This window comes from Bos indicus x Bos taurus, chromosome 25, assembly GCF_003369695.1.
Source record: "Bos indicus x Bos taurus breed Angus x Brahman F1 hybrid chromosome 25, Bos_hybrid_MaternalHap_v2.0, whole genome shotgun sequence".
In the NCBI taxonomy this organism is placed as follows: domain Eukaryota; kingdom Metazoa; phylum Chordata; class Mammalia; order Artiodactyla; family Bovidae; genus Bos; species Bos indicus x Bos taurus.
In genome coordinates, this window is record NC_040100.1 from 16,017,664 (window position 1) to 16,139,559 (window position 121,896).

A 121,896-nucleotide genomic window follows, 5' to 3' on the forward strand; every position below is an offset into this window, starting at 1 on the left:
CTTTTCTGATCCAATCGTGGGTAGAAGTGGTGGTGGTTTCTTTAGATCATCAGACTTTTTCCTGGAGCTGAAAGGGTGTGTCAGTGTCCCTGATATGCAGAAAGAGTGGCCATCTGAATGAACTGGGGTTCTCTGAGGAAGGAGGAAGGCAGGATGGATGACAGGGTTGGTTAATCTGGGCACTTTCTTTTCACATTTCAAGGGCTTTTTTGTTGACTGTCTGGTATTTATTTTAAGTATATTCATACTTTACAGTGAACTAATAAAGCTAATTGGGGATTTAGGTACTGGAGTAGGGCTTCCCAACTTGAAAGCATTCAATTTTTCCTTTTTTTTTTTTTTGAGAAAAAAACTCCTGGATTAGCATCAGACTGTTCATCTGCAAAGACTTTTCATCAGCAAAATCAAGTATTCAGATAGTAGAAGAAGATCAGACCACACCCTCTAGATTCTAAAGAAAATTATTTTTAGCCAAGAATTCTGTATCAAGCAAGTATAAGAATAAAATAAAGACATATTAGGGTGTAAGATTACTTAGAAAGTTTAACTTCTTCTTAGAAAGGTCACTTTCTTAGGAAGTGACTTGAGGATGTGTTCCAACAAAAATGAGGGATAAATCATGAAAGAAGGATGTAGGGTTCAGGTAACAGGGGATTCCACTTTCAAGAGAAATAACCACCAGTCCCAGGATGAAGCTGTGTAGCCATGAGGAGAGGCAGGGGAACAGATAGGCCACTCAGAGCAAGCAACTAGGAAAAGCAATTTGATATTCTAGGAAAAAATAAAGAAGCATAATTAAGAGTGGGTAATCTTAGTAAATTATTAGACTGTGCACTGAATAATATTGGTATAATATTTAAAGGAAAGAAAATGAATAGTGTTCCGTTTTTAGACTCAAACTCTGGACCAGACATTGCTGATCCAGACTCTAGATCAGACTGTGCTGATCTTGAATTTCTGAGATAATTGAAATATTCTACTTCTGTGCTAATCAGTACAGTGAAGCCATTGGCCATGTGTTGTTTTTGAGAACTTGAAATGCAGCTGGCTAGTTGCAACCAAGGAGATGAATTTTAAATCTTTAAAACAATTTTTTTTTTACACTGGTTTTTCCCATTGGTTTTTACATTGGTCCAGTGGTTAAGAATCTGCCTGCCGATGCAGGAGACACATGTTCGATCCCTGGTCTGGGAGGATCCCACATGCCGCAGGGCAGCTAAGCCTGTGCGCCACAACCGCTGGAGCCCAAACTCCCTAGAGCCTGTGCTCTGCGACAAGAGGAGCCACCACAATGAGAAGCCACACACCGCAACTAGAAAGTAGCCCCTGTTCGCCACAACCAGAGAAAGCCCATTCTAAGCAACAAAGACCCAGTGTAGCCAAAATAAATTAATTAGCTAAAAAATTTTAATTGAAGTATAGTTGATTTACAATGTTGTGTTGGTTTCTGCCATACAACAACATATGCATGCTAAATTGCTTCAGTCATGTCTGACTCTTTGCAGTCCTGTGGATTATAGCCCACCAGGCTCCTCTGTCCATGGGGTTCTCCAGGCAAGAATACTTGAGTGGGTTGCCATGCCCTCCTCCAGAGGATCTTCCCCACCCAGGGATTGAACCCACATCTCTTATGTCTTCTGCATTGGAAGACGGGTTCTTTACCGCTAGTGCCACCTGGGAAGCTATATATATATATATATATTCTTTTATCCTATATGTATATTATATAATGTATAGAATAAAAATATGTATATTATATAATATATACTTTTTCAGATTCTTTTCCAGATTCTTTTCAGTATATAATAAGATATTGAATATAGTTTCCCTGTGCTATAAATAGGTCTTTGTTATTTATCTATTGTATATACAGTGATGTATACCTGTTAATCCCAATTTATCCCTAAATAAATTCCTAATTTATCCCTCCCCCATCCCTTTCACCTTTGATAACCATAAGTTTGTTTTCTATGACTGTGAGTTTTATAAATAAGTTCATTTGTATCATTTTTTTAGATTCCACATATAAGTGATATCATATGATATTCGTCTTTTTCTGACTTATTTCACTTTGTGTGATAATCCCTAGGGGTCCATCCATGTTACTGCAAATGCATTATTTTATTCTTGTTTTGACTGAGTAGTATTCCATTGTGTGTAGGGGTGTGTGTGTGTGTGTGTGTGTGTGTGTATAAAAGCCACATCTTTCTTTCCATTGAATTTTAAATCTTAATGAATTTTAATTAATTTAAATTAAAATAGTCCCACTTGGCTAGTTGGTGTTGTATTGGACAGTACAGCTCTAGACAATGCAAAGAAGAGAATGCAAGTATTCACTACTTTAAGCATTATAAAACTAAATGTGCGCATATCAGAAACTAGGCAGAAGAGAGATCAGGAAAGGGAAACCATGAAGCAACAGTCAAGAAGTTGCTATATAAGAGGGGACTCCCGTGGTCCAGTGGTTAGGATACTGCACTTCTACTGCATGGGGTTCAATTCCTGGTTGGGGAACCAAGATTCCCGCATACTGCACGGTGCAGCCAAAAATAAATAAACAAAAGTTTCCAGCCACTGACATTAGAAAAAAGAAAAAAAAAAATTTTTTTTTAAATGGACTTCCCTGGTGGTTCAGCAGCTAATACTCCATGCCCCCAGTGCAGGGGGCCCAGATTCGATCCCTGGTCAGGGAACTAGATCCCACATGCTGCAGTAAGACCTGGCATGACCAAATAAATAAATATTTTTCTAAAAAAGGATTTATAATTGCCAACATTTACATAGAACTTATGATCTATTAAAAATGAGGCAACAGGCCTCAAATGGAGTCCATTTGTATTGAGCCAAGTCATTCAAACCAAAACTTAATACCTAACCTGATTATAATTTCAGCTGTTCCCAGGCATGAAAGTTTAAATTAACCAGTCTGGTGCTCGCTTCTGCAGCACATATACTAAAATTGGAACGATACAGAGGAGATTAGCATGGCCCCTGTGCAAGGATGACACGCAAATTCGTGAAGCGTTCCATATTTTTATGGAAGCAACCTAGATGCCCATCAGCAGATGAATGGATAAGAAAGCTGTGGTACATATACACAATGGAGTATTACTCAGCCATTAAAAAGAATACATTTGAAAAAAAAAAAAAAGAATACATTTGAATCAGTTCTAATGAGATGGATGAAACTGGAACCTATTATACAGAGTGAAGTAAGCCAGAAAGAAAAACACCAATGCAGTATACTAACGCATATATATGGAATTTAGAAAGATGGTAACAATAACCCTGTGTACGAGACAGCAAAAGAGACACTGATGTATAGATCAGTCTTATGGACTCTGTGGGAGAGGGAGAGGGTGGGGAGATTTGGGAGAATGGCATTGAAACATGTATAATATCATGTATGAAACAAGTCGCCAGTCCAGGTTCGATGCATGATACTGGATGCTTGGGGCTGGTGCACTGGGACGACCCAGAGGGAGGGTATGGGGAGGGAGGAGGGAGGAGGGTTCAGGATGGGGAACACAGGTATACCTGTGGTGGATTCATTTCGATATTTGGCAAAACTAATACAATATTGTAAAGTTTAAAAATAAAATAAAATTAAAAAAATAAATTAATTAATTAACCAGTCTGGAACTTCTTGATCAACACTAGTGAGGTAATTTCCTTGATAAGACTTCTATCTTTCCTGACCCCTGCCTGTAAGGAAATAATTGACTAAAATAATCCTTTTTTTTCTTTGACTAATCGCCTCCTCATCCTGCCCAACTTAGGCCTATAAAAGCCATCGATTTGTACAGCCCCTCAGAGCGCCTTTCTCCTGGCTAGGTGAGATGCTGCTGGATTCATGGGTTGTTTAATATAAAGCCAATTAGGTCCTCAGTTGAGTTTACTCTTTAACAGGTCGATGGCACAGCTACCCCTGGCTTAGCTCACCGAATCCTTAGGACAAGGCTAACCCTTTGCACAGCTCAGTAGCCTGAGGCACAGGAAGGTGGCATTTGTTGCCCAGGGTCACACACTCTGTCAGTGGCTGAGTCTCGGGGTCTGGCCCTAGGAAGTCTGGCCTCAGAGTCCTCTCCAACCATCATCTCACCACACATGACAGCTGACACCAAAATGACCATGAGCTACTAAATTTACAGCAACAAAAACAACTGTAGTTACAGTTGCTGCTGCTGCTGCTAAGTCGCTTCAGTCGTGGCCGACTCTGTGCGACCCCATAGACGGCAGCCCACTAGGCTCCTCTGTCCCTGGGATTCTCCAGGCAAGAACACTGGAGTGGGTTGCCATTTCCTTCTCCAATGCATGAAATGAAAAGTGAAAGTGAAGTCGCTCAGCCGTGTCCGACTCTTAGCAACCCCATGGACTGAAGCCCACCAGGCTCCTCCGTCCATGGGATTTTCCAGGCAAGAGTACTGGAGTGGGGTGCCATTGCCTTCTCCAGAGGGCCTAAAAAAGAGAGATGGCACTGACCTGGGAAGTGGGACAGGGCCAGTGGGTCAAATACTTTTCTATTGGAGCTAGAAGCCAGTGGATTAATGACAGGCAGGAAGGATAGTTCTAGAAACAGCAGAATTAACATGTTGTTGAGGAATATGGAGGCACCAGAAGAATTGAGACTAGAATAAATTAAGGAGATTAAAGAATGGTTCCTTTCCAGGACTAGGACTTGGCAGGGAAAGGGGAGGGAGGAGTATTACCCTCCATGATAAACACACTGTGCTTATAATATGCGTTACTTTGATAAAAATTGAGAAACCATTACATTCAATGATAAATTAGTAGTACATAAACACCCCTCTGACTAGATAAAAAGTCCCTGGGAGGGGGCAGGTGGCAGGGAGGGAAGGGCTGCCTGACTTGTCAGCCCTGTTCCTGGAGAGGGCTGTGGATGGGAGGAAAAGGCCCAGGCTTTGGAGGATTAGATGGGACATCACAACGCAGCTCATACACATCAGTTATTGTTTACTAGGCTCTTACTAAGGGACTGCCCCGCCCCCCTACACTATCTAATTTAATCTTCCTATGAACTTTGAAAAATATTATATGTATATATGTATATATTGGCTGTGCCACACAGCATGAGAGAATCTTAGCTCCCTGACCAGGGATCAGACTCGCAATGCCTTGCATTGCGAGGCAGGTTCTTAACCACTGGACCACCAGGGAAGTCCCTGAAGCGTGGAGTCTTAACCACTGGACCGCCAGGGAAGTCCCCAAAAATAGTATTATTGTCCCTATTTATAGATGAAGAAACTGAGTCAGAGAGATGACACAACTGACCCCAGGCCATGCGGACGGTAAGTGATGCAGTTCAGGTGCCAGTGATCCCTCATCTGAGGCTTCCTTGGCCTCAGGCTTAGGGGCAGGGAGGAGCAGGCTCCCATCTGCTTGGATGTCTGCCTGGAAACAGCCCCTCAGAGACCTGCAGGATATCAGAGCTGAAAGCCCAAACCCTGGGGAGGGCAGAAATATTATCTTCATAGAACACAAGTCGCTTGCCCCGCTCTAGCACCTTCAGACTCTGAAGACCTCACGGGACTTCCTGGAGGTCTGTGGGCTGGGTGCATACTTCACAATTACAGGCACACCCAGTGCTCACAGCTCCACCTTCGTCTGGTCCCTTTCAGCAGTCTTGCTTCAATGGCACAATTCTTCACCCTATGCCTTCTTCCTTCTCTCAGCCAGAGAACTCCTTGTCAGCCAGTAAACATCACTGAGCACCTACTGTTTACCGAGCAAGCCAACGAGGGTTCCCTGGTGACCCAGTGGTTAAGAATCCACCTTGCAATGCAAGGAACGCCAGTTTGATCCCTGGTTCAGGAAGATCCCACAGGCCGCGGGCAACTGAGCCCATGCACCACAACTCATGAGCCAGCACTCTGGAGCCCATGAGCTACAAGTACTGACCCCACAAGCCACAGTTAGTAAAACCAGCGTGCCCTAGAGTCTGTGCTTGGAAACAAGAGAAGCCACCACAATGAGAAGCTTGCGTACCACAACTGGAGAGTAGCCCCTGTTCGCCAAAACTAGAGAAAGCCCATGTGCATCAACAAAGACCCAGCGAAACCAAAACTAAAAAAAAAGTAAATAAAAAGTGCCATAGAAAGCAGGGGTAGGGGCTGGGACATGCAGGCTGGGGTGAGGGGAGAGCAGTTTTAGCCCCCCCCCCCCCCCCGCACAATACCGTAGAGTAGCCAGGCCTTTAAGACGTACTGAGAAGGCGACACTTGACCCATGTAGATAACGGGTAAGAGCCTTCTAGGCAGCTTCACAAATGGCACAAAGGCCTCCGGGCTCAGATTCTCCAGGGACAGCTTGGAGGCCTGGGTGGCAGGAGCAGAGGGAATGAGGGCAGGAAGGGAGGGAGGGTCAGATTGACGTGGCCTTGTTGTCCACTTTGAGGACTTGGGCTTTTGCTGTGGGTGGCTGTCTCAGAGTTTAGGGTAGGGGATGGGTGAGATCAGATGTTTGACCCGGGCCCCTCTGGCTGCTCCTTGGCTAAGAGCCCAAAGGAGGTGATGAAAGACAAGGCTGAGAGCAGGGAGACAACAGTGAAGGTGGGGGAAGAGTAATCAGATTCTAGGTCTTTCTATTATCTTTTGTGTGTGTGTGTGTCGGGGGAGGTATGCCACAGGGCTTGCAAGATCTTAGTTCTCTGACCAGAGATCAAAGCCGTGTCCTTGGCAGTGAAAGCCTAGAGTCTTAACCACTGGACTGCCAAGGAATTTCAAGTATGTTCTTTTATTTCGAAATTTTTCAGATAAAAGTCCCAAGAATAATATAGTGAACACCCGCAGATCTTTCACATGTCTTCACCACTTAAAAAAAAAAAAAAAAATCCTTTCATTAGATGCCTGAGCACGTAATGGGCTTCCCTGGTGGCTCAGAGGTAAAGAATTTGCCTGCAATTCAGGAGACGTAGGTTTGATCCCCGTTTCGGGAGGATATCCTGGAGAAGAAAATGACAACCCACTCCAGTATTCGTACCTGCGAAATCCCATGGACAGAGGAATCTGGTGGGCTACAGTCCATGAGGTGGCAAAGATTGTCAGACACAACTCAGTAACTAAACGACAAAGAATAGGGTAGAATAGAAGAAAAGAAGAGAAGAATGATGAAATTCCATTTTCAGAAGGGTATATGGATACATGTTAAAAACTCAGAAGCTCTGAGTCCTCTTTGTTCCTGACTTAGGGGAAACATAATGACGCCATTCACCTTTTTGGTAATGACCACTAACTAGAAACCTTTTTTTTTCTTCTTTTATGGGCACCTGCGAAGAGATTTGCAAGATACGCGTTTCTGCTTTCTCATTTTGAAGTCGAGTTCTTTCTGCTTTCTCATTTTGAAGTCGAGTTCTTCTCAAATATCAGGCCAGGTGCTAAATATATAGAGGGAAATGGTGGCTTAGGAAAATGTTAAGATATATTCGATAACCGGTTTGTTATCAAAATTTATAATGCAGGAACAGCGAGTTGGAAGAGAGGAAAAGGGCAAGGTCTGGGGGGAAGGGGATGGAGCTTCCAGGCTCCGCCCCCATCTCGCCCCATCTCTGCATGTTCATCAACCTGGAAGCCCCCTCACTTCATATTATTTTTCCATATGTGCTTTGTTTTTATCTTCCAAATTTTTAAATTTTCTATTGTTATTATTGTGTGTGTGAAACTGTTGAAGAGGAACTTGCTGGATTATGCACCATGATGCCTACATTCTTTAAACATGTTATTTCCTTCAAACTAGGAATATAGCCATAATATGCTTATCAAATTTAAGGAATTAATGTTACCTCAACAACATTATTATCTATTCTACAGTCTAGTCAAGTTTTGCCAGTTATCCCTTGGTGTCCTTTACAGCATCTTTTTTTTTCCGGTTGACGATCGCATATTGCATTTAGTCCTCAAGTCTCTACTCTTAAATTCTGAAAGAGTGTCTCAGGCTTTCTTTGTTCTTCCTGCCACTGACATTTTTGAAGAGTAAGGGACAGTTGGTTTTGTAAAGTGCCCTTCAACTTGGATCTGCCTGATATTTCTCAGTGATTAGATTCAGGTTTTGCATTTGTTTGCTAAGACAGAAGCGACCCTTCTCAGTGCATCATATCTGGAGCCTTTTGTTGGGTTTGTCCCATCACTGGTGATGTGAACTTTGATCGCTCTGGTAAGATAGTGTCTGTTAGTTTTTTCCACTGTAAAGTTGCTGCTGCTGCTGCTGCTAAGTCACTTCAGTCGTGTCCAACTCTGTGCGATCCAATGGACGGCAGCCCACCAGGCTCCTCCATCCCTGGGATTCTCCAGGCAAGAACACTGGAGTGGGTTGCCATTTTCTTCTCCAATGCATGGAGGTGAAAAGTGAAAGTGAAGTCGCTCAGTCATGTCCGACCCTCAGCGACCCCATGGACTGCCGCCTTCCAGGCTCCTCCGTCCATGGGATTTTCCAGGCAAGAGTACTGGAGTGGGGTGCCATTGCCTGTAAAGTTGCTACTTTCCCTTAATGAATACATAGCTTGTGGACTATAAATACATAGCTTTAACACTATAAAAACACCTTATGTGCATGCCACACCTCCCTGCTCCAGTTTCACCCAATGGTTTTAAATATTCATTCTTATCTGAATCCATTATTATTATGTTGGTTGTAACTTGGTCTTTTTATCTTTATTATCATTATTTTAAATATCTATTTATTTGGCCACACCAGGTCCTAGTTGTGGCAAGCAGGAATTTTTTTTAGTTCCAATGTACAAATTCTTAGTTGTGCCCTGTGGTATCTTAGATCCCTCACCAGGGGCTGAACCCCTGCCCCCTGCAGTGGGAGCTGGGAGTCTTAACCACTGGACCGCCAAGGTCCCTCTTGTCTTTTTGATAGTAGTCATTCTGACAGGTGCGAGGTGATAATCTCATTGTGGTTTTGATTTGCATTTCCTTGATGATTAGTGATATTGAACATCTTTTCATATGTCTGTTGGCCATCTGTATGTCTTCTTTGAAAAAATGCCTATTTGAGTCCTCTGCCCATTTCTATTCTTTTTGAGTTTTCTTTTTCCTCTGCCCATTTTTTTTTTTTTTTTTAAATTTGCCGCCGCCGCAGCCACCGCTGCCGCGCCGCTTCTTCCGTCAAACCGGCTCAAGAGACCCGACCAGCCTCCTCTGCCCATTTTTAAATCAGATTTTTTTGTTGTTGTTATTGAGTTGCATGAGTTCCTTATGTATTTTGGATATTAACTCCTTATCAGATGCATGATTTGCAAATATTTTCTCCTATTCTGTAGGTTGTCTTTTTGTTTTGTTGATGGTTTCCTTTGTGGCTAAGCTTTCTAGTTTGATGTAGTCCTATTGACTTTTGCTTTTAATGTCAAATCTAAAAAGTCATTGTCAACACCAATGTCGAGATTATCATCTATATTTTCTTCTAGGAGTTTTATGATTTCAAGTCTTACATTCAAGTCTTTAAATTATTTTGAGTTTACTTTTGCCTATGGTGTGAGAAAGTAGTCCAGTTTGTCTCTTTTGTAAGTAGTATAGTTTTCCCAACACCATTTAATGAGGAGGCTCTTTTCTCTATAGCATATTCTTGACTCATTTGTCATAGGTTAATTGACAGATTGATTAATTAATTAAGTGTGAGTTTGTTTCTGGGCTCTCTATTCTGTTTCATTGGTCTATGTCTCTGTTTTTATGCCAGTGCCATGCTGTTTTGATTACTGGAGCATGAGATATAGCTTGAAATCAGGGAACAAGATAGTTCTTGGCGTTCATCGTATACTTTCCAGGCTCCAGCCCTGGGATCAGCCGTTTTCCAAGGAGTCTGGTGGAAGAGGCAATCCACCTCAGCCCAGAGCACACTTGCACACTCTTGCTATGTCTGCGTATGTCCATGCATGCTCAGTCTCTAAGTTGTGTCCACCTCTTTGTGACCCTATGGCCTGTAGTCCACCAGGCTCTTCTGCCCATGGAATTCTCCAGGCAAGAATACTGGAGGGGGTTGCCATTTCCTTCTCCAGGGGATCTTCCTGACCCAGGGATCGAACCCTCATCTGTATTGGCAGGTACATTCTTTTATCACTGAGCCGCCTGTTAAGCCCACACTCTTGCTGATATGCCAACAGTTCATGGTCCTGGCCGTTCTACATCCAGGCAGTTTCTCAAGGTTGTGTTGACAGAGAGTAACGCTGAGGGATGAAGTAACGTCTCCCTTCAGGACAAAGGGCAAGTTTGCTTACCACTTACTCAAAAAGAAGGAAATTCTCCAAGCTCAGAGTTCCTTAGCTGTGGGGCAAGCCTCTCCATGTTCACCCCTGTGCAAATCAGAGGTGAGCAGAACTGAAGCAGATGCAGCTCACCTGCTGTTTGCTGAGTGATGAGTGGTGGGTTTCTGCTTCTCTGACTCAGGAGTCTCATGTCTTTGTCAGACTGACTCGTTAGCTTGTGAGTTGGGTACAATCCCAGGCCCTGATATTGGCCTGTTTCAGTCACACGTCATGTACATGTATTATTACTTGTGCAACATAACAATCCCTGGAGGAGGAAATGGCAACCCACTCCAGTATTCTTGCCTGGGAAATCCCATGGATGGAGGAGCCTCTCGGGCTACAGTCCATGTGATCATAAAGAGTTGTACACAACTGGGTGACTGAGCACAACATATATATCAGTTTTGATTTTTTAAAAAAGAAAGGCAAAAAAAGAAAAGAAAAAGTCGTATATATACCAAAAGTCAAAGCTTACAGATTAAAGGAAAGTGAGAAAACAGCAACCACCCAAAGAAGGAAATAGAGAACTCTGCTCATTCCTACCCAACAAAATTTGTTAATCCCTCTGTAGATGTCTTTTCAGTGTCTTCCATGTAGATTCCCACATTTTTATTAGTCTTCTGCAAAAATAAGATCATAGCATAATGGGAGGGGGCTCAAGAGTGAGGGGGTATATGTATACTTCTAGCAGATTCATGTTGCTGCACAGCAGAATGCAACGTGACATTGTAAAGCAATTATCCTCCAATTAAAATGAAAAAAGGAGGGGGTTCCCTGGTGGCTCAGTGGTAAAGAATCCACTTGCCAATGCAGGAGGCACAGGTTCGATCCCTGATCTGGGAAGATCCCACATGCTGTGGGACAACTAAAGCCCATACACCACAACTATTGAGCCTGTGCTCTAGAGCCCCGGAGGTGTAGCTACTGAGCCCACGTGCAGCAGCTACTAAAGCCCGCGTGCCCTAGAGCCCGTGCTCCGCAACAAGAGAAGCCACCGTAGTGAGAAGCTCAAGTACCACCCACTGGAGAGTAGCCCCCACTCCCTGCAACTAGAGAAAAGCCTGTGCAGCAACGAAGACCCAGCGCAGCTACAAGTGATTAAATAAATACAAAGTTTTAAAAATTAAAAACAAAAAGATGATAGCGTATTCGGTGCTTAATAACCACTTTGATTTAGTCGGGCAGTCCATCCCTGGGGCTGTTGCAGTGACCACTTCCCACTTCTTGAGAAGTCCAGAGCCTACCAGGAATTTCACGCAGCCTGCAAAGCCTCTCACTGCCCCTAGCCAGAGTCAAGGGCTTCCTCTCGCCCTGGTATTTCCTGGGAGCTCCTGGGGCAGAAGTGCTAGCCTTGGGGGCGCACCTAACAGCTTGGGGACCACAAAGGCAAAGGAAACCGCCTTCCCCTCCCATCTCCTCCTCCACACCCCTTGGTTTTCAAGCACCCATCTCCACCATAGGGTGGTGCCATAGCGTCATCTGCTCTGACCCCTATACCTGTTCCAGAGTCACCAGCTTGCCATCCCATTTTCTAGTGAAGATCCAGGAATCCCCATTCCAGAACCCGCCCACCATCCCCACCTGCTGCAGCTGAGACCCCAGAGCCCCTGTCATCACCTGGGACCCTGAAAAAGTGAGTGATGCCTCTCTCATCACACGGCAATGTAGGAGCGGGGAGGGTGGGGCAGGATGCTGGGTGAGGTGGGTGGAGCCAGGGGCCACTTCCTTTCCCCTTGGGGCCCCTGACAGCCAGTCTTGCCCCAGCTTCAGGAGGAGTTGGAGCAGCCTGGTCGCAGCCCTGTGCCCTTTTCAAGTGAGCTGGTAAGCGGTGGGACGTGGTGGGGCAGGGGCCTCAGTGGACCTGGGAATGTGCCTCTGGTTTGAGAAGACCTTGCCGGATAATGGGAAAAAAGGATGAGGAGCCATTGGAGCTGCATGGGGTCAGGGCAGGGCAGGATGGGGTGGCAATGGCTACAGCGCACCGAGAGGTCCTGAGGGATAGAGTTGATGGGGGTGCTGCCAGTATCTTGTTATTTCTGACACTAGTGAAAGCAAGGGTGGAAAAAGCCGTTGAACCGCAGAGTTCGGCCCGGCAGTTGGCAGGGAAGTGGGCAGGAGGGGAGGGCCTGGCTCGGTCCTCCCCCTGCCCGCAGATCCTTATGTGTTCTACTTCTCCAACTTCCCCACCCGCAGGTCCCAACTCCTGCTCACGCCCGTTGCTTTGGAAATGATCCTGCTTCTCCTCCTCTTCGGGAGCATGGGGGCAGAAAACGTGACTGAAGTGTCTTCAAGAAGCTCTCCTTTGTGGACATCTAAAACCACAATAGCCTCTCTTTCTTCGGTCTCTGAGACCCTAACTTTCAACTCAGTGACAACCAGTCTTACAACAAACGAGGTCTCTAAGATGAGTGATAACCCTGAGCACCAGACCTTACCGCCTTCCTCGATTCCCTATATAGCCGATGTGGTGTCCTCTCCTGAAACTTCCCCCACTGCCAGCAGGGGCAGTCCTGTATCTGAGTCAACAATCTCCAAGGAAGATTCAAGCAAGAAATCAATAAAGCTCATGAAAACCCCTGATGCCACCAGCACACCTGGTGTCTCAGTAATGAAACCTACAGGATTCCCTACTATGACTAGTGAAACCATGGCAACTAGCCCTCTGGAGACCTCCAGTGCGACCAGCAAAGTCCTATTAACTATGGCAACTAGCTCTCTGGAGATCTCTGGTGGGACCAGTAGACCTCCTGTCTCCATGGCAACGAGCTCTTTGGACACCTCCAGTGGGACCAGCGAAGTCCTGTTAACTATGGCAACTAGCTCTCTGGATATCTCTGGTGGGACCAGTAGACCTCCTGTCTCCATGGCAATGAGCTCTTTGGACACCTCCAGTGGGACCAGCGAAGTCCTGTTAACTATGGCAACTAGCTCTCTGGAGATCTCTGGTGGGACCAGTAGACCTCCTGTCTCCATGGCAACGAGCTCTCTGGACACCTCCAGTGGGACCAGGGAACCCCTTGTCACCACGGCAACTAGCTCTGTGAAGACCATCAGTATGACCAGTGGATCCCCTGTCATCATGAAAACTAGCTCTCCTAAGACCTCCAAGGGAAGTGGACTCCTGGTCACCACGCCAGCTACCTCTCTCAAGACTCCCATGGCGACCACTGGCTCCACTGGCCATGAAGTAACAACATTCAGCCCCAATACCTCCACAAACGTAAGCAGGAGGGACAAACTAATTCCACCTCAGGGGACAAAAGGCACCTTGCTGGTGGCTGTGCTTGTGGCCCTGCTGGTGGTCGTTGTCCTCGTGGCCTTAATCCTGTTGTGGCTCCGGCGACAGAAGCGGAAGACAGGAGTCCTGACACTGGGCGGCGGTGGGAAACGCAATGGGGTGGTAGATGCCTGGGCTGGGGTCGCCCGGGTGCCTGATGAGGAGGCCATGACAGCCACAGAGGGAGCGTCTCGGGGGAACAACGACTCTGATGGCCCCCACAGGGAGGGGTCTGGCCAGCGACCCACACTCACCACTTTCTTTGGTAGACGGAAGTCTCGCCAGGGCTCCATGGCGCTGGAGGAGCTAAAGGCAGGGCCAGCCTCCAGCTTAACGGGGGAAGAGGAGCCGCTGGTGTGCAACGAGGATGAAGGTGCAGAGGCCCCTACTTCTAATGGGCCAGAAGCGAGAGAGGTGAAGACCCCTTAAGGCTCGAGAATCTCAAGACTGGAGTTCAGAACCATTCCCGCTTTTATCACCTTCCCTCCCATTATCGCCACGAGGTTGATATCCAACATCCTCATCCGTCACCCAGCATTTGCACCCAGCACTCTTTGGATTTTAACACAGCATCTTCAGCCTTAATCTTCATTCAGCTTCTTAACCCTGGCTCTTCTAGCCAGCATCCACCCCCAGCACCTAGACCAGGGCCTACACCCACTGAACACTTGCAGATGGAACGAATGAAACTTCCTCATCAACACCTACTTCTCCCCATCACATTTTCTCCACATTTTGGTCCTTGAAACTAGCCGCTGAGTCTCTGGAAACGCCAGACTTCCTGGATTGGTGATTTCTCAGCGGGTTCCCCACAGATATCAGAGTCTAGGAAGAAGGAATTGGCAACCCAGCAAGCTCCCACTTCAGGATTACTCTGGAAAGTATATTTGGCCCCATGGATTAGAACATTTGTACCGGATTAGCCCATGAACTGCCTGTAACTCTGGGTGCCAGTGGTCTGTGCCAGGCCAGCCTCGGGGTGCTTTCAGTGTATCTATGACAGCGCCAGGCCCCTAGACTGGCCCATGGTCCCAGCTGCCACACTCCCCCCACCTCTGGACAGAGGCGGCCAGAGGCTTCGGTTGTTTCTCCTCCCAAGAGCAGAGGTGAGAAGTTTCTGGGCAGGTGTAGTTCTTAGAAGTCTTGGTGTCTGCGTGGGTCCACTCATGCGTGCGGTTTGTGTGCAGGAGGCGAGGACTTGGTGATGTTTGTGACGGACAGTGGGAAGTAGTACAGACAGTGTGAGGGAGGGGGCAGGAAGGGCTGCAGAGGCTGGGGAGATGCCACCCTGAGGAGGTGCTGAGAACATAGGCACCCTTGTCTTTGCTCAGATGGGTGGAGGTGGAAGATTTAATTCTGTCTGTGGCCTGGCTCGCGAGAAAGACTGCATGTGTGACTGAGCGTCGTTCTTCAACTCAGCCTCAAAGTACCCCGTAACCCCTACCCCTATCCCCTCTTCCCCTCCCCCACCCCTCCAGTCACACCCTCCCCCACTTCCCACCCCCGACTCTTTCATCCATCATCCCCTGCCCTCCCCCACCACCCCGCCAATGCGCACACTGAGTCCCAGGACTCGCTGATGCTGTTACCCGTTTAATTGTTTGTGAGAGAGGGAGCTGTGACAGGTCCCAGAATCAGGAGCATCCCTGTGGCTCTGGGATGGAGAAAAGGGGGCAAGACCCAGCTGCACTATCTCTGAGACCAGCCCACGCCAGTACCCTGGGCACCATGTGGACCCAGAGGCCGTTGGTATTTCCCCAGAACAAAGAGGATTTGCAAAGAGGAAGTTGTTGAGTTAAGAGGAGCAATGACCAAGAGCAGACATACTGACCTACGAAAGGAGAGGCCAAGAGACACCATGGTGGTGTAACTGCCAGGTGGTTTGGATCAGAGGGGATGTGGGAGACAGGGAAAGGGCTGGGTCAGTCAGTTCATGGGAGGGTGGGGGAGAGATGGGGAGAGAAGTGGCAGAAAGTGGCCAGGGACCCACCCAGAATTGTGCCACCCAAACGTGGGCAAGTGGGGGTGGAAATCTAGTCTTCCCCACACTTGTCTGGGTGCCTTTTTTTTTTTTTTGGCCATGCCGTGCAAGCAGGAGGGATCTTAGTTCCCCAACCAAGTATGGAACCCACACCCTTTGTCAAATAAATAAATAAAAAATAAAATATTTAAAATACTAATTTTGTCCTGATGGTAAAATAATATTTTTCCTCTTTTGCAAAATTGCCAGCACTCTCTAGTATCTTAAATAACAGAATTCTCTCACACACCCAACCATATATGGTGTCTTATTCTTTATCTTATATTTTAAAACGCATGTTCCTATTTTATTTTCAAAAGCGCACATTATAATCAGTTACAAATACAGCTTTGTCATCCAGTGCAAATTCCAGGTGGACGAGGATTTTGGTCTTGAAAAATCTATTCATGTAATTCACTTCTCCAGACAGGAAAAGGGTCTCAAAACATGGTTCGAAGGATATTTCATTTCTAAAAGTGGATATTTACACTTCATTTTCCTCTGCATCCATAAGTCTGCTCCTGTTCTGGGAAGGTTTGGGGCCCAGCCATTAGCCATCAGAAAACTCAGGCTATTCTGGAGATCGTCTGTGTATCCCCAGCAACAAGCTGCCAGTGGGTGTCTTCAGGACAGCTAGCCAGGCCATGGCCAGACCTGGGGTGCTTATCAAACCTGCCTGCCCAGCTCATGTCTTCAGGACAGCGAGCCAGACCATGGCCCAGATCCCCAATGCTCCCAGACATGGAGAGGGCCACATACTCACTCCTGCATTTGCGCACGCTCTGCCTGAAGCCCGCCCACACCCCGTCTTGCCCACCCCACACGCATCTTGACTTCCCTCCAACCTCCTCTTAACCATCAAGATGTTGCTCAAATGTCACCGCCTTTGTGAAGCCGCCCTAGCTGCCTCCATGCCCAGCAAAGGGTTGCTCCTCCACTCCAACAGTGCCTCAAGTGACAGTAGGAACAACTGGGCTGTCATCATGCGAAGGTGTCCCCTGTTCCTGTCGTCTTTATGACTCCAGATTCTGGAGCCTGGCATGCTTACCTAATATGTGTTTACTGAATGGAGGAGCAAATGAATGAAAGAATGAGCAAACAATGTTTTTCATGTAAGCCATGGCAGGATCAGATGTCTTTTGACTTTGTCTTTTGCAGGTACAAAGTTAATTATTAGAGACATAGCACAACAATAAGTGGGAGAGCACGTGGAGAGACAGTTTGTTTAGTTAACACAGAAGCAAGGCAGAGATGCACACCCAGAGAGAAAGGGTGGGGGCGTCCCCGCTGTGAGGAGGAGCCAGATCGGTTTTTTGACTGAAACTGGCATCCAGGAGCACGGCCTGAAGGCAGTGCGACCGGAGATGGGAGTATCAGCCTAGTTCAAGTTAGATAGGGTGGGAGTTTGGTCTAAGGCAAAAGAAGAGGTCAGGCTTGAAATATATTTATCCAGAGAATAAGATGTGTAGAACTAATTGACTATTGAGATGATAGTCAGGAGGAAGAATGAGGTTAAACTCCAAGGTTTCTGTCTTGGGAGACAAAGATGCTGACATAATTATGTGAAAATGCAGAGAGATGAGCAGTTTGGGGAGAAAACATGAGTATTTATGTACTTATGTATTTATGTACTTATGTATTTATTTATATTTTGGCTGCTCTGCACAGCTTGTAGGACATCAATTCCCCAACCAGGGGAATTGAACCCCAGGCCACCGCAGTGAAAATGCTGAATCCTAACCACTAGTGACCAGGGAACTCTCCATGAGTTTGTTTTTAGAACTGTCAGGAGGGATATTAGAAGTAGAGACCTGAAATTTTGGAGGGATCAGAGCTGGAGAATAAAGAGTCATCTGAGTTTGCATAGCAATTTAAATAATGGCACTGATGGATAAATGCATAAACTATCATTCATTGTGTAGAATGAGAAAAGGAGAGAGCTGTGGAGAGAATATTCTTGTGTTAGGGCAAGCTAATTGCTATTAATAAGCAACTGCCAAATCTCAGGGGTAGAACTCAAAAGAAGCTTTTTCTTGCTTATGCAACAATTTAGTGTTGGTATTTGGAGGGCAACCTTCCACGAGGTTACTCAGGGACCCAGGCTCCTTCTATCTTATGGCTCTGCCATTCCTAGGGAGGATAATGGGAAGACTGGAAGGGGCCTGTATCATTTTTGCTCACATTCCACCAGACAGAATTCAGTCACATGGTGGTCTCTTTTCCTGGGGGGCTGGGAAATGTAGTTTAGCTGTGTACTCAGGAGGGAAGGGGCTTCCCAGGTGGTGGGAGTGGTAAAGAATCTGCCTGCCAATGCAGGAAGAGACACGAGTTCAATCCCTGGGTCAGGAAGATTCCCCTAGAAGAGGGCACAGCAACCCACTGCAGTATTCTTGCCTGGAGAATCCCATGGACAGAGGAGCCTGGCGGGCTACAGTCCATAGCGTCGCAAAGTTGGACACGACTGAAGCGACTTAGCATGTATGCTCGCCAGGAGGGAAAGAGGAACAGTCCTCACCACACTGAGGGGACACCACAATTTGAGGAAGAAGGATCTGCAGGAGACAGAAGAGAGCCTCGAGGAGAGAAACCAAGAGAAAATGACGTCTAGGGGAAAAAAAGGGAGAAATGGTTCGAAGAAGGGCTGTCAGGAGCTAGCCTGGACTAGAGAGAGGCAAGCAAGGACGGAAGTGCAACAATGGAGCTCGAGCTTGAGCTCTTTCCGTTTTGTGCCGCAGGACCCTTGCTTGCCTCATGTGAGTCCAGGTCCTGCTGGGGTCGAGTGCTGCAGAGGCAGAAATCAGAGAAGTCTGGGAAGAGGCCAGGGTCTAGCAATCAGTCAATGGTCCCAGCAACCTTAGCAGGTGGTTCCAATGAAGAATTGGAATCTCCAGCACTTCTGGAACAGGAACCTGCCTGAAGTCCCAGTACCATAATTGGCAGTTTCCTGGTTTTATTGTTCAGAAGCCCGGCTCTAATCTGTTTGGGGGCCTGAAAGTACTTTGGGAAGAAGGAAGGGAAGGGAAGTGGCTATATGCTGAGTTTCTACTCTGTGTCACCCGTGAAGTTTTTCACTTGAGTCTCAGCTGAAACCATGAGGATGGTATCACCCCATTTTACAGCTAAGGAAATGGAGGAACAGAAAAAGGTCAAGAGGTATCTGAGATCAAAAAGGGTGGACGTAGGATCTCCCCAGTGCACCATCAGAAAGGCTCTCCAGGGGCTTCCCGGGTGGCTCAATGGTATTAATAAAGAACCCACCTGCCAATGCAGGAGACACGGGTTTGATCCTGGATCTGGGAAGATCCCACACGGGGAGGAGCAACTAAGCCCGTGTACCACAACAACTGAGCCCATGTGCCCTAGAGCCCGAGCCCTGCAACAAGAGAAGCCACCGCAATAAGCCCATGCAGTGAAACTAGAGACTAGACCCCGCTCACCACAACGAACACCCAGCACAGCCAAAAATAAATAAATAAAATTATTATTATTATTATTATTTATAAAAACGCTGTCCAGCCCTCAGAGGGACCACAGGCCCTGGGGCAGGGCTGGGGAGGCTGGTGACTGGCAAGAATAGGAACCCTCTGCTCAAAGAGGAGAGGACTTCTGAGCTGTGTCTGAGTGTCCTGGAGGCAGGAGGGAGCCCCAGACTGGGGCAGGGCTCTGGTCGGGTGACGGGGCTGGTCAGACTGGCCCCACCCACCTCCCTCTGGCAGCCCCACCCCCAGCTTCCGGCCTCTCCAAACATTGGATCCAGCAGTGGACACACCAGTCGGCCAGCTCCAAGCTCTCATGGACCCTGAAGGTAAAGAAGCCTCCCAGACCTCTCTCCTCTGTGTCCCTGAACCACCCTCTGCCCCTCTTCTGCCCATCCCTGCATCCCATCTCACCTCCGTCCTCAGCCTTCCCCCTCCAAGATGAGTCTCCGCTGGTCCCCAGCTACTCTCTTACCTACCCCTGTCTCCCTCCAGCCTCTCTGACCCCAAGCACTCTTTTCTGCCCTCCAAAGGCCTCTTCTCACTCTAGTTTCTCTCTCCACCACGGGTCCCAAGTTGAGCTCTGGGGAAGAAAGGGGCTTGAGCTCTGGGAAATTCAGGGATGGCCTGGAAGTGGCCACATCTTTGGGGGTGCTGAAGGTGCAGGGTAGTGGGAGGCTGGAGCAGTTCCGGACTTTGCCTCTCACTAACAACTCTGGAGGAGTGAGGCAAAGTCCTATCCCATGCACCGTGAGGGCGGGGGAGGGGGCCTGAGTCCTGTGAGTCCTGGGATTCGAACGCATGTGAGGAGTGATGCCCGGAGGAGGCTGGATGCAGGATGGTACAGGCTAGGCTTTGGAGTCAAAAAGCCTCTTGTTCGAATCCAAGCTCCACTAGGAATAGGCTGTGTGACCTTGAGCCAGTCACTTGAGGTCTCAGGGTCCCATTTCCTTGTATCAGCAAAATGATAATACTATTAATAGTTTCCTGCTCCTGAGGTTGGGGATGGGGGCAGGGAGTGACAGGAACATGGAGGGCTCCCTGCAGCTTCACAGTCCTCTCCCCAGCCTTCTCCTTCCCCAGCTCTGGCCTCCCTCCCCTGGGCCCTCTGGCTTGGCCGTGGAAGCAGCTCCTGGGGGGTCAAGACCAGTTCTCAGTTTAGAAATTATCTCAGAGGACTTACCTGATGGTACAGTGGATAGGAATCCACCTGCCAATGCAGGGAACACGGCGTCGATCCCTGATCTGGGAAGATCCCACATGCCTCGGGCTCCTAAACTCTGTGTGCCCGTAGCTATGAGCCTGCGTGCTGCAGCTACTGAAGCCTGTGGGCCTAGAGCCTGTGCTCCCAACAAGAGAAGCCGCCGCAGTGAGAAGCCTGTGCGCTGCAACCAAGAGTAGACCCCACTCACTGCAACTATAGAAAGCTGGTGTGCAGCAACAAAGACCCAGTGCAACCAAAATTAAGCAAATAAACAAATTATTATTTTTTTTTAAAGAAATGATCTCAGAGTGAGAGCTGGGGTTCAGGTCCCATCCCTGCCACCAGCTAGTTGTGTGACCTTGAACAAGATGCTTAGCCTCGCTGTGCCTCGATTTCCCCATTGGGTCAAGAGTAAACAGTGCCTACCCTCAGGTTGTGGCAAGGATTACATGAGATAATACACATCAGGCGCCTGGTACTGAGATCACTCAGTGCAGTTACACTGGTGATGATGTTGGTCCTTACAATCGTCTCTCCAGCTCCGAGACCACCCAGGTTCCAGTTCCATTCTGGGGATATGTGCTTGGATTGTCAACTCAAACTCCTCTGGTGCCACCAGCTCCATTTCTGTTCATGTCTCACCAGCTTCCCACTCAGACCGGAAACCTCAGGGTCACCTTTGACAGCTCCCTCTCCCTTGAACCCCAATATCCAGACAGTTGCTGTGTCCTATGGATTTACCTCCACGTCCTTCCCGTCCTGCCTCCCTCTGGGGGAGCCTTCCTCTGAGTGGCGGCCTTCACACATGTGATGACACTGATGTTTAACCAAGCCAGAAGGGTTGGTGCTGAGATCACTGACCGGAAGTTAAGCCAGGAGGGAGTAGTCAGATCAGTGGGGTGAGGCAAAGGCTGGGGACGCAGAGGAGAGGAGGGGCGAGGACAGAGTTGGGCCAAAAGCAGATGGCAGGCTGGGACTTCCCTGGTGGTCCAGGGGCCAAGACTGTGCTCCCAATGCAGGGGACCTTGGTTCGGTCCCTGGTCAGGGAACAAGATCCTGCATACTGCAACTAAAGATCCCACACCCTGCAGTGACCAAGACCCGGCACAGCCAAATTTTAAAAGAAGAAGAAGCAGATGGCAGGCTGGTGGCCCAAGTGTGAGCAGGGGGAGATTCCCAGGTCTTGGGGTGTGGAGTGCAGGAGGCAGTCCCTGTAAACAGATGCTCTCCCTTTACCCTTTATCTTGGTTCACTGCTTCCTTGCCTACGCTGTTGCAATAGTCTTGCAACTTATATCTTTCAGGGTTTCCCAGGTGGCTCAGACAGTAAAGAATCTGCCTGCAATGTGGGAGACCTGGGTTCAATCCCTGGGTTGGGAAGATCTCTGGAGGAGGGCGTGACAACCCTCTCCAGTATTCTTGCCTGGAGAATTCCATGGACAGAGGAATCTGGCGGGTTACAGTCCACGAGGTTGCAGAGTCAGACACAACTGAGAGATTAAGCACATTACATCTTTCAAGAACCCTAGGCGTGAGACTTCCCAGGTGGTCCAGTGGCTAAGACTCTAGGCTCCCAATGTAGGGGGCCTAGGTTTGATCCCTGGTCAGGGAACTAGATCCCACACGCCACAGCTAAATATCCCACATGCCAAAACTAAAAAGATCTCACTTGTCACAGTGAAGATCAAAGATCCCAGCAGGGGTGGGGTGGGGTGGGGTGGGGTGGAGGCGGGGCTGCAACTAAGACCTGGCACAGCATTTATTTAAATAAATAAATAAATATTTTTTTAAAATCTTAAAGGAAAAAAAAAAGAATCCTAGGTACAACTTGCACACGGAAACTTAAAAGTGCATTTTTCATCATGTGACTTCAGATCAAAAGTTTGATGGATCTGCCATTGCCTGTTAAGTGAGACCCTAACTGCTTCCTGTTATTCAGGGCCTGCTCAGTCTGGCCTCTTCCTCCCACTCAGCTCTCTCTCACCCTGTGCACCTTCGGCTCCATAAGCCTCAGGCCTTCCTCTGCCCATCTAGCCCCAGCCTATTCTCAGAGCCAGCCATCTCCTTAACAACAGGTCTCCTCTCCTTGTCTGAAGGTCTGTAGATCGTTTTACCACTTGTGTGATGGGCAATCCCCTCTGGCTCTGGTCATTTCGCCTCTCTAGGGAGAGAAGGGGAAAAGAAAACTTCTGGAAGCCGAGGTGCTAACCAGCCTCTGTCTCCATCTGGTGTTTGCCAAATGGATCAACAAATAAATAGATGGGAGAACAAAGCTGCCAGAGTCAGACACCTGGGTTCAACGACACCAGCTGGGTGGGCATTGGCTCAGGCCCTTAACGTGAGCCGCCCATTTCCTCCTCATTGTAACCCTGTACTTTTTTCATGAAACTGACTCTCAGGGAGGTTAGGAAATTGCCTAAGGTCACCCAGCCTGTAGGTGATGGAGCCGGGATTCAAATCAGGCATTTCCGACCAAGCCCGCCCCTGCCCCCCACGCAGGCTATTCTTACCGCCCCAGGGACAGAACGCTGGATCCCTGGATTGGCTTATAGAATTCTGTGGATAGTGATATGATAAATATATAATAATTTAAAAATAATTTAGCGAATTATGTGATAAGGTGGGATAAGTGAGGGGACTCTGGGTCAGCCTGCCTAGACTTATCCTGCCTTCACACACTTCGGAGCTGTGTGAACTTTGGGCAAATTACTTTCTTATTCAGTGCCTCAGTTTCCTTATCTGTAACAGGGGGATAATAATAGTACCTACCTTATGAGTGTTGTTGGGAGGATTAAATGTATTAATATGTAGAAAATGCTTGGAACAGGGCTAGGGAAGGACCATATGTGTTAGCTGTTATTCTTATTATACACGGTGTCACTTCAGATTCTATTATAGACAAGTGGTAGCAGGCATCAGAGTTTTAAGAAAAACCTATAAATGCAAAACCTTTAAAACTGACATCTATTTAAAATTTTTTTCCAGTCAGTTGGGGAAAACCATCATCACTTGCTTTTAGCTGGAACATTTTTTCAGCCTCATATAAGTCACTGTTGTTCCAAGTACAAGCCACATGGTTACACATGGTTACACCCGGTCACATATCAAATTAAGAACAAAAACTTGTGGTATTTGTCTTACGTGCATTTGTAGAACCTGCCTTTGTGCCGGTTCATCAAAAGCATGATCAAGTACTTATTACATGAGAGGAAGAAAGATGCAGGGATGCGAGCTCTGATTCTAGCCCATTCCCTCTTGGTACCAAGCCACTGGCCAGTTAGGGCAACATAGAAAAATGAGTTAATAGGGATTCTCTGGTGGTCCAGAGGTTAAGAATCCACCTTGGAATGCATGGAATGCTGGTTTGATCCCTGGTCGGGGAAACTAAGATTCCACATCGGTTGGAGCAGCTAAGCCCGTTCGCCACAACTACTGAGCCAAGCATTCCAGAGCCTGTGCACCCATAGAGAGGTTTGTGTCCTAGAACAGAAGGTGGCAAGTGCTGCCATAATTAAGACCCAGCGCAATTAAGACCTGATGCAGCCAAATAAAAGAGTGAGGAAAGTTTAAAAAAAAAAATCAGTCAACAATCCAGAATCCAGATGAGAACAGCAAAAGTGCCAGTGGTGGGAGGAGGGAGGAGGAATCTTCAAATATTCTGCCAGAGTCTTCAGTTTATCTGCATCTTTTTACATTATTTGTATAGAGAGAAATGCAGGAAATTTCCCCAGATGCTTTGTGTGTGTGCATGCTCAGTTCAGTCCTGCCCGACTCTTAGCGACCCCATGGACTGGAGCCTACCATGCTCCTCCATCCCTGAGATTTCCCAGGCAAGAATACTCAAGTGGGTTGCCATTTCCTCCTCCAGGAGATCTTTCTGACTTAGGGATCGAACCCTCATCTCTTGCGTCCAGCAAGAGGCAGGTGGATTCTTTACATCTAGTGCCACCTGGGAAGCCCTACCCCCTACCCCCCATCTCCGCCCAGATGCTTCAGATTCCCTCAAAAACAGAGATGCCAGTTTTTTTGAATCCTCTCCCCCTGCAGTGGAAGCACAGAGTCTTAACACTGTACTATCAGGGGAGTCCCAGAGATGCCAATATTAAAAAAAAAATTCTTGAATAACCAATGAAGAAAGTATTGCCTTGAGAGATCAAGGTGATACCTCACATGGTCACACTATAATCTCTGAAGTCCAGGTGTCTTGAGAAACTATTTACATAGAACAACAGCTAGGATAAAAAGGGGACAGACAGGGCTTACAGCTGTTTCCTCAGTGCTGCAACTTCTGCTCAGGCAGCTGCAAAAACAGCCTACTTCTCTTGTGCAGTTCCTTTCAGCTTCAGCAGCTAATTAGGAGAGCCTTATTTTCAAAGCTCCCCACAGGAATTTCTGTTGTTCGAAATGCACAAGAGAGTTGGGGCTTAACGAAATCCAGATGTATTTATTTGTTTTTCAGGAACATTCTGCATTTACAATGGCTGATCTTGCCTAAGAGAGCCAGACAGGAAGCCCTGCTGGAGGAGGCAGTGTGGTTCTAAAGCTAAAACTACCTTCTTTGGACAGGGAAGACCAGGGTCCACGCTGGTCATTTTCTTTTCTTTTCTTCTAAATTTTTTGTTTTGTTTTGCTGGAAGGCATGGCCTACGGGATCTTAGTTCCCCAACCAGGGACTGAAACCAGGCCCTTTGCAGTGAAAGCACAGAGTCCTAACCAGTGGGCCACCAGGGAAGTCCCATTCTCTAGCTCTGTTCTTTAGGTAATTTCCCTTTGCATTTCTGAACCTAGATTCTCTGTCTTAGTGACCTCTATCATGAAGAAGGGCAGTAAGTAGAATTTGACTTTGTGTATATATATATATATGTAGGCTTCCCAGGTAGCTCAGCTGGTTAAAGAATCTGCCTGCAATGCAGGAGACCTCAGTTTGATTCCTGAGTCAGGAAGTTCCCCTGGAGAAACGATAGGCTACCCACTCCAGTATTCTTGGGCTTCCCTGGAAGCTCAGTCTATAAAGAATCCACCTGCAATGCGGGAGACCTGGGTTCGATCCCTGGGTTGGGAAGATCCCCTGGAGAAGGGCATAGCAACCCACTCCAGTATTCTTGCCTGGAGAATCCCCACGGACAGAAGAACCTGGCAGGCTACAGTTCATGTGGTTGCAAAGATAGTGACTAAGCACAGCACACCACACACATATATTGCAAGTGCCAGGCATGTGGTACTCACCAAGGTATAATAGTCACACAGGTTCTCGTCCTATGGTTCAGAAGCTCTCAATTCTGAGTTAGAATTAAGCTACCACATTCCAGACCAGTTACATTAGAATCTCTGGGGGTGGGGCCAAAACATTATATACATTTGGCACAGCTCTCTGGATAATTCCATTGTGTAGCCAAGGTTGAGAATCACTGCTCTATTCATCCTCCCAAAAAATTTCCTTGACCTTATCCTAAGCGAAGGTCCTCTCTCTCCTTTCCATTGTTATCTATTTGTTTTACTTTTTCATTATAGAGAAATTTCAAATGTACACAAGGTAGATAGAAAAGTATGATGAATTCTCACATACCCATCATCCAGCTTCAACAACCACCAACTTTTGGCCAATCTAGTCCCATCCATACTCCCCCACCCTTTTGGTGATGCCGCTCCACATGTAGGCTCTTAGTTCCTTGACCAGGGATTGAACCTGTTCCCCTTGCAGGGAAAGGATGGAGTCTTAACCACTGGACTGCCAGGGAAGTCCCCATACCCTTTAATTTCTAACTTCCAAGACCATCTTAAAGGAAACCCAGCTCTCAAATATTTCCATACATAAATATCTCAGTACTTTGTTATTTTTAAATTGTTTTTTAAATATACATTTTTGGATCACAACCATAACCCGATTCAAAAAAATATTTCCTTAATGTTACCAAATACCCAGTCAGTGTTCAGATTTTCAACTGTTTTGTAAATGTTCTAATTTGATTTCAATTTGTTTGTTTGAAGTAGGATCCAAATAAGATCCATTGTGACAGGTTAGTATGTGGTTTGGAGAAGGCAATGGCACCTCACTCCAGTACTCTTGCCTGGAAAATCCCATGGATGGAGGAGCATGGTAGGCTCCAGTCTATTGGGTTGCTAAGAGTCGGGCACGACTGAGCGACTTCACTTTCACTTTTCACTTTCATGCATTGGAGAAGGAAATGGCAACCCACTCCAGTATTCTTGCCTGGAGAATCCCAGGGACAGAGGAGCCTAGTGGGCTGCCCTCTATGGGGTCGCACAGAGTTGGACACAACTGAGGCAACTTAGCAGCAGCAGCAGCAGTATGTGGTTTAGATTCTTTTAATCTTTGGTTTTCCTTGCAATGTATGGGTGGCGCTAGTGGTAAAGAACACTCTGGCCAATGCAGGAGACTGTAAGAGACTCAGGTTGGATCCTGGGTTTGGGAAAATCCTCTGGGGGAGGGTATGGTAACCCACTCCAGTATTCTTGCCTAGAGAATCCCATGGACACAGGAGCCTGGTGAGCTATAGTCCCATAGGGCTCCAAAGAGACAGACACAACTGAATTGGGCTATCTTTCCTATGGTCTGAATTTGGCTGGCTGTATCCCAGTGGTATGGTTTAAAACATTGTTCTGTCTTCTGGTTTTCTTGTGAATTGGTGGTTGCATTAGAAGTGTGATCTGACTCTGGTTCAGCTATTTTGGCAAGAATATTCCACAGGTTGAGGGGTGTTCTTTCTGGAGTGCCCAGTATCTGGTTGACTTTCCTCTTGATGTTGGCTTTTGATCCAATCCCTGGATCCACTGGGTTACTAGGGTTGCAAAATGATTCCTGCCTTTTGGCAGAGTATTGGTTCTTGTTTTTATTTAAGTAGACAACAATTCAAAGCTTTTTGGTACATTGACCAAGTGATGCCACCATCACCAGACCATTTCCATCGCCCCAGTAAGATCCCATGTTGTTTAATTTTCGGCCCCAGACAATCACTCATCTGATGTCTTGTCTCTCTCCATTCACCTTTGCTGGGTGTTTTATATAAACCAAGGTATACAACAGGTGGGTTTGTGTGAGCACAGGTTCTTAACCTTTCTGTGCATCTGAATCCCACAGGGAGCATTTCCAAAACTTGGGTTCATGGGAACCGCCCTGGAAAGATTTTGATTCGATTGATCTGGGATGGACCTGAGCAGCAGAGTCCAGAAAGCTCCCAGGGGATTCCGACGTGCAGCCCAGGGGGAGGGCCCTCCTTTCCCAACTTCCGTACCCCACCCCTCACTTCCCGTGACCACGTGGCTTCTGCCTCAGAAACAATCTTCCATTTGCCCCAACCCCGCCCCGGCTCTTCCATTGGTTTCTGCCCAGTTCAGGGCTTCCTCACTTTCTGTCTGGCCAGTTGCCCCAGCCTCCTTTTGCCTCCCAACCCGTCTCCAGTTAATGGCTGAAGTGACCTTTCTAGAACTCAGTCATAATCATACCATTCCCTCCTTTAAAATTCTATGATGGCTCCCAGGATTTGTCCAAAGTTCTCCGCTAATTGGTTTAGCCCCTTTTTCACTCTGGCCTCAAGCTCGAGACATTTCTCCCATGAGTCCTCCACAGCCCTCCCTCACCTCCTTTATCTTCTTGCTTCTGAACCTTGAGCACTTGCTCTTTTAGTGCGAAGTGTCTTGCCCTCCCTCCTCCCCACCTCCTCACCGCTGCCTGGCAAACATGACTCATCCTTTAAGTGATGAGCTTAAATGACCTTCATGTCATGTCATGAGCTTCATGACCACTGAAGCTCCCCGCTTCCTCAGGGACATTTAGTCATTTCTTCCTTTTCGCTCTTGGTAAATGCTTCATTCATCCCATCAGCTAACACACCTACTGTGTGCCAGTGTCCCTGCTGTTGTTCAGTCACTCAGTCATGTCTGACTCTGCAACCCCATGGACTACAGCATGCCAGGCTTCCTTGTCCTTCAGCATCTCCCGGAGCTTGCTCAATTTCATGTCCACTGAGTCTGTGATGCCATCCAACAGTCTCATCCTCTGTCGCCCTCTTCTCCCACCTTCAATCTTTCCCAGCATCAGAGTCTTTTCCAGTGAATCAGCTCTTCACATCCTGTGGCCAAAGTATTGAAGCTTCAGCATCAGTGCTTCCAGTGAATATGCAGGGTGGAATTTCCTTTGTGTTCTTGAGGGTGTTAGAAATATAAACTACCTGAATTTTCATAACAAGTCTATGGGGTTATCAGTGTTATTCCCATTACAGTTGGGACACAGAAGGTCCCCTGAAAGGTAGAGCCACCTGCCCAGGATTACTTAGTTAAATGTAATAGAAGCAGTATTGGAACCCATACTGACTGGTCCTGGAGTCTGGGCTCTGATTCCTTCCACTGTGCCACCTCTCTGCTCAGATAAGTATCATTAAACACTTAGTTTCAAACTAAACAATATAAGGGGACTTCCCTGGCGGTCCAGTGGTTAAGACTAGGCGCTGCCAATGGGGTGTAAGTTTGATTCCCAGTGGGGGAATTAAGGTCCCACATGCCTTTCGCATGACCAAAAGATAAAAATAATGTGAAACTGGACTTACCTGGCGGTCCAGTGGTTAAGAATCTGCCTGCCAATGCAGGAGACATGACGAGTTTGATCTCTGGTCTGGGAAGATTCCGCATTCCTTGGGGGCAATTAAGTCCTCGGGCCAACAACTATTGAAGCCCACCGCCCTGGAGCTCATACTCCACACCGAGGGAAGCCACTGCAATGAGAAGCCTCTGAGGCACAACTAGAGAAAAGCCTTTGCAGCAACGAAAACCCAGTGCAGCCAAAAATAAATAAATAAAATTTAAAAATAATATGAAATTGTCAATATACAAGCCGCACACTTGTTTGGGTCAGCGTGCCAGGCACTTGGGCTATAGCAGAAAATTCAGTGGACCTCTTGGCCCCAGGGAGAAAACACCAGCAGAAGATGACATTGATGGATGAACAAGGAGCTGGGTGAGCACGTGACCCGGCTTAGGCGGTCTATGAGAGCCCCCTGCCAAGGAAGTGATGTCTAAGGGAAGATCTGAAGAGGACTGAGAAGTGAAGGGGGAGTCTGGGGCGAGGGTGAAGAAAGGGACTTCAGGAGGCAGTAACAACCTCAGAATAGCATAGGCGAAGGCCTGAAAGGTAAGAGAAAGAGCTGCCCATTCTGCTACCCAGCAGTTAGTACCTGGCACGGAGCAAGTACTCAGCAAGGATTTGTCCAAAGAATAAATGAAAAATGGAAAGAAGTCAAGAGAGCTTGCACGAATACAATGAAAGTGAGGCTTTAAGCAGGAGAGCGATCCACTTAAATTTCCATTTTTACGGTTTGATTTTTAAAGTCAGGTTTAACGAGGTATAACCAGAGTAAAATTCACCCTTTCCTGTGTCAACTTCTGTGAGTCATGACAAATGCATCAGTACTGTAGCCACCATCACAGACAAAATCTAGGCTAGTTCAATCACATCCCCAAACTGGGTGCTGCTCCCTTTATGGGCAGCCCCTTCCCCACCGTCAGGCAACCCCTGTTCTGTTCTCTGTTGCGTCATTTTGCTTTTTCAAGAACATGGTTACATAGATGGACTCAAATAACATGTCACATTTTTTTTTTTTTTGGCTGTGCTGGGTTTTTGTCACAGCATTCAGGGTCCCCTGCATTGGAAGGCAAATTCTTAACCACTGGGCCACCAGGGAAGTCCCAGCGTGTCGTTTTTTGAATCTGGCTTCTTTACTTAGAATACTGCATTTGAGATGTGTGTGGTGGGTGTATCAGTAGTTCATCTCTTTTTTCATTGCCAAGTCGAATTCCATTGTATACATGCATCACAGTTTGTTTATCTGATACTCACCAGTCCAAAAATTCAAATTCACTTTATAAAGTAAACATCATGGCACCTGGGTCTGAATGGAGTGTGGGCCTTTGCATCCACCTCTGCTCTTTGTTCACTGGCCTTTTGCCTGGCTGGATCGTGAATGGTGGAGGCAGGACTATGTCTTTTTCATTGACTTTGTTCCCAGCACCTGGCCAGGCCACAGCTGGTTCTGAGGAGGGAATGGGAAGCCACTTGGGTCGTTGCAGAGAAGAACGTGGGGAAGGAAGGTCAGGCGCAAGCACGATCTGTGGCTGGGGTGGGGAGGGGCAGGTGCTTAGTTTTGGGAAAGAAATGCTGAAAAAGAAGGGCCTTGGGCTTCCCAGATGGCTGGGTGGTAAAGAATCCACCTGCCAAGGCAGGAGATGGCAACCCACTCCAGTATTCTTGCCTGGAAAATTCCATGGACAGAGGAATCTGGCAGGCTACAGTCCTTGGGGTCACAAAGAGTCAGACACAACAGAGCGACTGAGCAGGTATGCACCTTCTGAGAGTAGAGCAAGCCAGACCGTCTGGCCTTAAACTTCAACTTGGAGCAGGACTTCCTGGTGGTCCAGTGGTTAAGATTCCATGCTCCCAGTGCAGGGGTATGGATTCAATTCCTGTGGGGGTGGGGGTGGGGGCAGACTAAGATCCCCACATGTGGCGTGGCCAAAAAACAAAATCTTCAACTTGGAGTGAAAGTAGGGGAAACAAAACTAAACAACCCCCTTTAGAGGCTATCGAATTGTCACCTCTGCCCGCTTCAAGCGAAGTCCATCTACGACGCCCTCCACGAGGCTGTAGTTCTTCTCTTGACCAACAGATGGCAGTGTTGCACCATTCTGTGGTCACCCCTCTCATTTCAACAGACACAGGGGCCCAGCAGTAAGGACCTCAGAGAGCACTTTGTCCTTAACGCTTAAAGGGCTCGCCCACACTCCTGAAGCTCTGTCTCGAAAAGCAAAGGCTCAAACACAATCTCCCCATGTTCTTTCCTCCTTACACAATTCCATCTCTAGAGACAAGGCACATTTTGGAAGGCAAAGGTGAAGCGCAGATGCCCGTGACCCTGAGGCCCGGCTGGCCTCACCCTGCTGTCAGTTTGCTTTGTGACCTCAGTTGGCTTGCCTTTCCTTTCTGTCCTCAGTCCCCACGTCTATAAAAAGCTGAACTTCCAGCTTTAAAATCCTTGGTGCTATGGAGAAGACAGGGGTCGGAAAGACATACAGCTCATGTTCTCCTGGGAGCTTCAGCTAATAAATAACCCATCCTTCTATGCAAGGCAGATGGAAAAGCCGCAGAATGACATTTTAGGTGGCTGCATGTCTCTTATAGTTGACAATAGCTGTTGATCCAGCACTGGGTTTACCAGATACAATACAGGGCACTCAGTTGAATCTCAGATAACTGACAGATAATTTTTAAGAGTAAGCATGTTCTAAATATTGCCTAGAATATATTTATACTAAAAAAAAACTTTGATGTTTGTCAGAAATTTAAATTTAACTAGGGGACTTCCTGGTGGTTCAGTGGTTAAGAATCCGCCTGCCAATGCAGGGGACACAGGTTCGATCCCTGGTCCTGGAAGATCTCACATGAGCCCTAGCACCCTGGAGTCCATGATCTGCAACAAAAGAAACCACCACAGTGGTGCCTGCACACTGTAACTCGAGAGTAGCTCCTTGTTGCATAGAGAAAGATTGCACACAGCAATGAAGACCCCGTGCAGCCAAAAATAAATACATACATAAATTTAACTAGGTGTCATTCAGTCAATCTGGCAACCTTGTTCAGCTTACAAGGCCTACCCAATGCCTCAGCCCCTCTCCCAGGACCCCCAGATCTTCACCCTGACTGGCTAGTGCCCAATCCAGCCAGCTGTTAAATATTTTGACCATCACCCGACTATCAGAAAGGCAGCCAACATGTAATGCCGTTCTCTCTCTTTCCCTCCCAGGCCTGGCGCATCTGCTGCCTCCTGCCACTCTGGCCGCCCTGGCAGACAGCTGGCTCCAAGAGGACTGCCCAGGCCTCAACTACGTGGCCTTGGTCTCGGGGACAGCCCCCTCGCAGGCGGTGCTGTGGGCCAAGTCCCCAGGGGTGCTGGCAGGGAGGCCCTTCTTTGATGCCATCTTTGCCCAAGTCAACTGCCAGGTCTCCTGGTTTCTCCCTGAGGGATCAAAGCTGGTGCCTGTGGCCAAGGTGGCCGAGGTCCGGGGCCCTGCCCACTGCCTGCTGCTGGGGGAGCGGGTGGCCCTTAACACGCTGGCCCGCTGTAGCGGAGTTGCCAGCATGGCTGCCGCTGCGGTAGAGACCGCCAGGGGGACCGGCTGGGCTGGACATGTGGCAGGCACGAGGAAGACTACACCAGGCTTCCGGCTGGTGGAGAAATACGGGCTCCTAGTGGGCGGGGCTGCCGCCCACCGCTACGACCTTGGCGGGCTGGTGATGGTGAAGGACAACCATGTCATGGCAGCTGGTGGTGTGGAAAAGGTGTCTATCTGTCCAGCTGAGCCCCTACCCTGGCCCTGCTCCAACCCCAGCCCCCCTCCCAGTTCTTCCCCGCTACCAGGGACCCCCAGCCACTCCTTGGTGAAACAGTGATGGCCTGGCGGGGGACGGGGATGTGAGACTCCTTGACCCCTCAGAGGTTCCATTTGTGAAGGGAGGGGTTGGACTTGCTTCTTCTCCAGCCTTCTTCAGCTGGTTGGTATGATCCTCAAGGGCAAAGGACGAACTATTGGGAAGCCAGTGTTGATGACTCTACCACCTTGGGCAGTTCACTCGAATTCCCTGGACCTGTTTCCTTTATGTGAAACTGTGCTTGAAGACCTCTTTGAGTCTTAATATTCTGAGTCGATTGAACTCAGGTCCAAATGCCAAAGTGTGCTGAATCTGGCCTTTTTTGCCTCACAAAAATGGTAATTTCATGTGGTTTCACCTAATGTGTGTGTGCTAATGTGCAAGAAGCCATTTCCATGCCCCGTTTCCTCATGAACCCCAAGTGTTAGTCACTCAGTCATGTTCGACTCTTTGCCACCCCATGGACTGTAGCCCACCAGGCTTCCCTGTCCGTGGGATTCTCAAGGCAAGAATATGGGAGTGGGTTGCCATGAACCCCAAGCTCATTATCTATCTGGAGCCTTTTGCGTGGCAGTCCCAGCTCACTTGCCCTGGGGAGCCAGGTGCCACCCGGTCTCACTGTCACCCCTCTGGCCTGCCAGGCGGTGCGGGCGGCGCGGCGGGCGGCTGACTTCGCCCTGAAGGTGGAGGTGGAGTGCAGCAGCCTGCAGGAGGCTGTGGAGGCAGCCGAAGCAGGAGCGGACCTCGTCTTGCTGGACAACTTCAGGCCTGAGGTGAGGCCGGGGTGGTTTTCTGGGGAGGGGCCGAGTTGGGGCTCTCACCTCTCCCCCGTTCGTGTCCCGCAGGAGCTGCACCCCACGGCCGCCACACTGAAGGCCCAGTTCCCCAGTGTGAGTGTGGAGGCCAGCGGGGGCGTCAGGCTGGACAACCTCCCGCAGTTCTGTGGGCCCCACATCGATGTCATCTCTTTGGGGATGCTGACGCAGGCGGCCCCGGCCCTCGATTTCTCCCTCAAGCTGTTTGCTGAAGGGGCCACTCCAGTGCCCCATGCCCGCCGGTCCTAAAGCCGAGGAGGCTACCCAGGCAGCGGGATAAGGTGGTTTCATGGGACCCTCGAGGTTTCTTTAAGTCCAGCGGCCAACAGGACACTTTGGCGTTAGACTGTGCTGAGGCCGTCTCTGCCACGCACTGCCTGGGGGACCGCGAAGGACTGACTTCTCTGCTCACTTCAGTTTCCTAATCTGTAAAATGGGTCTACTCAACCTCATGGACTTCTTGGGGGTCATAATTAGCACAGAGTAAATGCTCAGTAAATGTTAGAAATTGCCATCATTCACCTGTTCTAAGATGCACTTTTTTTTCCTCCACACACGGGAGTTGCCTTTAACTAACAGCGTCTAATGGGCCCTGTCAGACAGACATGGGTTGTCACACAGCCCTTGTGGTCTATGCATGTGGCTTGTAGGTACAACATGATTACGATCTATGTGGAAATTAGTCCAAAACAACTCTTCCAACAAGCATAAAATGGAAATTGTAAGCACTAAGAAAGGAATGGTTTGACAGTTTTCTTTTTGACTAAGTGTGTGTGTTTTGGGGCTTCCCAGGTGGTGGAGTCATAAAAAAATCTGCCTGCTGATGCAGGAGATGCAAGAGACATGGGTTTGATCGCTGGGTTGGGAAGATCCCCTGGAGGAGGAAATGGCAACCCACTCCAGTATTCTTACCTGGAAAATCTCGTGGACAGAGGAGCTTGGTGAGCTACAGTTCATGGGGTCACAGAGCCGGACATGACAGAGCACGCGACGCAACGTGATGTGTGTTTTACAATCAGTGGTGTCTTATATTTGAGGATATGTGGACCCAGTCTGATATCCAGTGGTTGATGCCCACGTTGTACTGCTGACTAAGTATTTCACGTTGCACCTCTGGCTACTATTAGCATCTCTTTGGTTGGAGGTGAGAACCTGTTCATTCCTCACTTTTGGGGTCCCAACAGACTCCACCACCCATCCTTCTCCAGATGAAACCCCCATGGGTGCTGAAGGCCTTTTAGGATATCATTAGTTGGGAGAGGTACGCAGCTGCTGAGCCTCTGAGAGGACCAGAGCCAAGGTCAGTTAGGGAGTAAGGAAGGGATGGGTGGGGGCCCGGGTTCAGACATCAAACTTCATTCTGTACTAGGTCAGGAATCAGAGGTCTAAGCAGAGGGTCTAAATACAGCCCCCCAAGCACACACGCATGCAACGCACCCCTGAGGCCTTGCCCATTTGTGTGGCCACTCCTACCCTCACCTCGAACCTCTCTCTGACCCTTCTGGGTGGCTCTGGGAGGAACGAGAGCATGAAGGGCCCCAAGGGTGAAGGTGGTCCCCAGGGTGCTTCCTTCTGGAAGGGCTTCAGTCTGCAGTCGCCTCTCCCCTCGCAGAATCTACTCTCTTCTCCACCCTTTGCCAGGAGGAGAGGAAAAACAGGTCTCACCCACAGAGGCTCCTTCTTCAGGGGGAGGCTGGGGGTCCCAGTCTGTCTTGAGGGATCTATTCTACCCCACTGCCCCCTTTTCAACCCTGGAGACCAGCGATAGGAAAGAAGCAGATCAAGAAAACATCAAGCTCACCCCAGATGGGAAAGCTCCAGACAGGCCAATACCTTCATCTTTCAAGCATCAGATGTGTGCTGAGCGCCTGCCATGGCCAGGCTCTGAGCACACGGTGGAGATTCACTAGCAAAGATACCGGGCAGAAGTGGCCACTGCCTTGGCTGATGTCCTGAACTGGAGGGACTATTCTCACAGGACACGGACCAGAGATGCCGCCTGGGCTACACCTATGCTGCGATACACACTTCCACCCTAGGGCCCTCCTGTCCTGCCTCCAGGGAAACAAGGACACTCTCCGCTAGGCAGCCTTCCCTGCTCCAGGGATCTTAGATCTTCGAGGACCAGCTCTTCCAACCTGCAGGGAGATAACAACCCTCATGGAACTGGGTGTCAGGACAGAAATGGGGACCCAAGATGAGCAGGGAACTGAAAGGCAAAAGCCTCGGACTCAAGAGGGAGTCAGAGTCTAGTAGAGGCAGAAGGGAGACGTGTACTAGGAGCCTCAAACTCAGATGCCTCTAGGATCCAAGCACATGAGGCAAATGGGGGAGGCTGGAAGAAGACGCAGGGGAGCGAACTGTGGCCAACTGGAGAATGTGGGCGGCACCCACAGCATCCCAATTAAAATAGAAAAAAGCAAGCTGCCAGGCTGAATCTCAAGCTGACCCTTGAACGAAAAAATGAGCCAGTTCTCCCAGCCTGATCCTAAATGCAGGCACTGGGAGGGGATTCCCCCACCTGCCTAGAAGAAAAGGGAGCCTGGGAAGGCAAAAGCAACTCATGCTCTCCTTGCAAGGGTGGATTTCCAGGCAGAGGAGATTGTGTAGGCAAAGGGTCAGAAGTGGGAAATGGCTTGGATTGTTTGGTTAAGATTTGAAGCTGGGATCAGGAGAGGCGAGATGACTAGGAGCTGGGCAGCATCCAGACCACAAAATGGTAGGTCAGAGGACTTGGACTCTGTCCCGAGAACAATCAGATTGAAGCTGGAAAATGAGGTAAGCATATTTGCAGGAAGATCTATTTGAGGGGGCCAGAGTGGCTGTAGCCAGGCCAAGGGAAGGCTGATACCGCTACTCATAGGGCTTGAATGTGGGTCATGGCAGGTGGTTAGCAAGAAGGGAGGGCAGGTAGGAGAAACAGCATCTGCAAAGGCTCAGAGGGCAGATGGAGCCTGATGGGTTCAGGGCCAAAGGAAGAACTGGGTGTGGCCATGAGGGTGAGGAGACAGGGGTGAATGGCCAAAGTCTCACATTTCACCTGGTATCTATCTGGTATCTTCCTTCTTCCCTGACCAGCCTGAAACTAGGCTCAGATGACTTCCACAGGCTGCCCCCCATCCAGCATAAAGCCCAAGCCCATTAAAGCAAACATGCCCATCAAATCAGGTGCAAATCAAGGCAGCATATACTGCATCATCACTGCCAGCTGCAGGGGGAGAGGAGAACGCACATTTATTTAACTGGGGGCCCTTGCTCAGCATGTGTAGGTCTCGTTCTCAGTTCATGCTTATGGTAGTGGGGATGTTAGTATCTCCAATTTGCTCAGGAAACTGAGGCTTTATGAAGTTAAGAATACTGCTCAGGGTCAATAAAGTAGAGGAGCAGATTCAAAAACAAGAATTTGTTGAAAGCCTACTATGTGCCAGGCACTGTCCTAGACGCTGGATATACAACAATGAGCAAACGGTGAAAAAGCCCTGGTCTCATGGAGTTTATACTCTAGTAGGGGGCTCTGTGTGTGGGCGGGGCGGGGTAGGGAAGAGAAACAATGGAGTGGCGAGGGGAGAATAGACAATGAAAAAAATACCTAAGAATACCGCCAAATCCCCTTATGGCCACCAGAGGGCACTGCAGTCACAGCACCGTCACAGCACCGTCCATTCTGCTCTGATTCCATCTTCCTTTCAGATTTCAAAGATACTAGGCTAAGAGACTGTGAATAATGTGCAGCATCTGCCCAAGAAGGAAGGGTGTAGAGGGGTGTGCACCAGGCGTGTCTTCCACCCACTTTTCCAGCTTAATCCCCTCATCAGTTCCCCCTCCAACTGCTTAAGGTATCAGTGACTTCAAGACCCTGCGTACTCCAGAGACCACCAAGACTCATTCAACTCACCAAACTTTCCATACTCTACACCTCCCCCACCCCATTCTGCTAACATTTACTCACCTGCCCAGGCCCCTTCCATCCACCCACCCCCCTTCCATGCATCCATTTCCCTTCCCACCCCTCCACCCAACCCAACTACTGGAACACTAAGTGTAAAGGGTCAGGGAAAACAAGAGATCAAACTAGGTTGGCAGAGCCAGTGAACTCACTGGGCATGAGCTTTTTAGTGAGTCAAGGCCAGAGAAAGCTGAAAGCATTTAAAAACGGCAAGACATTATTAGCAAACCAAACTGTATCTGAAAACAATTCAACTTCGGATCTTTAAAAAATCCCACTGTGCTATTATGTGGTGTGGACATGTATATTAATTTATTGCTAGCCCTTCAAGACAATGCAGTAGGTAAAACTCCATAAATGTTTCAACATCTCCGTACATCGTTCCAATCACTTCCTGAGGAATAGAACATTTTGGCAGTTATTCAGTAACTGCTTTTAAAAGCTGCTTTCTGAGGCCCTAAGTAACTCAGCTTGTAAAACCAAACTACAAAGATCTGAAGAGAATCTGACCGTGAGGCTCTGAATAATATCTCCATTGATCTCTGTGCACAGTAGATTTACTCCAGGTAACATGGGCTTTATTTCAGGTAGGTAGTGCTTTTTGGATCCCTGGATCTAGTACAGCGCACTCAGGGAATGATCAGAGGCAGAGATCCTTTAATGTACCTCTAGTTTGGTGGGTCACTGGGTAACCTATTTCTTCTTCCAGCTCTTGAGCTAAAATTTTCAAAAGACTTTAGCACTAACAAAGATCTATCTCATAAGTCACTTGCTTCTTAATATTTGGCTGATTATTAACCAAAGAGAAGATTCTTTTCGAATACATCAGTATATAAAGAACAATGCTGAAACTTCCCTGGTGGTCCAGTGGTTAAGAATCCGCCTGCCAATGCAGGGGACACGGGTTTGATCCCTTGTCCGGGAAGATTCCACATGCTGTGGGACAATTAAGCCCGTACTCCACAACCACTGAGCCTGTGCTCTAGAACCCATGCTCTGCAACAAGAGAAACCACTGGAATGAGAAACCTGCACACGGCAATTAGAGAAAGCCCTTGCAGTAACTAAGACCCATCGTAGCCAAAAATAAATAAGGAAAGAACAATGTTGATTCCTTAAAGGCTGGATATACAACAATGAGCAAACGGTGAAAAAGCCCTGGTCTCATGGAGTTTATACTCTAGTGGGGGGCTCTGTTTATTCTCTGAACTGAACTGAACTGTAATCTCACCAAGAACCACAAATATCTATTTTATTTTTTGCATGATTTGCTTTGTTTTCTCGGAATATTAGGACCCAGAAGGAGAATTCATTGAGCTTTGGCAGCTTTTTAGGTAAAGGATTGTACTAAAGTTATTTTTGTATTATTGGTATAGTAATTATCCAAATGGATGGAAGATTTCAAGGGCGAGACCAAGTCTTGCATTTTTAAATTCCAATCTAATTCCAAAGGATGATAGGCCCATTGGGGGAAAGGTAGAAGATGCAAAAGAACTGTGTTTGTGGCCTATCTGAGGCAACAGTTCTGTGATGCTCTGGATACAATAATTAAAATAGAACCAAAAAAATCCATAATCCTTTCTGACAGTTCATTTATCTTCTCCTGTCTTTTTCACTTATTACTGCTTTCGAGATGTGGTGAATTTCACCTTGCTGAGTGCCAGATAGTTTTGTAATCTGTAATTATACAGATGAATCTGTATAATTCTTCTGTTGTTTATTCAGTCACTAAGTCATGTCCGACTCTTTGCGATTCCATGAACTGCAATAAACCAGGCTTCCCTGGCCTTTACTACCTCCTTGAATTTGCTCAAACTCATGTCCATTGAGTGATGCCATCTAACCATTTCATCCTCTGTCACCCGCTTCTCCTCTTGCCCTCAGTCTTTCCTAGCATAAGGGTCTTTTCTAATGAGTTGGCTCTTCGCATCAGGTGGCCAAAGTATTGGAGCTTCAGCCTCAGCATCAGTCTTTCCAATGAGTATTTAGAGTTGATTTCCTTTATGATTTGACTGGTTTGATCTCCTTGCAGATCAAGGGACTCTCAAGAGTCTTCTCCAGCACCACAGTTCGAAAGCATCAGTTCTTTGGCACTCAGCCTTCTTTATGGTCTATGGTCTCACATTCCTACATGACTATTGGAAAAACCATAGCTTTGAACTATACAGACCTTTGTCAGAAAAGTGATGTCTCTGCTTTTAAAATGCTGTCTAGGTTTGTCACAGCTTTACTTTCAAGGAGAAATCGTCTTTTAATTTCGTGGCTGCGGTCACTGTCCGTAGTGATTTTGGAGCCCAAGAAAATATTGTCATTGTTTCCATTGTTTCCCCATCTATTTGCCATGAAGTGATGGGACTGGATGCCATGATCTTCATTTTTTGAATGTTGAGTTTTAAGCCAGCATTTTCACTCTCCTCTTTCACCTTCATCAAGAGGCTCTTTAGTTCCTCTTTGCTTTCTGCCATTAAAGTGGTGTCATCTGCATATCTGAGGTCATTGATATTTCTCCAGATAATCTTGATTCCAGTTTGTGAATCATCCAGCCCGGCATTTCGCATGATGTACTTTGCATATAAGTTAAATAAACAAGGTGACCATGTACAGGCTTGACATACTCCTTTCCCAATTTTGAACCAGTTCATTGTTTCATGTCTGGCTTTGTTTCTTCTTGTCCTGCATACAGGTTTCTCGGGAGGCAGGTAAGGTGATCTGGTATTCCCATCTCTTTAAGAATTTTCCACAGTTTGTTGTGACACAGTCAAAGGCTTTAACATAGTCAATGAAGCAAAAGTAGATGATTTTTAGAATTCCTTTGCTTTTTCTAAGATCCAGCCAGATCTTAGTTGTGGCACACAGAACCTCCCATTTTTGTTGTACTGTGTGGGATCTAGCTCCCCAACCAGGGACTGAACTCGGGCCCTCTGCATTGGGAGCACAGAGTCTTAGCCACTGGACCACCAGGGAAGGCCCTAGGTAAATATTAAATGAATTGATCCTTCATCTCTTAACATTTCTTACATGTTTTCCATTTATTTTCCTCTACATCCTGAGAGATGTTTAAAAACCTTTTCCATCCATACATTCTTTTGATTAATTTTTTCATTTGTGCAATCAAATTTGCAATTTCCAAATTATAATTTATAATTTTCAATTACAAGAGACATTGTGTCGCACTGTCTTCCTAGAAGCGTCTGCTGGTTTCATGGTGTATTATCTTATTTGTTTCTGAAACCATTTACATCAGATTGGGACTTGAAGCCAGCAAAAACCCAGTTTGGGACTTAAATCCACAATTTTTTAATTAGAATCACTCACCCGATGTCTGGGACTTACTGAGGGTCAGGTTCTTTGTGTCTCAGTGCAGAAGGAATTTAGCGAGAGGCAAAGTGATAGCAAAGAAGTAGATTTATTAATATAAAACGGTTTTAAGAAATGCAAGTGGGCAAGTGAGGAAGCTCTGCCCCTAGGATTGAGTGGGAGACAATTTATAATGAAAAAAAAGGGGAGGGGAGAAGACCGCCTTCTTCAGGTAGCCGGAGATACCGATGTAAGGCATACGTCATTAGGTCCCTGTTTTTATTAGGCAGGAAAGTGTCTGACCCTATGAAGTCAAACTAGGATTATCTTGTTAGTAGAAGAATGGTGACATTTCTTCCAATTAGTGGCCTGGGGCATATCTTGCGGGTTTGTTTATGGTTTTATAATTAAGCAAGCTTGCGTCATTGAATAATGTTCCAATAGCTTTTTTGCTGCTGCTGCTAAGTCGCTTCAGTGTGTCCGACTCTGGGCAACCCCGTAGACGGCAGCCCACTGGGCTCCTCTGTCTGAGATTCTCCAGGCAAGAATACTGGACTGGGTTGCCATTTCCTTCCCCCAGTAGCTTTCTTGAGCTATCATTAACTTACAATGCCCTCCCAAACTTGCCTAGGTTTCCTCCTCTATCTATAGTCCCTACTGGGACTTCTACAACTACTTGTTTAACTATCCAATTCTATCCCTATCATTTCCTCCAGGGTTGGTTGTTTTATCTCTTCATCTTAATCCTTTCTTGGTGCCCCTGAAAATCAGTAAGAGGAGGCACGCATGGTTCTACCTGGCGGCTGAGCGGGTCTAGTTCCCCAGTGGGCCTTTCCCTGACAGTCTGCAAGCTCTGTGTGCAGGTGCGTTAACTGATTAAAATGTGTCACTTAGACCTGAGAGGTTGGTTCCCCTCCCCACCCCACCCCAGGTGACATTTGGCAATGCCTGCAGACATCTCCTCACTAGAGATGCTGCAAAATATTCCACAGTGTACAGGAACATGAAACGTTATCTGACCCAGGGACTTCCCTGGTGGTCCAATGGCTAAGACTCCTCGCTCCCAGTGCAGTGGACTCGCCTTCAATCCCTGGTCCGGCAACTAGATCCCCCATGACATGTGGTGTGGCCAAAAAAACAGTTAGGGAATCAAAATATCTAAGATGCTCACAGGAGACTGATTACATATGCAGGTCTTGGTTTTGGGGAAAGCAGTTTCTGGAGAATGCTGGAAGTGTATAGAAGCCTGCAGCAGGTTGCAGAGTGATGGGGAGAGGAGCAAATGTAGCCTGCTAGGACAGATGGGTCCTTCCATAAGTTTAGCTATGAAGGTTTGACCTTGATTATAAAGGAAATCGTCTGTTTTTGGTGATATTGTGAATGGTATTAATCTGACAAGCACATGCCTGCTATGAAACATCTAGAAATGCTGCATAAAATCAAGCAAACATCCTTTACAAAGCACAGCTGAGTTTCAAGAAACTAAGGGGAACCCCCGGAGCCACACACAAAGAGGAAATCGAAAACCAGAGCTGGGGGAACTCATGGACAGTTGCAGATATTGGCAAAAAGAAGGAGTTTGGGGTTTACCTCCACCTATATTTTGGAGAAGATTTACCTGGGGCACTGAAAACTGAGACCCTAATATTCAGCTCAGTCCCTTAAAGGGTGACACTCTCAGTGAAAATGCAGACTAGAAAAAAAAAAAGCAAAACACCCTTCTATCAGCCCAGGGAACACAAAAGAAACTGGTGGGTCACACCCTGAGAACTGGTGGCAATGGAAAGGCTCCCCGAGAGTTCATAAGCAAAGGTATGCCTACATTTAAATCTGGGGTTCAAATTTATACGATTTGTATAGTCTCGGAAGCCCAAATAAAAATGAACAAATAATGTGGCCCAGGCTTGGTGATTCCCCTGAAGCATCCTTGGCTGGAGCAAACAGAGAAGCTCTCTAAAGAAGCACCCTGGAGCTGGTCACATGGGATTTCCACGGATAAGGCCCTGCTGAAGCTGAGTTCATAGCCCCAACTTAGAAAACATAAGAGGAAGCCAGCTGTTATGAATGAGAGTGAGCAGACACTCTAGAACTTGACTCAAGACTACAGAGTTGTTAGGTAAAGGACCACTCAGGAAGTACACTTTATTTTTATGGTTTTGTTTATTTGTTTTTAATTGTTGGCCACATAGCATGTGGGATCTTAGTTCCCTGACTAGGAATCAAACCTGCATCCCTTGCACTAGAAGCACAGAGTCTTAACCACTGGACCACCAGGGAAGTCCTGAAGAAGTACATTTTAAATGCTGAAAGGTGTAAAGGAAGGACTCAACATGAGAAAGTAACAAGACAGTGTTAAAAATGAAGAGAGGTTCAAAATAAAGAGGAGAAAGGAGGACTTCCCTGGTGGTCCAGTGGTTAAGACTTCAGGTTTCCAAGGCAGGGTACGTGAGTTTTATCCCTAGTCGGGGAACAAGGATCCCATGTGCCATGGAGCGCAGCCAAAAAAAAAAAGGAAAAAGAGAAAGAGTAAAATGAATGCATCTATTAATCCATCTATCTATACAGTCATTCCCATTTCCCTTTCTTTGGGCTTCTGCTATATTTTAGATCCTGCTCTGGGTCTGGGGACATAAAGGAGATTTTGGGGACAGCAAGTTGGACTCTGCCTCAGGGAGATGCCATTCATCCACACGTGAGTGTATGAGTCCATTTTTCATTATATTGTATCTTTAGACGTCACAGCTAGGAGAGCTCCAAAAGAGCATTGGTTTAACTTACAACTCTCTCTGTGTCACAAGAAAGAATGTGAGGCCCAGTAATACAAAAATTACTTTTCTCCAAGCGAGCAGGTGATAGAGCAGATTGGAGCACTGGGGCTTGTCCCTCGGCTGAGCCCTTGGTGCACAGGCGTCTAAGCTCTGAGCTTTCGGTTCCCTGGGGGACCATTCACACCTCGTGGGTGGAGTCTCCACAACACAGTCTGGTTAGCTGATGGTGACAAGAAGTGACACTGTTAGCCAATCGTGAGTGACAGAGATGGGACTGATCTTGTATCACTAGTGTCTTCCGGTCTTATCTCACCTCCCTCCACCCCCACGCCTGCTACTCAAGAGACTGAGAGCTCCCTGAGGGCGGGGTCCAGTCTGATTCCTCCACCCCCTGGGCCAGGCTGGGAGGAACACAGACAGGATGAGTGTTAGGTGGGAGGGGAGGAGGGGGTGTTGATTCCCTGATTGCTCCTCCAACTTCTGGCATCCAAGCAGTGAGAAGGGAGGCTCCCCAGCCCTCCAGGCAGGAAGAGCAGAGTGTTGGCCTCTACCCCCCAGCATTTCCTGGGTGTGGATGAACTTGGGGGAGGGACTCCTGGCCTTAAGTCGCACAGGATGGCTGCTCCTGGGGCAGGGCTGTCGTCTGGAGGCAGGTCTCAGGATGGCCCTAGACTGTCTGCTACTTTTCTAACACTGCTGACGGCTTCCCTGGTGGCTCAGCAGGAAAGAACCCACCTGCCAAAGCAGGATTGATCCCTGGGTCGATCCGTGGGTTGGGAAGATACCCCTGGAGAAGAAAACGGCAAGAGTTTTCCAGTACTCTTACCTGGGAAATCCCACGGGCAGAGGAGCCTGGCGGGCTACAGTCCATGGAGTGGCAAAGAGTCGGACAGGATTTATCAACTCAACAACACTGTTGATCCTTTTAACAAAGAAAGGGCAAATCTCTAGGTCAATGCCTCCAGCAGGAAATCAAGTCTACTTAGAACTTGATATCTTTGTTTACATTGTATTTATTTCCATGTTTAACCTTCTATTTCTGGCCAGTGGTACTTGGTTTTCCATTTACAGAAATGATACACAACAGATTCCTTGTAAAATAAATTTATTAAGCAAACAGTAAGCCATGTGTAAAGAAAAATATAAAGTACAGGTGGTCGACTGATATGGCAGAAATCCTAACATTCAGGACTGAGGTTTGAGATGTCAGATCCCAGGGAATGGAAATTCCTTAGCCTGCCCCCACCCCACCCCCAACTCCTGGCCCCATACCCAAAGGGGAGGTCAGCTGATACAGATATGGGGGCTCCATTTTTGTGGGGTGGAGCATTATAAGTAAGCCCGTCTTGGGGCAGCTCTGGCTAGCAAGCTGGGAGGGAAGATGGCCAGGGACGCTGTTTTAGGAGCTGCCTTGTTCCAGGAGAGCGTTCCTTCCGCATTGGACCAAACTCAGCTCTCCTTGGATTGGGAGGGATAAGATCCAGAGGGCTAAGATGAGACGCCTCAAGAGGACTTGCTGCCTGCTGGCCTTTTTCAGACTGCAGATCCCACTGCAGGCAAGAGAGGGCCTCCTGTCACCAGCTGGGGGCCAAAGCCACAGTTTGTATCTAATAAGATGCTCTGTTGGATGTTGATCTCTCTGTATGTGTTGCTCTGGTGGGATGATGGGGGCCTGGGAAGCTGAATTCCTGTCTCTCCTGCTAGTGGCTGGCACTTGTCATCACCACAGTCTGTTCTTCAGCATCTATGGGACCCTTCGCTCCAGGGTCAGCAGAAGAAGGGTGGACGCCGCTGTGTTGACGCTATTTCCTTCCTGTCTGGTACCTTGAGTTCTTAATCCAAAGTGTGATCTTGGCAGCTTCTGATGCAGTGTTAGCCACTCAGTTGTATCAGACCCTTGGCAACCACATGGACTGTAGCCCGCCAGGCTCCTCTGTCCATGGGATTTCCCAGGCAAGAATGCTAGAGTGGGTTGTCATTTCCTTCTGCAGGGGTTCTTTCCGACCCAGGGATCGAACCTGGGTCTCCCACATCACAGGCAGATTCTTTACTGCCTGAGTCACCAGAGACAGCTCCAAATCCAGTTCTCTGCGCCACAGCCCCCAGCAGCTAAGCAAAGACACCACTGAGTTCCTGCGGAAGCACAGGCTCTGTCCACATCCAGGCCTTCCAGGCCCAGATCTAGGGGAACCGAAATCCACAAGTAAAAGGCCTGGGATGGGCATTCCTCTAAGGGGACCTCAGGTGTCAGCTCAAGGTCTTGGGAGCCTCAGGATCTTAAGATCCCTCTGAGGTTGGGCCTCTCCCCAGGGTCTCTGGAAGGCCAGTCCTCCAGGCAGGCCCTGGGGATTCATAAACCCACGCTGCTTCGGCCTTCACGCCTCCAGAATGCTGATATCTGCTCCAGGGTGACCCGAGGCTGCAGGCCCCACTCAAGATCAGGGCTTCCTGGCCGCACCCTCCGAGCCTGGGGGCTCCCAGGATATGCATTGGCTTCTGGCCTCTGTTCAGGCTCAGCCCAGCTCACCAGGCCTGGGGCCTGGGGCCTCTCCTCCCAGACCTGGGGCCCCCAGAAGGTGCTCCGGGTTCGGGCATTGGGTGGGGTCTGGGGGACCAGGCTGCTGGGAGGGGAGTGTGGGGGTGAGGGGGCGGGTGGGGCTGTCGCTCGTGCCTCCAAGGTGCCCCCCTGGGCGGGCGGGTCTGGGGCACGGTCCGTCAGCAGGGGGACCTCTGAGCCATACCAGTCCTCAGAGCGCTCTCGGGGCGTGCCTATGGGCTCGATCCATAGCTCTCCTCCGGGGCGCCACACGAGGGTGGGTGCGCGGATGCTGGGGTCCAGCTGGAGGGAGCGGCGAAACAGGCGTTCGGCCAACACAGCTGTGGCCAGGAGGAAGACAGCGGCCAGAGTGGCCAGGGCCACCATGATGGGGATGCAGGGTCCGCAGGGCAGCGGGGCCCATGAGGAGGCCTCCGTCTGCACTGAGGGCGGCTGTGGGGTTGGAGGCATCTGAGGAGAAAGCAGTCAGGAGAGGAAGTGCCTGAGACAAGGTTGATACCACCAGGAGAGACAGAGGGGGGCCGCAGGTGTGTGAACACGGGGAGGAGAGAGACAGAGGGGAGCCGGGCTCCCAGACATCTGGGCGAGAAACAGACCCGCGCAGACAGTGGAGCCCGGAGACCCAGAAAGGGTGGGAAGGAGCCAGACGGCCAGAGGGTCAGGGCCCACCTGGGTCTACAGCTAGGCCCTCCCGCTCAGAAGCCCCAGGCCCTTCCTGGAAGCTGTATTTTCCTCCCAGACTTCAGGGTGCCTCAGATCAAACTCAAAGGGCCCTGAGGGCTCCTCTCCTCCCGTCTCAGCCCCGCTTGGGTCTTGCCTGGAAGAGGAAGTGCCGTGAGGAAGTGAGACCTATCCCAGCCCTGCCCCTGTGTGTGGGCCCAGCTCCGGCACCCTGGGTGCTCCTTGGCCTTCACAACCCTCCTTGGAGCCGGTCTTGCTCTTTGCAGGCTCCCCTGGGTTTGCTGTTGTGCCAGGTCTCAGGTGCCACCTCTACCCCCGTCCCCACCTCTCTGGCTTTGCCCAGTCTTGCCCGACCCCGTTTCCCTTGTTTGTCTCTGCTCACCTCCTGGCGGTCCCCCTGGTCCCCCATCTTCAGGGGCCTCCTATGCTCCTCACCTCAGGCGGTGGGTCCTGGGCTCCTGATTCTCCGTCGGAGCCGCTCTTCCCTGTGTGAGCAGAGGGTGCTGGACAGTTGCCTCACATGAGGGCGGAAGGGAGGGCACCACCTGTTGCTGGGCAACTGTGCCCTGGATCCCCCAGCCCCTGCGGAGCGTTTCCCAGGCAACCTGCTGGGGGGATGTGGTCACTGCGGCGGGGAGGCGTTTCCTGGCAAGGGGTGGGGCCGGAATGGGCAGTAGCTCTGCCGAACTCGGTGTCACCCCATAGCCTGCCCCCAGACCTCAGAACACATACTCGGAAGCCAAGAAAGAGAGACAGAGCCCATCCCAACCACCAAGGTGGCCCCCTCTACTTGCTCCCAGGTGGCTGCTGTGGCCCTGCCCTGCCCTGCCCACTGGGCCCTCCCCCAATCCCGCTCTTGCTATCTGCCCCCACCCCCCTCCTGCTTGCCCTACCTTCTCCATGTTTTTCATGGACATATATCTCCTTTTCTTCAGACCACGTAGCCCCAGTTTCAGTTGGAAAATAGCTATGAGGTGAGACTCAGGTAGCAAAAATGGCAGGCTTCTGGGAAAGATCCAGGTTAAAAAATGTGCTTAGGCCTGTCTCCAAGATCACTGTGGCTGGTGACTGCAGCCATGAAAATAAAAGATGCTTGCTCCTATGACAAACCTCAACAGCATACTAAAAAGCAGAGAAGTCATTTTGCTGACAAATGTCTGTATACTCAAATGTCTGTATACTGTTTTTCCAGTAGTCATGTAGGGATGTGAGACCATAGACCATAAAGAAGGCTGAGCACCAAAGAATTGATACTTTCGAACTGTGGTGCTGGAGAGGACTCTTGAGAGTCCCTTGGACTGCAAGGAGATTAAACCAGTTAAATCCTAAAGGAAATCAGCCCTGAATATTCACTGAAGGACCGATGCTGAGGCTGAAGCTCCAGTATTTTGGCCACCTGATGGGAAGAGCTGACTCATTGGAAAGACCCTGATGCTGGGAAAGATTGAGGGCAGGAGGAGAAGTGGGTGACAGAGGATGAGATGGTTGGGTGGCATCTCCAATTTAATGGACATGAGTTTGAGCAAATTCCAGGAGATTGTGAAGGACATGGAAGCCTGGCGTGCTGCAGTCTATGGGGTCACAAAGAGTCGAACACGACTGAGCAACTGAGCAACAACCACCGAGACAGTGAACATTTGCCATCTCGGCTCCTTTCTCTTAGCACTGAGGGTCAAGGAGAGCATCATCAGTTCCTGGACTTTGAGCCTTTCACAGATCGTCTAGTTCAACTCCCTCAATGATAGAGGACAGATAAGCCCTAAACAAGTTACATGTTGTGCCCTAAGTCTTACGCCTCATGTCCTTCGGAGGACGGGGGGATTATAGATATAAATCCCTTCTCTGGCATACAACCTGTATACAGCACAACACTTCCTAGGAATACATATTTCATTTTGCAAAATAACAGCCATTTAAGGTGAAGGGCTGCCAAAAATCTGTTGAAATGTTAGTGTATTACAAAGGATGGTCACAAAGGCAGCCTGACTCAGACTTCTTTGTCCTCGTGGTTTTGAGGGAAGGGCCAGAAGGAGTACAAAATGTGGCAGGGATGAGAGTAGGAGGAAAGAGAGTCCCAAGGCTCTGTGCCTTATGACCTGTGTGAAACCCAATGAGATTAGAATTGGATGAGACTATAAACCTTAAAATAAAACCTGAACTTAATGCCACTGAATTGGATATGTACAAATGATTAAGATGGTAAATTTTATGTTACACGTATTCATGGCATTAAAAAGGTTTTCTTTTTAAAATATATTCCAAGTAAATAAAAGCTGAAAATTGTTTTATCTGTTTTCTTGTAAATAATCTGTGTTTTAAAAAAAAGCACTTTGTTGTTTAATCGTTGTGTTGGACTCTTTGTGACTCCATGGACTGTAGCCCACCAGGCTCCTCTGTCCATGGAATTCTCCAGGCAAGAATACTAGAGTGAGGTGCCATTTCCTCCTCCAGGGGCTCTTCCCAGACCCAGGGACTGAACCTGCAGCTCCTGCTTGGCAGGCGGATTGTTTACCACTGAGCCACCTGGGAAGCCCACTCGAAGAGTAAACATTATTAAAAACCAGAAAAAACAGGTATGTTTTTGTTTGTTTGTTTGTTCTCAGGGTATCAAACTGGCTGTTTTGATTCTTAACTGTTTTTCATCACTTACAGAAAGGCTTAACTTTCTTTTAACTGGTTCCTCAAGAAATTAAATATATAAAAAAAAAAAGAAATTAAATATAGAATTACCATATGTCCAGCAATGTTATATCTACGTATGTGCACAAGAATTGAAAGCGGGGGCTTCCCTGGTGGCCTGGTGGCTAAGATTCTTTGTTCCCAATGCAGGGGGCCCAGGTTCAATCCCTGGTCAGGGAACTAGATCTCACATGCCACAACTAAGACCTGGGACAGCCAAATAAATAAATATTTTAACAAATAATAGTAAATTTTAAAAAAAGAATTACAAGCAGAAACAAACACATTTTCACACTAATGCTTATAGCAGCATTATTCACAATAGCTAAAAGAAATAACTCAAATGAATTCACATGTCTATTGATGGATGAATGGATAAACAAAATGTTTATATTAAAAATATTGTTTATATTATATGTAACATTATTTAGGCCTAAAATAGAAGGAGGATCTTTTGAAACATACTACGTCATGGATGAACCTTGAAAACATCATGCCGAGTGAAATAAGCCAGACACGAAGGGACAAACACTATATGACTCCAGTCACGTGAGGCCCTTAGGGTAGTCAAACTTCGATAGACAGAAAGAGCCCTGGTGGTTGCCAGGGGCTGGGAGGGGGGGAAATGAAGAGTTTGTGTTTAATGGGTCTAGAATTTCAGTTTGAGGAGATGAAAAAGTTCTGCAGGTTGAGGATGGTGATGTTTGCACAGCAATACGGTTGTCCTTGATGCTACTGCAGTGTAGACTTAAAAGCTGTTAAAAGGGGGATTCCCCTGCAGTCCAGTGGTTAGGAGTTGGTGCTTGCACTACAGGTAGCACAGGTCTGATCCCTGGCCAGGAAACTAAGATCCCTCATAAACTGTGCCATTGGGCAAATAAATACATAAAGTTTCCAGCCACTGATATTAAAACAAACAAACAAAAAGGGACTTCCCTAGTGGTCCGGTAGCTCAGACTCTGTGCTCCCAATGCAGGAAGCCCCAACTCAATCCCTGGTCAGGGAACTAGCTCCTGCATGCCGCAATGAAGATAGAAGATTCTGCATGCTATGACCTGTTAAATAAGTATTTAACAAAAAACAAAAACAGTTCTCTGCAGCCCTAAGCAGAAGCCCCATCTGGAGGTAACTGGACCTGATGGATCTTGAAGGAGCAATCAGTTGAGCTGAGTATGTGTGGGGCTCCTGCCCATGTGGTGGCTTTTGTGGGCCCTATTTTTCTGCCATGGTGCCCCTAAGAAAGTCAATGAGGTATATTCCAGTCTGCGGCTTTCAGTGGTCAATACCTGAACCTACATCTTCTGATGCATTGCAGCCCACCAGATGTTTCCAGGAGAAGGGAGGGCTGAAGAGGCTCCCACAACTTTCCCCAACTCCTATGTGTACTGAGCCTGATCATACTTAGCCTTATTCTGGTGAAAGTGGACTCTCAAGAAAACATCAAACTTCATGTCCTTTACAACATACCTGGCCATCACTGCCCCATTCATCAGAAAGGAATACTAACTCTATGGGTCATTAGTCACCTGAGATCCAACTGGAGGACTCACTTGTATCCTGGTTCTAGAAAACTCCTCCATCCAAGTTCATCCTTCCTCCAGCTCTCCCATCCTGATGCCAAGGGGTAGCAAATGGCTCTTGGATACATCACTTCACTGCTCACAGCTGCACTGTCTCCATAAAGCAGCACTGGGTGGTCAAAGCTTATTTATTTATCATTGTTTCTATTGAGCTATACAATTCACATATGGTAAATTTCACCCTTTTCAAGCATACAATTCAGTGGTGTGTAGGGTATTCACAAAATTGTGCAATCACAGCCATCTAATTTCAGAACATTTCATCACCCCAGGAGGAAACCCTCTACCCACTCCCCATCGCCTCCTCCCCTCAGTCTCTGGCAATCACTATCTGCTTTCTCTCTGTATGAATTTGTCTGTTGTGAATATTTCATATAAATGCAGTCATACAATTTGTGGCCTTTTGTGTCTTACCTCTTTCATATCACATACTGTTTTCAAGGTTTGTCCATCCTATTGCATGAAGCAATGCTTCCTTGCTTTTTTATAGCTGAATAAATAATATTCCAGCATAGAATATTTAGGTTTTTTTTCCCTCTATCTGAAAGTAGAGCATTCCTATGAAGCATTTCATAAACTGAAATGGCATAAAATAAGGAAGTCATTATCTTAGGATGTATCTTACTAATGGATGCAAAAAATAAACAGAGAGAAAGCACAGATGCTCACACACAAGCATTGAAGACTATGGTGACTGAACGCTGAGTGTAGTTTCCGGGAAGGAGCTTGACTGTGCCACTTCCAGGCGTGGGGTAAGCGCTGCCTCTATAACCACTCGCTACAAAAGAGACACAGTATTACTCTCGCCTTTTACTGTAAAAGCAAAAATCCTCTTCAGATTTCTTCAGGCTAGTGAAAACAGGTACTATCGTAGGTCTTTCATAAAAGCGAAGTGGCATAAAGCGAACTTTCAAGAAACGTGAAACGTACCACTCTTTGTTCATCCTTTCCTGGGAGGGTTGTTTCCACTCTGGCTATTACAAGTAGAGCTGCTAGAAACATTCAGGTCCAGGTTTTTGTGTGGACATATGTTTTCAGTTTCTCTTCTGTATATACCTAGGAGTACAATTTCTCAGTCCTGTGGTAACTTTTTGAGGAACTGTGGGTGGCCAAATTTACAACTGCTGAGTTCATCCACTTCTCCTCTTCATAACTCATGTTCCTCCGGCAATGTCAACTCCACACCTTCCCCGTCCACGTTGCGGAGGACCTCAGTGAACCTGGCTCCTGGGCGATATGTGGAGGCCACCAGCCTCAGGCTAGAAGAGCATCATGAGCAGGCATTGAGGAGGACAACCGCGCTCTCGTCCTGCTGAGCTTATGTCACCCATCCTGGCTGAAACCCAAAGACTCCTTCTTAAATAATGTTACTGCAATCAGAGTTCTGGGTTTCAGCTTCAAGCGGCCTTCATTGGCAAGTGGGTTCTTTACCACCGAACCACCAGGAAATTACCCGAGCTTCCCATCTTAATTGGAGAAGGAAATGGCAAACCACTCCAGTATTCTTGCCCTGAAAATCCCATGAACAGAGGATAGTCCATGGGATCGTAAGAGTCAGACACGACTTAGAGACTAAACCACCACCACCCATCTTAATAATTCTGATTAGATCAGATCAGTCACTCAGTCGTGTCCGACTCTTTGCGACCCCATGAATCGCAGCACTCCAGGCCTTCCTGTCCATCACCAACTCCCGGAGTTCACTGAGACTCACATCCATTGAGTCAGTGATGCCATCCAGCCATCTCATCCTCTGTCATCCCCTTCTCCTCCTGCCCCCAATCCCTCCCAGCATCAGATTCTTTTCCAATGAGTCAACTCTTCGCATGAGGTGGCCAAAGTATTGGAGTTTCAGCTTTAGCATCATTCCTTCCAAAGAAATCCCAGGGCTGATCTCCTTCAGAATGGACTGGTTGGATCTCCTTGCAGTCCAAGGGACTCTCAAGAGTCTTCTCCAACACCACAGTTCAAAAGCATCAATTCTTTGGCGCTCAGCCTTCTTCACAGTCCAATTCTCACATCCATACATGACCACAGGAAAAACCATAGCCTTTACTAGACGAACCTTTATTGGCAAATAATTCTGAGGGACTTGGCAATCTTCTTCATTTGTGTCTGAATTTTCATTTTTCACAAATCCTCAACTTGAAGGGCTGTTGCGGTGATAATACTAGATACTTTACATAAGGAGTTGCATTCAGCACTTTCTTCTCATCTTATCTTTCAAGATCATGAAGAATCTGCCTCTTCACATTAGGGACCACCTTAAATCTTGTTACCATTAAGGATTGCTCTACACTGACCATCAGATTCCCCAAGCTCTGAGCTTCCCCTTTCTCTCGCTCCACCCACTGGTCCAGCTTATTGACATTTCTATTTCCTGGTGCCCACATCCAGAAATCCATCACTGACTACCCACCCTCCCTGACCTCACTCTGCTTCCTCTATAAACTTGACATCATTGTGAATTGCTTCAACCCCTCTCCTTCCAGCCCTTACCAGCCTTTCCCCTTGAACTAATACAACCACTTGTCCTTTGTCCTACTGGAGAAAATCAAACAACCCATCAGTCAGTGCGTCTAGTCACCCTTTAACACGGATCTGGGCAACTCTCTCTCCCCTCTGGACAGTGCCTCTTCCAAACCTTTCACTGCTTCCCTAGGGTCCTGCCCAATGCCACCAACCCCCCATCAGCCAATAATCTCTTCCTCTCTCCCATGAAGAAGCTGAGGATTTTGGCAGGAGCCCCAGCTCTCTTCGTTGTTGATTCTCAGCTTCCCAGAGTGGAGTTGGCCCCCCTTTGCCGCTTATCCCCACCCCAGCAAGGATAGATTAGTCATCATGAATATCATGGTCTGCTCTTGGCTCCATTCACGGCTTGCCTGGGGGATAATCATCGGCTGCCTCCTGATCTACCCTGATACTGTCCTCTTGTAATGAAGGTTCTCACTTTGTTTGATGATCAGTTCCCCCCCACTGACCATCCTACCCTGTTCAACTATCTATTCCTCTTATGACACTGCTCCTGGCTATAACTAATTCCGTCTTCTATGTGCCTCACAATTTACTGAGCACATTTTCCTATCTCATTTAATCCTCTAAAATAACACTTTTGAGACTTCCCTGGTGGTCCAGTGGCTAAGACTCCGCATTCCCAAAGCAGGGGCCGTGGGTTCCATCCCTGGTCAGGGAACTAGATCCCGAGCACTGCAGCTAAGACCTGGTGCAGCCAAAATAATAACAATAACCCTTTGAAGTGGGTCTTTTTCTTTAAAAAATTATTTATTTACATTGAAGTACAGTTGATTTATGTTTCAGATGTACGATGAAATGATTCTTTTCTATTATAGTCATTGCAAGATAAGTACTATAAGTAGAGGCTTGTTGTTGATCTATTTTATAATAATAGGGTATATCTGTTAATCTCAAATTCCTAAGCTATCTCTCATAACCCTTTCCCCTTTGGCAACCCTAAATTTGCTTTCTATATCTGAGTCTGTTTCTGTTTTGTAAATAAGTTCATTTGTATCTTTTTTTTCTTTTGGCCATCCAATTTTGGAATCTTAGTTCCCTGACCAGGAATTGAAGCCATGCCCTCTGCAGTGGAAATGCAGAGTCCTAACCACTGGACCACCAGGGAAGTGCCATCATTTGTATCATTTTTTTTAATGAAGCAGATCTTATCCTTCTTTTATTAATGATGGTCCAGAGAGACTTTAAGTAATTTGCCCAAGATAAGTGGCTGTGCTGGATGGACCTCAGCCAGCTCCTCTCTTTTCTGCTACCCCATCATCGGTGACCACACTTTCCTGGCCACAGGTGAGATCCTTTCCTTCTCTGTCCTCGGCTGAATCCCCATATGCCCGTCCACTGTTCTCATTCACTGCACTCTGAAAATTATACATTCCTTTATCCCCACATCCCCTCATAAGGCTGTGAGTCCCTCCAGGTGGGACACTCCAGTTCCATTTTCCAAGTGACCTAATAAATGTTTTTGATCACATGAAGTTCAAGCTACTTTAGCCTGTGTGTCTGGTTAGTTGTGGCTAGTTGACCATTTTGCCTTCACTTACATAAAACGAGTGGACGTGAAAAAGTGATGATACTAGAGAAAACGTGCAAGATCTCATGACCTTGGTATAATAGGGACAAAGCTGAGACATACTAAGTACTGTGGATGCTAATGGGGCTTCCCCAGTGGCTCAGCGGTAAAGAATCAGCCTGCAATTCAGGAGACGCAGGAGACTCAGGTTCTATCCCTGGGTTGGAAAGATCCCCTGGGGGAGGGCATGGTAACCCACTCCAGTATTCTCGCCTAGGAAGTCTCATGGACAGAGGAGCTTGGCGGGCTACAGTCCATAGGGTCGCAGAGTCAGACATGATTGAAGCGACTGAGCATGTGAGCACATGGATGCTAAAATCAATGACTCTCAGCTGGATGTGCAATGAGCAGTTGGTCTGCACTGTATTCAACTGGGAAGGAAAAGAACAAAATCAAGGCGTATATACAGAATGCTGGAAATATATGATTTAGGTGTGTAACTAAAACGTGAGGGGTAATTAGGAATCTTAGGATTTTCTCATTTCCACTGGATGGAGCCCCTCCTTAGAACACGAGACATTTGTTTTACTAGTGCACTCTTGATTCATATAGAAACATTTCCTTGGCACTCACCATGCACCAGGCCGTGTTCTGGAGTGAGTCCTAAGAGGTGAGTACGGTTATCACCCTTTTTTTTAGGTGAGGAAACAGAAGCAGAGAGAAGTAAAATAACTTGCCTCAGGTGCTCACTTCAGCAGCACATGTACTAAAATTGTAGGAAAAAAGAGAAGATTAGCAAGGCCCCTGTGCAAGGATGCCAAGCAAATTCGTAAAGCATTCCATAATTTTATTATCAACTCTCTACAAATTCTTATCTTCAGAGAAGACAATGTTTAAACCTGCATCACAATCACCCTTGTTTACTTGGAGCTTCAGCATCAGTCCTTCCAACAAATATTCAGGGTTGATTTCCTTTAAGATTGACTGGCTTGGGCTCCTTGTTTACCATGTTTTTTTTTCTGGTCACCTCCCAGAGCTGACTCTCCCCACCCTTAACATCTTTTGTCTTTAGATGAGGCTGGCAGGGCTACAGCCACTTTGGTGAGTTACTCAGTTTTTTCTGACTCTCTCCCATATATACGTGTTATTAAACTTTGATTTTCTCCTGTTTAAAAATAAATAAATGAGTAACTTGCCCCGGGCACACACCATCTGAGCAGTGGTGGCTGAATGCCAACACTGTACTCTTCACCAGCACCTCACAGTATCTCTGTCTTAATGCATTTGCAGAACACATCACGCATGAGCGCAGATGACTCTTTGAACCTCATGTGATGTGTCAAGGAAACCAAACATGCTCCTATTTTTAGCTGAATTCTTTCTGACACAAAGCAAGAAAGAGGGCATTGTGGTGGAATGACTCCCACATAGGTAGCAACTTATCCAGCATATATGAGCACTGGCTGATTTACAACGCAGATGGACAGGGATTTCATCCCTTTGAATACTATATTGTTATACGTTCTGGAGGGTGATTATTTTTGTGAAGAGGAGCAAAACAGATTAAAGGAAACAAAAAACTAAACAAAGGGAAAAATAAAAAGTTGCAGTGGATAAAGCAATTCAGTAAGAGAAAGCAAAAACAGGTTAAAAAAAAAGTTACTGTGTAATTATATCTCAATAAAAGAAAATTAAAACCAGGTTCCCAAGTGACTTTAATTTGAGTTGTTCAAGCCAACTTACACAAAATTATTTTGCAGTCTTATGATGCATTCGACAAGATCTCCAGGATCTAAACTCAAGTTGAGCCAAGCTTTAAGATAAAGCTAACTGCAGATGAAAAAGATATGGCCTCCTAAACCATCTTTATCTTGAAGAGATCAAAAAGGAAGGCCATGTTTTGTGAAATTCTCAAGGGAGAGAATACACATTTACTCAGTACAGATCATGTGCCAGGTTTATTGCCAAAAGTTGATCTCATTATCTGCAATTTACAGAGGAAGAAACCGAGGCTCAGTAGGTAATGAAAAGAGTGAAAACTGGAATCAGGCTTTAAACGCATGTCTCTTCATAATACAGCAGTCTGTCCACAAATTCTTGGTACATTATTATAGGTTTCTGATTTCGAAAGTGATTAACTCATTTTGTAATATATACACATATTGAATCATGATGCTGTATACCTGAAACTAATATAATGTTATATGTCAATTGTATCTCAATTTTTAAAAATTATTAACATTGTACATTTACCTACCTGAATCTAGAGCCACTTTAGTTACTGCCCTAGAGGGTCTAGACTTCTAGCCTGATAATTTTCAACCAAATGCATTATTATATCAATGAACTCTACAGGAACCTTACCCTTTGACAGAAGTAGATATCATTTTTTTTTCAAGTTTTTTTTTTACTACATTTCATAACAGGAAGCAACATTTTATATCGTGACCCACTACACATGCAGAGTGTTTAACTGCACTATTTCAAAAAACAATGTAAGGACTTCCCTGGTGGTCCAGCGGTTAAGATTCCACGCTTTTACTGCAGGGGGTGCAGGTTTGATCCCTGGTTGGGGAAATAAGATTCCCCGAGCCGAGTGGCCAAAAAAGCTCCCCCAAAGCCCACAGTATTTAACTTTGTTACATGCTCTGCTCTCTTCATTTCTTTTCTATTCCATTTTTAAAATATGCTGGTCCTGAGCTGTTAAATTGATTTCATGGCCCACCAATGTCTTAAGATCTACAGTTTGAGAAACACTGTACTTTAGGATTTGCGTTGATCTGGAGATTTTTTTCTCATTTGGTAAATGCAGAAATATAGGCTCTCCAGAATGAAGTGAGTTCTTTAAATGTACACAACTAAGAAGTATTGAATGGAGGACCTCAACACAGAATTCTGCCTTTACACCCAGTATTCTTCTGAATACAGAATTTTTCCAGAGGAATTGTAAATGAGAAACTGAAGGACACCCACATGCCCTCCCTGCAAGAAAAAAGGCTTAGCTATGTGAAGAAACGGGGGCGGGGGGGCGGGTACACTTCCTAGGAGTCTCGCTGCAGCCAAGGCATTTGACAGTCCTTTCTGGAGGACACCTGGTCTGGACCAGGTAAGATGCAGGAGCCAGGATTCAGAGGTGGATTCATAGTCCCTGCTGTGGGAGGGGCTCCCGTTTCAGTAGAAGAGTCCACGAAAACAGGTAAATTACAGTGCAGGCGAATCAGAACCATATTAGTGATGGAGGAAATTAAAAGAAATTAAAAGACAGTTGCTCCTTGGAAGCAAAACTACGACAAACTTAGCGTATTAAAAAGTAGAGAGGTCACTTTGTTGACAAAAGTCCGTATAGTCAAAGCTATGGTTTTTCCATGTACGGATGTCAGAGTTGGACTGTGAAGAAAGCTGAGAGCCGAAGAATTGATGCTTTTGAATTGTGGTGCTGGAGAAGGCTCTTGAGAGTCCCTTGGACTGCAAGGAGATCCAACCAGTCCATCCTAAAGGGGATCAGTCCTGAATATTCATTGGAAGGACTGATGCTGAAGTTGAAGCTCCAATACTTTGACTACCTGATGTGAAGAGCCAACTCATTGGAAAATACCCTGATGCTGGGAAAGACTGAAGGCAGGAGGAGAAGGGGACGACAGAGGATGAGCTGTTTCGATGGTATCACCGACTCAGTGGACATGAGTTTAAGGAAACTCAGGGAGATGGTGAAGGACAGAGAAGCCTGGCGTGCTGAAGTCCATGAGGTTGCAGAGTCAGACATGACTGAGCTACTGAACGATAACAAGTGATGGAGGAAGCACAGCTGGAGGTCAGAGAAAGGAGCTTGATTTCAGTTCAGAGCCTGGGAGAAGGGAGCTGAGGAGAGAAGCTGTGGCGGAGGGCGCACGGAGTGGCTGCAGTGGTGGTGGTGGTGGTGATACGGCAGACTGTCCTAAGGGTAGAAGGTACTGGGTGGGTAGAAAGAGGAGAGCATGTTAAGTAGCTGGAGCAACATGAGCCAACTGTAGGCCACTGAGGGGCAACATGTGGGGCATGAAGAACAGTGGGGTAGGGGGTAGAAGCCCCTTTTGCAACTTAGCAGAGTCACCTTTGCCCACTAGACATTTTTTAATATTAAAAAAGTTAATTTATTTAGTTTATTTAGTTGTAGCATGTAAGATCTTCAATCTTCAATGAGACGTGAGAGATCTTTAGCTGCAACATGCAAACGCTCAGTTGCAGCCTGTAGGAACTAGTTCCCTGATCAGGGTTCAAACCCAGGCTCCCTGCATTGAGAGTTCAGAGTCTTAGCCACTGGAACACCAGGGAAGTCCTGCAAGGAAAGCTTTTGAAAGGCAAAACCCTTCAGTGGCTCCCCTCACTCTCGGAAAGATTCCAAACCTCTGACCACATCTCCCTCTCCCTGAATCCTCTGCCCACTGGCTACTGCCCAGAACTTGCCTCCCACCTGCTTCCCTCACTTACCACCAGCCACCCTGCCCTCCCCATCCCACGTGCTTCCTGCTCAGGGCTCTGGTATTCATTGTTCCCTCTGCCTGGTCCACTCTTCACACAAATAGCTGTATTTCTCTTCATGACTTCAATCAGGTCTCTTCACAAATGTTACGGACCAGAGAACCCTCCAAGTTGGAGAAGCAGCCTCCCTATCCCTCTTCATGTTCTCACTCTGATTTGACGGTTTCTTCATAGCACACCTCCTACAGTGATGTCGTTGTTCATTTGACAACACCCACCCACCCCCGATGGAAGGATCCCTGGGTTGGGAAGATCCCCTGGAGGAGGGCATGGCAACCCACTCCAGTATTCTTGCTTGGAGAATCCCACAGACAGAGGAGCCTGGTGGTCTACGATCCATAGGGTCCCAAAGAGTCAGACACGACTGAATCAACTTAGCACTCATGCACGCACTCACTGGAGTGGAAGCTCTTAGGGGTGGGATTTGAATCTCTTCCTCCTTGCTATCTCTTCAACATCTGGGGTGGTGCCTCCAACCTATAGATGCGCCATAAACATGTGTTGAGTGAGTTGCTTTGCTAAGGGGGCGAAGGAGACGGTGACAGAGTGTAAGTTGCCTGGGAGAGCAGAAAGCTTGGGAAGGCTTTGGACTTTCCTGGTCTATAGGACCAGGGCAGGTGTGCCTTTCACTGCTCATAGACTGGGACAGGTAGGTCCCCAGCTGGCACGTGGGTTAAATGTGAAAGAGTTCAAAGGGGAGCTAATGAGGTAGAAGCAGAGGGGGACCTGGTGTTCCATGGCCTCTGCCTCTTCCTTCTGGCTCCTGAGGTGCAGCATCAGAGCAAGCTCTAGAGTTACCTGCATCAGCTACACAGGGGCCTTCCTTGTCTCCAGGAGGACAGAGGATGAACCCTGAGACCCCTCCCACTGGAGGAAGGGCATCTCCGTCATGCTGGAGAGGGTGCTAAGGAACTGTTGCCCAGAACCCAGAACCCAGTCTGCAGGCAGAGAGGAGACCCTGGATCACAGCATTGTTGGGGTGGGTGCATGAAAATGAACCTATGACCAATGTAAGAGATTATTCTGAGGGTCCCGGAGGAGTTTTCCCAAGGTGTTCCGCTCAGATCTCTCTGAGCTGCCATCTTTGATTTCCAGTATTTTTTTCACAGACTGTGTGATGTGCCCCTATTAAAGAAGAAAGAAATGGGTGATAATGAGGGGTGAGGGCAGAGTTAGAGAGAGAGTTGGGGAGAGACAAAGAGACAAGGAAGGAAGAGAAGAACAGAAGGAAAAAGTCACTGAGAGAGGGAACATAAAGAGAAAACCTTGGGATAGGAGATGTCAGGCGAAGATCAAGACATTAAAGGAAGGAGAGAGAATCGGGAGAGAAAGGCAAGTGCAAGGAAGCTGCACTTGCTGGGACAGAAGCTGGGATTTCCCTGGTAGTCCAGTGGCTAAGCCTCTGGCACTCCCAATGCAGGGGACCTGGGTTCAATCCCTGGTCAGGGAAAGATCCCACATGCCACAACTAAGACCTAGCACAACCAAATAAACAATAAATACTGAAAGAAAGACAAAAGCCATAAGAGGACACAATGGCTGGAATGAGATAAAAGTGGGCACCAGGATGTGCTTGTTTTGGACACGCAGAAGGTTGGAGAAGGGAGATCACACAGCTCATCCTTGACTGCCCTCCTAGATCTCGGAATCTCCTCACCAGGAGCCCCGCCCTACTTCCGGCTCCCCAGGGTGGGGCTCCTTTGTTTCCTGGGATGGGTCCTCAGCACCAGATGGTGAGCCTGTCCTCTGAATGCTGGGCTCCTGGTTATTAATAACCGAGGCTAATGGTTCCAGTCCCTCCCTGGCCTCTGTCCTTCTGACCTGTTACCTCAGTGGGTGAGAGGGCGAGTCCTGGAGGGGTCCCAGAAGAGAAGGGCTGACAGAAGAAATCGATGACACCAATCGTGGGAAGTTTCAGACCCACAGGAGGGAGTCTTTGCCCTGTGTGGGCTATAGTGCCAGGCAGATTCAGCTATGGTGCCAGAAGTCCTGAGGGCCCAGCACGGCCCCCAGGGGAGGTCCTGTCTGCTTTTCTTCCTCAGCTTCCCATTTGCCCACTAAACTGACTATCTGTTCCGGGGAGGGGGATCTGCAGGTGTTGCCTCAAGTCACTCTTCTTAGAAAAAGTTTGTGAAGAGGCTGACAGATTGAGGATGGATGGTTGGAAGAAATAGAAAGTACAACAAAATATTAACCATGAGAGGGTTTCCCTGGTGGCTTAGTGGTAAAGAATCCACTTGCCAGTGCAGAAGACATGGGTTCGATCCCTGATCCGGGAAGATCTTGCGTGTCGCAGAGCAGGTACGCCCATGCGTTGTCATCACTACTGAATCTGTGTTCTAGAGCCTATGAGCCACAACTACTGAGCCCTCCTGCAGCAACTCCTGAAGCTCTCGCCCCCTAGAGCCTGTGCTCTGCAACAACAGAAGCCACTGCAGTGAGAAGCCTGCGCACTGCAACGAAAAATAGCCCCTGCTCCTCACAACTAGAGAAAAGCCGGTGCAGCAACGAAGACCCGGCACAGCCAAACATAAATACATAAAATTATTTTTTAATGAAGTAGATCTTTGTTTCGTCTGACTCAGTTTAATAAAAAAATTAACCATGACAGAATCTACATGGTGAGCATATGGATGTTCACTGTATATTCTTTCAACTTTTCTGTACTTTGAATTTTTTCATATAAAATATGAGAGGAGAGAAAAAAATTGCCCAGCAAATAGTATAAGGTGTTGGGAGTGTGATCCCTTTCCAAGAGAGTCTATATTTCAAATGCCTGGAGAGGGCAATGTTTATCCTGAGAGAGGGCAGATTGCAGGTAAGGGCACCAGCAGAAATCAAACAGGGGAGGGAGAACCCCGGATAGCACCAGGTGATGAGTAGTGCTGCCCGCACACAGCTGCTGGTCTCTCGGTTGGTGATCTTTTCTCAAGTTTATTCTGCCTCTCCTGAGATCTAGGCCTTGGCCCAGAGTTGGCCCCACCCTGCCACCTGTAACCCTTGGGATAGGATAAGTTCCAGATCCTGCCTGACAACTGATCCTAGGAGTCTGGTCGTGTTTGCTCAGGTGAGGTTCACACAGCAGGGGGAGGGCTTGGACTTGGTATAAGAGATCTGGAAGTTTCTAGGGGGGCTATTTTGCACTTGAAACTGCCAGGTAAGGGCTGACAGAGGTGTGGGCTAAGGGGTGACAGGGATTCCTGGATCTGAGTTAGGGGGAAATTCAAGCTCAGCTGAAGAAGAGACTTCCTAGACTGAGCAGCAGGAGAGACCTGGGTGTCAACTACCCGGGGCATCTGAATCGGAGCTAGTCTTAGGTGTAAAGATGTCTGGATCTCAACTGTAGGGCTGGAGACACCGGGGATACACCCATGGCCAGATTTGTGTTAGCAGAGAAAGAGGTATGACAAATAGACCAGGCACCTGGGATCTAATATCTTGAGCTGATTCCAGCTCCTTCTCAAACTTCTTGGGCTATCCCATCTCCACCAGAACTGCTTGGATGGTGATACTGGCTGTCTCTTCTATTACCGTGTTCACTCTCCAAGTGACAGATAAATGCTCTAAAATGCTCCTTTCTTTCCAATTTGAGAAAAGGACCAACATAGGAATTTATACTATGCCCCAGATGCCCCACAAGCTGGGCCAATCTACCCCAGCCCGACTTCCTTTAGGCTTTTCTCAGACTCCTGGTTTGATGAACTCAACCATCTCTATAATTTGGAGATGTCCTCCACTTTTTTTTTTTTTTTTGGCTTTGCTATGTGGCTTCTAGGTCTTAGTTCCCCAACCAGGGATGGAACCTGTTCTCCCTGCAGTGGAAGTGCGGAGTCCTAACCACTGGACCACCAGGGAAGTCCCTCACTTCTTTAGAAAATTCCTTTCCTGCTTTGTGCTAGGAGGGAACAGGGGTCGACACAGCTTAATCCAGATAGAAAGTCAGGATTGATCTAGCCTGGGAGGGAAGAGGAGGGTTGGTTGTAGCCAGACAGGGGAGAGGGAGAGGGATTAAGGACACATAAGATAGTATCTGTGATGAACAGGACTAGAGACTATGGGCAGTTCTTTCAAACCCCAAGACTGAGTGGATGAGGTCTGCATTGAAGGACCAAGAACCCCAAGACTCAGCTGGAGGTCAGAGGCACCTGGGTAAATGGCCTTCGAGGGGATAAGGGCGACTATTCACTTCCTTTCTTCTCACTCCAGCCCCAGGATGTTGACTGCTGCTCTTCTCGCCCTACTTTGTGCCTCAGCCTCTGCCACAGAGAGTAAGCGAGAAGCCCGGAGTCCAGGACAGATCAGGGGAAGACAGGCGCCCGCACTGCGAGCAGCCAAGGCTTTCAGAGGCTGACTTGGGGTGGTTGGAACCGAGTTGTGGGAGGAAGAGGGGTGATGGGCAGAAACTGAGCTCTCAGGGGATTTCTGCCCCCAACTCCTCCTTTCCCTCCAGTTCAGCCCAGGGCCTCCTCCTACAGTGGAGAATATGGAGGTGGGGGAGGAGAACGATTCTCCCAGTCTGGAAACCAGCTGGATGGCCCCATCACCGCCATTCGCATTCGAGTCAGCAATTACTACATCGTAGGGTAAGCGTCTTCGAGATTCTGTGCTTTGGCGACCTTCTAGGATCTTACTAAATTAGGAAGGTCTCAGTCACTTTGGGTCACATCAGTAAGTCACAGGGATAACATGATATAGAAAAGTTATTAGATGACTTGGATTTGAGACCTGTGCTGCCGAAACCTGTAAGACTCCCACATGTGTGATCTTGAGTAAATCATATACCTTAAACTCTGAGGGACCTGGGCATTGTCTAGTTTACCCCCACCCAAGGTTTAAATCCCACCTGGCATCCTCCTTCTCTAGCTTGATACCTCTCCCCAAACATGTGTCCTTCTGACACTGGAGCCTGGCACAGCACGAACAAGTCTCTCCCCTCGTGGGGGCCTTTCAGATGTTTGGGAAAAAAAAAACAAAACCTTTTCTTCTTTCAAGTAAGGGGTGGGGGCCCAATGGGAATGTAGACTCCAAAGGCAAGCTCTGATTTTTACTGTCTGGGTGATTCCAGGCAAGCTGTTTTCCCTCTGTGAGCCTGATCATCAGCAAGATGAGGAGCTGAAGTTCTGTGTATGCCCTTCCAGGGCTCATCCAACCCTCACACTCTTCAGGGCTGTTACCTCGGTCACTAGTCTGAAGGTCTCAGCCTGTAGGCCAACAGCTCCTGTATTCTGATCACCTTACTCAGTGTCTCCCTTTCTTCCCTCCTCACTCCACCCCTAGTCTCCAGGTGCGCTACGGCACGGTGTGGAGCGACTATGTGGGTGGCACCTCGGGAGACCTGGATGAGATCTTTCTCTACCCTGGGGAATCCATTGTCCAGGTGTCGGGAAAGTACAAGACCTACCTGAGAAAGCTGGTCTTTGTGACGGACAAGTTCCGCTTCCTGTCTTTCGGGAAAGACACAGGCACGAGTTTCAACGCTGTCCCCCTGTACCCCAACACTGTGCTACGATTCATCAGTGGCCGAGCTGGCTCCCTTATTGATGCCATCGGCTTCCACTGGGACCTCTACCCCTCTGATTATGAGAGCTGCTGAGTTGCACCGCAACCCTACAATGGGGACCTGGGAACCCACTCACCACTAACCACCATCCAATTAAAACCACCATGTCTCAATTAAAAAAAAAAAACAACAAACAATAAAAGGGCATGACTACAGCTAGTGGGATGCACCTCTTGACTCTGGATAGGAATGTGCGAATCTCATTTCTGGCTACTTGTTGTGTGTTAGTCTGGGGAAGAGTGGGAGGATGAGGGAGAGAGGTGAAAGAATCCTGAGCTTTTCTTCATAATTTATCAAGAGGAGATGAGGTCTTCCCTAGTGGTCCAGTGCTTAAGAGTCTGCCTGCCAGTGCAAGAGACACTGGTTCGATGCCTGGTCTGGGAAGATCCCACATGTCGAGGAACAATTAAACCCATTCGCCACAACCACTAAGCCCACAAGCCCATGCACCGCAACAGGAGAGTAGCCAGGGCTCGCCACAACTAGAGAAAGTCAGAGTGCAGCAACAAAGCACAGCCCCAAATAACTAAATTTTACAAAAGTATTTTCAGTTGAGATAACTTTTAGAAATATAGAAGAGATAAGATTCTGGCCTGAACTGATTCTTTTTTTTCAAGTGTTTACCCAAACTGGAGGCTGAAGGTAAGGCCAAACTCGTGGCTTATCGCCAAAACTCCAGATGTTTCACTCTCCAACCCTTTCCTCCTTTGTCTTCTTGAGACAGTGCCTCTCCACCGACAGGCTGTCACCTCACTCTCCTGACCTCAACCCACCCACTGTTTGTGGGTGCCTGGTTCATCATCCTTCGTTTTTTCCCAGAACCCACCCAACTCCCAAAGTTTAGCCCGAGTGCCTGCCAAGGACTCTGGCTATTTACCCCATCCTAGTTCCCACCTTTACACGAAAGTCCTGGGGTCCATGCTCAGCTCTCTCAGACCTCAGTTCTTTCCTCCGGAAGTCACCACCTCAACAGCTTCTACTCTGCCAACTGTTGTTGCTGTCTAGTCACTCAGTTGTATCCAACTCTTTATGACCCCATGGACTGTAGTTTGCCAGGCTTCTCTGTTCATGGGATTTCCCAGACAAGAATACTGGAGTGGGTTGCCATTTCCTTCTCTAGAGGATCTTCCCAACCCAGGGATCGAACCTGCATCTCCTGCATTGGCAGGCGGATTCTTCACCACTGAGCCACCAGGGAAGCCCACGCTGCCAATTTTACCCTCAAAACAAAAGGGTATTCCAGGAGGTGGGGTTGGGGTGGAGATTTTCCATCATGTTTCTGTGGACTGAACGGGCTGCTTAGAGTTCAGGGGAAGCATTAGGGGACTGGACATATTCAGCAAGGATTTAAGGGTATGTAGTTGCTTTGGAAATTCTAGTTCTTGGTCCCAAATTTTTGACAGTTTTTTGTTTGTATATTTGTGCTCGTGGTGGTGATTCCTCATTGCTCCCAATAGGTTTATTCACATCCCAGGGAATTTCGGTCACATTTTCCCAATTAGACAAAAATAACAGTCATGTATATGTAATTTTATAAAGAAATATTAGCATGATACAAACTCATGACTAGTCTGTTTCTTATAAAAATGCCTTTATTTCTCTCAAGTCCATGGAATGGAATATTATGCAACTATATTTTTATTGATATATAAATCACATAAGATAAAATTCACCCCACTTTTTGACTGAGCCCCTGTGTGATGTGGGATGATTGGCATGGTTCCCCAACCTGGGTTGGAACCCACACCCCCTGCATTGGAAGCACGAAGTCTTAATCACTGGCTGGCCAGGGAAGACCCATAAAATTCACCCTTTAAAAAAAATTTTATTTATTTTTTGGTTGGGTCTTCCTTGTTCTTCACGGACTTCTCATTGTGGTAGCCTTTCTTGTTACAGAGCCCTGGCTCTAGAGTGCATGGACTTCAGTAGTTGTGGTATGTGGGCTTAGTTGCCCCATGGCATGTGAAATCCTCCTTGAGCAGGGATCGAACCATGTCCCCTGCATTGGCAGGTGGATTCTTAGCCAGGGCACCACCAGGGAAGTCCAAAATTCCCCTTTTAAAGTATGCCTTTCAGAGGTATTTAGTGTATTCACAGATTGTGGAACCATCATCACTCTCTAATCCCAGAATAGTTTCACCACCTCAAAAATAAACCCCGTCCCCATGAAGCAGTCACTCTCCATTCTCCTCTCCCCCAGCCCCTAGTAACCCTCTTTTCTGTCTCTATAGGTTTGCTTATTCCAGACCTTCCACACAGATCAAATTATACAACAACATGGCCTTTTATGTCTACTTTCTGCCATTTAACATAGTATTTTCAAGTTTCACCCATGTTACAGCATATATCAATACTTTAGTCCTTCTTATGGCTGAATCTGACAGCCTTTTGACAGATCAGATATTTGGTCAACTTTAGGAAAGCCTCTTTTTTTTTTTTTTTTCACCCAGTTAGGGGACTGGCACCAATGGGGCAGCCATGGCAGAAGGGAATTAAGGGGAGGGATTCCTGGCTTTTATCTAGTCCTTATTAGGTTTTGGCAGATTAAGGAAAATGTCCCCTTACTTAAAAACTTGAGTTTTAAGAGTGCTGAATTAAGCTAATCACACATTTACCAAATAGTCCCTGCTAAAGGGTAGGAATACAAAGAGTACTGAAGATCTGGTTCTTTTCCTCTAGTTAAAACTGTTGGTTTGGTGGCATAACAAAGGTGATTTTCATAATATGCTAAGAGAGCCAAAAGGAGGGTTAATTTTCTCTGGGAGGTCAGGGAAGTCTCTGTGTGTGTGTGTGTGTGTGTGTGTGTGTGTGTGTGTGTGTCTGTGGAGGAACAGTACTAAGTCTAGATTATGTAGAAATATGAAGATATTTCTCTCAAGTCCATGGAATGGAATATTATACAACTATATTTTTATTGATATATAAATCACATAAAATTCATCCCACTTTTTGACTGCACCCCTGTGTCATGTGGGATGATTGGCATGATTCGATACAGGCAAAATGGTTCAGTGATTCAGTACAGGCAAAATGCAAAGCACAATTGGGCAAAAGAAGAAGCCTCACAGAAAGGCAGGAACCATGAACATAATACTGAACTATTTAAACTTTATGGGCTATGGGATGGCACCGAATCAAATTTTGCCCATTGGATTGATAAGCTGTACATCATTTTTCTGGTGTAAATTGGGGAAATGGAAGAAAGATAAAGCAGGATGAGATAAAACAGTTAAGAGACTAGTTCTAGATCAGAAATGATAATGTCTGTACAAAGGCAATAACATGAGAAAGAGAGGAAAGGGAAGAATTTGAGAGATTTGAGGGGGAAGATAGGCTCAGAAGAATTGATAAGTAAATGCAAGAGGGTGAGTGAAAGAGAATTTAGAACTACCACATCAGTAGCTTGGACATCTGGGAAGAAAGATATTCTCTGAGATGCGGAGTACAAAAGAAAAACTAAATAGCTTTTGGACTCATTGAGTTTTTTTTAATGTTTATTTTCTTTATTTATTTGGCTGTGTCAGCTCTTAGTTGTAGTACGTAAGATCTTCGATCTTTGTTGAGGCAGGCAGGATCTTTATTTGCAGCATTCGAACTCTTAGCTGTGGCATGTAGGATCTAGTTCCCCGACCAGGGATTGAACCTGGGCTCCCTGCAGTGGGAGCACAGAGCCTTAGCCACCGGACCACCAGGAAAGACCCTGGTGTCAGCTCTTATATCCAACTTTGCTCTTCTTGGCTACTTAAGGATCTAGTTTGGAAGGTTTTTTTTTTTTTTTTTTTAATTGTTTCTCTTGGAATATCAGGTGTTTAACAATTGGAATTGCCACCAGGCAGACGCAGATCCCTAGGAAGTAGATCCAACCATCATTCCCTTTCAAGAGCTAAGGAAATTAAGGCACAAAGAGGTTAAATATCTTGACCCCAGGTGCCTGGCAACAAAGCCCTGTACCTAAGCTATTTTTTTATTTTAGAAGTCCTGACTCCCTGAGCTATGCTCTTTTCACTATTTCTGGCAGGTATCTTACCATATATCTGGGGACTGACAACAGATGTGAAAACCTGAATGGAAGTGTTAATTGCTCAGTCGTGTCTGACTCTTTGTGACCCCCATGGACTGTAGCCCTTCAAGTTCCTCTGTCCATGAAATTCTCCAAGCAAGAATACTGGAGTGGGTAGTCATTCTCTTCTCCAGGGGATCTTTGGGATCTTCCCAACCCAGAGATCAACCCAAGTCTCCTGCATTGCAGGCAGATTCTTTACTGTCTGCACCACTAGGGAAGCCCAAATAGTCCTCTGTAAAGTGCAGGGAAGACCAAAATGCCAATCATCTAATAGTTCTTGAGATTCCTGAGACAGTTAGGGGTCTGCAAGGTCAAAACTATTTTCATTAAAAAACTGAGATACCATTTAACTTTTTACTTAAATTCTTTCTTGAGTATATTGCTGAGTTTTCAAGAGGTTATATAATGTGTGATATTACAACAGACTGACTACAGAAACACATGTAAGAATCCTGCTATTTCATCTTAAAGCAGACATTGTGTGTGCAAGCTCAGTTGTGTCCAACTGTTTGCAACCCCATGGACTGTAACTGACCAGAATCCATGGGATTTACTAGCCAACAATACTGGAGAAGGTTGCCATTTCCTACTCCAGGGGATCTTTCCTACCCAGAGATAGAACTAGAGGCTCCTGAGTCTTCTGCAGTGGCAGGTGGATTCTTTATCACTGGATTACCTGGGAAGTTCAAACCAGACATTAGGTTTGTAAAAAGGTAAAACAATGTCACTCTTCTTTTTTGCTTTGGAAAATTGTCATTTTAAAAACTAAAATGTTATCTATGTTATATGTAAAAAGTTTATTATTGCAATTTTGGGCAATTTTTAAATGGAGACATAATTCATATAACATAAAATTTATCATTTCTAAGTGTACATTTTGGTGGTTTTTAGTACATTCACTGTGTTGTGCAACTATCACCACTGTCTAATTTCAGAACATTTCCATCACCCCTGAAAGAAATTTCAATCTATTAGCAACAGTTCCAGTTCATCAATTCCTTACCATCCCCTGCCAATCGCTAATCAACTTTCTGTCTCTATGGATTTGTTTCTGTAGTTTTTTAAAGTGTATTAATACATGTTTCAAATTTGAATTCATTTCTAACCCAGTAAATATGGATATATCGGTTCAGTTCAGTTCAGTAGCTCAGTCATGTCCGACTCTTTGCGACCCCATGAATCACAGCATGCCAGGCCTCCCTGTCCATCACCAACTCCCGGAGCTCACTCAGACTCATGTCCATCGAGTCAGTGATGCCATCCAGCCATCTCATCCTCTGTCGTCCCCTTCTCCTCTTGCCCCCAATCCCTCCCAGCATCAGAGTCTTTTCCAATGAGTCAACTCTTCGCATGAGGTGGCCAAAGGACTGGAGTTTCAGCTTTAGCATCATTCCTTCCAAAGAAATCCCAGGGCTGATCTCCTTCAGAATGGACTGGTTGGATCTCCTTGCAGTCCAAGGGACTCTCAAGAGTCTTCTCCAACACCACAGTTCAAAAGCATCAATTCTTTGGCACTCAGCTTTCTTCACAGGCCAACTCTCACATCTATACATGACCACTGGAAAAACCATAGCCTTGACTAGACGGACCTTTGTTGGCAAAGTAATGTCTCTGCTTTTCAATATGCTATCTAGGTTGGTCATAACTTTCCTTCCAAGGAATAAGCGTCTTTTAATTTCATGGCTGCAGTCACCATCTGCAGTGCTTTTGGAGCCCCCCAAAATAAAGTCTGACACTGTTTCCACTGTTTCCCCATCTATTTCCCATGAAGTGATGGGACCAGATGCCATGATCTTCGTTTCCTGAATGTTGAGCTTTAAGCCAACTTTTTCACTCTCCACTTTCACTTTCATCAAAAGGCTTTTTGGTTCCTCTTCACTTTCTGCCATAAGGGTGGTGTCATCTGCATATCTGAGGTTATTGGTATTTCTCCCCCATATAAACAGAAGATCTTTGGAGCCTTAATTTTTAAGAATTCAAAGGCATTCCAAGGCCAAAAAAATTGAGAATCACTGGTGTTGTATTTGTTTTCTGATATGTTGGACATAATGTCTAAACCAGGGCCCTACCAGGAACTCAAAGATGGTTAAGCTTCCACAAGGGCTAGGGAACTATTTAACAGACTAGATCCACAGGACATGGGAGCAAGGGTGAAGCTGACCAAGATTTAAGTCACTGAGTAAGAGACGAACCAGGCCTAGACAGACCAGGGACATGCTGAGTTACAAAATAAAGAACCTCCGAGTTGGTCTCCTAGGCTCAGACATAGGACGTAAAAGGACATAGGTCACCTGGCCTCTACACCTCAGAGTGGCTTTGGGCTCAGCAAGAAGTGAGTGCAACGTGATTTATCCACAATCTAGCCAGCGTGGTCCTGACCTAAATCAGTGACTACACCGCTGACTGGCCCTGACGGCAAAGTGCCCAAATAAACAAAAAGATTCCAGCCCCACAAAGGCGAGAAACAACTTCTGAGGCAAGAACCTGTAAAGCTGGAGATCACTGCCAGTCGTTTAGAATAATTCCCTTTCCGTGCAACATCTTTATTCCTGTAACGTGTTTTTATTCTGCCACTAAAATAGCGAAAGCTTTATTCAGTTCAGAGAAATTTTTCAATAAATCAATTAAATGCCTTCGATCACCCTTTGCTCAATTCATACCACAATTCGTAGCTATTTGAGGGGGAAAATGAAGCGAAAAGGCTACACTTAACGCAAACCTACCCCTGGAAACCAGAAGGTATTCGGAGCCCAGGACGCCGCAGCGTTCACTAGTGGTCCAGACGGCCACTGTCGCGAAAGCCTAGGGCGGCGGAGTTTGCACGGGAGCGCCGGCCCGACGTCAACGGCTAAGTAGCCGACGTACGCGCATGCGCTCTCCTCCAGGGGAAACTTTCTTGAAAGACCGGGAGGCCAGCTCTAGAGGGCGGGATAGTGGTAGGCAAATACAGGAGCTTCCGGCGACGAGTAGCCGTGATTGGTGAAAACCAATGGAGAGGGCGGGGCAGCGGGAAATTCGAATAGAGAGGCGGGCCCAGTGGGGGAGTGGGATGGACGCGGGGCTCCCGGCGCGGAGGCGACGCGAGATGGCGGCGGCGATCTCGGGTAAGTTAGCCCTACTCGGGCAGGGCGGCTGCTGTAGCCTGGAGTCTTGCGGGGCGATGGGTCGGAGTCCAGTGTGGGCTCGGTGAGTTGTTCCGGAGACCGCGGTATGGCGCGGGGGCGGGGAGGAGAAAGCTGGGAGTGTGGGTGGGAGTCGCAGTTCTGCTTCCTGCTCTCGCTGTCCGTCTGTAGACCCGGGTTGAGACCTAGTTCCGGCGCAGTTTTGACCCCAGCTCACTTTTCCCTGTGAACGTCAGTTTTCTTTGTTAATAAAATGGGGACAGTGACCCATCTCAGAAGATTACAGGAGTAAGCGAGCGAAAAGTAGCTAACTTTATTCTCTAACCATAGGGACAAAAGGGATCTAGATACACGTTTGGTTGGGGTAATAGTTCCTGTATGACGTGTTGTTTGGGTTCAGGGAGATCCCTGAGAGAGGTAAGAGGTTCAGACGGGCTGCAGCAGAGTGTGAGTTGACAGCATAAGATGTGCTGTTATCACAGAAAAGGGAAGTAGGGACTGTTTCTTTTTCTAGTAGCCCTGCAAGTCAGAACTGTTGGAAAGGTTACTAGGACATTCAGAATCTTGCTCTTCTGTCTTTGTGTACACTGAATTCTGGTCAGTGATTATAATGGGCACCATAGAATTTATCTGAGACCTTACTGTTTGTCGGGCCCTGTTTGGAAACAAAGCTATTTAATAGGATGTCAAGCACATGTTGAGCCCTTGATAGGAGTGAGGCACAGTTGTAAGTACGTTATGGTGATAATCATTTAATCTCTACGTGCTGGTATGAGGTAGTTTACTATTGTTCCTGTTTTACAGATGAAGAAACCAAAGAACCATAGATAGGTTAAAAAGCTTGCTCAAAGTTAACACAACCAGTAAATAGTGGAGTCTGAATTCGTACTCAGCAAATCTGATTCTAGAGTCTCCGCTCTTAACCATTTTGCTCAAGCACATGATATTCCTGCCATCTGAGCACAACCTCCCCTCAGCCTTCCAAGATCCACTGTGTCTGGTACATTGTAGATATCACAAAAATGCTTCAGTGAATATTGTCCCTTCTTTAGAGGAGCTTTAGTCTGTATCAGTAGTCATAAAAATCTATAACATAGTGAAAAGCAATGAGAGGTATGTATAAACTACTATAGGGAACACAGAATCTGAAGTAAACTCTTGGGTATTCTAGGAAGACTTCATTAAGGAAGTGATATTTGAGGGGGGTTTCAAAGGTTGGATAGAAGTTTGCTAGGCTTTGTTGGATGGAAAAGACCACCAATTGATCTATTTCTTATGTTGTAAAGAGAGGCCAAAGATGCTCTCTTTGGCTCAATTTCCTAATCAATAAAAGAAGAGTTAAGTTGAATGAAGCTTGGGAATCATGGGAGGAGGGGGAAATTAGAAATAATTAGAAGTGCTAACTTCGCCCAACCTCAAACTGACTTTTTAAAAAAATATATTATTTTTTTCAAAGTGGCTTTTATGGTGAAATAGACTCTTCTACCATTGGCAGTTGTGTGAGTGTGCCTCCTTCCAACTTCCCCTGGACTCTGAGCTTTGGAGGAAGAATGGCAGTGGCCACAGTTTATGGTATTCATTTGACAGATCTTACTTTGTTCAGCAAATACCCCCGAGAGCCTATTCTGTGCTGGATGTTGGGAATATAAAGGCAAGCCAAGTAAGACTTGTTTTCACTGAATTCACAGTTAGATGAAAAAGACAGACAAATGCACAGCTACAGGAGAGTGTGATGGAGAAGCTAAGGAGGAAGTAGAGGGAGAATGATTGGAAGGGAATGAGACTGGAGGCAAGGAGACCAGTTGGGAGGCTGTTGAAATGAAGACAACCTTGGCAAAGACTGCACAGCAGGAAAGAAGAGGACTTATTTTAAAAACGTAGAATTAACATATGTTAATGAAGAACTGGTGTGAGAAATGAGAGAGAAGATGGAGTTAAGAAAGCCTCTCCGATCTTTGGGGTTGGTTCCATTTATTTATGTTAGAGAGCGTAGAGGGAAGATGGGGTTGCAGAGGGATGGGGAAGGATTCAGTTTAAGACAGTGGAGTTTGAAATACCATGTGAGAGGAGGTGTCAGGGCAGCAGAGAGCACTCTGGTGTGGAGGTGTCAATTAGGCGTCATTAGCCTTGAGATGGTAATTGAAGTCAGGAGCACAGGTGACATGCCTGTGAAATTAGTCAGTCAGTAATGGTGTTCTCAACTGGGGGCAATTGTGTTCTCCATGGGGACACTTGTGATATCTGGAGACGTTATTGGTTGTTGCAGTGGTCATGGTGGTGGGGTATGTGCTAAACTTCCTACAATGCATAGGGGAGCCCCATCCCCAAAGAATTATCCAGCCCACAATATCAATAGTGCAGGAATTGAGCAACCCTGATCTAGAAAGAGGATAGAAGGAGCTAAGGGAAAACATCTAAGACTGGAAGAAACTAAGGAGTGACTAGACAGCTGGTGGGTGGCAGGAAAACTAAGGGAAAAGTGTATTTTCCAAAGGAAAGTGGATCTGGGGTGTTGAATACTGCAGGGAAGTCAAACAGGATGGGGACTGAACCCGGCTGTGGGCTCTAGCAGTAAAGAGGTCACTGGTGACCCTGTGAATGATGAGGGCAGGAGTGAGTTGCTGCCTTGAAGGGAGTAGCAAGAGAAATGTGTTAATTACAATAGCTGACATCTGCTGAGTGCTTATGCTGGCACTGTGTTAAAACATTGTATGTACGTTATTTCTCTGGCTCCTCACAATCTTATGAGGTAGATACTGTTATTTTTAAAAAAAGAAACTGCGGTTTGAAGAGGTTAAGAAAGAAGCCTTCCCAAGGTCACACAGCTAGTAGAGGAACTTGTCTCTGACTCTGAGGCCCATGGGGATGTAGGGTCTAAGAAGGCCCAGGAATCACATAATGCACTTTAGAGTTAGACCTTCATCTGAAGCTCTGTCACTAGCTAGCTATTGACTATGGGCAAGCTAGCTAACCTCTCTATGCTGCCATTTCCTCATTTGGAAAATGGATGAATATATAACAAGATGCTTACTGGGTTTTTATCAAGTACCAGTGCTGTTGTGCTTCCCAGGTGGCGCAGAGGTAAAGAATCCGCCTGCCAGTTGGCAGGAGACACAAGAGACACGGGTTTGATCCCTGGGTCGGGAGGATCCGCTGGACTAAGAAATGGCAACCCACTCAGTATTCTTGCCTGGAAAATTCCATGGACAGAGGAGCCTAGCAGGCTACATACAGTCCGTGGGGTCATAAAGAATATAACTGAGCATATACACACACACCAATGCTATTGCTGTTCTAAGCACTTTTATGTGAATGACCTTATTTACTGCCATAAGAACCCAACAAGTATTTTTATTTATCCCCATTTTGACAGGTTGTGGAAATTGAGGCATAGGGATGGAAAATCATTTCCCCAGGTTATTTAGTTAGTTGTTAAGTGGCAGAGCTAGGATTTGAACCTAGGCCATCTTAACTAGAATTGTTACCAACCTACTTACTATGTACTAGTTACTGTGTTGACATTTTACATGTTACTTCTTTTAATCCTCATTAAGATTCTTCCAAGGCCCTCCTCGCCCTATTTTATAGACAAGAAAACTGGGGCTCATGGGTGTTAAGTCACTTGCCCAAGGTCACAAGCTGATAAGTGTTAGAGCTGGAATTGAAATCCAGCTCTGTCTAGCCAGAGTCTATACTCTTTCTGCATCACCACAGACTTCCCCTTCCCCTTGTACTGCTCACTGAGCTTCTTTGAGTGCTTCTGTATCTACTATCCCTGCTGTCACTGAAAAAAACCTGGGAAAGACAGGCCAGGGGAAGTTCCTGCACAGAGTTTTGAGAAGTCATTGACCTCTTTGCAGTCTTAGTTTTCTCATCTGCATGTTTCTACTTCCTTCTGACTTTCAGGACTGCCATGAGGGTCAAATGAAAACTCGATGCCCAAGTGCTTCGTAAACTTTAAAGTGAGAAATGGGGTTGCTAGCTTCATTTGTCAGATGAAGGAACGGAGGCCTAGTGTTTGGAACAGGCCGTCTGTTGTGGGTATACCTTACTTACATAAAAGATTCTTCCTGGGGTAGCCTGTCCTGCTGCTTCTATGTTGGCCACAGATACCAGCCTGCTACCTTAATATGAGGTCCGTGGGTCCCAGCAACCAGCTGCCACCGCCAGCAAAAATGGAGAGTCAGAGCTACCAAGAACTTTCCCAATTGGTATGTGACAGGGAGGCAATACGACATCCTCATTAAAAGCAGATTTTTGGAGGTGGAATCTAGATTTGAATTCTGTTGTTAGCTATCAGCTATAGTATAGTATCTGAAATACAGAAATACCTACCTCATAGATTTTTTCAGCTCACAGAAAGAAAAGCCCTTTTTTTTTTTCTTCCAGTTGTATCTTGTGTTTTTTTGATGATAAAAATAACTACCCCCCCCCCCCCCCCCCCCGCCACTCCCAGATGACTTAGATTTAATTATGAGAAGCAAACTAAACAGAAAACTTAACACAGAGAAGCACTGCATGTTAGTGCCTTTGCAAGCTGTGGGACTGGAGGCTGCCTCTTAACTTTATCCTTTCCAAAGTTGTCCACAGTGTCGTGTTTTTTTTTTGTTTTTTTTTAATTTTTTGACCACACTGCTTGGCATGCAGGATCTTAGTTCCCTGACCCGGGATTGAACTCACAGCTTCTGTAATGGAAGCACTTAACCACTGGATCACCAGGGAAGTCCTGTTATTTTTTACTACAAATGTTACAGCATTACAGAACTGGGTAACATAGAAAATAAACCCACATGACCCTCCACAGAGAGAAAACCATACTTAACAGTTTGTGCAGGGGGACATATGTATGTATGTACAAACTTATATATATAAGAAACTCCAGGCAAGAATAGAGGCACGGAAAGGTCAGGGAGTTCAGTGACTGGTTTTTAGATGGGGCAAATGTCCACTTCCTTAATCCTAGAAAAATCCCGTGAGGTCCTGGTCTGCCACACCTTGACAATTCAATGTCCCACTGCAGCATAAGCATTACCTAGAAGTTGCTAGAAATGCAGAATCTTTAGATCCTTTAGGTTATTTGTATACACATCACAATTTACACCCACTTATACCTACTTACTGAAGATAGGAACAGAGGCCAACCTCGCAGACACACCCAGCACGGCCAGGGTTCAAAGAGCATCCCCTGAAATGAGCCGTGGTCCCCTGACCCTCCCAGGGGGATCTCTGGGACACAGTCTTCAGGCTTCCTTCCCTGCCTCTGTTGTCAAGGTTCTGGGTGGGCGGGGGGAGTCTCTTAGTCTACTAAGATGTTGGGGTTTTACTCAGCCTTTAGGCCCTGTTTATTCCTCTGAATAGCAAAGAAGACACAATGTAGGTTATGGTTCAAGATACAGTTATAGCCACAGGGCTCCAGGCCTAAGACACCGAGGTGCTTGGAGAACGGCTGCACCTCTGTGAGCATCTTCACAGGTAAATAGGACTGACAGAAGCTAGCTTTCAGGGACACCATGGAAGTTAAAGTGTGCTAGCACTTAGTCGGACACGACTGAAGGGACTTAGCAGCAGCAGCAGCAGCACTTAGCCAGTGCTTCATAAATGTGAATGTTTGCTAAGTACACGATCTGGTTTATGGTTCCAGCCATAGATAATCTCTCTCCTTCAGCCCCCCACTGCACCCTGCCTGAGACCGTGTATTTGATTCATCTTTCTCTTCCATCCTGCCTTTCTGTGCTTGACTCACCTACAGGACACACACAGTCCTGCCTTAGCGGTTCTGCACGGGGGCCGTGCTTTCACCCCTCCATACGTTTTGCACATGCTTGGCAGTGACCCTACTCATTCTTCAGGGGTCAGCTCAATTACCTCCACCTCCAAGATTCCTACCCTTGTGTATTCGTGTGTGCTCAGTTGTGTCACACTCTTTGCAACCTTATGGACTGTAGCCCGCCAGGCTCCTCTGTCCATCGGATTTCCCAGGCAAGAATATTGGAGTGGGTTGCCATGCCCTTCTCCAGGGGATCTTCCCAACCTAGGGTTCGAAGCTGTGTCTCTTACATCTCCCACATTGGCAGGTGGGTTCTTTACGACTAGTGCCACTTGGGAAGCCCACTCCTACTTTTATCTCTCACCAAAGCTGCCACCATACTTCACACCTAAAAATGATCTTCTAGGAGCCGGTCGCTGTCGGCTAAGCAAGGTGGGCGCTGGCCGGCGCCCACCTCCAGCTCGAGTGAGGGTAGCTGTGAGACTGCGGCCCTTTGTGGATGGGACAGCTGGAGAAAACGACACCCCCTGTGTGCGGGGCCTGGACAGCTGTTCTCTGGAGATTGCCAACTGGAGGAACCACCAGGAGACTCTCAAATACCAGTAAGGTTCAGGCCACACTCCCTCCCGATCTCTCTCCTAGGCCTGCTCACACTATCACTTACCCAGAAGCGATTTCTCAGACCTCCTCCTGAGGATCCTTCTTCCTTCCTTCGTGCAGCTTTGTTTGCCACACCTTCGTTGCAGGTAATATTCACGGGTGCCCACTGTGATAGGGCCTCTCTAGGAGAGTGTAGGGAGGGCTAGAGGCTGAGTCAGACACACGTTGCTGTTCACAGTCTTGGAGGGAAGCAGGCCCAAAGTGGGGAAGGAGCAGCGAAGGCGAGCTAGGGAGTCCAGCTCGGCCCTCTGGGGAGGGGTGGGAAGGATTGGGGAAACATAGACCAGCTGGCCAACCCAGGCTGCGGCTGGGTGGTGTCAGATAAGACCACCCACGTTTGGGGGATAGAGCTCACAGCTATTTTAAAATTCCTTGGGAGATTTAAAGTTCAGGCTCCTCGGCCTGTCATTCTAGGCTAGAGGATGGGAAACTAAGATCTGCAGGTGAAATCTGTCAGCAGACTTTGTGTAAATAAGGCTTTACTGGAATATAGTCATGCTCATTTATTTACATACTATCTGCGGCTGCTTTCTGCCTGACTACAGTGACGGGTGAGCAGTTGTGAAAGGAACCATGTAGTCCACAGAGCCCCAAATATCTACTATCTGGCTTCTTATGGAAAAAGTTTGCCAACCTTGTTCTAGGCCCTTGACAACTCGGCTTCAGTTTCTTTCCAGCCTCATTTCCCCCAGCACATGCTACCCTCCACTTATATCTGTGCTAATCCCTGCCTCAACCAAAGCTTCTCCATCAGAGGACAGTGACTAAGCCTCAGGTGTGTCAAGTCTCATCTAGTCTTTACTCCATGGTGGTGTACAGATGCCACTTGCTATAAATTCTTTGATGTGAAAAAGGATTGGGAAGCCTGGCCCTTTTATACCACGTCTTGTGTGCTATTTTTGACACTTAGAGTATCTTTCTCTTCTCTCTCTGGCAAAAATCCTCCTTCCCCAGGCAGAATGTTACTCCTTCTAGTGCATTCTCATCTTTGTTTCCTGAGTCGCAGCAAAGTGTGGGTATCTCTGCCACCAGACTGCAGAACTCCTAAGAGCAGGAATACCAAATTATTTCTCTCTGTGTTTCTACAGCAATACAGAGACTGGGACAGAATGGGTGTTCAGTGGGCACTTTCTTAGATCTTTGTGCAAGAAGAATAGAGACCCTTAAATGTGAGACCAGTTTTATCCTCTAGACCTGGGTGAGAATGGAACCCACCACTGAGTCCCGCCTTTCTTCCTGCCCTCAGGTTTGATGCTTTCTACGGGGAGAGGAGCTCTCAGCAGGACATCTATGCAGGATCGGTGCAGCCCATCCTGAGGCACTTGCTGGAAGGGCAGAATGCCAGTGTGCTCGCCTATGGGCCCACAGGGGCAGGTGAGGAGGCCAGATACAGAGCAGCCCTGGGCCAGAAGGGACTCGGGAATGGGGAAGGAAATCTCACAGCTCTCTCCACTCTTTCCCCAGGGAAGACGCATACGATGCTGGGCAGCCCAGAACAGCCTGGGGTGATTCCTCGAGCTCTCATGGACCTCCTGCAGCTCACGAGGGAGGAGGGTGCTGAGGGCCGGCCGTGGGCCCTCTCTGTCACTATGTCCTACTTAGAGATCTACCAGGAAAAGGTGAGCCCCCTGGCCCCATTTTTAAATATTCATTTGGCTGCTCAGGGTCTTAGGTGCGGCACATGTGGGATCTTTAGTTGCCATGTGGGATCTAGTTCCCTGACCAGGGATCGAACCCAGGCCCCCTGCACTGGGAGTGTGGAGTCTTAGCCACTGGACCACCGGGAAGTCCTCAAGGGCCCTTTCTGACTGGTGAGGGAAGAAACAAAAGGTAAAAATCAGACCCGGTTCTGGAACATGAAGCTTTGATCTAGCAAGGACACCTGGAAAGACAGAGGTTGGGGTAGCAGATGGCACAACTCTGAGAATCCAGCAAAGAAAATGAGAGCCACAGGCAGGAAGTAGGCAGCCTGTAAGTGGAGAATTGGCCCTACCCCTCACTGCTCACATAGGTATTAGACCTCTTGGAACCTTCATCGGGAGACCTGGTGATCCGAGAAGACTGCCGAGGAAATATCCTGATTCCGGGCCTCACGCAGAAGCCCATCACTAGCTTTGCTGATTTTGAGCGGCACTTCCTGCCAGCCAGTCGAAATCGGACTGTGGGAGCCACCCGGCTCAACCAGCGCTCTTCCCGCAGTCATGCTGTGCTCCTGGTTAAGGTGAGACTCCTCCTCCACCCCCGACAGGGGTGAGGACCTGCAGAGCCCCCGGAATTTGAACTAAATGGGGGCCCTTGCTCTTGCCCCCAGGTGGATCAGCGAGAACGCCTGGCCCCATTTCGCCAGCGGGAAGGGAAACTCTACTTGATTGACTTGGCTGGCTCAGAGGACAACCGGCGCACAGGCAACAAGGGCCTGAGGCTGAAGGAGAGTGGAGCCATCAACACCTCCCTGTTTGTATTAGGCAAGGTGGTGGATGCCTTGAACCAGGGCCTCCCTCGGGTGCCCTACCGGGACAGCAAGCTCACTCGCTTGTTGCAGGTCAGGCCTCCCATCTCGGGTAAAAGGGGCTGGAGAAGGGGGTTCTCAGGCCTGCCGGGGTATCGGGGAGCAGTGGTCAGGGAGGGGGAAGGTGAGGCTACTGACCTACCCACCCTGCCCTGTCGCCGTCTCTCAGGACTCTCTGGGTGGCTCAGCTCACAGCATCCTCATTGCCAACATTGCCCCTGAGAGACGCTTCTATCTGGACACAGTCTCTGCACTCAACTTTGCAGCCAGGTCCAAGGAGGTGATCAACCGGCCTTTTACCAATGAGAGCCTGCAGCTTCCTGGTGAGGACTGGGGTGGACTGGAGTGGACAGGCCAAGGCTGGATACCTGGGGAGTTTGCTGAATCCACCAAGGATCAGCACAGAAATTGACACCCCCTCTTTCCCCACCCTGCCATCTTCCCCTAGTCTTGGCACCCGTTAAATTGTCTCAGAAAGAACTGCTAGGCCCATCAGAGGCAAAGAGAGCCCGAGGCCCTGAGGAAGAGGAAACTGAGAGTCCCGAACTCCCAATAGCTCCAGCCTCTGCCTCCCAGAAACTCAGGTGAGCAGAGAGGGAGGGGTCTTGGGCATATTCCCTTTCCTGTTGCGTCCGGGTTGGGTGCAGAGTGGCTGTGGATTTAGTCTGTTGGATCCTTGAGTTGTGAACTTGTTCTTCCACTGGATTCAGCCAAAATCCTACTCTACTGAATTCATTGCAATCTCCAGCCTTGATGCTGCTATCAGGGGTCATAAGGAGGCTCCTTGAGCTCCTAGCCGCCACCCCCATCCCCCTTTTCTATTTTCCAACTCATTTAGGCAGTCAGCAAAATCTCACATTTTGGCACCAATGTTTCAAGGATGAGCACTTTCGCTTCTGATTCAAGAAGTAATGAGGATCAGGTCTTTCAGGTCCCAAGAATAAAGCAGAGCAAAGGAGATAAAAAGAAAGATGTCTCATTGAGACTCAGTCTGTGTGTCCAGGGTCCAGCCTTTCTGTAACTTTCCATGGGGTCAGCTGCTGTCCTAACTTTGCCCTGCTTCTACCCTCAATCCAAACAAGGCCTCTCTAAACCAGGGAGGTGTGTGACCTCCTTTCCTGTTCTGATAGCCCCACCTCATGGCCCAGTATGCACTCATGTTCAAGTCACCCCTGTTCAGTGGTCTTGGCTTTCTGTGTCTGGCCACCTAGCCTTCCAATGAACCACTTGCATCTTGATCTTTGTCCTTTTTCTACCCCTAGCTCCAATAAAGCTTCTCAACTCTCTTAAGTCCTAAGACAACTGAACAGAGGTGACCTGAGGAGGCCAAGGATTAGTGCACATTCTGCCCCAGGGGACAGTTGTATCAGGTTGGCCAAAAGATTCATTCAGGTTTTTTCATAGCATCTTACAGAAAAACCGGAACTTTTTGACCAACTCACTATTTTAGAAAGGATGGCAAAAAGCGCTTGGGTACTTGTGTTCACTCGGAACCCCATCTCTCGATCTTGTCCTTCTTAAACTGTTGTCAGCAGTCCCCTCTCCTATGTGTACAGACTCAAGAGAAACATACACACATGCGCATCTGTAAAACACGTGAACAAGCAAGGTCTCTGCCAGATAGGGACACATCAGACCTAAACACACCCTGACCTCAGCGGGCTCACATTTCAGTAGAGGAAGCAAGACAGGAACGTTGTATATGACGAAAGGTCGACAGTACAGAGCACGATAAGGAGGATCATTTTGTTCTGCTACAGCCAGGAAAGAAGAAATGACTTCTGTATTCACCTGTACTTTCTAATCCTGCTCTCCGAGGCCCTTGTATCTAAAGAACAGGGCAGTTTCTATCCTTGAGAAGCTAGTTCATAGTGTAGGAAAGAAGATACACAGCCAAGCTGGCATCACCAGAAAGGTAGCATCAAACTGACTTTGAATGACAATTGAGATCAGATTGTCATTGATCTCAATTGTCATTGAGGGGGAAATTCCAGACAGAAGAAACAAATGTTACCATGTTCAGATTAAGTCAGGTCTCCATTTGAATAGGCTTTTCCTACTGCCCACAGGAGAAAGGCTTGGCATTTGAGGTCTTCAGGGGTTTTCAGAGCCCTGCTTAAGATGACTTCCTCTGTGAATCTTGCACCAACTGCTCCTCCAAATGAACAGGCACACTGATGGCCCTTGCAGTCACCTTATGCTCTCTTACTGTTCGACAGTGAGTGCCTCAGGGCAGGGGGATGTCTTAGATCCCATGAATACCTGCCATTCAGTGGTCATGAAATGCTTCTTCTCATTTGATCTCCTGGCCTCCTTGAGAGGTTTACCTGAACAAGTAGTGATTGATCCCCATTCACCTGAAGAAGACACTGCACCCAGGGTGTCTGGATAACTTGTACAGGGTTGCCAGCAAGTTAATAGTAGGGTTCTGGAACCATAGAAACACCAAGTTAAGGCAGGATGAGGGGAATCCTGCTGCTGGAGAGGATGATGAGAGAAGAGGTAAGTGGGGAGTAACCTCTTTGTGTGCTCAGCCCTCTACAGAAGCTAAGCAGCATGGATCCGGCAATGCTTGAGCGCCTTCTAAGCTTGGACCGTCTGCTGGGCTCCCAGGGGAGCCAGGGGACCCCTCTGCTGAGCACCCCAAAGCGAGAGCGGATGGTGCTCATGAAGACGGTGGAAGAGAAGGATTTGGAAATTGAGGTAAGTGTTGAAGGTTGGGGCTGGGATTCCTGCTGACCTTGAGAAGCAGTCAGAGGATCTTCAGATAGGGAAGGACCGGAAAGGCTGGACCAGCATCCAGTTTTCACCCAACACTGGAATCCCTCAGTTCTCTAGCTTCTGCTTGAATGTCCTTAATATGGCTGAACTTTGAAAAATAATTGAGATCCTATGTGAGGGGGCAAGAGAAAAAAATTCCAGGTACAAGTGTAGGACATTGCCATTTGCTAAAACCCGGATCAAATTAAGTCAGGACTCTCCGCTTGAATAGCCTTTCCCTTCAGTATTTCACAAAGAAGCTCCTTCCACCTCTGGGCAGCCCTGATCATTCAGTTCAGTCGCTCAGTCGTGTCCAGCTCTTTGCAACTCCATGAATCGCAGCACGCCAGGCCTCCCTGTCCATCACCAACTCCTGGAGTTCACCCAAACTCTTCTGCATCAAGTCGGTGATGCCATCCAGCCATCTCATCCTTTGTCGTTCCCTTCTCCTCCTGCCCCCAATCCCTCCCAGCATCAGGGTCTTTTCCAATGAGTCAGCTCTTCGCATGAGGTGGCTATATTGGAATTTCAGCCTCAGCATCAGTCCTTCCAATGAACACCCAGGACTGGTCTCCTTTAGGATGGACTGGATGGATCTCCTTGCAGTCCAAGGGACTCTCAAGAGTCTTCTCCAGTACCACAGTTCAAAAGCATCAAGTTCTTCCGCGCTCAGCTTTCTTCACAGTCCAACTCTCACATCCATACATGACCACTGGAAAAACCATAGCCTTGAATAGACGCACCCTTGTTCGCCAAGTAATATCTCTGCTTTTTAATATGCTGTCTAGGTTGATCATAACTTTCCTTCCAAGGAGTAAGTGTCTTTTAATTTCATGGCTGCAATCACCATCTGCAATGATTTGGGAGCCCCCAAAAATAGTCTGACACTGTTTGCACTGTTTCCCCATCTATTTCCCTGATCATTAGAAAGCCCTTAATACCCTGGGCTCCAATTGTCCTGGTACTTTATCTTGTTGGTGCTCACTCTGCTCTTCTAAGGCCTTGGAGCCCTGCACACTCACTTTGCTAACCCACTGCCTTAAAGTTGGTTCTGGATCATCTCTCTCCCTGATCCTTTCTAACAGAGGCTTAAGATGAAGCAAAAAGAACTAGAAGCCAAAGTGCTGGCCCAGGAGGCTGCTGATCCCAAGGAGAAAGAGAACTACTCTACCACAATGCTCCGACCCCTTGCTCGCCGTACAGTCACAGTGGCTAAGCCCCTCAAAAAGGCAGTGGTAATGCCTCTACAACTGAGTAAGTTTGGCTGTAGGGGCCAGAAGGGCCCAGATAACCGAGACCTTGGAAGGAAGGTGGTATTTGGAGCAGCTGTCCTTATGTCACTCATGTCCTCCCACCATGATGGAAAGGGGGAAAGTGGATATGAAATAAGAGCTGGGTGTACTGCTCTCATTGAGTACAGTGGGGTAGACTGACCAGTGCATGACTGATTATCATGAAAGACCAACTGAGATTACCTTCATGTACAAGTATGAGAAAGATCCAATGGAAACAAAAGAGAAGGTTAATTTGGGGTGGAGGGGAACTGAGGAATCAGTAATGGAAGACCAAATGGCTACCGGGGGGCTGAAAAGTGGCCTCTGCTCTGACTCCAGCTCATGATTCTTACTTTCAGTTCAGGAGCAGGCAGCATCCCCAAATGCGAACATCCATATCCTGAAGAAGAAAGGCCGGAAGAGAAAGGTGAGAGCAGCTGCAGGCTTAGGCTACACCTAGAGCCCAGGAGAGGCAGAGACCTCTAGTGGGAAGAGGACTGGCCACAGAGTTACGTGGCCTCTCCAAACACTTATCAGCTATTTACAACCCCTCCATGTTGCTCACCCTCAGAATGCCTTACAGCGCATTTAGGATGAAATGTGGTAATATGAATGTACCTAGCAGGATGGCTATCCATCACCTGTTATTTTTTTTTCTTCCCATGGCTTGCACTCTATCAGCTGCTTGGCACAGTGTGTAGCCTGGGTCCTGCCCTCTACAAACTACAGAGCCCACTTAGGCAGACAACTAAACAGTCAAGAAATAACACTGAAAGACTCACCTCAGTTTTTAAACTGAGATGACATCAGTTGAGAGTCATTTGTTGAGTACTTTGTCTTATGTGGCTTCCTGAAGATGAAAGAACTTACTCTTTCCTTTTCAGAAATGACGGACCAGATTTAAGAGCTTACTGTGTGTTTTACATTCATTATCTCATTTGATCATCACAACTCTATTCTACTCTTTCACAGATCAGATAAATTGGGAATCACGCCAGAGTGACAAGAGGGAGGGGTGTCGGACAGACACTGGACAGGAGGGAAATAGAGGCCGGGGAGGGCGGGCGGGTAGCTGCTGTTAAGACTCCTATCCTTGGCAGAGGAGTCCAGAGCGGTTCACTGCCACGGGCCGAACAGCAAACTCTGCTGTTTCTGTCACTCACCTCCTGCCTCAATAGCTGGAGTCCCTGGATGCATCACAGCCAGAGAAGGCTGAGGACGGCTGGGAGCTGCAGATCAGCCCAGAGCTACTGGCCCATGGTCGCCAAAAAATATTAGATCTGCTGAACGAAGGCTCAGCCCGTGATCTTCGCAGCCTGCAGCGCATTGGCCAAAAGAAGGCTCAGCTCATCGTGGGCTGGAGGGAGCTCCATGGCCCCTTCAGCCAGGTAATGGCCCAGGGAGGACAGTCCTGGAATGGAGTTGGGTGGGGGAAACCTGGCCTAGACCCTTCCCCATCGCTGTTGTCCTGCCAGGTTGAGGACCTGGAACGCGTGGAGGGTATATCAGGGAAACAGATGGAGTCGTTCCTGAAGGTGAGCTCGCGGCTCGGGCCCCCTTGTTCCCCTGGCTTGTGCCCTGCCGGCTCTAAACCTGCTCTCCCCTTCCTTTCTGTGTTGCAGGCAAACATCCTGGGTCTTGCCGCGGGCCAAGGCTGTGGCCCCTCCTGACTGCCGGCTCCCCTCCTTTGCATCCCCCCGTTGTTTTTTTTTTTTAAGTCCTTGTGTAACTGCTTGTCTTGTAAATACAGTTTTCACTCCATTGCTTCAGCCTGATTCTTGGGACTACGGGGGCGGGGCCGGGGTATAATTGCCCTTGGGATGGGCCACAAGCTCAGCCGGTAAACTTCTTTGGGCGCCATCTTTGGGAAAACACGAAGCAGCGCAGGATTGTAAATAAACCGCTGGAGTGGGAGGGGGACGGGACGGTGGCCGAGAAGAAACAAAAAGCTCCCGCGAAAGTCCTCGGACGACGACCGTTAACCGGGCGCGCGCTTAGAGCTTAGCCCCGCCCCATCCGTAACCCGGCGCGCGCTCCCCTATTCTCCCGCTCGACAGCGGCAGCGAGTTTGTGCGCGTGCGCGCGGAATAACGGCCGCTGGCGGAGGGAAGCGGGGGGTGGAATCTTTGAGGGGGGGGAGAGAGAAGCCGCCCCGTCTCCCGCGCGCCCACCACCTGCGCCATCGTCAGCCAATCAGCGGCCGTCTCAGGGGTCTCGCGCTTGGGGCGACTCCGGCTGCTGGGTGGCTCCCCTGTCCCTCCTCCCGCCAGAGTCCCTCTTGTACCTCCCCCCTCCCGCGGGCCTAGCGCGCGCTCGCGCTCGCGCCCGCTCCAGCCTCTTGTGTGTCCTCGCGCCCCCCGCCCGCCCTCCCTCCCCGCGCGCAGTGTGCTCCGCTCCCCCCACCCTCCTCCTCCTTCCCCCCTCCCGCCCGCCCCGCGCGCCTCCTCCCCGGGTTCCCCCTCCCCCACGGCCGCCTCCTCCTCCTCCCGCCCCAGGGTGAGCGCGAGCCACCTCCCTCCCTCCCTCCGCCATGGATCCCGGCAACTGGAGCAGCTTCATCTTCCAGGTAACAACCCCCTCCCCCGCCCCACCCCCCCTTCCCACACCCCCTCCCGCCCGCCCTCCCTCCCGTCCCACCCCCCCTCCGCGCGCCCGGTGCGCGCGCAGCTGTCCCCCTCCCTCCCTCGCGCCCTCCCCCGCCCTCCCCGAGGCGCCGGCTGGGCGCGCGCGCGGCGGGGGCCGAGGCTGCTCCCTCGCTCCCCCCACCCCGCCCCGCCAGGCTCCAACCGCCGCCGCCGCCGCCGCCGCCCGGGCCCCCGCCCCCGGCCCCCGGCCCCGCGGGGCCTCCCGCCCCCACCCAGGGGGCGTCGCCGCCGCCGTCGCCGCCGCGCTCCGCGGCCCGCCAGGCGCCCTCCTTCCCTCCCTCCCGCCGGCCGGGGTGCGCGGGCGGCGGGGCGGCCCGCGGGCCATGCGTTCGGCGCGGCCCAGCCCGGCCGGCCGGGGGCGGCGCCCCGAGCCCGGGCCCCGTGCGGCCCGCGCCCCCGGCCCCCGCTGAGCCCCGGGGGCCCCGCCGTGGCCGAGGCCATGTTCCCCGTGTTCCCTTGCACGCTGCTGGCCCCCCCCTTCCCCGTGCTGGGCCTGGACTCCCGGGGGGTGGGCGGCCTCATGAACTCCTTCCCGCCACCTCAGGGTCACGCCCAGAACCCCCTGCAGGTCGGGGCTGAGCTCCAGTCCCGCTTCTTTGCCTCCCAGGGCTGCGCCCAGAGTCCATTCCAGGTGAGTAGGGGCCGGCCGTGGCGGGCCGGGCCGGGAGGGCGCCGACCCGCGGCCGCGGCCCACACGGCGCCTTGTCTTCGCAGGCCGCGCCGGCGCCCCCACCCACGCCCCAGGCCCCGGCGGCCGAGCCCCTCCAGGTGGACTTGCTCCCGGTCCTCGCCGCCGCCCAGGAGTCCGCCGCGGCCGCGGCTGCCGCCGCCGCTGCCGCTGCCGCCGCCGCCGTTGCTGCTGCGCCCCCGGCCCCAGCCGCCGCCTCCACTGTGGACACAGCGGCTCTGAAGCAGCCCCCGGCGCCTCCGCCGCCGCCCCCGCCGGTGTCGGCGCCCGCCGCCGAGGCCGCGCCCCCTGTCTCTGCCGCCACCATCGCCGCAGCCGCGGCCACCGCCGTCGTTGCCCCAACCTCGACGGTCGCCGTGGCCCCGGTCGCATCTGCCTTGGAGAAGAAGACAAAGAGCAAGGGGCCCTACATCTGCGCCCTGTGCGCCAAGGAGTTCAAGAACGGCTACAACCTCCGAAGGCACGAGGCCATCCACACCGGAGCCAAAGCCGGCCGGGTCCCCTCGGGTGCTATGAAGATGCCCACCATGGTGCCCCTAAGCCTCTTGAGCGTGCCCCAACTGAGCGGAGCCGGCGGGGGAGGGGGAGAGGCGGGCGCCGGCGGCGGAGCGGCCGCAGTGGCCGCCGGTGGCGTGGTGACCACGACCGCCTCGGGAAAGCGCATCCGGAAGAACCACGCCTGCGAGATGTGCGGCAAGGCCTTCCGCGATGTGTACCACCTGAACCGACACAAGCTGTCGCACTCGGACGAGAAGCCCTACCAGTGCCCGGTGTGCCAGCAGCGCTTCAAGCGCAAGGACCGCATGAGCTACCACGTGCGCTCACATGACGGCGCTGTGCACAAGCCCTACAACTGCTCCCACTGTGGCAAGAGCTTCTCCCGGTGTGCACGGCCTCGGCCGCCCCCTGGGCGGGTGGGGAGGGCGGGAAGGCCGGCGGTGGAGGTGGCCTGGCCTCGGCTGGCGGGGAGGGAGGGAGCTTTCTGAGGATGGGGCCGGGGAGCCACTCCCAGGGAGGAGGGAGGCAAGCCTCTCCCGGTTACCAGGGAGCAGGGGGTGGTCCTTAGCAAAAGGAGGTGGGTCCTTCGGTTGTAGGAGTGCTTCGAGTGGGAGGAGGCCGAGGCCGCCTAGAGCGAGAGGAGGGATTTCCTGCCTGACCTGGACTCTGAATCCCTGGGCTTGGGAGAAAATGCAGGGACCCTTGCAAATGCTTGATGGGCCGAGTTAGGCAGACTCGGGGACCCATCCACACCCCAGGGCCCTAACCCCAAACCCAACGTGTCCCCAGGCCGGATCACCTCAACAGTCACGTCAGACAAGTGCACTCAACAGAACGGCCCTTCAAATGTGAGGTAGGAAGCCCGCCTCCTCCTGTCCTGATTTTCATGATTTTGATCCTCATTGTAGTTGTCTGAGTTCAGCCTCTCAGAGCCCCTTTTTCTCTCTCTTCTTTTTTGCTTTTTCACTCCATTTTCTCATCCCTTCTTCAAGGCCTCATCATCTCACTCCCATTTCCTACAGATCAAAGACCCCCAAGGCTCTGATTCCTTTAACCTCTTGCCCCCCTCGCCCCACTCCCCGAAGCTTTAACTCTCCTGACACCCCCCACGCCCCTCCCCCCTCCCCAGAAATGTGAGGCAGCTTTTGCTACGAAGGATCGTCTGCGGGCCCACACAGTACGACACGAGGAGAAGGTGCCATGTCATGTGTGTGGCAAGATGTTGAGCTCGGCTTATATTTCGGACCACATGAAGGTGCACAGCCAGGGCCCTCACCATGTCTGTGAGCTCTGCAACAAAGGTACATGCTGAGAGATGCCGGGAGGGCCAGGGACAGAGGGTGGGGACAAAACCAGAGGCCCTTCCACAGATGTGGGTTAAAGGTGCTGTAGCCAAGAGCTCGTGGCATCTAGAGCCCTTTAGAAAGCACATGAAGGAACGTTGGGACGACTGAACATCACTAAGTTCTAAGATGTCATTGCTGGAGGAGATGATCTACCAGAAAGAGTCAACTCCTGGGTGTGTGTGGGGAGATGGGAGGGGGCACGACTGCTTTGAGGAAGGAGTGGTCAAGAGAGCCAGTTCCCACGGGTTGGCAGGCAAGGTTTCAGCTGTGCAGCCACAAGTTCTTGTCTTCAGCTCCTGGGGCAAGTGGAGTACGTTGGCAGAGATTTACAAAGTACTCGCCCTGTCTCAGTAGCAGAGGGAGCTGCTTTTAAACAAATTCACTCCACTGAGTAACTGGGCTGAGACTGTATGGGGCACTGGAGGGAGGGGACACAGCCGTCTCTGCTGAGGGTCAACTCTTCAAGTGGCTAGGAATCAGTGTCCTGTCACCCCGGGAGAGATCCCCCAGCCACAGAGAATGGACTCTGGGGACACCAAGGCCCAGAAGCCAACACCATTCACCCAGTTCCCATACTCGGGGGGCTGTTCCCCGCCCCCAGCCCCAGCAGAGTAGTTGGCCCCAGGCTACCAAGGATGTGGTGGGAGGAGGACAGGGCCATCTGAGGAGGGCGTCCCCAGCCTAGGAGAACAACCCCGTCTCTGGGGTCTCCACCTGGCTGACCCCCACCCCCCATCCCCATCCACCCCCCTAATAGGCTTCACCACGGCAGCATACCTGCGCATCCACGCGGTGAAGGACCATGGGCTCCAGGCCCCGCGGGCTGACCGCATCCTGTGCAAGCTGTGCAGCGTGCACTGCAAGACCCCTGCCCAGCTGGCCGGCCACATGCAGACCCATCTGGGGGGGGCCGCCCCCCCTGTCCCGGGAGATGCCCCCCAGCCACAGCCCACCTGCTGAGGGGGACCCCCGCACCCACCAGGCAAGGCGTGGGGCATGGCTGGGGGGGGTGGGATGGGGTGCGTGGGACGAGGGGGCTCACAGGACCCAATAGGGGATATTAGGAAGGCCAGGGATGCCCAGCTATCCCCAAGTTAGGGAGACTTCTGGGACCAGGGAGGGCCTTTCAGCAGAATGAGGTAAGGATGCAGGCCGAAATCTTAACAGGGAGTGAGCAACGGCTGTGTCCCAGGGGAGGGCACCTGGGGCAAGGGGCAAGGCTCTTGCCATTCAGATCGCGCTGTGATCTCCTGGTGGTTCTCATCCTGCAGGTACAGGTGAGGTCTGTCCAATGGCAGGTGAGGTCTGTCCAATGGCGGCGGCGGCAGCGGCAGCGGCAGCGGCAGCAGCAGCAGTGGCAGCCCCACCCACAGGCGTGGGCTCCCTCTCTGGGGCCGAGGGGGTGCCTGTGAGCTCTCAGCCACTTCCCTCCCAGCCCTGGTGAGCTCCAAGTTGGTGGGGGGGAGAGGGGAGAATGGAGGAAAGTCCCTCGGTACCATCTCCTCTTCCCCTCTCTTTTCCCACCAACTCCTCACTACTTCCCCCACCAACCAAGGAGCCTCCAGAAGGAAAGGAGGAAGAAATGTTTTCTTAGGGGAATTCGCTAGGTTTTAACGATTTGTTTCTCCTGCTCCTCTCTCCTCCCTATGAGACCTGACCCCACACACACCTGTTCCCTTGGTTGTGTTGAAGTCCCCTGGACAGTGGGCAGGGGGGAGCAGAGGACAGGAGTGGCCACTGCCCTCACCCCCTCTCCTCTCTGTGACCCCCTGCCCTGCCCTTCCAGGGATTGTGAGCCTTCTCCCTCGATGGTCCTTGCTCTCCTCCTTCCGGTGCCCCTGCCCCTATTGTCTGCTGCCCCTCCCTGGGGAGTTGGTGCTTTTTTTTTTTTTTTTCCAGGGGGAGGGAGGAGAGGAAGGAGGGAAATCAAAGATTCTGTCCCAGAGATGGGGAAAGGTGAGATCTGAGAAGGGGCAGAAAGCAAAGGTTGTACCTTCATCAGGTGGGGTTGTTTGGGGTCAGGCCCTGAACATCATCCTGCTTAAGAATCTGTCAGGGGAAAACAAGTCAAGGGGAGCAAAAGAAGGAGCCACTAGGGCCAGAGGCAGGACAAGAGATGGAATCCTAGGGGCCAGGGTAAATGGAGGTATCCAGGGACTAGAGGTGCTTCCTGGGGGTGGGGGGAATGCAGCCACAGTGTCTCCCCCTTCCCTCTTCCACCCCAGCTCCAGCCCTGGCCTTTTCTTTTCATCCCTCTCCCCCACGACAGAAGCTGTGGCCCTGGCCATGTCATCGTGTTCCGGTGTCCCCTGCATGTTCCCCACCCTTCACCCCCTCCTTTTGCGCGGACCCCATTACAATAAATTTTAAATAAAAACCTGTCTCAGACTCAATGAATGAATTGCTCTCACCAAACCCCCTGTTCCCACCCCCAAGGGAGTTCTTAGGCCTGCAGTTGGTCAGTCGCAGCCTTGCTCAGCCCTGTGCAGCTCTGGGGCTCCGGCTCCTTCCCCAGAGGCAGCACCAGCCGAGGCAGTCCAGATTCAGGGTGGGGCTGAGGCTCCTAGGCTGCGGGGGAGCAAGTTCCAGGACTCCGGAGTCTCTGGGGAATACTCAATCCACCCAGGCCCAGAATAGCCCCTGGAGGTTTGAAGAGGCCTGGGTCAGAAACCCAAACAGTTGCTGGACATAAATGCTGCTTTTCCCCTTCGGTCCAGACCCACTGCCTGCTGCTCACACCCCAGCCCAATACCTGCACTCTTAAGGCCCTGAGAGGTGATGGATGATGTAGCTGTGGAAAGACTGGGCAACTCAGCCCTAGGACTGGTAACAAAGACGTGGAGAATAAAAACTGCACTTCTCCCCACTCATCCTCTTCATTCTTGGTGTGGTCCACCCTGCTCTTACCCAGCCTCCTGTTGTTCCAGACTGCTCTTGCACCCTCCATCCTGCCCCTTGGAATTCCCTTCCCAGTCACTGCTCTGACCCTTCCAGGGACCCTTTTCTTGAGCCTTCCATTACCCATTTCTGCTGCTGCTGCTTCCTTGGCGGTAGAGGGACTTGTCGTTCTGCAGGCTCCCTTCTGGAAACTCCACCCTGATCATCCTCTGCAGCCTCTCCCAAGTTTGGCCTCATCTCCCTTCCCTTCCTGCTGGCAGGGGTGCCTCCACCTGGTCCTGCCTGTCTCACTGGTCCAGTCTCCTCGGAGGCCCCTCTCCGCTTCCCCTGACCCCCTGCCTCTGCCAGGACCCCCGGTGACCGTTGGCGGGAGGGGCCCGGGGCCTGGGAAGGGGGCACCCCCAGGAGGCGCGCGGGGGAAGGGCTAGGGAGCCGCGCGAGTGGTCCCCCGGCTGGTTGCCCAGGTAACGCGGGGCCTGGCACGCGTGGCTCCCTCCGGCTGGCCGGGAGGGGCGGGAGCCGTGCAAGGGGCGGGGGCGGTGCGCGGCAGCGAAGCGTAGGGGAGGGGACCTGAGAGGAGGGGATGAGCCGAGGGGAGGGGAGACCCGCTGCCTCCCTTCCTCCCTCGCTGACTTGCTCCCTCCCGGGCTGCGGCGGCTGCAACCGCGGCGGTGGCGGCGGCGGCGGCAGTAGCCGGAGCAGTCTGGAGGCCGGCGTCGAGGTGAGACGGGAATGGACTGACTGAAGCTGCGGGTAGGAGTGGACGGACAGACAGCGGACGCCGGGAAGGCTGTACCGGAATGCGGGCGCCTGATGGACTGACGGGTGGTGCTGGGCGCGCCACGCCAATGGGAGGAGACGGCGCCGGTCCCCCGGGGGCGAGGGAATCCCTGGGAGAGGGGCTGGGAAGGGGCTCAGTGGAGATGCCCAGGTCCCCGAGGGAGGGGCGCGGGCGTCTACGCCCCAAAAGCGCAGCACGAAAACCGCACCGGCTGGGCGCCCAGGCAGGAAGGGAGGCTGCAGAGAGAGTGGAATGTGAGTTTCGGGGTCCTCTGCCCAGTCTGCCTATCGGAACGTCCGAGTCTGAACAGCTTGTTGATTTTGGGGTGCTGTGGTATCTGCTAGGATGAGTTTGGATCTTGTTGGGTGGACCCAGGAAGAGACCGTGGAGAAACCTTGTTTACAAAAGGGTTCATATTCCCAGGGCTCTCCAACCAGAAGCCTGAGCAGAGCACTCCTCCCCAAAGATGTCCCACCCCAAAGCAAAGGAAACCCCAACTTTTCTTCCTTTTCCCCAGAGGCAGCCCAAGGCTGGCCCTGAGACAGGAGCATCGCTCTCTTGGGCTGCAGCGCTGAAAGCTACCTCTTCCCTCCTCACACCAAGCCTGTCTCCTCCTCTTGCAGGATTTGCTGCTGTCTTCAGTGCCGTTCCATCCTTCCCTCAGAGGCCCTCTCCCCTCTCCTGTCTCAAGATGGCAGCTAGCAGCTCTGAGGTCTCTGAGATTAAGGGGGTAGAGGAGGGTCCCCAGACCCAGGGAGAAGGGCCTGGCCATTCTGAAGGCCGAACTGGCTCTCCCCAGGTCCCAGCTGGGGTCTCAGATGAGCCAGAGACCCTGCAGCCAGCCCCAGACGTCATGGGGGCCCCTGGGGACTCAGAACCCAAGGTTGGGCTGGCTCCAGAAACCACAGAGACCCCAACCGGGGTCCCTGAAGCAGCTCAGGCCAGAAACCTCAGCTCAAGCCCAGGAGGGGAAGCAAAGGCCAACTCCAGCACTGAAGAAACATGCCAAGAGCTAGCATCCAAACCCGAAGTGAGGAAAGAGGCCACTGCAGACCCGGAATCCAACCTGGAATCCGCAGCCCCGCTTGAGCCAGCCTCAGAGCCTGCCCCCCAGCCAGAACCCCAGCCAGAGCCCCAGCCAGCTTCCCAGTCCACTTCCACACCAGCCCTTCAGCCAGAGCCCCCTGCCCAGGAGGAGCCCACCTCTGAGATCCTGAGCGAGAGCATGGGAGAAAAGCAGGAGAATGGGGCAGTGGTTCCCCTGCAGGCTGGTGATGGCGATGGGGAAGAGGGTCTAGCCCCCCAGCCTCACTCACCACCCTCCACAAAGACCCCCCCAGCCAATGGGGCCCCACCCCGTGTGCTGCAGCAGCTGGTGGAGGAGGATCGACTAGGAAAGGCTCACAGTGGGCATTCGGGATCTCCCCGAGGAAGCCTGAGCCGCCACCCTAGCTCCCAGCTCGCAGGATCTGGGGTAGAGGGGGGTGAAGGCACCCAGAAACCTCGGGACTACATCATCCTCGCCATCCTGTCCTGCTTCTGCCCCATGTGGCCTGTCAACATCGTGGCCTTCGCTTATGCCGTCATGGTGAGCCCCAGGGAACCCTGCCTGGCCCGGGCCTGCAGTGGTTCCCAGTTTCCTGCCCTGTGCTGGGACACAGCCCCAGGAGTAACCCCACCTCCCCTCCCCTCTCTGCATGGATCTCACTTCCCAATTACTGGGCCTTTGCTCACCTCTCCCTGGGACTTCACCTTCTGAGCCCTACCCCATCAGGTGGGAGGGAAGTTGAGACATTTCACACAGTCTTACTGACCTGTGCCTTCTCCTGCTGCCTCTCAACCCCCTTCCTCCCTTAACCACTGTCCACCGGCTGGCCTGTCTCCTCTGGATGACTCTTACACCCGATCTCTGCCTGGTTGGCATTTCCTGACCTGGGCTGGTGCCCCCCCACCTCACTCTAACCCCAGTCCCGAAACAGCTTGCAACAGGGGGACGTGGATGGGGCCCAGCGTCTGGGTCGTGTGGCCAAGCTCTTAAGCATCGTGGCACTGGTAGGGGGGATCCTCATCATTATCGCCTCCTGCGTCATCAACTTAGGCGGTGAGTGGGGGTCTGGGACAGGCTGGGAGGAATGGAAGGGTTGGCAAGGGCGGCTTTACTAACCCCTGCCCCTGCTCTCTCCTGTCTGTCCTCCCTACTTCTTTGTCTCTCCTTGTCTCCCCCCACCCCCCTGCCCCACCGTCTCTGTCTGTCCCTCCCTCTCCTCTCCCACAGTGTATAAGTGAGGGGCTCTGCCCTGCATTCCAAGACTTTTTCTCCTGTTGGGAGCTGCCTTGGGCCCATCCTCCCCTGGGGGGAGCCCAATCCATGGCCCAGGCCCGCACCCATAGGGACCAAGGGAGCCTGAGCGGCCTTGTTTACAGCTTCTTTCCTGCTCCTGCATCCTGCCAGGCTCCTCTGCCAACAGTAGGCCTCCCTTCTCCCTGCACTGTTTCCAACCTCCCTGCACTTCTGCCTGCACCCCCTCCAGCCTCTCGGCTTCCCTATCCTTGCACTTCCTGCACTTTTGGAATCCTCCCTAAACATCTCCCCATCTCTCTGTGCTCTCAGCCTCCCTGCATCTCTCCCCAACCTTCCTGCACTACAACCTCCCCAAATTTCCTGCACCTCGATCCTGGTCTCCCTTTCCCAACATTCATTGTCTCAGCTTCCTCCCCCATCCCTTTCTTCCTCCCCACCTTATTCACCGCCACTTCCCTCCCCACACCCTCCGCCCCCTTCCTCTTCCTGCCTCCTCATCTCCCTCCTGCATCCTCTCCTCCACCCTCCTCCACCGTTTATTCTACAAAAACTCCAGCACTTAGATCGGGCTGGGGGAGGGGAGTGGTGTCAGGAGAGGGCTCTCTCGCCCGGGCTCCGACTGTTCTCTGTTGGGACCACCCAGGTCCGGACGACCCCCAGGGTGCCTCGGGGTCGCAGAGCTGGCAAGCCAGGCCTCGTTTGGAGACATGCAGGGGTGGCGTGTTCCGAACACGCACCTGGGAGAACGGAGGGGCACGGCTGTTGACCCTCCCTGGTCAGCCTGAGTTGACCTGCCCCATCTGGGCTTTTTAACCCAGTCAGCGAACTCGTCGGAGCTGGGGTCATTCACGTACTTTGTAAGAAAAAGAATCCCCAAAACAGGACCAAAGCTCCCAGCTGCAGGGAGCAAGGGAAGGGCGGAGAGGTGTATTATTATTTTCTAAGAGGACGAGAGAGGTTTGTTGCACGCGACAGTCCGCTGGGGAGGCGGGGACCGAGCCACAACACGGTTCGGAGTTGGCGGGTTTTTTTTTTTTTTTTCCCCTAAAAAAAGTGTAGGGAAAAAAACCTAAAAGTCTAAAAACAAACAAAAAAAAAAGGATACATCAATCTGATTCTCCCTTTTTGTATGCCGATGCTGCATGGGTCTGAGACACCAATAAACGGAGACTGCATGAGACTCGTCTCTAGCCTCAGTTATCCTTACATGCGTGCGCTGCGGGGGCCGGAGGTACTGCCTCCTCTTCCGCAGACCCTAGTGCGTGGTTTGCGCATGCGCTGCACCGGTGGCCATCTTTACTGTGGGCCGAAGCCTATCATTCCGGAGCGCCTACCTGCGCATGTGCAAGCCTTCCCTCGCTTTCCTCTTCAAAGTAGCTTAGACTAAAGCGGAGCCTCCCGCGCCATCTCGGTGCGCCTGCGTACTGTGACCCTGCGCAGCCCGGGAGGCGGGTCTTAGCTCCAGGTGCGTACGGTAGCTGAGGTGGCGAAACTTCGAGGTGTGCGGAGAGGGTGCCGGATCCAGGTGTAGAGAGGGGTGGCGTGAAGGCGAAAAGAACGGGCCCGCCCCTTTCCGGCCTGGAAAGTAGTTTCTGTGGGTCCCTGGGAACGTCGGAATACCAGATCTCGATCCGTGGGGGCGGGGTCCCTGGGGGAACTTGAGCGCCCCCTTCTGGGAACCGGCGGGTCTGTTCGCAGGGACTGCTGTTGGGGCCTGATTGGTTAGACAGACGTTCCCCGAAGCCACGGGAAGCCCTACCCGCGGAGGCGTGGGTGGGGGATCCCTAGCTTAGTACTCCTGCCATCTCCTGTCATCGCAGGGCCCCTTCCCTAGTGGCATATGTCCCTTGTCCGGGGCCATGGAGACATTGCAGCCACCACGGCGGCGCCTCTGTCTGAAGAAGGGGAAGTGACCTCCGGTCTCCAAGCTCTGGCTGTGGAGGATACCGGAGGCCCCTCTGCTTCGGCCGATCAAGCCGAGGAAGAGGGAGAAGGAGGCCGGGAGGAGGCTGAGCATGAGGGGTCCGGGGCCGAGGAGGTGCAGGGAGAAGCCCCCAGCCCTGAGGGGGAGGAGCGTGCCAAGGGAGAATCCGAGGACTGGTGCGTGCCCTGCAGCGATGAAGAGGTGGAGCTGCCCGCAGATGGGCAGTCCTGGATGCCACCCCCCTCTGAAATCCAACGGCTTTATGAACTGCTGGCTGCCCACGGTACCCTGGAGCTTCAGGCTGAGATCCTGCCCCGCCGGCCACCCACGCCTGAGGCCCAGAGTGAAGAGGAGAGATCCGATGAGGAGCCAGAGGCCAAAGAGGAAGAAGAGGAAAAGTGAGGGCACACCCTGGCACCTTGTCCTTGGGGCTCCTCCCCTGATGCCGGGAGGAAATAGGGAGGGAAGGTGGGACCCAGGATCATGGGAAGTGAAGGGAGGGAAGAGACGGGGAGAGGAAGAGCCAGGGGGTTGGGGACAAGTGTGGTTGTTTGGGGGTGGGAGGGGAACCACCCTCACCCTTCACTGTCTGTCCCCCTGCCCCAGACCACATATGCCTACAGAATTTGACTTTGATGATGAGCCAACGACACCAAAGGACTCCCTAATTGACCGGAGGCGCACCCCAGGTACAGACGAGAGGGGAGTACTGGGCAGCGGGGGGTAGGGGGAGATGGAGGGGTGGGGTGAAGAGCCTCTGCTCCCACTTACTCATAAAGTGACTCCCTAAAAGAGGCCTTGACTTGGTGCCTTGGTAGCTTCAGCAGAGAGATGCTCCCAGTGGTGCCGGCCTTCCAGCTTCCGTGGTCCCCTGTTGTGTTGTCGCTCAGTCGTGTTGTCGCTCAGTCGTGTCCGACTCTTTGTGACCCCATGGACTGTAGCCGACCCCACTCCAGTACTCTTGCCTCTGTCCATGGGATTTTCCAGGCAAGAGTACTGGAGTGGGGTGCCATTTCCTTCTATCTTCCCTTAAAAGATTATCACAGATAATTTCATCATGCTTCTCATTACTTTGATCTCAGTCATCGTAGAAGTCCAAGTCATTTCTATTATTACCTAGATCCGCATACCCACACTGCTGGGTACATGTCCTAATCTTACCCAGTTTCCCATCCTGTGTGCCTTCCTAGAGTTTACCATTCTTGTTTTGTTTTGTTTTGGGCTGTGCTGCTCGGCACGTGGGCTCCTAGTTCCCTGACCAGAGATTGAACCTGTGCCCTTGCAGTGGAAGCACAGTCTTAACCACTGGACCACCAGGGAAGTCCCCTTGCTGTTGTGCTGTGCTTAGTTGCTCAGACTCTTTGCAATCCCATGGACTGCAACCTGCCAGGCTCCTCTGTCCACGGGGATTCTCTAGGCAAGAATACTGGAGTGGGTTGCCATGCTTTTCTCCAGGGGATCGTCTCAACCCAGGGATCGAACCCAGGTCTCCCACATTGCAGACAGATTCTTTACCATCTGAGCCACCAAGAAAGTCCCCTTGGAGCCATCTTCTAAAAAAGTTTGGGCTATGGTGGTCTTTGTTGCTGTGCACAGGCTTTCTCTAGTAGCAGCAAGCAGGTACCGCTTTTTGACACTTGGGTGTCTCATCGCAGTGGCTTCTCTTGTTGCGGAGCATGGGCCCTAGGGCACGCGGGCTTCAGTAGTTGCAGCTCCTGGACTGTAGAGCAAGGGCTCTGTAGTTGTGGCACACGGGCTTAGCTGTTCCAGGGCATGTGGGATCCTCCTGGATCAGGGATCGACCTCATGTCCCCTGCGTTGTCAGGCAGACTCACAACCCTTGGACCATCAGGGAAGTCCTGGAGCCATTCCTGATTTCGGTTTCTCTCACCTCAACATTCAAGCCAGCAGCAAGTCTTGTTAGCTCTGCTTCCACATGTCCATGTTCGGCTGTCCACCTTTAACACGATATCCTCATTCAAGCCACCACCATCTCTGTCACCTGGAGAGTTGTGGTAGCTCTTAACTGGTCTTCCTGCCACCAGTCTCAGCGCTAGAGTTGGTTTATGTTTCAAAATGTAAGCTGTGTCACTTCTCTTGTTTTCAGTCCTCCAGATTACGGGGGCTGGGGTGGGTGGACGAGCATGTCAATTGAGAGTCCAAGCCCCTCTCTCCCCCCACCCAAGGCTTCCACGTACACTAAGAGATCCAGACCCCTTGTCATGGCCTGTAAGTCGTTTCTTTGGCCTTGTCTTTCCTGTCTCTGCTAGCTCTACATTTCTCATTAAACAGACCTCCGTGTTCCTTCCCTGGGGCTTTTGCACTTGCCTGTCCCTTGCCTGGGACACTCCTTCTTGATCTTCATATTTCTGGCCTCTTCTTATAATTCAGAGCTTCACTACCCACCCCATCTGAGACCCCAACCCTAAATCTCAGAACCTTCATGACGTCTATGGCAATTATGTCTGAATGAATTGAAAAATTTACATGGTTTACAAATAGTTTTCTACCCTGCATATAGAAAGATAATGTGCTTCTATTTCTAAAACTTTGAGTGTGAGTTGAATGTGCCAAAATGAAACCAAAAAATTAAAATGTGACAATATCCAAAAAAAAAAAAAGTGCCTTCACAACAGACCTGGAAATCTCTGTTTAATAAGCTCCCCAAGTGATTAATAAGACCCAGGCAGGTCTGGCACGTACCGCCTCACTCCCTTCCACTTTTCTCATCTTCCCCTTCTTCAGGAAGCTCAGCCCGGAGCCAGAAACGGGAGGCCCGCCTGGACAAGGTCCTTTCAGACATGAAGCGACACAAGAAGCTAGAGGAGCAGATCCTTCGTACCGGCAGGGACCTCTTCAGCCTGGACTCGGAGGACGCCAGCCCCGCCAGCCCCCCACTCCGGTCCTCGGGCAGTCTCTTCCCCCGGCAGCGGAAGTACTGAGGGTGCTGAGTCTGCCTTCTGGAGCCTTGGCCCACCTTCCCTCACCCAGGGCCTTGGGCAAGAGGAGAGATGCTCCCAGACTCCCACCACAACACCTTGCCAGAAGGAGGACTGATGTGTGTGTGTGTGTATGTTTTCTCTTGAACATCTGTTGGGAGACCTGAGCCGAATTTTCTGAATCTAAAATAAAAAAAATTTTTTAAAGCAAGTTACCTTCTCTTAGAGGAGAGGCTGCAGCTGAAGCCAAAACCCTTGTGGAGAAGCAGGACTGTACTCACCCCGATTGGGCAATTGAAGGCAGATGGGGTAGAAGTGAACTCAGTCAGCACCTGCCCCCTGCCTCGGGCCGTGGACCCTTCCCAGTGTGCGTCCCAGCTGCCAGCTGGCTGTGGGGCGGGCATTCCCTGCCGCTGAATGAGCCCAGTGCCTTCAGCTGTAGTAGGAGCCACCTTGTTCTTCACTAGTTGTTCAGTCGTGTCTGACTCTTTTGCGACCCCACGGACTGTAGCCCCATGGACAGCCTCCTTTGTCCATGAGATTTCCCAGGCAAGAATACTGGAGTGGGTGCCATTTCCTTCTCCAGGGGATCTTCCTGACCCAGGCAGGGATCAAACCCACATCTCCTGACTTGGTAGGCAAGTTTCTTTACCACTGAATCACCTGGGAAGTCAGAAGCCGCCTAGAGGTGGAGAAAAAAAAAGAAATGAGAACCAGCTGCGAGGGCCCTTTAAATCCCGAGCCCCACCCCTGAGCCTGCCCTGTCGGGAAGTGATCCCCTGGGCTGGGTGCTGGAGTTTCCCCGAACTGAGGAGTCTGTTGCAGCCAAGCCACACTTCTGGATGTAAGTACTTCATAAAGGCCCCAAATCCCCAAACCAGTGAGTGGGACCTTGTGGCCCTCAAGTCCCCCTCCAGCTCTGTTGTGCCTTCTTGGGGCTTCAGCTGGGGCAAGTGGTCCCTGAACCAGAACTAGGGGAAGATGGATGGCGGCTTAGCCTTGGGAGGGTTTGCTTTCCTTGGTTGTTTTTTTTCTTTTTCTGGCTTCTGATGTAAAGGTAGATGAACTTGTCACCTTGCCGATACCCCCAGACCCGAAATCTCAGGCCTTTCTGACCTCCAGCTCCCCCATCGGCAGTAGGGGCAGAGGAAACCTAAGGGATCCATTTAGACTCCCTCCTCGAGTGAGATTGGTCCCTGCCAGATTTATCTTGCCTGTCCCCTTGAGCTCTTAGAATGTAATCTTTTTTCCTCCGTTGACATTCCCCAGCTCTGCAGACGTCGAGGTTTTCCCCTCTGCCCTGCTCAGGGCTGTGCCAGCTGTGGGCCTTACGGATCATTTGAGAAATCATTGGCAGAGTAATCTTAAGGAAGTCTTGATTTCCAGAAGACACAGAGTTTGCTGAGCAAGGCTCTGTTTGGTTTTTGTTTTTGACGGGGTCGGGGACGGGGTGACCAAACTGAAAAGAGGAAGCTCTATTTTGGACCCACTGGCCTGTAATTCTGGGGATCTTAGAAGCACAGAGGGTTGGGGGGGGGAGTAGTAGTAGAAGTAGGTTGTGCCCTCTTTTCTCTGCTCCATATCCGGGTGGGCCCCCCAGATTTTATGAGGAGAAGGGCTGGCAGTCACTAGGGTGCCAACTGACTCCCAGAAGCTTCTGCCTGTCGCCACCCTTGGCACACAGGACACCCAACCTGCCCTGGGGGCGAGGCTTTCTGGGCAGATCAGCTCTCTAAAGCCATGAGCACGTAGGGCAGCCGCCTTGAATGGCTACTCGGGCCTCCTTGTTGGGTGCTGCCTTCCTAGGTTGCAGAGAATACCTTTGAACCGCACTGGCACTATCTCCTAAAGAGTACCCAGCCCCACCTGGGTCCTGAAGTCCTGACTCTAGAATCTACTGACATTTCTGCTTGAGAACCCACACTACTTCCTGGTTTGGCGGCTCTGCAGACACAGTACCTGGGGTGGAATTCTGGCTCCATCCCTTGATCACTGTATGATTCTGAGCAAATTCTTTAACTTCTTTTTTTTGTGTGTGTGAAGTTGCTCAATCATGTCTGACTCGTTATGATCCCGTGGACTGTAGCCTACCAGGCTTCTCCATCTGTAGAATTTTCCAGGCAAGAGCACTGGAGTGAGTTGCCATTTCCTTCTCTAGGGGAATCTTCCTGACCCAGGGATCGAACACAGGTCTCCTGCATTGCAGACAGATGCTTTACCGTCTGAGCCACCATCTCTTGATCACTGTATGATTCTGAGCAAATTCTTTAACTTCTAGGTTCTTAGGAGGATTAAATGAGTTAATTAAAAGCATTTACCACAATACCAGGCCCAAATTAAGTTATTAATGAGTAGGAGCTGTTACAGGGGGAAGTGAGAGGCACTTCCCACAGATAGAAATTCCAGAACCTCGCTCCTGGAAACCTTGTGAAAGAGTTGGTCACTCAGTTGTGTCCAACTCTTCGACCCCTTGGACTGTAGCCAGGCTTCTCTGTCCATGGGATTTCCTGGAATCCTTAGTCCGTGGGTATGGGGTGAGGCCTAGGCATCAAGATGACCAGCTGAGTCCTATGATTGGGCGATTTTAGCAAATGTTGATCTGGACCAGGGGTTCTGAAGCCTGGTTCCTGGCTCACTTCCAATCTAGCTGATCTTTGCTGTCAATGACTGGCATTAATTGTTAACATCTGGGAGTTGTTCTTTAGTTGCTGAGTTGTATCTGACTCTGCAATTCGATGGACACTAGCCCACCAGGCTCCTCTGTCCACAGGATTTCCCAGGCAGGAATACTGGAGTGGATTGCCATTTCCTTCTCCAGGGGATCATCCCGACCCAGGGATGGAACCCAGGTCTCCAGCATTGCAGGCGGATTCCTTACCCCTGAGCCACCAGGGAAGCCCACATCTGGGAGGCAGGATAGAAACAGGATCAGCATCAGCCTGAGCTGGCAGAGCTGTTCTGTCCCCAGAACAAGCTGCTGCTCCCCAAAAGTGGCCCAGCAGGGCCGGAGCTCAGAAGATTTTCCTCGGAAGAAAAATTTCCTAAAAACTTTGCTGCTACTAAAGAAGTGGCTTATGTGAGAGAAATCCTCAAGAATTTCCACTCTAGTCCCCTAAAACAGGAAATAATCTCCCTAAATAGGGAAGCTGTTTGGTAAAAACAACCTCTCTGCAGTCCCTGAGTAATGCGATTCTTGAATTATCTAAACAAAGACTAGAATGTTTAAAATCAGTGAAGGGAAGCTGCAAAGATGAGTTCTGTTTTTGCTTGAGTTTTCTGTGTTTTTTCCTAAACCTACGCTTAATAGAGGGCTTCCGTGGTGGCTCCGTGGTAAAGAATCTACCTTCAAAGCAGGAGATGCAGGTTTGATACCTGGGTCTGGAAGATGCCTTGGAGAAGGAAATGGCTACCCGCTCCATATTCTTGCCAGGAAAATCTCGTGGACAGAGGCATCTTGCAGGCAAGAGTTGGGCACGACATAGCAACTAAACAACAAATCCACTACAAACAAAACTTGATAGAGGTGGGGGCAGTGGGTACCAAGGCTGTCTGCACCCTTTCCTCCAACCTCAGGCCTGCCCATGGCTTGGGACCAGGGGACTTGAGCGCTGGCTGGGGGGCTACTTGGACCTGGGGGTGAGGGGCTGGGAAAATACATGAAGCTTTCTGTATTTGAGGAACAGTTTGCCATCTGGATTTATCTTCCTCCTCCTAGCCACCCTTCGTCCATTAGACATAACCCAGTCTTTAACCCCAGGAAGCAGTCAGTTTTATTCCCACTTCAGTCTAGGAGAGTAAGGCTCAGAGGCTAGCAAGTGGCCCAAGATCCTATTAGCAGAGACAGACCTCAGTCCTTTCTGTATATTACAGTCAATGGAAGAGCTTTTATATATAGCAATATTTGGACCCCACCCCTGACCAGTTAAATTGATCTCCAGAGATGGGTGGTTTTAATATCCAGGTGATTCTAATGTACAGTCAGGCAGGGTTGAGAGGCTATTACAGAGCAGAGCTGCTCCATACTTTATGCCCAAATCATTGGGGATCTAGTTCAAGAGCTGACTGATTCAGCAACAGGTCAGGAGAACCCGAGATGCCACGTTATTAACAAGCTTCCAGGTGATGCTGTTGCTCCTGTTCGCTGCAGCCCCATACCTCATGTGGCTGGTCGACCAGGCATCTGCTATTTAAGATTCATGGCCATTCACAACTGACCCTGAAAATTGGACCTGTGATGACTCATTTATTTAATTTTGCTATAGCATGTTTACTCTTGAGCCAAAAGGGGTCAAGAAATTACCTCTTAACTGGAGGATAAAGCCAGTTTCTTCTCACAGGCTGTTTCGTGTTCTGCTAGTGCAACACTTGCCCCTCCCTCCTTTGTCTGTGGGATGCAGCTGGGGGAGACTGGTCTCTGAGACTTTGGGTGAAAGTGACTGGTTCTGGCAGGAGCCTCATGAGACATGAGGGTCAGTGTGATCAGGCCAGTCTGGACATGTACCCAGAGAACAGCCTAGGGCACAGATATCGGAAGCAGACACTGAAAGGAAGTTTCAGTGAATTTAGGGAGCTGGGACCAAACTCGGGGCTTGGGCAGGACTTTCTAAAGTTCAACATAAAATTGTCTTCTGAGGGCCCTGGTATATTGAAAGTAAAATGCTCTAACTGTACACGTCATCTGGCAAACCACAAAAGCCTGTATTTGATACACAAACATGCTGCCCTAGTCAGGTGGTTTCCCTGGATCCCTGAGAGACCCTCTGAGGCTCACGTCTACTTCGGGGATGGCAAGATGGAAAAGGCAAAGTCTGTTTTGTAGGGGGTGGAGTTTTTTAGTGTGTGCATTGGTGGCACTGTGCAGCATGCAGGATCTTAGTTCCCCAACCAGGGATCCACCCGTGCTCCCTGCACTGGGAGCACAGAGGCTTAAGCACTGGACTGCCAGGGAAGTCCTCAAAGCCTGTACTTGGGTGAACTTAGCAGGTGATCTTAGGTGGAAGGCACAGCTTTGGGGCTGAGGAGGTGGTTGACCAGGGAGGTGAGACAGAGTCCCGGTACTGAAACAAGAGTAGTTAACAAGGGCTTGGCCTTGAAACAAGACAGGAACCCAGCCTGATTAGCTTCAAGGATGATTCTCAGCTGAGTCACTGAGCTGGGCGAGGCTCTCGGCCCCCCAACTGGGCCCAACTGGGGTGACAGATGGCGGAGAGGCTTCAGCTGCAGGGCGTGAGGGATCGTCCAAAGGAGCCTTTGGAGGCTGTTCCCAGAGCCTGCTTCCCAGCCTTGTGTGGCCTTCTAGAATTCAAGTCTTGTGGGGCCTCCCAGAGCCCTGCGCTCCCCTCCGCTTGCAGCCCTAGCCCTCCCTTCTCCCCCATCTGGCTTTCTGGCCAGGCTTCCACTGTGCAGAGAACCAGGAAGAGGCTTCCCTAGGCTGTCAGATGCCCCTTGGCTATTCTAGGCCCACAGCTTGGGTGACGCACAAACCTGTCACCTTCCTGATCAGTAAACATGTTTAAAGCGGATATGCTGGGTGGGATAAGGGGCCACCATAGTTCTAGGTCACATCCTCCAACTGGATAGGGAGGCTGGGCCTCAGCTGCAAGCCACACACAGTGCTTCTCAGAGCCAGGCTCTATTCCAAGTGCTTCATAATAAACTCCATTCTCATAGACTTGGGCTGATGCCCTATCCATCCCGAGTTCAAAGTCCAGGACACGGGAATAGGGAGGGCAAGGGACTTGTCTAAGATCACCCATTCATAGTGAGACTTAGAACCAAGATCCAGGCAGTCCTAGCCAGGGGAGGGGGGATGCTTTTGTGGGGCCCTCTCCCAGGGAATGGAAGCACAGCTGAGCAGGATGGGCAGTAGAGAAGAAGGAAAGCAAAGGCCAGGGTAAGAATGGGGAGAGCAGAAAGCCCACACTGGGTTTTTCACACACTACCTGAAATCAACAGAAGAGGGAGCTCTGATGTTAGGAAAGTTAAGGGTAATCAACCTGACAAAAGGGCAACAGAAAAGTATCAAGATCAAATCGCATACAAAGTTGCAAGAAAAAGGAGCAGAGAATCATAGCCCTCAGGATACAGAAAGTGTACCAAGAAAACAGATGAAAACTGTAACCTTTGAAAATGAGGTAAGACATTAGAACATTGGGCTTCCCTGGTGGCTCAGCTGGTAAAGAATCTGCCTGCAATGCAGGGGACCTGGGTTTGATCCCTGGGTTGGGAAGATACCCTGAAGAGAACTACTCCCCACTCCAGTATTCCAGCCTGGAGAATCCCATGGACTGTATAGACCATGGGGTCACAAAGAGTAGGACACGACTGAGCGACTTTCACTTCACCAGGCAAGAGAGTGGCAGATCAGAATTGTAAGTGACCCCTAGCAGTCTGGCTGAATCCGTGCCCCTAGCACTGCACTGCGTGCCACTGGAGAGACACAGGACCAGGTATTCCATCAGGATGAGAATCTAATGGTGCCAACGACTTGTGTGGCCTTGAACGACTCATCCTCCCTACCTAGGACTCAGTCACTTAGAACTACACTGTCGGTCTAATATGGGGATCAACTAGCCACATGTGATTAATTAAAACTTTAGGACACTCTCACCTTCTGAGATGACCCATATTCTGTCTGTGGAGTGTTTCTCTCTAAATAAATCCACTTCTTAAAAAAAACTTGAGTTTCTCAGTCACACTGCCACATTTCAAGAGTTTGGTAGCCACATGCAGTCAGTCCAAAGACCACACTGATTATTTCCATTATTATAGAAAGTTCTGTCAGATGATGCTGAGTTGGAATTTTTTTGGCTGCGCTGGGTCTTCACTGCTGCACCTGGGCTTCCTCTAGTTGTGGTGAGCGGGGGCTACTCATTGTTGTGGAGCACAGGCTCTAGGCACACAGGCTTCAGTAACTGCTGCGCACCGGCTCAGCTGTGGCTCAGTTGCTCCACAGCATGTGGGATCTTCCCTGACCAGGGATTGAATCCATGTGCTCCGAATTGGCAGGCGAATTCTTTACCACTGGATCACCAGGCAAGTCCTGGGAGGTTTTAAACAGGAACCACACAGGTGATGTGGGTGCACTGGCACAGGTGTAAGACAACGGGGAGTGGTGGGGATTGTGGTTAAGCAGGAAAGCTTGTGACCCATCTAAAGAGCTCAGCAGCTACTTGGCGCTCAGCAGTTTGTCACGTGGGAATGTAGGGCCTGGCTCATTCGTCAAGAGAAGCAGGAATCGGGAATTTATAAAAAACTTACAATTTTCTAAACAGAAGAAATTTTTCAGATTGTGTGGATCAAGTAAAACCCTTGAGCCTCACCTTCATCCCATAATTTTGTGGCTCCTGCCTCTGTTTCCTGTGTCAAGCCACTTTCCCTTCCTCTTTCTCACTTCCCATTTCTTTCTCACCCAGGTTGAAAGCTAGATGAATGGTGGAGTAGATGGGTTCCACTCCTTTTTTGGTGGTGGCTTCAACACTTTTGGACTGGGACTTCCCTGGTGGTCCAGTAGTTAAGACTCCTCCCTTCCAGTGCAAGGGGCGCAAGTTTGATCCTTGGTTAGGGAACTAAGATCTTGCATGCTGCACAGTGTGGCCAAAAATATTTTAAGTTGGACCAAAGTCTCAGAGGGCAAGGCTTTGAATTCCCTAGTAAATTTGATTCCTTTTGTGTGATTCCAGGGGACATGGCCAAAGTTCAAGGCATGCTGGAGGGAGGCAGGACTGGGGTTTAGGTAGGCGGTGTGACATTCCTGAACAGGCTGAGCACTGGATGTAACCACCCAGGATTCAGAAGCAGGTAGGGTGGGGGTGGATGGAGTATTCATTTACTCCCTTTCTCCTTCCCACCCACCCCTACCCGTGATGGCAGGGAGTCATGGGTGGCAGCAGACCAGAGAGAAGTGGGAAAGGACTAGACACTTTGGTGTTGCTAATCCGGCATCAGTTCCATCAGGGATCCCTTCCTCGAGGGGTGGCCTATATCTGAACAGTTCATCAGGATTGCCTACCATGCAAATATTCTCAGGATGTGGGCTAATGTTTGCATACAGCTGGGGCCCTCAGGATCCCCTGAAATAAAGGAGCCTGCCCCCTGGAGGATCCAGGGAGCTCCTCAGAGCCTCTGCCCTCTGCACCGTACTGGGGCGGGGAACCCCCACAGCTCTGCCAGAGGCTGACCACCTTTCCCAGCTCGGTGCATTTCTGCCTCCTCCACATTGGGGGTTGAACATCGGGAAAGTTCTGATCTGAAGCCGCCTCCAGGGGAGTTCCCTGGTGGTCCAGTGGTTAGGACTTGGTGCTCTCACTGTCGTGAACCCAGGTTCTATCTCTGGTGGGGGAATTAAGATCCCACAAGCTGCGCTGTGTAGGAAGCTTGAGGGAGGTAAAGTTGATGGGAATGAGGGAAAAGAGTTGGCAGAAAACTGTGGGCTTCTGTGGTTAACTACATCAAGCATCTCTCAATAGAGATGAGGTCTGGATGGGCTGCCCTGGGTGGGAAGAAAGAAAGAAGTGAGTGGGGGTTGGTAAAGGATGGAATAGCCTGAGCTGAAGGAACAAGGGCCCTTTCCCCTATCACCCCAGGCAGTCTTTACGTCAGCCTCATCCCAAGCCCCCCGAACTCACCTTTTGTCTTCTGCCCACCTCTGTGTCACTCTGCTGCCCTGGGCTCAGGAGTCACCATGTCGATGGAAGAGTCCATCATCCGCATCCCGCCATACCACTACATCCACGTGCTAGACCAGAACAGTAATGTGTCCCGCGTGGAGGTCGGGCCAAAGACTTACATCCGGCAGGACAATGAGAGGTGGGTGGCCAGCACTGGGCCGTGGGGACATCTGGGGCCAAGGAGGGCCTGGGAGTCTGGCTGGCATGATGACCCATCTCCTCCTTCCTGTTCCTGAGCAAGACTGGCATTGGTTCGGGTCACAGGAAGCTGTCTCTCCCTTTCGCTGCCTCCTTCGGGACTAGGGACAGGGGTCTGAGTCCTCACACTGCTTCTCGCCCTCCAACAGGATCCTGTTCGCTCCCGTGCGCATGCTGACGGTCCCCCCACGGCACTACTGCATGGTGGCCAACCCGGTGGCCCGGGATGCCCAGGGCACTGTGCTGTTTGATGTCACAGGACAAGTGCGGCTCCGCCACGCGGACCTGGAGATCCGGCTGGCCCAGGATCCCTTCCCCCTGTTCCCAGGGGAGGTGCTAGAGAAGGTACCCGGCTCACCTTCCCTATACCCACTCTCTTGTGTCCTGCCACCTTGACCTAGGGCTCAGCACTGCTTTCTGGAGGGAAAACAAATTGGGGTGGTGGGAGGGGGTGGGGATGGTAGGGGACATTTGCTGGTTCTCACTGGGACAGAATTGACTGGATGCCCCCTCCCTCACCTTCCCCAAATACCCTCTTCCTCTTCACATGCCCATGTCAGACCTTTGAAAGCTGTCGGCCTATCTCGCCACCTAACCTTCCAGGCTCCAGAGCCTGCCCGAAGCTCCTGGCCAGTCTGGCACTCAGTGACTTGTGCCGAGAGTAAGCATTTCATTCCCTCAGACAGTCTCGGCCGCCAGTGGGCCAGATCAGCTGTGGTGGACCAGCTGAGGCCCAGGTGCCTGTGGTCGCTCCACGGGAAGGCATTGCAGGCCTGAAGTACCAGCTGGGCCCTCGTCCGTGTTGCCCTCCGGCCCTGGGTCTGAGAGTGAGGACACCTTCATTTCTGCGACATTTCTTGACCTTCACTTCCCTCAGGAGTCCCCTCTACCAAACAATGCTGCTGCTTCTCTTCTGCACTGGGTCTGGTGACCATGAGGCAACCTTGAAAACAAAGCCTCACACTTCAGATATGCCCGTCAGAGCAGTGTAGACCTTCCCACCTCCTGTTTCCTGAGCGCCCCAGTGCACACTGGGCCGTGAGATATTCACCTACTCAGCTTCCCTGATGTTTCTCCCACAATGCCCAGCAAGCCCTCTACCTAATCTCCTACCTGGAGTTCTAGTTCTAAACAGGATCTGAGCACTTCTGCAGAGGAAAGTACTTCCTTGGCCCTCAGCCGTGGCATCAACTCCATCTTAACTCTTAACTCTGTCAACCCCGTCTCAGCTCTTCAGGCCAGATGGCTCTGGGACCACCCCTATCTTGTACATTCCACTTGGGGTCATCTTTGGGGATGTGGAGAGATTGATGCTGTGGACTCTGACCTTGAGGATCTCAGTTGGCCTCAAGGGGTCACAGCTCTGAGTACCCCATGACTCCCCCCTGCTTCCCCTGTTAGGACATCACCCCACTGCAGGTGGTTCTACCCAACACCGCCCTCCATCTTAAGGCGCTACTGGATTTTGAGGATAAGAACGGACAGAAGGTGGTAGCAGGGGATGAGTGGCTATTTGAAGGGCCTGGTAAGTGTTTTTCTATCCAGCCGGGTTTGGGGTCAGAGGCTTCCTGCCTTCTCATTAGGGCCTTCATATCTTCTGACCTTCAAACCCTACCTCCCCCATCTTCCCTTCCCAGGCACATATATACCCCAGAAGGAGGTGGAAGTCATCGAGATCATTCAGGCCACAGTCATCAAGCAGAACCAGGCCCTGAGGCTGAGGGCTCGCAAGGAATGCTTAGACAGGGATGGCAAGGAGCGGGTGACAGGTGGAGTCTTGAAGTGTTCACGGGGATAGGGCGGGCTGAGCCTTGACTGTGGGGGTAAGTGGGGGAGGTTGGGGGCTGGCCACCTGTAGCCTGGAGGAAGTGCTTCCCTGGTATCTCTTGTCAGCTGTTGGGGGCTGCCTCATGCTGCTTCCCCCACTAACCTGACCCGGATCCTGTTGACATGGCTTTCCCTTCCTCTGACTCTGTCGTGAGCTGGGTCTGTCTCTAGACCAACAAAGCAGGTGTTTATATTGTTGCTGTGCCTGTGTATGCTCAGTCCTGACTCTTTGCGACCCCAGGGACTGTAGCCCGACAGGCGCCTCAGTCCATGGGATTGTTCCAGGCAAGAATCCTGGACTGGGTTGCCATTTCCTCCTCCAGGGGATCTTCCCGACCCAGGGATTGAACCCAGGTCTCCTGCACTGCAGGCAGATTCTTTACCTCTCGAACCATTGGGACTTCCTATGTTTATATACAACTAGCAATTGTTTGACAGACCTGTTGTATTAAACAAAACAAGGTCTTAACAAAGGCTAGGCTTAAGGAGCCAGGTGTGGTTCAAAAGTTTTACTGACCGCAGTTCCCTTAGGTCTTCCTGTAACCCTGAGGCACCACAGCTCCCATTTTCCAAATGACAAAACTGAAGCCTGGGTTTATGGCCAGAAAGAGCCAGGCTGGAACTTGTGCCCAGCACTCTTGCTTCTCTAGTAGGCTGAATGACCTCTAAGCTGTAATGCCGCAGTTCTGCCCACTTTGTGTCAGTCGCCCAGTCATGCCCAACTCTTTGTGACCCCTTGGACTGTAGCCCACCAGGCTCCTCTGTCCATGGAATTCTCCAGGTGAGAACACAGGAGTGGGTAGCCATTCCCTTCTCCAGGGGACCTTCCCGACCCAGGGATGGAACCTGGGTCTCCTGCATTGCAGGTGGATTCTTTACTCTCTGAGCCACCAGGGAAGCCCTTCTGCCCATTTTAGGGGAAGAAGAAAAAAGCTAGTCTCTGGAGCTTAGAGAAGGCCTACAGGGTACTGGCATAGCAACAACTTGGATGCTTGGAAGACCTTTTTTTTTTTTTTTTTTTTTAATCTCTCTGAGGTAGGGGTTGCTTTTCCTCTGGCCTCAAAAAAGGAAAAGAAGGACTTCTGTCAGGCTCTTGAGCCTGGGGGCAATGATCTCAAAGTGGTGTGTGAAGCCCTGCAGGTACCCTTTATCTAGGCTGCGGGAAGGGGCAGTTGGGGAGCAGGCTGGGTGACTTTTGACCTTTGCCTCTCCTCCCCGGCCCAGGAGAAGAATGGCTGGTCCGCTCCGTGGGTGCCTATCTCCCAGCAGTGTTTGAGGAGGTTCTGGATGTGGTGGATGCTGTGATCCTTACGGAAAAGGTCTGTGCTCTGGGGGGCCCTGGGTGGGAGATTCTCGGAGGGGCAGAGAACTGTGGCAGAAAATAAGATCACCTGAGGAGTGTCCTGGGTCACTGGAAAGGATTTAAGAAATCCTCCTGGGTTGGTAAACACTGGGACTCAGACCTGGAACATTTAGTGACCAGTGGGGTTCCCAGATCCCCCGAGGAAGTTAGTTGGAGGTGGGTTTACTGAAACCCCCCTAACCCCTTGACATCTTGCTCTCCAGACAGCCCTGCACCTTCGAGCTCGGCAGAACTTCCGAGATGTGAGAGGGGTGACCCGCCGCACTGGGGAGGAGTGGCTGGTGACCGTGCAGGACACGGAGGCCCACGTGCCAGATGTCTATGAGGAGGTGATGGGGGTTGTGTCCGTCACCACCTTGGGCCCCCACAACTACTGTGTGATTCTCGACCCGGTCGGACCAGACGGCAAGAACCAGCTGGGGCAAAAGCTTGTGTTCAAGGTAAGTGCCTGCCCCTCACCCAGAGGGGAATGGCCTGAGGCCCCGGACCCTTGTCCCTTCCCTCCTCCCACCCCAGGTACGTGTTCTAGAAACATCAAGCTGGTTTCGGCTCCCTCTGTGCACACTTGTCTCTCTCTCTTGAGAATACAGTGTCACTGATCTTTCTGGCAATCCCTGACCTCAGGTTACCCACAGTCTCTCCTGGGAGCGCCTCCCTGACCTCCGTGAAGACAGACCCAGAAACTCTCATATTTCACATCTCTCTCTTCTGGAAGCTTTGTCATCCTGCATCAGACAAATCTCTTGGTTTGCCCTTCTCCCCATCCTCTACCTCATCCCTTCTGTGAACTATATGTGGGACTACCAGAGCTGGGCAGGCCTCTCCTATGACAGTCATAGATATGTGGGGCTTTGTGAGGTGTATGGTCTCTGTTGTGCTTAGTTCTGCTGTTGTGCCATGAGAGCAGTGTAGATTGCCTTTTTTTTTTTTTTTTTTAAATCAGAGGATAATTGCTTTACAATATTGTGTGGTGTAGACATCTTGTAAGTGAACCAGTACTGCTGTGTTCCTGTAACATTTTATTTGCAAAAACAGGAGGCAGAAAGAATAGAAACAAATATCCATCAGTTGATGAATAACTGAAAAATATGGTATATCCATTCAATGGCATGTCAATCAAAAGGATAAGATAGTCTTTCTGGGGTGGCGGACACTCATGTTCTTGAGAGAATTCAAAAAGGTAAAAATCAAAAATGAGGTTCTAATATGTCTTACAACATGGAGAAACTTGAAAGCATTATGCTAGGCAATAGAAGCCAGGCATAAAAAGACCACTGATTGTATGACTCCATTTACATGAAATGTCCAGAGTAGGTAAATCCACATACAGTTGTTGGGGCGGGGATGGGCGGTAACTACTACTGGATATGGGGTTTCTTTTCAGGATGATGATGATCTGGGATTAGGGAGTAGTGTTGTTGGGCAACTCGGGATATTCCAAAGCAACTGAATTGTATACTTTAAATAGGTGTATTTTGTAATATGGGCTTCCCAGGTGGCGCTAGTGGTAAAGAAGCCACCTGCCAGTGCAGGAGATGTAGGAGAAATGGGTTCAGTCCCTGGGCCGGGAAGATCCCGTGGAAAAGGGCATGGCAGCCCACTCCAATATTCTTGCCTAGAGAATTCCATGGACAGAGGAGCCTGGCAGGCTACAGTCCATACAGTTGCAGAGTCAGCCATGACTGAAGCGACTTAGCACATGGGCACATGTTTTATAATAGGTGGGTTATATTGTATTATGTTATATTAAAAAATAGTCAGCAGGCCAGATTTGGTCCAAAGGTCAGAGATGGGAAACTCTGTACTACACCACCGTAAGGGAATAAAATGTGGGAGAAATAAAGCAATAATAGGTTAATTCTTAACTATTGAGCTTGTGAGAACCCAGACCTTGACACTTCACAGAATCTTTCCAGGGCAGGTTTGATCACATCTACAGGGATTTGTGAAGAGTCTCAGTCTAAATAAATGATCTGCTGTATGATGAGGTGGGGAAGGGACTTTGGTGGGGGGGGGTACAGGGGCTTCTGTCCTCAACAGAAGTCCACGATCACCCAGGGCTGAGGGAGGTACCATCAGAGGGCTCCACAGTCCTGGGAGGCGACGGCTCCTGACTCCACTTCTCCCTACCAGGGAGAGCAGTCTTTCTTCCTCCAGCCTGGGGAGAAGCTGGAACGAGGCATCCAGAATGTATATGTGCTGTCAGAGCAGCAGGGGCTGCTGCTGAGGGCCCTGCAGCCCCTGGAGGAGGGGGAGGGCAAGGAGAAGGTCTCCCACCAGGCTGGTGACCACTGGCTCATCCGTGGACCCCTGGAGTATGTGCCGCCCGCCAAGGTGGAGGTGGTGGAAGAGCGTCAGGCCATCCCACTGGATGAGAACGAGGGCATCTACGTGCAGGATGTCAAGACCGGAAGGGTAACTGTGGAGGGGTGGGCGCTGTCACTGCCGGGTGGGTGTGGTGGCGGCTGGTCTGGGCGAGGGGATGATGCAGATGGGGCGGTGGGCAGTGGAGGTGACAGAAGAGCTCCACAGCGTTGCTGGCAGCATCTGAGCCAGCTGGCTGCAAAAGACCAGGGCGTTTTCTGGACTTCTTGCCTTCCCTTTGCCTTAAATGGTGGTTGAGTTGTTCAGTCATGTCCGACTCTTGCGACTCCATGGACTGTCGCCCACCATGGCTCCTCTGGCCATGGGATTTCCCAGGCAAGAATACTGGAGCAGGGGATTGTCCCAACCCAGGGCTCGAACCCACATCTCCTGCATGGCAGGTGGATTCGTTACCACCGAGTCGCCAGGGAAGCCCCTGTCTTAGTTAATTTTAAATGTTAGCATTCCTGAGCAAGAAGATGAACCAGATTTGAGGATGGGGACTCAACCCCCAAGGCATCTAGATCTGGCTCCGGCATAAAGGTCTGACTGGGATGCATAGGATCATACCCTTTTCACATACCCTTTTCCTGGTGGAATCCCTCTTTGTCACCTAAACCTTGATCTTGGTTTGACTGAGGACCACATCTCTAGCCTCTTTTAGGACTCTAACCTACAAGTAGAGTTCAGAATCCCAGGAAATGTTAGTGTGTGAACTATTTCCTAGGGTTGCATCTGTCCCTGGGGTGCCCTCCAAGCTGCCCTATGAAGGAAAATTCAAGAACAATATTGGAACATAACCATATACCAAATTCTTGGCACTAGACATGCAAGATATCGTTCATTCCTCACCCCTACCCTCCATTTTGCAGATAAGGAGCTGAGAGACACGGGGTGGTGGGGGCAGTGGGGGCAGATAGCTGCCCAAGATGACCAAGCTCACAGAGTGTGAACTTGAACGCAGCCTCCTTCTGGAGGCCACCTTTAACCAGGATGCTGCCCTGCCTCCTGGATCACTTCCGCTTTAGGGCTGCCAGGTGGGTCTCTTTCCATCTTCCCTTCGCTGGTGACATCCCTTCTTATCTTCCAGGTGCGAGCTGTGATTGGGAGCACCTACATGCTGACCCAGGACGAAGTCCTGTGGGAGAAGGAGCTGCCTCCAGGGGTGGAGGAGCTGCTGAACAAGGGGCAGGATCCTCTGGCTGACAGGGGTGAGAAGGAGACATCCAAGACCCCTAAGCTGTCCACTCCCCGGAATAAGACCCGCGTGGTCAGCTACCGCGTGCCGCACAATGCTGCGGTGCAGGTGTATGACTACCGGGAGAAGAAAGCCCGGTGAGCAGTGGCCTGGGTGGCTGTGCCATCAGGGGGCTGTGGCGGGAGGGTCTCTCCAGGCCTCTGACCCCCGGCTCTCTCTGCAGCGTGGTCTTCGGGCCAGAGCTCGTGTTGCTGGGTCCCGAAGAGCAGTTTACAGTGTTGTCCCTCTCAGCTGGGCGGCCCAAGCGTCCCCACGCCCGCCGCACGCTCTGCCTGCTGCTGGGGCCCGACTTCTTCACCGACGTCATCACCATCGAGACAGCGGACCATGCCAGGCTCCAGCTGCAGCTTGCCTACAACTGGTAAGGGGCCCCGGGGGGGGCACCGTGAGGAGGAGATGCCTCCTCAAGTGCTGAGCCCACAATCAGGGCGGAGCACCCAGCTCCATGCTGTGGTCAAGGGGCAAACCCAGGGTTCATGCAAATGCAGTCTGATGCTGGAGGGGAATGACAGGGAAGATGTGGGCTCGCCTGGAGCAGGATTTGGAGGGACGTGGGTGGAAGACACTCACCAGCTAAACTCCCATTGGGAATTCAGCCAAAAAGACTGTGTGTGTGTCTGTGTGTGTGCTGGGATGATCAGGTGGTCAAGAGCAAGTGCTCTGAGGCCAACAGGTATACCACTTGCTAGCCACGGGCTGGGCAAGCACTGGGTGCTTTCCACAGGTTCCCAGTCTGTAAAATAACAGCGTCACCATCAATCTCATGGGGCTGTGGATAGGATGCTATGAGAACTAGAACAGTGACCCATCTGTAGTTAAAGCTCAAATGGCAGTGATGAGAGGGGAGAGAAAAGTCAGACCCAGAAGCAGTGCTTGACAACTCCCAAGCACACCCTCCTCACCTCTTGGCTGAGTGCCTGGGACATGACAAGAGCAGCTAGCTGGACACTGGCATCTTTGGAGCCACTGCAACCTGACAAACCGAGGGGGCCTGGTCCCGGGAACCATACCACCTGGGTTCAACTTTCTGGCTTGGGAGGACCTGCTGTATGACTTAGAGTCTGTCATTTTAACCTCTCTGGACCTCAGTTTCCTTGTCTAAAAAATAAAAATTCCCACCAAATAGGGTGGTTTGAGTGAATGAAACGGGAATGTGTAAGTTTCTTAGGACTTTACCTGATACATAGCAGATGCTAATTAGCATTCTCTGTCATGAGACCCTGCCTAAACCACAGAAGGTGGGTGTCAATGTCCATTTTTGAAGACAAGAAAGTTGTCTTTGCTCACAGGCACTTCGAGCTGAGTGACCGGAAGGACCCCCAAGAGACGGCCAAGCTTTTCTCAGTGCCTGACTTTGTGGGTGACGCCTGCAAGGCCATTGCATCTCGGGTGCGGGGGGCCGTGGCCTCTGTCACCTTTGATGACTTCCATAAGAACTCGGCCCGCATCATTCGCACTGCTGTCTTTGGCTTTGAGACCCAGGAAACCAAGGGGCCTGACACCATGGCCCTGCCCCAGCCCCGGGACCGGGCCGTCTTTCCCCAGAACGGGCTGGTGGTCAGCAGTGTGGATGTGCAGTCGGTGGAGCCCGTGGACCAAAGGACCCGGGACGCCTTGCAGCGCAGCGTCCAGCTGGCCATCGAGATCACCACCAACTCCCAGGAGGCAGCTGCCAAGTGAGTGAGGCCTAGGGGCCTGGCTGACCACGATGCCCACTGTGGGCCCCGCCTCTCACAGGTCCCCGCCTCTTACGCACTGCCAGGACCCCAGTGACACAGCACCCTCGGTGGTCAGCCTGCTGTCCCCCTTACCAGCAGAGAGCCTGGGCCACTGAAAGTGGAATAGATGCTACCTCTGCTTCTGTGGCTTTTCACCTTGCTGGCGCTGGAACCCAGATTCATTTCCGCAGCCTTCCAGGCACTCTGGGGTCCAGCCCTGCTTCCCCCACCTCGCCTTCCTGCCTTCTCCCAGGGCTCATGTGCTCCAGGCCCATAGCTCCTTTCTGCTCCTCAAGGTGGGAACTCGGCTGTGCATTGAAGGCCTTCTGCACTGGCTGCTCCCTCTGCCCGGAGTTGTTCTTCTGCACTTGAGGGCAGGTTCCTCCTCTGGCCTCCAGAGTTCACCTCCTTGGAGAGCCCTTTTTCTACCCCAGCTGAAGCAGCGCCCTCTTTGCCCAGTCATGTTATTGTAGCAACCATTTCTCAAAGAGCTTGTCACTGTCTGAAATCTTGGTTCACTTGTTTTTTCCCCCACTGGAAGGTGAGTCATATGAATGCAGGGTCATGGCCATGTGCACTGCACCTAGAACCACCCCTGGTTTACGTAATATCCATGCTGCGTTTTCATTTGCATGTCGAGGGCCTCTCCTCGGCCAGTGCTCCCGGCCCTTGGAGTTCCTATTCTGGCCCCACTCCCAGCGTCTTACCTGTCCCGTCTCCCACCCAGGCACGAGGCTCAGAGACTAGAACAAGAAGCCCGCGGCAGGCTTGAGAGGCAGAAGATCTTAGACCAATCGGAAGCTGAGAAAGCTCGCAGAGAACTCCTGGAGCTGGAGGCTCTGAGGTGGGGTGGAGAACTGGCAGAAAAGATGGCAGAGGGTCTTGGAAGAGCAGCTGATGGGGGGAGTGTGTGTGTGTGTGTGTATGTGTGCGTGTGTGTTCACTCATGCTGCGATAGCACAAGTCAAGGGTAGAGGAGGGCGGGGCTGGGCTTCCTCAGGGGCCTCCCTGACTTCTCTGCACCACCCTCAGCACCGCGGTGGAGAGCACCGGGACCGCCAAGGCGGAGGCCGAGTCCCGAGCTGAGGCAGCGCGCATCGAGGGAGAAGGCGCTGTGCTCCAGGCCAAGCTCAAGGCAGAGGCTTTGGCCATTGAGACGGTGCGTGGGGGAGATGCCTGTGAAAGGGTGTGGCCTTGGGGTCTGGAAGAGGCCCGGTCTCTGAAGCCACGAGGGACACCAAGCACCCTAACAGAAAGCCCCATTCAAGTGTGTTGGGGTTTGTGGAGTCCTTTGCCCTGTTTCCATTCACCTAATACCTGCTTTGAAGGTAAGGATAATAATTACCCATCCTACAGACAGGCATTCCCATACTGGCCAGCTTTGTGCTAGGTATGTTGTTTTTACAGGCAAGATCTTGAAATTCCATTATGGGTAGGAATTCTCTCCATTTTACAGAGGGAACTGAGTCTTGGATTAAGGAGTTCCCAGGGGTCAAAAGAAGAGGGCAGCAGAGGCTGAGTGGACATGAATTGGAGCAAGCTCCGGGAGATAGTGAAGGACAGGGAAGCCTGGCATGCTGCAGTCCATGGCATCACAAAGAGTCAGACACCACTTTGCGACTGAACATACACAGGGGTCACTAGTTAAAATTGGCATAGCCAGGGTTCACCCCTAACTGATAAGTTTCCTATTCCATCCTTTCCATCCGAGGTCTCTCAGGATATCTGGCTAGGTGACTTGCTAGATACATCTAGGGGCCACCCAATCAAAAGAATGCTGGGTTTTCCCTTTCCAGGAAGCCGAACTTGAGCGAGTAAAGAAAGTACGAGAGCTGGAGCTGCTCTATGCCCGGGCCCAGCTGGAGCTGGAAGTGAGCAAGGCCCAGCAGCTGGCTGAGGTGGAGGTGAAGAAGTTCAAGCAGATGACAGAGGCCCTGGGGCCCAGCACCATCAGAGACATGGCTGTGGCAGGGCCGGAGATGCAGGTGAGAGTGGGGGAGAGAGTTCAGGTGTGGGCGTGTGTGGATGTCTGTGCGTGTGGATGTGTGTCCTGGGACCATGTTGGAACCAGGAAGACAGAGCCAGGGAGGCAAATACTTCTAGAGAGATGTCGGGGACAGAGAGACAAGAGGAGGTGGTGGCTTGGACTCTCCATGTATCCCGTGTTCTGATCCATGTCATTCCAGCATGGGGTCATATCAGGCACTGCACTGGATTCAGTGAGCTCCTGGGAGGGCGGTAAACTGATGGGATGTCAATCCATGACAAGTTGCTTCAAAAGAAGTCAAACAGGGCAATACGGAGAAGGGGGAGGAGAGGCTGCAGGTTAGCTGGGTAAGGGGGCGCCCCTCTGAAGAGGGGATACTCAAGTTCTGCACAGTCGATGAGGGCTTCCAGTAGAGGCTCCAAGGTGTGTTTAAGGAACAGAAAGGTCTGGATGGCTGCCACCTGGCAGGTGAAGGGCGGGGAGTGCAGAGCTCCCGGAGGCAGCAGCCAGAGCTTCAAGGTTCTTGAGGCCTGGGAGAGGATGAAACCTTCAGGCTCCTCTTAATGGTCTTCACTTGTCACTGAATAGTCCTGAGGATGGCTTGGGCAGCAGCTGCCGTGTGAGGGCCGAGAACAGGGTAGCCCCCCTCCCAGACAGGCGGCCGAAGGGACGAGAGAAGGGACTAGGTTCTGACTGCATTTTCACCCGCCTCTTGCTCCTTCTAGGTAAAATTGCTGCAGAGCCTGGGCCTAAAATCCACCCTCATCACCGATGGTTCCACGCCCATCAACCTCTTCAACACAGCCTTGGGTTTGCTGGGGCTCGGGGCTGAGGCCCAGCCCCCAGCCAAGAAGCCCACCGGGGGACCCAGCGTCCAAGAGGGCTTGCTTCCCATCTCCACTGCTGCCCCCCTAACTCTTGGAAACAACCAGGTTGTGCCTTAGCTCTGTACTGCACTGACAAATAAAACCGACACTTCTGGGCATTTAAAACCCTCTTCTGTTACCTTCAGTCTGTTATCACAAGGGAGCTTAATGGTGGTGGGGAAGAGATCCTCTGAAATCTTGATGGTTACTACAGGCCACCCTCATCTTGAAATGGAGAGGAAACTTAAGACAGGGAGAAGACTAACCCAAAGTCAGGCTGATGGGAAGGTGGACCTAAAGTCCCTCTCAGCAGCCAGACTATCCCTTCAACAGTCAGCTCACCTAGGTGCCCGTG

At 50.0% G+C, this 121,896-nt stretch overlaps 8 protein-coding genes and 2 non-coding genes across 23 annotated transcripts; 9 read left to right on the plus strand and 1 right to left on the minus strand.

The window, feature by feature from the left end:
• Nucleotides 1–2,929: 2,929 nt before the first annotated feature.
• Nucleotides 2,930–3,036, plus strand: LOC113884034. Its single transcript, XR_003508787.1, has one exon. It is a non-coding gene; the product is annotated as a U6 spliceosomal RNA (small nuclear RNA).
• An 8,969-nt stretch (nt 3,037–12,005) lies between these two features.
• Nucleotides 12,006–15,718, plus strand: SPN (sialophorin). The gene is made up of 2 exons (XM_027527590.1): nt 12,006–12,082; nt 12,455–15,718. The coding sequence occupies exon 2, from the start codon at nt 12,489–12,491 to the stop codon at nt 13,965–13,967; it is 1,479 nt and encodes a 492-aa protein (XP_027383391.1). The 5' UTR covers nt 12,006–12,082; nt 12,455–12,488; the 3' UTR covers nt 13,968–15,718.
• A 3,537-nt stretch (nt 15,719–19,255) lies between these two features.
• QPRT (quinolinate phosphoribosyltransferase) lies at nt 19,256–34,009 on the plus strand. Its single transcript, XM_027527183.1, has 4 exons — nt 19,256–19,363; nt 32,048–32,583; nt 33,315–33,446; nt 33,519–34,009. The coding sequence occupies exons 1-4, from the start codon at nt 19,351–19,353 to the stop codon at nt 33,735–33,737; spliced, it is 900 nt and encodes a 299-aa protein (XP_027382984.1). The 5' UTR covers nt 19,256–19,350; the 3' UTR covers nt 33,738–34,009.
• Nucleotides 34,010–44,586: 10,577 nt separating this feature from the next.
• Nucleotides 44,587–47,863, minus strand: C25H16orf54 (chromosome 25 C16orf54 homolog). 2 transcript variants are annotated; one of them, XM_027527640.1, is made up of 2 exons: nt 47,172–47,863; nt 44,587–46,505 (listed from the first exon to the last, which is right to left on the minus strand). In XM_027527640.1, exon 2 carries the CDS (start codon nt 46,503–46,505, stop codon nt 45,849–45,851), a length of 657 nt encoding a protein of 218 aa, XP_027383441.1. In that variant the 5' UTR covers nt 47,172–47,863; the 3' UTR covers nt 44,587–45,848. The 2 variants fall into 2 exon arrangements, with proteins under 2 accessions (XP_027383441.1, XP_027383440.1); XM_027527639.1 differs by having other exon boundaries at nt 45,483–46,505; nt 47,119–47,863.
• A 7,916-nt stretch (nt 47,864–55,779) lies between these two features.
• On the plus strand, nt 55,780–55,886 carry LOC113884040. The gene has a single exon (XR_003508793.1). It is a non-coding gene; the product is annotated as a U6 spliceosomal RNA (small nuclear RNA).
• A 7,677-nt stretch (nt 55,887–63,563) lies between these two features.
• On the plus strand, nt 63,564–65,297 carry ZG16 (zymogen granule protein 16). Its single transcript, XM_027527850.1, has 3 exons — nt 63,564–63,823; nt 64,006–64,138; nt 64,833–65,297. The coding sequence occupies exons 1-3, from the start codon at nt 63,709–63,711 to the stop codon at nt 65,146–65,148; spliced, it is 564 nt and encodes a 187-aa protein (XP_027383651.1). The 5' UTR covers nt 63,564–63,708; the 3' UTR covers nt 65,149–65,297.
• A 3,479-nt stretch (nt 65,298–68,776) lies between these two features.
• On the plus strand, nt 68,777–87,033 carry KIF22 (kinesin family member 22). The gene is made up of 14 exons (XM_027527245.1): nt 68,777–72,282; nt 78,474–78,669; nt 79,974–80,101; nt 80,192–80,346; nt 80,739–80,948; nt 81,039–81,269; nt 81,406–81,559; nt 81,685–81,820; nt 83,771–83,939; nt 85,082–85,250; nt 85,630–85,697; nt 86,449–86,658; nt 86,746–86,805; nt 86,893–87,033. The coding sequence occupies exons 1-14, from the start codon at nt 72,168–72,170 to the stop codon at nt 86,938–86,940; spliced, it is 2,049 nt and encodes a 682-aa protein (XP_027383046.1). The 5' UTR covers nt 68,777–72,167; the 3' UTR covers nt 86,941–87,033.
• Nucleotides 87,034–87,736: 703 nt separating this feature from the next.
• Nucleotides 87,737–92,829, plus strand: MAZ (MYC associated zinc finger protein). Of its 5 annotated transcripts, XM_027526494.1 has the most exons (7): nt 87,737–87,836; nt 88,460–88,546; nt 88,630–89,486; nt 89,891–89,954; nt 90,231–90,402; nt 91,205–91,429; nt 91,719–92,829. In XM_027526494.1, the coding sequence occupies exons 1-6, from the start codon at nt 87,801–87,803 to the stop codon at nt 91,405–91,407; spliced, it is 1,419 nt and encodes a 472-aa protein (XP_027382295.1). In that variant the 5' UTR covers nt 87,737–87,800; the 3' UTR covers nt 91,408–91,429; nt 91,719–92,829. The 5 variants fall into 5 exon arrangements, with proteins under 5 accessions (XP_027382295.1, XP_027382296.1, XP_027382297.1 ...); XM_027526495.1 differs by lacking the exon at nt 91,205–91,429 and having other exon boundaries at nt 87,738–87,836; XM_027526492.1 differs by lacking the exon at nt 87,737–87,836 and having other exon boundaries at nt 88,303–88,546.
• Nucleotides 92,830–93,939: 1,110 nt separating this feature from the next.
• LOC113883136 (PAXIP1-associated glutamate-rich protein 1) lies at nt 93,940–101,502 on the plus strand. 9 transcript variants are annotated; one of them, XR_003508575.1, is made up of 7 exons: nt 93,940–94,066; nt 94,750–95,714; nt 96,095–96,227; nt 96,402–97,893; nt 98,544–98,750; nt 98,959–99,041; nt 101,098–101,502. XR_003508575.1 is itself a non-coding variant. In XM_027526486.1 (6 exons), exons 2-5 carry the CDS (start codon nt 94,818–94,820, stop codon nt 99,018–99,020), a joined length of 1,299 nt encoding a protein of 432 aa, XP_027382287.1. In that variant the 5' UTR covers nt 93,940–94,066; nt 94,750–94,817; the 3' UTR covers nt 99,021–99,041; nt 101,098–101,502. The 9 variants fall into 9 exon arrangements, 7 of the variants coding, with proteins under 7 accessions (XP_027382287.1, XP_027382285.1, XP_027382289.1 ...); XR_003508576.1 differs by having other exon boundaries at nt 96,106–96,227; XM_027526486.1 differs by lacking the exon at nt 96,402–97,893.
• Nucleotides 101,503–102,028: 526 nt separating this feature from the next.
• MVP (major vault protein) lies at nt 102,029–121,670 on the plus strand. The gene is made up of 15 exons (XM_027527241.1): nt 102,029–102,135; nt 109,967–110,099; nt 110,308–110,503; nt 111,560–111,683; nt 111,796–111,927; nt 113,210–113,304; nt 113,552–113,788; nt 115,482–115,763; nt 116,803–117,047; nt 117,134–117,331; nt 118,260–118,646; nt 119,416–119,532; nt 119,721–119,847; nt 120,485–120,673; nt 121,401–121,670. Exons 2-15 carry the CDS (start codon nt 109,975–109,977, stop codon nt 121,617–121,619), a joined length of 2,673 nt encoding a protein of 890 aa, XP_027383042.1. The 5' UTR covers nt 102,029–102,135; nt 109,967–109,974; the 3' UTR covers nt 121,620–121,670.
• Nucleotides 121,671–121,896: the final 226 nt, after the last annotated feature.

Excerpts from the sequence above, each read along its gene's own strand:
- SPN (XM_027527590.1), top strand. The coding sequence starts at position 12,489 with ATGATCCTGCTTCTCCTCCTCTTCGGGAGCATGGGGGCAGAAAACGTG.
- QPRT (XM_027527183.1), top strand. Across the intron at positions 32,584-33,314 it reads CAGCTGGTGGTGTGGAAAAG|GCGGTGCGGGCGGCGCGGCG; the intron begins GTGTCTATCTGT and ends CTGGCCTGCCAG. Across the intron at positions 33,447-33,518 it reads TGGACAACTTCAGGCCTGAG|GAGCTGCACCCCACGGCCGC; the intron begins GTGAGGCCGGGG and ends CGTGTCCCGCAG.
- C25H16orf54 (XM_027527639.1), bottom strand. The coding sequence starts at position 47,145 with ATGGGGGACCAGGGGGACCGCCAGGAG. Across the intron at positions 46,506-47,118 it reads ACCAGGGGGACCGCCAGGAG|ATGCCTCCAACCCCACAGCC; the intron begins GTGAGCAGAGAC and ends CTTTCTCCTCAG.
- ZG16 (XM_027527850.1), top strand. The coding sequence starts at position 63,709 with ATGGCCTTCGAGGGGATAAGGGCGACTATTCACTTCCTTTCTTCTCAC. Across the intron at positions 63,824-64,005 it reads CTCAGCCTCTGCCACAGAGA|TTCAGCCCAGGGCCTCCTCC; the intron begins GTAAGCGAGAAG and ends CTTTCCCTCCAG. Across the intron at positions 64,139-64,832 it reads AGCAATTACTACATCGTAGG|TCTCCAGGTGCGCTACGGCA; the intron begins GTAAGCGTCTTC and ends CTCCACCCCTAG.
- KIF22 (XM_027527245.1), top strand. The coding sequence starts at position 72,168 with ATGGAGAGGGCGGGGCAGCGGGAAATTCGAATAGAGAGGCGGGCCCAG. Across the intron at positions 81,560-81,684 it reads TGAGAGCCTGCAGCTTCCTG|TCTTGGCACCCGTTAAATTG; the intron begins GTGAGGACTGGG and ends ATCTTCCCCTAG. Across the intron at positions 86,806-86,892 it reads AGATGGAGTCGTTCCTGAAG|GCAAACATCCTGGGTCTTGC; the intron begins GTGAGCTCGCGG and ends TCTGTGTTGCAG.
- MAZ (XM_027526492.1), top strand. The coding sequence starts at position 88,355 with ATGTTCCCCGTGTTCCCTTGCACGCTGCTGGCCCCCCCCTTCCCCGTG. Across the intron at positions 88,547-88,629 it reads GCGCCCAGAGTCCATTCCAG|GCCGCGCCGGCGCCCCCACC; the intron begins GTGAGTAGGGGC and ends TTGTCTTCGCAG. Across the intron at positions 89,487-89,890 it reads TGTGGCAAGAGCTTCTCCCG|GCCGGATCACCTCAACAGTC; the intron begins GTGTGCACGGCC and ends ACGTGTCCCCAG.
- LOC113883136 (XM_027526484.1), top strand. The coding sequence starts at position 94,818 with ATGGCAGCTAGCAGCTCTGAGGTCTCTGAGATTAAGGGGGTAGAGGAG. Across the intron at positions 95,715-96,105 it reads CCTTCGCTTATGCCGTCATG|CTTGCAACAGGGGGACGTGG; the intron begins GTGAGCCCCAGG and ends GTCCCGAAACAG. Across the intron at positions 98,751-98,958 it reads AAAGAGGAAGAAGAGGAAAA|ACCACATATGCCTACAGAAT; the intron begins GTGAGGGCACAC and ends CCCCTGCCCCAG.
- MVP (XM_027527241.1), top strand. The coding sequence starts at position 109,975 with ATGTCGATGGAAGAGTCCATCATCCGCATCCCGCCATACCACTACATC. Across the intron at positions 119,848-120,484 it reads AGGCTTTGGCCATTGAGACG|GAAGCCGAACTTGAGCGAGT; the intron begins GTGCGTGGGGGA and ends TTCCCTTTCCAG. Across the intron at positions 120,674-121,400 it reads TGGCAGGGCCGGAGATGCAG|GTAAAATTGCTGCAGAGCCT; the intron begins GTGAGAGTGGGG and ends TGCTCCTTCTAG.